The 111,127-nt window shown below is 56.0% G+C and overlaps 4 protein-coding genes across 4 annotated transcripts; 3 read left to right on the forward strand and 1 right to left on the reverse strand.

Moving 5' to 3' along the window:
- Positions 1-29,252: 29,252 nt before the first annotated feature.
- Positions 29,253-54,614, forward strand: KMT5B (lysine methyltransferase 5B). The gene is made up of 11 exons (XM_029060452.2): positions 29,253-29,528; positions 35,793-36,026; positions 36,932-37,079; positions 38,323-38,388; positions 46,358-46,523; positions 49,791-49,900; positions 49,989-50,155; positions 50,297-50,316; positions 50,466-50,602; positions 52,076-52,275; positions 53,024-54,614. Exons 2-11 carry the CDS (start codon positions 35,867-35,869, stop codon positions 54,586-54,588), a joined length of 2,739 nt encoding a protein of 912 aa, XP_028916285.1. The 5' UTR covers positions 29,253-29,528; positions 35,793-35,866; the 3' UTR covers positions 54,589-54,614.
- Positions 54,615-68,788: 14,174 nt separating this feature from the next.
- On the forward strand, positions 68,789-70,534 carry LOC120638297 (choline kinase alpha-like). The gene is made up of 3 exons (XM_039911645.1): positions 68,789-69,062; positions 69,145-69,352; positions 70,462-70,534. The coding sequence occupies exons 1-3, from the start codon at positions 68,789-68,791 to the stop codon at positions 70,532-70,534; spliced, it is 555 nt and encodes a 184-aa protein (XP_039767579.1).
- Positions 69,238-97,972, forward strand: LOC100092529 (choline kinase alpha). Its single transcript, XM_029061432.2, has 12 exons — positions 69,238-69,352; positions 81,208-81,319; positions 89,323-89,376; positions 93,022-93,135; positions 93,721-93,854; positions 94,126-94,230; positions 94,411-94,469; positions 94,746-94,833; positions 96,211-96,319; positions 96,517-96,623; positions 96,920-97,001; positions 97,213-97,972. Exons 2-12 carry the CDS (start codon positions 81,224-81,226, stop codon positions 97,270-97,272), a joined length of 1,008 nt encoding a protein of 335 aa, XP_028917265.2. The 5' UTR covers positions 69,238-69,352; positions 81,208-81,223; the 3' UTR covers positions 97,273-97,972.
- A 2,507-nt stretch (positions 97,973-100,479) lies between these two features.
- NDUFS8 (NADH:ubiquinone oxidoreductase core subunit S8) lies at positions 100,480-105,133 on the reverse strand. Its single transcript, XM_029059176.2, has 7 exons — positions 105,114-105,133; positions 101,991-102,044; positions 101,827-101,889; positions 101,601-101,690; positions 101,013-101,185; positions 100,792-100,920; positions 100,480-100,702 (listed from the first exon to the last, which is right to left on the reverse strand). Exons 2-7 carry the CDS (start codon positions 102,028-102,030, stop codon positions 100,571-100,573), a joined length of 627 nt encoding a protein of 208 aa, XP_028915009.1. The 5' UTR covers positions 102,031-102,044; positions 105,114-105,133; the 3' UTR covers positions 100,480-100,570.
- Between the last annotated feature and the right edge of the window lie 5,994 nt (positions 105,134-111,127).

The following is a 111,127-nucleotide window of genomic DNA, read 5'->3' on the forward strand; positions in this document are numbered from 1 at the left end:
GTCAGTCAGTCAGACAGACAGACAGACAGACAGACAGACAGTCAGTCACTCAGTCGCTCGTGTTTCTCCAGCGCTTACGGTGCGCACAGCACTGTGCTGAGCGCCTGGAAAGCAATAATCATCATCATCTTGGTATTTGTTAAGCGCTTACTCGGTGCGGAGCACTGTTCTAAGCGCAGGGGGAGATCCAGGGTCATCAGGTGGTCCCCCATGAGGCTCGCCGTCTTCATCCCCATTTTACAGATGAGGGAACTGAAGCTCAGAGAATAATAATAATAATGTTGGTATTTGTTAAGCGCTTACTAGGTGCCCAGCACTGTTCTAAGCGCTGGGGGAGATACAGGGGAATGAGGTGGTCCCACGTGAGGCTCACGGTCTTCATCCCCATATTACAGATGAGGGAACTGAGGCCCAGAGAATAATAATGTTGGTATTTGTTAAGTGCTTACTATGTGCGGAGCACTGTTCTAAGCGCTGGGGGAGATCCAGTGTCATCAGGTTGTCCCCCGTGAGGCTCGCCGTCTTCAGCCCCATTTTGCAGATGAGGGAACTGAAGCTCAGGGAATAACAATAATAATAATAATAATGTTGGTATTTGTTAAGCACTTACTATGTGCCCAGCACTGTTCTAAGCGCTGGGGTAGATACAGGGTCATCAGGTTGTCCCACATGAGGCTCACAGTCTTTATCCCCATATTACAGATGAGGGAGCTGAGGCGCAGAGAACAATAATAATAATGTTGGTATTTGTTAAGCGCCTATGTGCCGAGCACTGTTCTAAGCACTGGGGGAGATACAAGGGAATCAGGTTGACCCACATGAGACTCACAGTTTTCATCTCCATTTTCCAGATGAGGTAACCGAGGCACCGATAAGTGACTTGCCCAAAGTCACACAACTGACAGGTGGCAGAGCCGGGATTAGTGAAGTGACTTGCCCAAAGCCACATAGCTAACAAGTGGCAGAGCTGGGATTCAAACCCATGACCTCTGACTACCGGCTCTTTCCCTGAGCCACGCTGCTTCACAGTTCAGCAATAAAGAGAGACATTCCCTGCCCACATCAGGCTCACAACCTAGAAGCAGGGGAGACAGACATCAAAGAAGGAAACAGGCATCAATATAAATAAATGGAATTATGGATATAATAATAATTATGGTATTTGTTAAATGCTTACTATGTGCAAAGCACTGTTCTAAGTGCTGGGGTGGATACAAGGTAATCGGTTGTCCCACGTGGGGTTCCCAGTCTTCATCCCCATTTCACAGATGAGGTAACTGAGGCCCAGAGAAGTGAAGTGACTTGCCCAAAGTCACACAGCTGACAAGTGGCGGAGCCGTGATTAGATTAGATATATACACATCAAAACAAGGAAACAGGCAATAATATAAATAAATAGAAATATAGATATGCACATATATACACAATAATAATGATGGTATTTAAGTGCTTACTATATGCAAGGCACTGTTCTAAGTGCTGGGGGGATACAAGGTGATCAGATTGTCCCATGTGGAGCTCACAGTCTTCACCCCCCTTTTACAGATGAGGGAACCGAGGCACAGAGAAGTGAAGTGACTTGCCCCAGGTCACACAGCTGACAAGTGGCAGAGTCAGAACCCATGACCTCTGACTCCCAACCCCGGGCTCTTTCCACTGAGCCACGATGTTTCTCAAGTACCGTGGGGCGAGGAGGGGGTAGAACAGAGGGAGGGAGTTGGAGCAATGGGGAGTGGAGGGGGAGCTGAGGGAAAGGGGGTCTGGGAAGACCTCTTGGAGGAGGTGAGCCTTCAGTAGGGCTTTGAAGGGGGGAAGTGTGGTTGTTTGAAGGGATTTGAAGAGGGAGGGCATTCCAGGCCAGAGGGGAGGGGAAGGGGGAAGAGCAGAGGGCAGGAGAAGGGGGAATGGGGAGGGGAAGAGGGGCAGAGGGAAAAGGGGGCTCAATCTGGGAAGGCTTCCTTGAAGAGGTGAGCTCTCAGTAGGGCTTTGAGGAGGGGAAGAGAGTTAGTTTGGTGGATTCATTCATTCATTCATTCAATAGAATTTATTGAGCGCTTACTATGTGCAGAGCACTGTCCTAAGCGCTTGGAATGGACAATTCAGCAACAGATAGAGACAATCCCTGCCCACTGTCGGGCTCACAGTCTAATCGGGGGAGACAGACGGACAAAAACAATAGCAATAAATAGAATCAAGGGGATGTACACCTCATTAACAAAATAAATAGGGTAACAAAAATATATGCAAATGAGCAGACGAGCACAGTGCTGAGGGGAGGGGAAGGGAGAGGGGGAGGAGCAGAGGGAAAGGGGGGGAATTCCAGGCCAGAGATAGGACATGGGTCCAGGGGTCGACGGCAGGACGGGCGAGAATGAGGCCCAGCGAAGAGGTGAGCGCTGGCAGAGGAGCAGAGTTTGCGGGCTGCGCTGGAGAAGGAGAGAAGGGATGTGAGGTAAGAGGGGGCGAGGGGATGGACAGCTCTGAAACCAAGAGTGAGAAGTTTATTTGATAAGGAGGTTGATAGGCCACCACTGGAGATTTTTGAGGAGGGTTGGTGACATACCCAGAGCCTTTCTGTTGAAAGATAATCCGGGCAGCAGAGTGGAGTATGGACTGAAGTGGGGAGAGACAGGAGGTTGGGAGGTCAGAAAAGAGGCTGACTTCTGTCCATGTCTTATACACCTCACGGGGTCCTTGGAAGTGAACAATAATAATAATAATAATGGCATTTATTAAGCGCTTACTATGTGCAAAGCACTGTTCTAAGCACTGGGGAGGATACAAGGTGATCAGGTTGTCCCACGTGAGGCTCACAGTCTTCATCCCCATTTTACAGATGGAGTAACTGAGGCACAGAGAAGTGAAGTGACCTGCCCAAAGTCACACAGCTGACAAGGGGTGAAGCCAGGATTAGAAACCATGACCTCTGACTCCCAAGCCCATGCTCTTTCCACTGAGCCACACTGCTTCTCAGTGTGGCCCAGTGGAAAGGGCCCAGGCCTGGGAGTCAGAGGTTCTGGGTTCCAAATCTGCCCCCACCACTTACCTACTGTGTGATCTTCGTTAAGTTATTTAACTTCTCTGTGCCTCACTTCTCTCATCTGAAAAATGGGGATTCAGTACCTATTCTCCCTCCTGCTTACTTTGTGAGCCCCTTGTGGGTCCTGATTATCCTGTATCTGCCCCAGCACTTAATGCAGTGCTTGGTACATAGTAAGTGCTTTAAAAAATACCACTGCTATTATTATTATTATTATTATTATTAAAGTCAGGGTGCTTTGGGAATAAAATGCAATATAAAATCCAGGAACCACTTAAGTGCAGTTATGAATATCCTTTTTTCTCCTCTTCCCTGTAATTCATAGAATTTATTGAATGCCTCATGTGTGCAAACTCTTAGTAGATACAGTCTAGCGGGGGAGATAGTGAAATAAATTTCGGACAGGAGGAAGCGATGAACTATAAAGATATGCACATGAGTGCTTAGGGGAGGGGTTGGGGATAGGTTTGGGTACAGGGGTGGGAGGAAGTGAGTTCCCAAGTGCTCATGTGTTACCAAAATGTTGAAGCAGCATGGCCTAGTGAAAAGGGAATGGGCCTGTGAGTCAAAGGACCTGGGTTCTAATTCCACCTCTGCCTCGTCTGCCATGTCTCCTTGGGCAAGACACTTCACCGCTCATCTACGTTGGCATCAAACGAAAACTCACCATTGGCTTTAAAGCACTCCATCACCTTGCTCCTTCCTATCTCTCCTCTCCTCTCACCTGCTACAACCCAGACCACATACTTCGCTCTTCTGGTGCTAAGCTTCTCCCTGTGCCTCCATTTCGCCTGTCTCGCTGCCGACCCCTGGCCCACGTCCTACTTCTGGCCTGGAACGCCCTCCCTCCTCAAATCCAGCAGGTAATTACTCTGCTCCCCTTCAAAGCCTTATTGAAGGCACATCTCCTCCAAAAGGCCTGCCCAGCTCCACTTTTCCTCATCTCCCCATCCCTTCAGTGTCAGCCTGACTTGCTCCCTTTGCTCTTCCCCCGGCATGAGCCCCATAGCACTTATGTATATATCTGTCATTTTATTTATTTGTGCTGATGTTTATTTCCCACCCTCTAGACTGTGAGCTTGTTTAGTGGGCAGGGATTGTCACTGTTTATTGTTGCATCATTCTTTCCCAAACATTTAGTACAATGCTTTACTCGCAGTAAGCATTTAATAAATACAATTGAGTGAATGAATTAATTAATAAATATCCGACAAATTTCCTCTCCCCGTCTTCAAAGCCTTATTGAAGGCCCATCTCCTCCAAGAAGCCTTCCCTAACTAAGCTCTCCTTTCCTCTTCTCCCAATCCCTTCTGCGTCACTCCCGTTATTTAAACCCCCTCCCAGCCCCACAGCACTTATGTACATAACTGTAATTTATTTCTTTATATTAATGTCTGTCTCCCCCTCCAGATTGTAAACTCATTTTGGGCAGGGAATATGTCTGTTGTATTGTTATATTGTACTCTCCCAAGCACTTAGTACGGTGCTCTGCACACAGTAAGCGCTCACAATAAATATGACTGACTGCCTGTGCCTCAGTTATCTAATCTGTAAAATGGGCATTAAATTTTAGTCCCTCCTACTTAGACTGTGAGCTCCATGTAGGACAGGGACAGTGTCCAATCTGATTATCTCGTATCTATCCCAGCTCTCAGTGCTGGCTTAGTGATCTTCCCCGCTCTAGGCTGTGAACTTGTTGTGGGCAGGGAATAATAATAATAATAATAATAATAATGTTAGTATTTGTTAAGCGCTTACTATGTGCTGAGCACTGTTCACTGTTAGATACAGGGTAATCAGGTTGTCCCACGTGAGGCTCACAGTCTTAATCCCCATTTTACAGATGAGGTCACTGAGGCACCGAGAAGTTAAGTGACTTGCCCACAGTCACACAGCTGACAGGTGGCAGAGCTGGCATTAGAACCCATGACTCCTAAGCCCATGCTCTTTCCACCGAGCCACACTGCTTCTCTGAATGCCACTGTTTATTGTTGCGCTTAATAATAATAATAATAATGATGGTATTTGTTAAGCACTTACTATGTGCTGAGCACTGTTCTAAGCATTGGGGTAGACACAGAGTAATCAGACTGTCCCACATGGGGCTCACAATTTTTAATCCCCATTTTTGCAGATGAGGTAACTGAGGCACAGAGAAGTTAAGAGACTTGCCCAAGGTTACACAGCAGACAAGTGGCGGAGCCAGGATTAGAACCCAGGACCTTAATAAATAGATTGAATGAATGGTTAGAACACAGGCCTGGGAGTCAGAAAGACCTGGGTTCTGATCCCGGCTCTGTCACTTGTCAGCTTTGGGACTTTGGGCAAGTCACTTCACTTCTCTGGGCCTCAGTTATCTCATCTGTAAAATTGGGATTAAGACTGTGAGCCCCACATAGGACAACCTGATCACCTTGTATCCCCCTCAGCGCTTAGAACAGTGCTTTGCACATAGTAAGTGCTTAACAAATACCATCATTATTATTATTATTATGTGCAGCTGAAAAGGCCAGTGTGGGGTCTATAGTCCTGGTCACATTGGGCACACAAAAAGGTGGTCCCTAGTGGTATGGTTATTTCTTTATTTGTTTGTTTATTTAGTTTAAAGATATTTGTTAAGTGCTTACTCTGTGCTAGGCATTATACTAAGGACTGTGATGGCTATAAGCTAATCAGGTTGGACAGACTCTATGTCCCATATGGGGCTAACAAGCTTAATCCCCATTTTACAGATGAGGAAAGTAAAGAAAGTGTCTTCTTCTGAAGTGGGAGGGAAGGGTTAGGATTCATTCATTCATTCAATTGTATTTATTGAGCGCTTACTATGTGCAGAGCACTGTACTAAGGATGAAAGATCGGGAGGACTGCTTTAGACATTTTGAGTTTGAATTCTCAAGCAGAACATCCAAACAGAGATATCTTAGAGGCAAGAGGAGATGTGGGATTGCAGGTCGGATAAGAGAGGTAGATTTGGGAGTCAAATGCACACAAGTATGCAAATAGATGAGTTTACCAAGACGGAGACTGTAAAGCGAGAAGAGGAAAGAACCCAGAATGGAGTCTGGGGGGAAGTGGAGAGGGTGTGGAGATGGGCGAGGGGCCGTTCCCAGTTAGAGGATGAGAGGCAGAAGATGAGCCTTCCCAGAGGTGGGAGGAAAACCAGGATAGCATTGGGTCAGCAGAACTGAGGTTTTTCCACAAGGAGGAAGGGAGTGGTCCATGGCGTCAAGACCATCAGAAACGTGGCAGCAGCATGGCCTAATAGAAAGAGCACAGGCCTGGGAGTCAGAGGACCTGGGTTCTGATCCTGACTCTGCCACTTGTCTACTATGTGACCTTGGGAAAGTCACTTCGCTTTTCTGGGCTTCAGTTATTACCTCTGTAAAATGGGATTTAAATCCTACTCCCTCTTTCTTAGACGGTGAGCCCCATGTGGAAGAGGGATTGTGTCTAGCCCGATTATCTTGTATCTACGCCATTGTTTAATACAGTGCCTGGAAGTAGTCAGCGCTTAACAAGTAACATTTTTTAAAAAGGGGAGAGATCAAATTGGATCAGGTCGGAATGGAGCCCTCTGGACTTGGATATAAGGAGAGCAGTCTCAGTGGCGGGTAGTCAATCAGTCAGACTGTAAGTCTGGTGTGGGCAGGGATTGTCTCTCTTTATTGCTAAATTGTACTTTCCAATTGCTTACTGTAGTGCTCTACACACAGTAATTGTTCAAGAAATACGTCAGTCAATCAATTTATTGAACACTTACCATGTGCAGAGCACTGTACTAAGCAACTGGGAGAGGACAACATAACAACAAACAGACAAGTTCAAAAGCCAGAGGGCAGGGGATTTAGAAGACGGTTGATGGAAGGGAAATCAAGGCAGTGAGTACACAGAGTGGAGAGAGACTAATAAGTGCTTAGTACAGTGCTCTGCACACAGTAAGCCCTCAATAAATAAAATTGAATGAATGAATGAATGAATGAATGGGAGATAAATCATGGAAGATTTCCTGGGAATCCCTCCCCCTTCATACTTGACAGAATATTCTCTTCCCCTTCATACTTGGCAGATCACTATCCTCCTCCTCTTTAAAGTCCTACTAAAACCATATCTCCTCCAGGAAGCCTTCCCTGACTAAGCTCATCTTCCCATCCTAGTTCCCCTCCTTTCTCTGCTATCTGTATGCTTGCCTTCAAAATAATAATAATGGTACTGTGTGCCAGGCACTGTACTAAGCACTCTTTCTCCCTCTCTGCAGTTTCATATTTCCTCCTGCCTTTGAGACATCCGTACTTGGATCTCCTCCCATCACCTCAAACTTAATATGACTAAAACTGAACTTCTCATCTTCCCACCCAAACCCTCTCCTCCCGCTCACTTTTCCATCACTGTAGACAGCACCACCATCCTTCCTGTTTGTAACCTTGGCATGATCCTTGACTCTTCTCTCTCATTCAACCCACATATTCATTTATTATCAAGTGCCATCGAGTCATTTCCGATTCATAGTGACTCCATGGATATACGTTCTCCAGAACGTCCTGTCCTCTGCCATAATCCGCAACCTTTCTAAGGGTTCTTCCGTTATCATTGTTATGGCCTCTATCAATCTAGCTGCCGGTCAGTCTCTTCCACGTTTTCCCTGGACTTTTCCTAGCATGAGTGTCTTCTCCAGAAAATCAATCCTCCTGATGATGTTTCCAAAATATGGTAATCCAAGTCGAGTCATTTAGCCTTCCAAAGATTTCTTTGGTTTAATTTGCTCCAAAATCCGTTTGTTTGTTTATCGGGCAGTCCCTGGTATACTCAAAAGCCTTCTCCAACACCACATTAAAGAATCGATGGTCTTTCTATCCTATTATTTCACTGTCCAGCTTCTGGATCCATATATTGTCACTGGAAACACCACAGAGTTGACAATTTCTATTTTTATGGCAATTGTTACATCGGCACATCTCATGACTTTTTCCAGGCTCTTCATAGCAAGCCTCCCTTACATTAATCTTGGGCATATTTCTTGGCTACTAGTTCCTTTATTATTGGTTATCGATCCCAGGAAAGAAAAATTATCAACTATTTCAATCTTGTCTCCGTCCACTACAAATGTGTTAAAGGTTCCAGTTGTCATGATCTCTGTTTTCTTGACATTCAAATATAGGCCCCTCTTTTGTCTCGGTTCCCTAACTTTTAATAATAAGCCCTTCAAATCTTCTTCACTTTCTGCTAGTAGGGTTATATCATCAGAATAGCAAAATGTTTATATTCCTTCCTCCGATCTTTACTCCCCTTTCGTCTTCATCCAATCCGACTTCTCTCATTAGGTATTTAGGTGTAAAGGATGAACAGATAAGACGATAAGATACATCCTTGTCTTACACCCTTACTGATGGGAAACCAATCTGTTTCTCCATATTCTGTTCTTATTGTAGCCTTTTGTTTGTCATACAGGTTCCGTATTAATGCGATTAAATGGTCCGGCTTGCGGTTTTTTCTTAATGTGCTCCAGAGTTTCTAGTGATCCATGCAGTCGAAGGCCTTACTGTAATCAATAAAGCACATGCTGACTTTCTTTTGATATTCTCTTGTCCTTTCAATTATCCAACGGACATCAGCAATAATATCTCACGTCCCTCGTTCTTTCCGGAATCCTGCTTGAACATCGGGCAATTCGCATTCCATGTAGGCCTCCATTCGACACTGTATAACTTTTAGCAGCACCTTGCTAGCGTATGAGATTAAGGAAACTGCACGATAATTGTCGCATTTAGTTATATCTCCTTTCTTCAGTATTGGGACCTAAACTGATCTCTCCCAATCAAATGGTCATTGAGTGGTTAGCCACACCTGTTGACATAATTTGGTAAGGACTTCAACCGACTCCTCTTCAGCTGCCTGAAACAGCCTGAAACCTACCAAATCCAGGTGCCTTATTTTTGGTGAGGTGGTGTAAAGCTGATCTAACTTCACTTTCCAGGATGAGCGGCTCTGATTCCAAAAGAACTTCTTCAAATACTTCTTGTATATTGCTATCCTGGGTGTATTCTTTCCATCTTTGATTCCGCTGGTATCCAAACTGTTACCACATTAATGTAAGCACTTGTCCTGTCCCGCCTTGATTATTGTATCACCTCCTTGCTGACCTCCCCACTCCAGTCCACACTCCACTCTGCTGCCCGGATCATTTTCCTTCAGAAACATTCAAACCATGTTTCCCCACTCCTCCAGAAACTCCAGTCATTTCTCATCCACATCCACATCACACAAAAGCTCCTCACCTTTGGTTTTAAAGCTCTCAATCCCCTCGCCCCCTCCTGCCTTACCTCACTACTCTTACTACAACCCAGCCTGCACACTTCATTCCTCTAATGCTAACCTTCTCGCTATACCTTGATTTCATCTATCTTGCCACTGACCTCCTGCCCATATCCTACCTCTGGCCTAGAGAAGCAGCGTGGCTTAGCGGAAAGAGCGCGGGCTTGGGAGTCAGAGGTCATGGGTTCTAATCCCGGCTCTGCCACTTGTCTGCTGTGTGACCTTGGGCAAGTCACTTAACTTCTCTGTGCCTCAGTTACCTCATCTGTAAAAATGGCGATTAAAAAATGTGAGCCCCATGTGGGACAATCTGATTACCCTGTATTTCCCCCAGCTCTTAGAACAGTGCTCTGCACATAGTAAGCACTTAACAAATACCATAATTGTTATTATTATTATTATTATAGAACACCCTCACCCCTCCTATCAGCCAGATAATTGCTCTCCCCCACTTCAAAGACTTATTGAAGGCACATTTCCCCCAAGAGGCCTTCCCTGACTAAGAGCTCCTCTCCTCTTCTCCCACTCCCTTCTGTGTCACCTTGACTTGCTGCCTTCATTCATCCTTCCTCCCATCCCCACACCACATAAGTGTATGTCTGCTATTTATTCATTCATGTAATACTAATGTCTGTCTCCCCCTCTAGAACCTGAGCTGAATGTGGGCAGGGAATGAATCTGTTTGTTATTTTGCTGTACTTTCCTTGTACTTGTACCTTGTATCTCCCCAGTGCTTAGAATAGTGCTTGGCACATAATAAACTTTTAACAATTACCATCATTATTATTACTTTCCCTACCTCTTAATACAGTGATTTGCACACAGTACGCAGTCAATAAATATGACTGACTGAATGAATGGATATAAGGTAATCGGGTTGGACAAGGTCCCTGTCCCGCAATGGGCTCACAGTCTTTAATCCCCATTTTACAGATGAGGGAACTGAGGCACAGAGAAGTAAAGGCTTCATCATGTATTCATCTTGGTATTCATCATGTTCCTGCCACCAGATCACTAAATAATTTTCCTTATAGTCTCCTGCTTCCCCTCTCCATAATTGATTTTAATGTCTGTCTCCTCCTCTAGACTGTAAGCTTCTGGAGGGCAGGGATCATGTCTACCTGCTCTATTGAAGTGTAGTCTCCCAAGTGCTTAGGACAGGGGTCTCCTCAATACATAACAATTAATGGATTGATTGGTCTGCACACAGTAAATGCTCAATAAATACCACTGATTGATTGCCTGGAGGAGATGTAAATGCAGGAGGGATTTGGAAATTAAGACAGCAGTGGCCTGGGAAATCATAATAATAAAATAATAATTTTGGTATCTGTTAAGCATTCACTCATTCAATAGTATTTATTGAGCATTTACTATGTGCAGAGCACTGTACTAAGTGCTTGGAATGTACAATTCGGCAACAGATAGAGACAATCAGTGACGGGCTCCCAGTCTAAACGGGGGAGACAGACAGCAAAGCGAAACAGAGCCAAACAAAACAACATCAAGACAAATAGAATCATGGAGATATACACCTCACTAACAAAATAAATAGGGTAATAAATAATATATACAAATATGCACAGTGCTGAGGGGAAGGGGGAAGAGCAGAGGGCGGGGGGGAAGGGGAGGGAAAGGGGGGAAGGAGAGGTCAATCTTCAGCCACATCATGCATCCAAGGATTTCCTATAACCCTCTGCAGGACTCGTGTACATATGTCTTTTCAATCGAATCAATGATATTTATTGAGTGCTGTCTGTGTTCAGAGCACTGTACTATTCATTCATTCATTCATTCAATAGTATCTATTGAGCACTTACTATGTGCAGAGCACTGTACTAAGTGCTTGGAATGAACAAGTCGGCAACAGATAGAAACGGTCCCTGCCGTTTGACGGGCTAACAGTCTAATTGGGGGAGACGGGCAGACGAGAACAATGGCAATAAAAAGAGTCAAGGGGAAGAACATCTCGTAAAAACAATGGCAACTAAATAGAATCAAGGCGATGTACATTTCATTAACGAAATAAATAGAGTAATGAAAATATATACAGTTGAGCAGACGAGTACAGTGCTGAGGGGAGGGGAAGGGAGAGGGGGAGGAGCAGAGGGAAATGGGGGGAAAAGAGGGTTTAGCTGCAGAGAGGTGAAGGGGGGGCAGTAGAGGGAGTAGAGGGAGAAGGGGAGCTCAGTCTGGGAAGGCCTCTTGGAGGAGGTGAGTTTTAAGTAGGGTTTTGAAGAGGGGAAGAGAATCAGTTTGGCGGAGGTGAGGAGGGAGGGCGTTCCAGGACCGTGGAGGACTTGGTCCAGGGGTCGACGGCGGGATAGGCGAGACCGAGGGACGGTGAGGAGGTGGGCGGCAGAGGAGCGGAGCGTGCAGGGTGGGCAGTAGAAAGAGAGAAGGGAGGAGAGGTAGGAAGGGGTGAGGTGATGGAGAGCCTCAAAGCCTAGAGTGAGGAATTTTTGTTTGGAACGGAGGTTGATAGGCAACCACTGGAGGTGTTTAAGAAGGGGAGTGACATGCCCAGATCGTTTCTGCAGGAAGATGAGCCGGGCAGCGGAGTGAAGAATAGACTGGAGCGGGGCGAGAGGAGGAAGGGAGATCAGAGAGACGGCTGACACGGTAGTCTAGCCGGTATATAATGAGAGCCCGTAGCAGTAAGGTAGCCGTTTGGATGGAGAGGAAAGGGCGGATCTCGGCAATATTGTAAAGGTGAAACCGGCAGGTCTCGGTAACGGATAGGATGTGTGGAGTGAATGAGAGAGACGAGTCAAAGATGACACCGAGATTACGGGCCCGAGAGACGGGAAGGATGGTCATGCCATCCACGGTAATAGGGAAGTCTGGGAGAGGACCGGGCTTAGGAGGGAAGATGAGGAACTCAGTCTTGCTCATGTTGAGTTTTAGGTGGCGGGCCAACATCCAGGTGGAGACATCCTGGAGGCAGGAGGAGATATATATATATGTTGGTATTTGTTAAGCGCTTACTATGTGCCGAGCACTGTTCTAAGCGCTGGGGTAGACATAGGGGAATCAGGTTGTCCCAGGTGGGGCTCACAGTCTTAATCCCCATTTTACAGATGAGGGAACTGAGGCACAGAGAAGTTAAGTGACTTGCCCACAGTCACACAGCTGACAAGTGGCAGAGCTGGGATTCGAACTCAGGAGATGCGAGCCTGAAGGGAGGGGGAGAGGATAGGGGCAGAGTTGTAGATCTGCGTGTCATCTGCGTAGAGATGGTAGTCAAAGCCATGAGAGCGAATGAGTTCACCAAGGGAGTGAGTGTAAATGGAGAACAGAACTAGGCGCTTAGATGAGTACAATGCAACAGAGTTGGTACACACACTCCCTGCTCACCAGGAGTTTAAAGTCTAGAGGCATAGACAGATATTAATATGAATAAATAAATTACAAATATGGACATGAGTGTTGTGAGGCTGAGGGTGGGGTGAATATCGAGTGTTTAAAGGGGATGGATCCAAGTGCATTTGATGCAGGGGTGGATAAGCAACCACTGGAGGTTCTCGAGGCATGGGGAGGTGTGGAGTGAACTTTTTTTGGTTGTTTTAGAAAAATAACCCAGGCAGAAGAGTGAAGTCTGGACCTGGGTTCTAAACTCAGCTCTGCCACTCGTCTGCTGGGTGACCCTGGGCAAATCATTACTCAACTTCTTTGTGCTCAGTTTCCTCATTTGTAAAATGGGGATTAAGACTCTGAGCCCCATGTGGGACAGGGACTCTGTCCAACCAGATCGGCTTATATCCACCCTAGTGGTTAGTAAAGTGCCTGGCACATAGTAATTGCTTAACAAATAAGCAAAGTGGCTTAGTGGAAAGAGCAGGGGCTTGGGAGTTATAAGACGCGGGTTTTAATCCTGCCTCCACCACTTGTCTGCTGTGGCAAAACCGCTTAACTTCTCTGTGCCTCAGTTACCTCATCTGTAAAATGGGAAACCTGAAAACCTTGTATCTACCCCAGCGCTTAGAACAGTGCTTGGCACATAATAAGCACTTAAGAAATACTGTCATTATTAAATAACATTATTATTACGTAAGGACAGGGAGGAGAGAGGACAGAGAGGAGCTGATACAATAATCAAGTCGAGAAACAGCATGGCCCAGTGGAAAGAGTAGGAGCCTGGGAGTCAGAGGACCTAGGTTCTAATCCCAGCTCTGCCACTTGCCTGCTGTGTGACCTTGGGCAAGTCACTCCATTTCTCCTTGCCTCAGTTTCCTCCACTGTAAAATGGGAATTCATTACCTGTTCTCTCTCCCACTTAGAGACTGTGATCCCTGTGTGGGACAGGGACTGAGTCTAACCTAATTAACCTGTATCTACTCCAGCACTTAGAACAGTGTTTGACAAATAGTAAATGCCCAACAAATATAATAATAATAATAACAATGATAAGCGCTTGGATCAGCGAGGTAGTAGTGTGGATGGACAAAAAAGAGCAGATTTTAGCAATGTTTTGAAAGTCAAACTGATGGGACTTGGTGACACTGAATGAGAGAGATAAGTCAAGACTGATGCCAAGGTTAGGGGCTTATGAGAAAGGGAAGATGGTGCCATCTACAGTGATGGGAAAGTCAGGAGGAGGACAGGGTTTGGGTGGGAAGATGAGGAGCTCTGTTTTGGACATTTTAAATTTGAGGTGTCAGCAGTTCAGCCAAGTAGAGATGTCCTGAAGGTAGGAGGAAGTACAAAGCTGCAGAAAAGGACAGAGATCAGGGCTGCGGAGGGAGATTTGGGAATCATCCACCTAGAGATGGGAGTTGAAGCCATGAGAGCAAATAAGAGAACTGTCGATTTTCTTTTTCGTTCCAATTCCCCTGCCTGTGCCTGTGCCTGTGTCTGCGTCCGTCTTCCCCACTAGAATGTAAGCACCCTGTGAGGAGGGAGCATGTCTTGTGCATCTGATGGGAGAGGTGGGCATGAAGAACCATATCACTGATCAATAATTTATTAATACTAAGTGGTAATTTATCAATAAATTATTAAGTATCCTTTGAGCACTTGATAATCACCCCTTCCTCAGCTCCATAGAACATATATACATATCTGAAATTTATTTATTCATATTAATGTCTGCCACCCCTTCTGGACGGTAAGTTTCTTGTGGGCAGGGAACATGTCTACCAACTCTGTTATATTTTTTTCTCCCAAGCGCTTAGTATTGTTCTCTGCACACAGACTCTTCTTCTTCAAATGCCGTCGAGTTGTTTCCGACCCATAGCGACTACGTGCACACACCCTCTTCGGGATGTCCCATCTTCTGAGGGCTTAATTGGGGAAGGCCTCTTGGAGATGGGGTTTTGATAAGGTTTGGAAGGTGGGGAGAATGATGGTCTGTCGGATATGAAGGGGAAGGGTGTTCCAGGCCAGAGGCAGGACGTGGGCAAGGGGTCGGCGTCCAGATAGATGAGATCGAGGTACAGCGAGTAGGTTGGCATTAGAGGAGCAGAGCATGTGGACCAGGTTGTAGTAAGAAATCAGGGGGGTATAGTAGGAGTGGGCTAAGTGACTGACTGAGTGAGAGGTAGCATGACCTGGCGGATAGAGGACAGGCCTGGGAGTCAGAAGGACCTGGGTTCTAGTCCCAGGTCCTCCACTTATCAGCTGTGTGACTTTGGGCAAGTCACTTAACTTCTCTCTGCCTCAGTGATCTCATCTGTAAAATGGAATGAAGACTGCGAGCCCCACGTGGGACAACCTGATAACCTTGTATCTACCCTAGTGCTTAGAACAGTGCTTGGCATATAGTAAGCACTTAACAAATACCATCATTGCCTGTCTAATTGTTTTGTTGTCTGTCTCCTCCTTCTAGACTGTGAGCCCGTTACTGGGTAGGGATTGTCTTTATCTGTTGCCAAATTGTACTTTCCAAGCACTTAGTACAGTGCTCTGCACATAGTAAGTGCTCAATAAATACAATTGAATGAATGAATACCAGTTCTGGCATTTGTCTGCTGCGAGCAAGTCACTTAATTTACCTATGCCTCAGTTACCTCATTGGTAAAATGGGGATTACGAGTGTGAGCCCTATGTGGGACAGGGACTGTGTCCAACCTGACTAACTTTAATAATAATAATAATAATGTTGGTATTTGTTAAGCGCTTACTATGTGCAGAGCACTGTTCTAAGCGCTGGGGTAGATACAGGGTAATCAGGTTGTCCTACGTGAGGCTCACAGTTAATCTCCATTTTACAGATGAGGTAACTGAGGCCCAGAGAAGTAAAGTGACTTGCCCACAGTCACACAGCTGACAAGTGGCAGAGTGCTTAGAACTATACTTGGCATATAGGAAGTGCTTAACAAATATCCATTATCATTATTATTATTATTATTTAAAGCCAAAGGTAAGGAGTTTCTGTTTGATGCGACGGTGGATACGTGACCACTGGAGGTTCTTGAGGACTGGGGAGACATGGACTGAACGGTTTTGTAGAAATATGATTTGGGCAACAGAATGAAGTATGGACTGGAGAGGGGAGAGATGGGGGACATCGCTAACATCCATCCTTTCCTCTCCATCCAAACACTCATCCTATCCTGCCTTGATTACATGTCCAAGACAGAGCTCCTTATCTTCCCTCCTAAACCCTGTCCTCCCCCTGACTTTTCCATCATTGTGAGCAGCACTACCATCCTTCCCGCCTCACAAGTCCGCAACCTTGGTGTCATCCTTGATTCGGCTCTCTCATTCACCCCACATATCCAATCCATTACTAAATCCTGCCAGTCACACCTTCACGACATCGCCAAGGTCCGCCCTTTCCTCTCCATCCCAACCACTACCACGTAAGTACAATCACTCATCCTATCCCGACTGGATTACTGCATCAACCTCCTTTCTGACCTCCCCCACTCCAGTCCATACTCCACTATGCTGCCCGGATTATCTTTCAACAGAAAGGCTCTGGGCATGTCACCCCTCACCCCTCAAATATCTCCAGTGGTTGCCTACAAACCTCCGTATCAAACAGAAACTCCTCACTCTTGGCTTCAAAGCTCTCCATCCCCTGGCCCCCTCCATCCCCTACCTCACCTCCCTCCTCTCCTTCTCCAGCCCAGCCCACACACTCTGCTCCTCTGGTGCCGCTCACCTCCTCACTGGGCCTCGTTCTCAACTGACCCACCATCAACCCCTGGCCCCCCCATCCTACCCCTGACCTGGAATGCCCTCCCTCTTCAAATTTGCCAATCCCACCACCCCCCTTCAAAGTCCTTCTGAAGGCTCACCTCCTCCAAGAGGACTTCCCAGACTAAGCCCCCCTTTTCCTCAGCTCCCCCTCCCCTCCGCATCGCCCCGACTCACTCCCATTGCTCTACCCTCCACCACAGTACTTGTGTATATATATCCATATCTAATAATTCTATTTATATTAAGGCCTCTTTGCTTCTTTTGATGTGTATATATCTATAATTCTATTTATTTATAAAGATGCTGTTTACTTGTTTTCATGCCTGTCTCTCCCTTTCTAGACTGTAAGACTGGTGTGGGCAGGGATTTTCTCTCTTTACTGCTCAATTGTACTTTCCAAGCATTTAGTACTGTGTTCTGCACAAAGTAAGCGCTCAATAAATACGATTGAATGAATGAATTACTGTATCAGTCTCCTTGCTGACCTCCCTGCCTCCTGTCTCTCTCCAGTCCAGTCCATACTTTGCTCTGCTGCCTGCATCATTTTTCTCCAAAAACATTCAGGCCACGTTTCCCCACTGCTTGAAAACCTCCAGTGGTTGACCATCCACCTCTGCAGCAAACAGAAACGTCTCCCCATTGGCTTTAAAGCCCTCATTCATCTTGTCCCATCCTACCTCAACTCGCTACTCTCCCTCCACCACCCAGCCCACACACTTCACTCCTCTAACGCTAACCTTCTTCCGCTACCTTGATCTTGTCTATCTCAACGCCGACCTCTTGCCCACGTCCTGCCTCTGGCCTGGAATGCCCTCCCTCCTCGTATCAGACAGGTAATTGCTTTCCCCCACTTCAAAGCCTTATTGAAGGCACATCTCCAAGAGGCCTTCCCTGACTCAGCCCTCTTTTCCTTTCCTTCCACTCTCTTCTTTGTCACCCTGACTTGCTCCCTTTATTCATCCCACCTCCCAGCCCCACAGTACTCAGATCTGTAATTTGATTTATTTACATTAATGTCTGTCTCCCTCCCGTCAGACTGTGAGCTCGGGGAAGGGAAAGTGTCTCTCATATTGTTATACTGTACTCGCCCAAGTACTTAGTACAGTGCTCTGCACACAGTAAACACTCAATAAATACATTTGAATGATTGAGGCAGGGAAGTCAGCGAGGAGGCTGATGCAGCAGTCAAGGAAGGCTAGAATATGGGCTTGGATTAACATGGCTGCAGTTTCGATGGAGCAGAAAGGGTAGATTTTAGTGATGTGGTGGATGTTGGGCCAACAGGATTTGGTGACTCATTGAATAACAATAATAATGGCATTTATTAAGTGCTTACTAGATGCAAAGCACTGTTCTAAGCGCTGGTGAATATGTAGGTTGAATGAGAGAGTTGAGCTGGGAATAATGCTAAGGGTATGAGCATGTGAGACAGGAAGGATGGTGGTGCCATCTCCGGGGATGGGAAAGTCAGGGGGAGGACAAGGTTTAGGTGGGAAGATGAGGAGTTCTGTTTTGGACATGTTAAGTTTGAGGTGTCAGTGGGACACTTTTTTTTATGGTATTTGTTAAGCTCTTACTATGTGCCAGGCACTGTACTAAGCACTGGGGCACTGTACTAAGCATTGTAATAATAATAATGATGATGGTATTTGTTATGCAATTACTGTGTGCCAAACACTGTTCTAAGTACTGGGGAAGATACAACACATGCAGGTTGTCCTACGTGGGGCTCACAGTCTTCATTCCCATTTTACAGATGAGGTAACTGAGGCACAGAGAAGTTAAGTGACTTGTCCAAAGTCACACAGCTGACAAGTGGCAGAGTCAGAATTAGAACCCACGACCACTAGCTCCCAAGCCCAGGCTCTTTCCACTAAGCCACGCTCCTGCTCTTAAGCTGTCGACCATCCCCTCCTCCTCCATACCTTACCTCACCTTGGCTTCACGGACTCCGTCCTCTTCTGGTTCTCCTCTCACCTCTCTGGCCGGTCATTCTCGGTCTCCTTCGCTGGCGCCTCCTCCCCCTCCCGTCCTTTAACTGTTGGAGTTCCTCAAGGGTCAGTTCTCAGCCCTCTTCTGTTCTCCATTTATACTCACTCCCTCGGTGAACTCATTCGCTCTCACGGCTTTGACTACCATCTCTACGCAGATGACACGCAGATCTACATCTCCGCCCCTGTCCTCTCCCCCTCCCTTCAGGCTCGCATCTCCTCCCGCCTCTGGGACGTCTCCACCTGGATGTCGGCCCGCCACCTAAAACTCAACATGAGCGAGACTGAGCTCCTCATCTTCCCTCCCGAACCCGGTCATCTCCCAGACTTCTCTATCACCGTGGATAGCACGACCATCCTTCCCGTCTCTCGGGCCCGCAATCTCGGTGTCATCCTTGACTCGTCTTTCTCTTTCACCCCACACATCCTATCCGTTACCGAGACCTGCCGGTTTCACCTCTACAATATCGCCAAGATCCGCCCTTTCCTCTCCACCCAAACGGCTACCTTACTGCTACAGGCTCTCGTTATATCCCGGCTAGACTACCGTGTCAGCCTTCTCTCTGACCTCCCTTCCTCCTCTCTCACCCCGCTCCGGTCTATTCTTCACTCCGCTGCCCGGCTCATCTTCCTGCAGAAAAGATCTGGGCATGTCACTCCCCTTCTTAAACAACTCCAGTGGTTACCTATCAACCTCCGCTCCAAACAAAAACTCCTCACTCTAGGCTTCAAGGCTCTCCATCACCTTGCCCCTTCCTACCTCTCCTCCTTTCTCTCTTTCTACCGCCCACCCCGCACGCTCCGCTCCTCTGCCGCCCGCCTCCTCACTGTCCCTCGGTCTCTCCTATCCCGCCGTCGACCCCCGGGCCACGTCCTCCCGCGGTCCCGGAACGCCCTCCCTCCTCACCTCCGCCAAACTGATTCTCTTCCCCTCTTCAAAACCCTACTTAAAACTCACCTCCTCCGAGAGGCCTTCCCAGACTGAGCTCCTCTTCTCCCTCTACTCCCTCTACCACCTCCCCTTCACCTCTCCGCAGCTAAACCCCCTTTTCCCCCTTTCCCTCTGCTCCTCCCCCTCTCCCTTCCCCTCCCCTCAGCACTGTACTCGTCCACTCAACTGTATATATTTCCATTACCCTATTTATTTTGTTAATGGATTGTACATTGCCCTGATTCTATTTAGTTGCCATTGTTTTTACGAGATGTTCTTCCCCTTGACTCTATTTATTGCCATTGTTCTTGTCTGTCCGTCTCCCCCGATTAGACTGTAAGCCCATCAAACGGCAGGGACCGTCTCTATCTGTTGCCAACTTGTTCATTCCAAGTGCTTAGTACAGTGCTCTGCACATAGTAAGCGCTCAATAAATACTATTGAATGAATGAATGAATAAGCTAGGTTCAAGTGGAGATAGCAGCAGGAAATGTGAGACTGCAGAGACTGTAGATTTGGAAATTACTCACAGGGAGATGGTAGTTGCAGAGTAATTGATGATGGTTGTGAGAGGTAGCATGGCATAGTGGATAGAGCACAGTCCTGGGAGTCAGGAGGTCATGGGTTCTAATCCCGGCTCTGCCACTTGTCTGCTGTATGATGATGATGGTATTTGTTAAGCGCTTACTATGTGCAAAGCACTGTTCTAAGCACTGGGAGGAATACAAGGTGATCAGGTTGTCCCGCGTGGGGCTCACAGTCTTCATCCCCATTTTACAAATAAGGGAACTGAGGCACAGAGAAGTGAAGTGAGAAGCAGCATAGCATGACTCAGTGGAAAGAGCCCGGGTTTGGGAGTCAGAGGTCATGGGTTCTAATCCCGACTCCACCACTTGTCAGCTGTGTGACTTTGGGTAAGTCATTTCACTTCCTCTGTGCCTCTGTAAAATGGGGATTGAGACTGTGATCCCCACTTGGGACAGGGACTATGTCCAACTTGATTTGCTTTTATCCACCCCAGTGCTTGAACAGTGCCTTGCAGAGAGTAAGTGCTTAACAAATACCACTATTATTATTATCATTGAAACCACAGAAGCGAATGAGCTCTCCAACGGAGTGGGTAATGATGGAGACTAGAAGGGGACCCAGAACTGAACCTTGAGGGACCCCCACAGGTAGGGGGTGGGAGCCCGTGAAAGAGACTGCGGCCTGGCGGATTTGGGTGGGGAGAGCATTCTGGGCCAAGGAAACAGTGGGAGCGAGGGGATGGAGGCGGAAGAGGTGGGACTGAGGGGCAGTCGGAAGGTGAGAAGCCGCGTGGCCTAATGAATAGAGAAGGGGCCTGGGAGTCAGAAGGACCTGAGTTCTCATCCCAGCTCTACTACGTCTGCTGGGTGACCTTGGGCAAGTAACTTAACTTCTCTGGGCCTCAGTTCCCTCATCTCATCGGGAAGCAGCGTGGCTCAGTGGAAAGAGCACAGGCTTGGGAGTCAAGAGATCATGGGTTCTAATCCTGGCTTTGCCACTTGTCTGCTGTGTGACTTTGGGTGAGTCACTTAACTTCTCTGTGCCTCAGTTACCTCATCTGTAAAAAGGGGATGAAGACTGTGAGTCCCAAGTGGGACAACCTGATCGCCTTGTAACCCCCCAGGGCTTAGAACAGTGCTTTGCACATAGTAAGCGCTCAACAAATGCCATCATCAACATCATCATCTGTAAAATGGGGATTAAGGCTGTGAGCCCCATATGTCCAGGGACGGTGTCCAACCTGATGAGCTCAGATCTGCCTCAGAACTTGGAAGAGTGCTTGGCACATAGTAAGGGCTTAACAAATGCCATCATTATTAAGGTGAGTTTGGGAGGATCGAAAAAGAGAGAGGTGGGAAGCAGCAGGGAAGCGCTCAAATAGATGCGATGGAGAGAACTGAAGGAGAGTTTTGAAACCAAAGGTCTCGTGCGTAATGAGGAGAGGGACAACCGTTGGAGGGGCTTGAGGAGTGATGTCGACTAAGGAAGACTTCCAGAAATCCATCTAAGCAGGGGTGGCCAAAACAGCACTCCTCATTTTCCCACCCAAACCCATCCTCTCCCTAACTTCCCCATCACTGTAGACAGCACCACCGTCCTCCCCGTCTCAAGGGCCTTGGCGTTGTCCTCAACTCATCTTTCCCCTTCAACCCACACAGTCATTCTGCCACCAAATCTTGTCGATTCTACCTTCACAGCTTCACCAAATTCCACCCTTTCTTCACCTAAACTGCTGCTATACCGATCCAAGCACTGCTCCTACCCCACATTGACTCCTGCGTCAGCCCCCTCGCTGACCTCCCTGCCTCCTGTCTCTCTTCACTCCAGTCCATATTTCGCTCTGCTGCATGGATCGCTTTTTCTACACAAATGTTCAGTCCACCTTCCCTCACTCCTCAAGAATCTCCGGGAGTTGCTCATCCACCACTGCATCAAAAAGAAACTCTTTACCATTGGCCTTAAAACACACAATCAGCTTGCCTCCTCCTTCTCACCTCACCTCACCTCACTGACACAGGCCTCCTGCGTCAGAGAAGCAAAGTAGTCTGCGGGCTGGGCTGTAATAGGAAATCAGAGAGGCAAAGTAGGAGGAGGGCAAGGTGATGGAGAAGCAGTTTGGCCCAGTGGATAGAGCACGGGCCTGGGAGTCACAAGGACCAGGGTTCAAATTCCAGCTCCACCGCTTGTCTGCTGTGTGACTTTGGGTGATTCACTTAACTTTCCTGTGCCTCAGTTCCCTTATCTGTAAAATGGAGATTAAGACTGTGAGCCTACTGTGGGACAGGGACTGCGCCCAACACAATTAACTTGTATGTACTCCAGTGCTTCAAACAGTGTTGGCACATAGTAAGCCCTTACCAATTACCCCAGTTATTATTGGATGGGCAACCCCTGGAGATTCTTGAGGAGTGGGGAAACAGGGACTGAATGTTTTTGTAGAAACCTGATCCGAGCAAGAGAGTGAAGTATTGAACTGGAGTGGGGAGAGACAGGAGGCAGGGAGGTCAACGAGGAGGCTGGGATCAAGACGGGAGAGGAGAAGTGCTTGGATTAAGGTGGCGACAGTTCGGATGGAGAGGAAAGGGGGAGATTTTAGTGATGTTGTGAAGGTGGAAGTGACAGGATTTAGTGATAGATTGACTCTTCCCACTCCAGGCAGTACTTCATTCCACTGCCTGGATCATTTTTCTAAAAAAACATCGAGTTTACATCGACCCACTCCTCAAGGCCGTCCAGTGGTTGCCCATCCATTTCCAAATCCAACAGAAACCTCTTACCATCAGCTGTAAAGCACTCAATCCACGGACCTCCTCCTACTGCACCTCCCCGATTTCCTACCACAATCCAGCCCGCACACTTCACTCCCCTTAATGTCACCCTATGCACTGTAACTCCATCTCGTCTATCTCACCACCGGCCCCTTGCCCACGTCCTCCCTCTGGCCCGGAACTCCCTCCCCCTTCCATATACAACAGACCACCACTTTCCTCACCTTCAAGGCCTTATTAAAATCTCCTCTCCTCAGCGAGGCCTTCCCCGATTAATATTCGTCCCCTCGGTATTCCCTTCCATATCCGTATTTTATTTGAATGTCTGTCTTCCCCTCTAGACTGTAAGCTTCTTGTGGGAGGGGATCGTGTCTTCCAATTCTATTGCACTGTACTCTCCCAAGTGCTTAGTACAGCGCTCTGCACACAGAGCTCAATCAATATGATTGATTTATAGCATTACCAATGGATTGACTGATCTCCCTGCCTCCGTCTCTCCTCTCCACTTCACTCTACTTCTAGAATCAGTTTTCTTAGCTGTCATTCTGTACACGTCTTCCGGTGCCTAGAAAACGTTCAACGGTTGCCGAACCCTCTCCTCGCCAAGCAGAAATGCCTAAATTGATCATTCATTCGATCAATCGTTCAATCAACCAACAGTTCGCTTTAAGGCTCGCTCACCCTTCTGCGTCATCTATTCCTTGGATCATTGACCTTTGGACATTTGCTATTCGCCCAACCCCCATCCCCACAGCACTTCTTTACATATCTTTAAGTTATATATTATAAAGTACTTATTTATATTAATGTCTGTCTTCCCCTCTAGTCTGTAAGCTCATCACCTGCAGGGAATGTGTGCACTGATTCTCCCAAGCACTTAGTACAGTGCTCTGCATATAGTAAGTGCACAATAAATACCATCAATTGATTGACTGATTTAAGCCCCTCAATCAACTTTCTCTTTCTGATTTATCCACGCCCTTCTTTCACTCCACTCCAGCTCACGCTCTTCCTTCCTCTCAAGTCAACCATAGTCGCTGGGTCTCATCTCCATTCTCAGCTCTCCTGCCTCTTACCCCTGGCTCAGGCGTCCTCCCGCCTGGATCTCCCTCCCCCCCACCAACCTAAAATCTGAAAGCCCCTACTTCTCTCTACTACTCCTTCAGGTTTTCCCTGAATTAGTTTTGTTCTCCCTAGATTATATCCTCTTAACTCCCATCTTAAGCGCTTTTATGCCACCTGACCATTTGTGTATCTATCAATCAATCAATCTTATTTATTGAGCACTTACTTTATGCAGAGCACTGTACTAAGCACTTGGGAGAGTACAATATAACACAGAGTCGGTAAACATGTTCCCTGCACAAAATGAAGCAGCATGGCCCAGGTGAATTGAGCAGGGGCCTGGACGTCAGAAGGACCTGGGTTCCTATCCCGGCTCCGCTGCTCGTCTGCCATGTGACCTAGGGTGAGTCACTTAACATCTCTCTGCCTCGGTTCTCTCGTCCGTAAAATGGGGATTAATACAGTGAGCCCCATGTGGGCCATGGACTGTCCAAATTGATTAGCTTGTATCTACCCCAGTGTCTAGCACAATGCCTGGTACACAGTAAGCGCTTACCAAATACCGCTAAAAAAAAAGCTTATGGTCTAGCTGGGGACACAGTCATTAGTATAAATAAATAAATTACTGATAGGTACATAAGTGCTGTGGGGCTGAGGGAGGGGTGAATCAGAAATAAAGATTCAAGATCAACGGTAACCCAGAAGGGAGTGTGAGAACAGGTTATACTCACACACTCCAGTCAACCAGTGACTGGTCTTTATTGAACGCTTACTGTGTGGAGAATACTGTACTAAGCCTTGGGAGGGGACAATATAAAGAGTGGATGGTTGTGTTCCTTCCCCACAAGGAACTTACAGTCCAGATGGGGAGCCAGACCTTGATATAAATAAATTACAGTTAGGGACAGAAGTGCTGTGAGACTGAGGGTGGGGGAGAATAAACGGTGCAAATTCCAGGTACAAGAGTGACACAGAAAGGAGAGGGAATAGGAGAAATGAGGCCTCCGGTAGCAATCGATCAGTCGGCATTAAAATAAATTACAGGTGGGGAAATCTTAGAGTGAAGACAGGTTCGTAAGTGAGGTGGGGCTAGGGTGGAGTATCATTCTTAAAGACCCTATCATTAAGTGCCAACTCACCATCCAATTTAGTGAATGCCTACTGTACGCAGAGCACTGTACTAACCGCTTCACTGAATCAGCCAGGCATGATGGGCCAATGATAAGTCTAATGAAAACAATAATAATCATGATTAGAACTGTGGTATTTCTTAAGCGATTCTATGTCATGCACAGTTCTAAGTGCTGGGGAAGTTTCAAGACAATCAGGTCGGACACAGTCCCTGTCCCACAGGGGCTTACAATTTAAGTGGGAGGGAGAACAGGTATTGAATCCCCATTTTACAGATGAGGGAACTGAGGCCTGGAGAAGTGAAGGCATTTGGCAGAGGCGGGAGTAAACCCAGGTCCTCTGACACCCAGGCTCGTGCTCTTTGTCTAGGCCATGCTGCTTCCCATCACCTGTGCGCCAAAATGCTTACCCTCTGAGCACTTTGATAGTCACCCCACCACTTTAGCTCTTGCCTCCCCGCCCTGTAATTTATTTTAATGTCTGTCTCCCCCGACTAGATTGTAAAAGCATCTGTTACTATTACTTACGGGTACTACTTACATAGTAAGCGCTTAACAAATAATAATTATGGTATTTGGTAAGCGCTTACTATGTGCCAGGCACTCTACTAAGCACTGGGGCAGATAAGAGCAAATTCATTCATTCCATCGTATTTATCGAGCACTTACTATGTGCAGAGCACTGTACTAAGCAAGTCAAGTTGAACACTCTCCCTGTCCCAGGCAGGGCTCACAGGCTCATTTCCCATTGTACAAATGAGGTAACTGAGGCAAAGAGAAGTGAAGTGACTTGCCCAAGGTCACACAGCAGACAAGTCACTTAACTTCTCTGTGTTACCTCATCTGTAAAATGGGGATTAAAACTGTGAGCCCCATGTGGGACAACCTGATCACCTTGTGTCCTCTCCAGCGCTTAGAACAGTGCTCTGCACATAGTAAGCGCTTAACAAACGCCATCATTATTATTAAGTGGCAGATCTGGGATTAGAACCCAAGACCTTCTGACTCACAGAAATACTATTTTTTTTAAAAGGGGACATGGAAGGGATGGGGGGAAAAGTGGGGAGATGAGATATTGATCAGGGAAGGGTTCCTAGAGGAGATACGACTTTAGTAGGGCTTTAAAGATGGAGAGAGTGGTGATCTGCCAGATATGAAGGAAGGGGGGTTCCAGGCAGGAGGGGAGGAGCATACAATATATGATCCTCTAGACTGTGAGCTCACTGTGGACAGGGATCGTTTCCACCATCTCTTGATTACTGTCAGCCCCCTTGCTGACCTCTCTGCCTCCTGTTTCTCCACACTTCACTGTGCTGTCCAGATCAGTTTTCTACAGAAACATTCTGGACATGTTTCCTCGCTCCTCAAGACTCTCCAGTGGTTGTCCAACCACCTCGGCATCAAACAGAAACTCCTCACCATTGACTTTAAAGCACCCATTGCCCTTGCTCTCTCCTCCCTCACCTCACTACTCTCCTATTACAAGCCAGCCCACACCCTTCGCTTCTCTAGTGCTGCTAACCTTCTCACTGTCCCTCCATCTTGCCTTTCTCGCCGCCAACCTCTTACCCACGTCCTGCCTCTGGCCTGGAGCACCCTCTCTCTTCATAACTGACAGACAATGATTCTCCTCTCCTTCAAAGCCTTATTGAGGGCACATCTCCTCCAAGAGGCCATCCCTAACTAAGCCCTCTTTTCCTTTTCTTCCACTCCCTTCTGTATCTCCCTGCCTTGCTCCCTTCATTCATCCCCATTTCCAACTGCACAGCACTTATGTACATATGTGTAATTTATTTATATTAATATCTGTCTCCCCTCTAGACTGTATGCTTATTGTGGGCAGGGAATGCGTCTGCTGTATTGTACTCTCCTCGTACAGTGCTCTTCACACGGTAAGCGCTCAATAAATACAATTGACTGACTACTCTCCCAAGTGCTTAGTACAGTGCTCTGCCTTCAGGAAGTGCTCAATAAATACCATCAAAGATGATACCTGATTCCTGCCCTCAGGAACTTTACAGTCTAGCAGGAGAGGCAGTAACTGCAATAATTTACCCCACAGGGTAAGGGATAAGTTCCCAACTTAGTACCTAAGGAGCTGGGAGTGTGAGCTCTGTCCAGAAGTGCCTTGGGGAGTTATGAGTACCCAGAGCTTAGATGGCCCGGAAGTGATGAAGTGACAGTTAGGGGGACTTAGGGTGGGGGAGAGGAGAGATGATGCAGGTAAGGCCTCCTGAAAGAGATATTTCATAGGTCAGTGGCGGGAGAGGCAAGAAGAGACATAGTGACTAGGTTGGCTTGCGAGAAAACTGAGGTGTGAGCCGGGGAGTAGCGTGAAAAGAGAGTGGAGGAGAAGGAGGAGGAAGAGAGCTGATTGAGTGGCTCAAAGCTCCCCTTTACCTTCTGCTGAAGTTTTTTTTTGTGCATCCACCTGACCCAACAGACAGTAAGACCCTTGAGGGGAAGGATCACTTCTATTAACTCTACTGTTCTCTTCTCCGTGCTTAGCGGAGTGCTCTGAGCTCAGTAGACATTCAGTAAGTATCGACTGTACCAACCGACTGACTGTACCTTGATCTCATCTATCTTGTTGCCGACTCCCCTCCGGCCTGGAATGTCCTCCCTTTTCAGCAGCATGGCTTAGTGGGAAGAGCCCGGGCTGGGGAGTCAGAGGTCATGGATTCCAATCCCGGTTCCACCACCTAATGTTGGTATTTGTTAAGCGCTTACTATGTGCCGAGCGCTGTTCTAAGCGCTGGGGTAGACATAGGGGAATCAGGTTGTCCCACGTGGGGCTCACAGTCTTAATCCCCCATTTTACAGATGAGGGAACTGAGGCACAGAGAAGTTAAGTGACTTGCCTGTCAGCTGTGTGACTTTGGGCAGGTCACTTCACCTCTCTGTGCCTCAGTTCCCTCATCTGTAAAATGGGGATAAGGACTGTGAGCCCCACATGGGACAACTTGATCACCTTATACCTACCCCAGTGCTTAGAACAGCGCTTGCCACATAGTAAGCGCTTAACAAATACCATCACTATTATTATTATTTTCGTATCTAACAGACGATCACTCTCCCTCTCTTCAAACCCTTATTAAAAGCACATCTCCAATGGGCCTTCCCCCACGAAGCCCTCATTTCCTCTTCTCCCACTTCCCTCTGCATCACCTTTGCACTAGGATTTGCCTACGATTGAATACGATTGCACGAATGCCCCCTTCATCAGCCCCTCTCTCAACCCTACAGCTGTTTTGTCCATATCCATCATTTACTTATTCTTACTAATGCCTGCCCCTCCCTCCCTCTAGACTGTAAGCATATTGTGAGCAGGGAAGGTATCTACCGACTCCGTTCTGTGGTACTTTCCCCCAACGCTCCACACGATGACCTGCTCAAGGGCTCAATAATAATGTTGGCAATTGTTAAGCGCTTACTATATATAAAGCACTGCTCTAAGCGCTGGGGAAGATACAAGGTGATCAGGTTGTCTCACGTGGGGCTCACAGTCATCATGCCCATTTTGCAGATGAGGTCACTGAGGCACAGAAAAGCGAAGTGACTTGCCCAGAGTCACACAGCTGACAAGCGTCAGAGCCGGGATTTGAAGCCAGGATTTGAGCCCCACGTGGGACAATCTGATGACCTTGTATCCCCCCCTCCAGCTCTTAGAACGGTGCTTTGCACAAAGTAAGTGCTTAGCAAATACCATTATTATTATTGAGGGAAGGATGGAGAGAAGCAGTGTGTGAAGCAGTGGAAAGAGCCCGGGCTTGGGAGTCAGAGATCGCGGCTTCCCATCCCGAAACCGCCTCTTGTCAGCTGGGTGACTTTGGGCAGGTCACTTCACTTCTCTGGGCCTCAGTTCCCTCATCTGGAAAATGGGGATGAAGACTGCGAGCCCCACGTGGGACAACCTGATCACCTTGTATCCCCCCCAGCGCTTAGAATAGTGCTTGGGCACGGAAGAAGCGCTTAACAAATACCATCATTATGAGGAGGAGGAAGAGGAGGAGGAGGAAGAGGAGGAGGAGGAAGAGGAGGAGGAGGAAGAGGAGGAGGGAGGTGTGGAGGGCTGGGCCGTGGCGCGGTGCCGCCCGCCAGGGGGCGCCGCGGGGCAGGGCAGGAAGCGCTCCGCTTCTCCGTCCGCAATTTAAAGGGCAGCCAGCGGCGGCGGAGGGATCCCGCGTCCCCCGTCACAAGGCGGTCGAACGAACCCCGCGGATCCCTCCGCCGCCGGGCCGGCTTGAGGAGCGGCAGGAAGACGGGACTGCTTTTATCGCCGGTGTCCTTCCGCCGTGGCGCACCGCCCCCCCCCCCCCCGGGCTCCCCCGACCATCCGGGAGGACTCCTGCCTCGGGATCCTCCGCCAGGAGGAGGGCGAGGAGGGCGCGGGCCGCCCGTCCCCGTCCCGTCCTGCGGGGTGCGGCCGCTGGGCAGCGGCTCCTCCTCCGCCCTTCCCCTCCCCCCCACCCAGGGACTCCTTTTCGTGTCCCTGCCCCGCTCCCGGCTGGGGCGGCTGAGGCGTCGGCGGGGCGGCGGCATGAAAGCGGAGCGCGGCTCCTCGGCCGGGAGGACGGGCCCGCGCTAGGCGGTGGGGGCGGCGCGGCCTCCGGGAGCGAGGTGAGTTCGGCGGCGGCGGCGGCGGCGGCGGCGGGGGGGGAGAGGGAAGAGACGGGAGGACTCTTTTCTTTCGGCGGAGGGCGCGGGCGGTGGTGCGGCTGTCGGCGCCGCCATCTTGGAGCGCCCTCCCTGCTCGGCCCGCGATTTATTTTCGGCGATTGATGTCGTCGGGGGGCGGCCGGGGCCGCCCGGCAGCGCGTGTGTCGGCGGAGCGGCGGGGCGGCGGAGCCCCCCCAGCCCCCGGGGACCCCCGGGCCGCCGCCCGGCCGGTGAGTGACCGGGACAACGGGGGGAGGGGGTGAAGGGAGGGGGGGAGGGGCGGGGGTCGCGCTCGGACGCTCCCCCGCCGGGGGGGGGGGATTTTTAATTAAAAAAAAGGAGGAGAAATAAACTTTATTTCATTTAAAAAAATCGCGCCCCCCCTCCCTCCCTCCCTCCCTCCCGCGGCCCAACTTCCCCCGAAACTTCGGTCGGGCGGCCCGGGGGGCGGCCCCACCACACACCCGTTTCCTCGTCGGAGCCCCGCGGGGGGTTTCCTTCAGCGCTTACGAGGTGCCAAGCACCGTCCTAAGCGCTGGGGCGAGGCGGGGGAGCAGGTGGTCAGGCCGTCCCACGTGGGGCTGACAGTCCGCACCCCCATTTTGCGGACCAGCCCGGGGAAGCGACTTGCCCCAAGTCAGGCCGCCGGCGAGGGGCGGAGCGGGATTCGAACCCACCACCTCGGACTGCCCAGCCCGGGCTCTTGCCACCGAGGCAGGCCGCCCGGGGCGGGGGGGGGGGGGGGGGAGAGGGTGTGTGTCTGTGTCTCTTCCAGACCGGCCCCCGCCGATCACCCCCTAAATGCATTTAATCTCCTTGATGCAGCCTGCTCCCAGGCAGCGGTCGTGTGGTGCGTGGCCTTCCCTCCCTGGTCGGTGACGGCTATTATTCGTTCAATAATAATGATGGCATCCCTTAAGCGCTTACTCTGTGCCAAGCGCTGTTCCGAGCGCTGGGGGGGATGCAAGGTCATCAGGTTGTCCCCCGAGGGGCTCCCGGGCTTCCCCTTTTCCAGATGAGGTCACTGAGGCCCGGAGAAGTGACTTGCCCAAAGTCCCACACCTGACAAGCGACGGAGCCGGGATTAGAACCCGTGACCCCTGGCTCCCCAGCTCGGGCTCTTTCCACCGAGCCGCGCTGCTGCTTTGTAGGAAAAATGCAATAAATTGGATCGTGTGTATTGAGCGCGTACTCTGTGCGGAGCACTGGGCTCAGCGCTTGGAATGTGCAATCGGGCAGCAGATCGAGACCATCCCTGCCCAATAACGGGCTCGTTACTTTTCCTTTTAGTTTTCCCTCGGCAGTGGACTTAATTCTGATGGAATCGCGCACGGGGGTGCGGAAGGGGACTCGGTCTCGGCGAAAGGCGTGCGGGTGTCCGGCGTGCGGGGCCGGGGTCCTGGGACCCTCCGCCCCAACGCCGGTGCGAGGCCGGGCGGCTCGGCCGTTGCCCGCCGGGCTGGTCCGGCGGCATCTGTGGGCCTTGCCGGCAGGTGACCGTGTCTGGGGACAGGGAATCCCGGACGTGGGACTGGGCCCGACCCTCCACCGGACACCCTGCCCGTCGTCCTCCTGCTGTCCCTCCGAGGGAGTTTGCGTGGGCACAGTCGGGGCAGAGGCGGGTGGTGCCCGCCCGGCCCTCTGTGTGTGTATGTGTTTTGCAGGGTGGGGGGCTGGAATGGGGTGCCCACAGTAAACCTGCCACGCCAGACCAGTCCCTGCCCACCTCCCCTACCGCCCCCCAAGAGGTCTGTTTTAGCCCAGCGCTTTATGGGATTCCTGCGGGGTCCGGGAGGCCCGGCTGCCCCTGCCCCTGCCCGGGAGGCTCGGACTCCAACTCCCGGCATCCTCCTCCCCTTCCTTCCGCCGTGCCCTGCTTTCACCCCGGCAGCTGGCCCCGGGCATCAGCCGCCTGGGAGGAGGCTCCACCGAGCCCGCCGCCCCGGACCCGGCCGGGACTGGGCCACCACGCTTTCGCTGGGAGACGGGGGTCGTGTCCTCGTGTCTGCCGCGGACCAGCCTGAGCCTGGGGACGCGGTGGGGGGTGGGGTCTGCCCACATGGAAGGACTGAGTGGGCACTCACTGGCTGAAGGGAAGCCCCCGGCAGCTCCCATCCTGGCTCTACCACTTCGTGCCCGCTGCAGTGAGCGTGTGCCAAGGCCGTTGGTTTTCCAGGCCCTGGGGTGGGATGCCTTCTGGGCCCCAGGGGGTTCTCTCCCCACCTCCCCCCACCACCACCCCGTGCAGCCGGGATTCACCGCTGGGGCTCTCTGCCTTCTGCCCGGCCGGTGGCCACGGTTTCCCCAGAGCTTCGCCTTCCTCCCACCGAGCCCAAAGGCAGTAGTGGGGGCCGGGGGGGAGCTCCTGGGCCCCGGGGCAGATCCCGGAAGCCTCCGGGTGGGTTGACCGGTCGGGGCCGGTGCCCGCTTCCCGCTGCCGGGCGAGGGTGTAGGAAATGTGGGGTTGGCAGCGGGCCTTCGGCTTCTGAGCCCGTGCGGTGATCGAGCCTGCCGGGGTTGGCGGCGAGCCTCGGGTCGGAGGGTTAGCGGCCTAGCGGGGGAGAAGGCTCCCGCTCCTCTGCGTTGGCATGGGGCGTTTCTCACTGCGGGGTCGGTTGATGTGGTGAGCTGGGGGGGGTGAGGGGCCGGGGTTCCCCCAACTTTGCTTCTGACTCGGAGGTTGGCCGTCGTCTCGCCCGGGCTCCCTCCGGCCAGTGGGGGATGGACACCTGAGGCGGAGGGAACGGTCAAACCTGGGGGCGAGGGCATGTTCCCGAAGCCGGGCCAACCGATGTGGAGATGAGCCGGCGGAGAGGACCGGGCCCGTGACCCGGGAGGGGATGCGCGGGAGCCGGAGAGCGGCGTCTCTCCGCCATCGACACCGGCCCCGTCCCTGCTCTTAGGAGGGCGGGAGAGGTGCAAGCGGGGCGTTAGTCCCAGGCTCGGGGTGTTGAGGCTGGAAAAGACCAAGGTGAGGGCCAGACTGCCGCCTGCCAGTCTAATCTGGGCATGAGCACGTGTAGGGGCACCGCTGCCCGGTGCCCTTGCGGGGAACGGGCTCAGTTGAGAGTCGGAAGGGGCTTGGTTGGGGTGCCTGGTCTTCGGCCCCTCTCGGCGTCAGTGGGTTAGAAGGCCCAAGCCCACACCGCAGACCGAGGGGGACCGCTCTCCTTTGCTCAGTCAAGAGTGTTTGCCCAGTGTCGGCCGAGGGAGAGATCGTACGCTGTAATTTCTTGAGGGGAAGGCGTCGCGTCTACTGACTCTGTCATATTGTGCTCTCCCGAGTGCTTAGTCCAGTGCTCTGCACTCAATAAACCCCATTGATTGGTTGAAAAATGATAAGCGACTCAGCTTCTCCCTTCACAGAGCATGTAAATTGATCGGGTGGAGGCTGCAGATCCAAACTCTGCAGGCCTTGCTGGGCATGGGGCGGGGGAGGCGGTTTCTGCCCACCGTTTCAGCTGCCTATTCTGGGGACAGCCCGGGGCTCCCTGCCTACAGCCCCCAGTCGGTCTTCCCCGAGGGGCCGCGGGGGAGGCCGCGTTTCTGCGGCCTGGACCCCGGTTGGGTGCAGCAGCGCTCCTCACCCGCCAGCCGCCAGGGTTCTGGGCATGGCACTGCGGTCCAGAGGGCACCCGCAGAGACCCCGGTCCCCGACCCACGGGCCGCCGTGAGGCTCGGGGAATGGTGATGGCGGAGCCGTAGGGCTGGGACGGGCCGAGAGGGAGCCGCCACGGGTCCGGGACCCCCTCCCGTTGTAGAGTGGGGCCATCCCCTCCCTTGCAGGGAGTTTCTGTCGGTTTCCGAATGCCAAAACAACCCTGGGCAGACGAGCGGCCTGCTGAGCCGCGCGCCGGCTGTGTGCCCGCCGGACCAGAGGAGTGGGGTCCCTGGGGCCCGGCAGCAGCCTCGTGGCCAGCTCCAGGGGTCACAGCCTCTCCCTGCCTTGTGAGGTGGAGGGGGTGCTGGCTGGAGAGGCTAGCTCCAGGAGGGTCTTGCCCGGCAGCCGGGGAGCCTGGCCGGTTCCGGCTGCCCTGACCCTAGGCTGCTGCGAGAGCGAGCCACAGATCTGGTACCCTGGGGCTCCCCTGAGCGGCTTAGGGCTAGGCTGGAGACTGGTCTGGGCCTTGGGGCTTTGAGACATCCCCTTGCCACCCCCCAGCCCCTGGCAGATCACCCCTGACTCCTTCAGTCCAGGAGATTCCTGGAGCATTTCCTGTGTGCGGAGCTCGGGAGAGGACAGTAGAGGCGGGAGACTGTATCCCTCCCCGCAAGGCACTTAAAGGTTCCCGGCGGCCCAGTGGAGGAAACGACGGGCTGGATCTCCTGTCGGGAACCGCTGTGGGAGAGGCCCGGCCTGACCTAGATGTGGGTGGGGAGCCCCAGCTCGCCGCTGCAATCTAGGAAGGGGGTGGGTGGGAGTCGGGCTGCCACGCTCACGAGACCACCGCCCCCGATGACCTGCATGCCGTCCCGTCCTCGGCAGCTAGACGGGCTCCGGGCGGCAGTCGCGTCGGGGACTCCGCGTGGTGGTCACTGCCGACCCGGGGTTGGCCGGGGGACTGGTGAGGGGGCAGACGAGGACCGGACCGACTTGGCAGGGCAGCTGGGACCATTGGTCACCCTGCCCTCCAGGCCGCCGCTGCGGGACCCTGCCCGCGCCGCCGGGGACGCCCTCAGGGATGAGGTTTTGGAGAGAGATTGCAGGGAGCATCACCCGGCTCTCTGGGTTTTGGGGAAGACCGGGGAGAGCCTTCTTGAACCCGCCACCCCACACCCCTTCCCCACTCCTCAAGAATAATAATAATAATGTTGGTATTTGTTAAGCGCTTACTATGTGCCGAGCACTCTTCTAAGCGCTGGGGTAGACATAGGGGAATCAGGTTGTCCCACATGGGACTCACAGTCTTAATCCTCATTTTACAGGTGAGGGAACTGAGGCACAGAGAAGTTAAGTAACTTGCCCACAGTCACACAGCCGACAAGTGGCAGAGCTGGGATTCGAACTCATGAGCCCTGACTCCAAAGCCCATGCCCTTTCCACTGAGCCACGCTGCTTCTCCAGCGACGCTGCTTCTCTATCTCCGGTGACTGCCCATCCACCTCTCCATCAAACAGAAACTCCTTACTGTCAGCTCTAAAGCTCTCAGTCGCCTTGCCCCTTCCTTGCGAAGCAGCGTGGTTTAGTGGAAAGAGCCTGGGCTTGGGAGTCAGAGGTCGTGGGTACTAATCCCAGCACCGCCACTTGTCTGCTTGTGACCTTGGGCAAGTCACTTAATTTCTGTGCCTCAGTGACCTCATCTGCGAAATGGGGATTAAAAAATGTGAGCCCCACGTGGGACAATCTGATTATCCTGTATCGACCCCAGAATTGGAATAGTGCTCTGCACATAGTGAGCATTTAACAAATACCATAATTATTAATTATTCTATCTGACCTCCCCAATTTCCTATTACACCTCGGCCCCCTGACTTGGCTCTCCTACTACCAACTTATCCTCTGTACTTGGGGTCATCTGTCTTGCCATCAATGCTTCACCCATGTCCTCCTTGTGGTCTGGAACTCCCCCTTCACGCCAACAGACCACCACTTTCCTCACACCACCACTCTCCTCACCTTCAGAGCCTTATTAAAATGTCATCTCCAAGAGTCCTTCCCCGACTAAGCCCTCATATCCCCCTCACCCGCTCCCTTCCGCATCGCTCTTGCACTTCCAGCTGCGCTTTTTACCCTCATCCCCACAGCACTTAAGTGCCTATCCGTAATTTATGTGTTTATGCGAACACATCTCCTCCTTTAAGACCGTAATCTCGTTGCGGGCAGGGGATGTATCTACCAGGTCCATGGTATGCATTGCGTTGTTTAGACTGTGAGCCCGTCATTGGGCAGGGATTGTCTCTATCTGTTGCCGAGTTGTACATTCCCAGCGCTTAGTACAGTGCTCTGCACATAATAAGCGCTCAATAAAGACTGTTGAATGAATGAATACTCTCCAAGGGCTTAGTAGAGTGTCCTGCATACAGTAAGCACTCGGTAACTACTGTGGATTCCGGGGAGGGCCCTCGGGATGGGGTGGTCCTCAGGGGGCGTTCCACCCCCATCGCCCCCTCCCCCCCCCCCACCAGGCTGGGTGGTCGTCAGGTGGGCGTTTCCGGTCGGAGATGTTTGGCCCCGGCCGCCGGCTCTCCGGCGGCAGCGTCCCATTGATCCCGTGTTTCCCGCAGGGAGAAGCCGGCGTTCCCCTCCGCGCCGCCGGCCAAGCGCGGCTCGATGTTCCCGGGCCGGGCCGCCCGGGGGCATGAAGTGGCTGGGCGAGGCGAGGAACATGGTGGTGAGCGGCCGCAGGAACGGGACCAGGCTGCCGGCCGACCACCAGCACGGCGCCCCCAAGCTGCCGCCCGCGGGGAAGGAGCCGCCGAAGGTCGGCAGGAGCCCGGCGGAGCGGAGGTCCAGCCGATGTAGGCGCCCGGGGCGCGGGGTGGGCCGGCGGGCGGGGCCGGGCCGGGCCTGGGGCGGGGGAGAAAGGGGGACCGTGAGGAGGGAGGGCCAAGAGGGACTTTCAGCTCATCTGGGTCTCGCCTCCCCGTCCCTGCCTGCCCCTGATGGCCAGCTTGACCCTTTCCCTCTCCACCTCCCCACCTCGGTGTGGGTCAGTGACATGGCCGAGCTGTGTGTGTGCGGGTGGGTGCGCGCATGTGCGCACTCTGAGGCCGGGCTCAGACGGCCTTGGCTTCTGAGAGTTTTGCCCCTTGGTCAGTTGTGATTGGGGTGGGCCGGTCTGGACGGCAGAGTGTCCCCTGGGGAAGGCTGGGTCGTTGGCGCCCGCAGCAGGTTTCCCCGCTGGAAGGAGGCCCGGGGCGGCAGCTCCCTGGACTCCGTCCCTGGCGGAACCCAAACGGACAACCGCATCGGGGCTCGCTTAGGAACCGGGAGGCCTCGGTGGAGCTTTGGCCTCGGCGGGCAGAGCGGGGTTTCGGTGGCTGGGCTTCCCCGGGTGGCCGGCGTTTCTGCTGTCGGGGAGGAGCGGAAAGACAGGCGGCCTGGCAGGGAAAGCCGCGACCTGACCCCGGAGGCTGTGCGGCCACCTGTGGGTACCTGGGCCCGGCCTCTCCCAAACCCGCCCGCTGCCCGGCCGTCCGAGACGGTGCTTGACCGGCGTGCCCTTCCGGCCGGGGCACCCGACCCGTCGCGCGCCCCCTCGCAGCCGGGCTGGGGGGAGACTCGGGTGCGGCCGAGGCGGCAATCTCGGCACTGAGAAGTGGGATTTGGGGGACCCCTCGCCCCCACCCCGCATAGGGAGGCGTAAGAAGGGCGGGCGTGTGGTGGGCGGCCACCTCACCGACCGGCTCCTCACCCTCCACAGGTAGCGGGGCTTCGGGCTTCGAGGGGCAGAGCCGCTATGTCCCTTCCTCGGGCATGTCCGCCAAGGAGCTGTGTGAGAACGACGACCTGGCCACCAGCTTGGTTCTCGACCCCTACCTGGGCTTCCAGACCCACAAGATGAACACGAGGTACAGTTCGCCCTGGCCGTGGGTGTGGCTTCAGAGCGGCCTGGGCCGGAACCCCGGGCGTTCAGCCTGGTCCCGGCGAGAGGGTCCTGCTGCTGGGCTGCCCTTCTTCAGACCACCCCTCTCTCTCCTGGTGGCGGGTGGTGGGGGGCAGGGTGCCTCTGGGGCTCCGCCGAGAACGAGGCTCCAACTTGGGGCTCTGGAGGAGAGAAGGCAGGGATGACGGAGAGGGTCGGGTCAGGGGCGTTGAGCCGACTGGGCTGGGTGAAGAGTGGGCGTAGAGGGCATTTGGTCCCGAGGCCTAGGCGGGCGGCGGCCGGCCCCCGGTGGCTCTTGCAGGGGCAGGCCCTCGAGCGCGTCCCTTTCACTGGTGCATTCCCCCAGCCGACTCCACCCATGTTGGGTCCCATTTCACAGTTGTCGCCAGGTGATCAAACAGCTGAGGACCCCGAGAGCAGCCAGGGGTGGTCTGCCATGGGCCGCCCCCCGCTCACGGTCGTCTTGCCGGGTAGCTGGGTGGCGAGGCGTGGGATGGGGGCCTGGCTGTGAGCCGCCCCGTGGGTGGCCCTGACGTCCCGCCGGAGAACGCAGAAATTCCAGTGTTAGCTCTCGATGCGGAAGGACCCGAGTTGGCAGGTGTCTCCCCCAGCGGCCTAGACCTTCCAAACTGGAATCCTGGTTTAACTGCCAGATCCGCGCCCCCCCTCCCCCCCACCCGAAGCTAGCTCCCTCCTCTGCCCTTTGGCCCCCGAAGAAGGCCCTTCTTTGGATTTTGGGTGCTCGGGTTTCTTGGCCCGTCACCGGAGGCAGGGATGGACATGGTCTCATGCCCCTTTTAACCGCACCGTTGCCGCTGCCCGTTATTCTGAGCCTTCCCTGGAGCCGGACCCCCCCCCACCCCACGTCTTCCCCAAGGCCCCGACAGACAAGGCCAGAGCCCCCGATCTGGGCTGGAGGAGCCCCACGGCCCACCTCTGCTGCTTCTGGAGGCCCTCTGTCCAAGTTTGCCCCAACCTCACCCCTAGTCACCGACACGGGCTGGTGCCCGGCGAATCTCTGTGCTCCACTCACCGGCACCCACGGGTGGGATCTGGGCCACACCTGTCCGGAGACCCGCCTCTAGCTGCGGCGGGGCCAACTGCCTCGACCCGGCTGCCCGGAAACTCTTGCTCCCGGCCGGAAGTGGAGTGGCCGGGGCCAACCGGCCCGTGCGTCTCACACTTGTTTTTCTCTTTGCATCTCACAGCGCCTTCCCCTCGCGGGGCTCCCGGCACTTCAAGTCGGACAGCCATCCCCACACCACCCCCGGCAGGTAGGTGAGACGCGGCGCGGTTCGCGTGCTTCAGTGGCTCCCTCGGGCCTTGCCGGGATCGGGTTGGCCCGGCTCCCCGGGCTCCGCTGACAGTGGCGACAGCACCCGAGCCAGCCTGACTCTGTACCAGCCTCGGGAGCTGGGGCGACTCCCAGGATGTCTGCGTGAAGCCTGAGGAACCCAGGGGTGGGGGAGTCACTGGGCCGAGGGGAGGGGGCGACTGGCCCTCCCTTCTCCCCAAACATTGGGGCTTCTGTCTGCTTCTGTGTTGCCGGCCCCGAGGGGCCACCTCGTGAGAGATGAGGGATTTGGTTCGTTGGGCATACCTCCTGGCAGGTGGACCTTGCCATTGTCCACGGGGGCAGACGGGGGTCAACCGGGCTTACCGCCGGGATGCAGGGACCCCAGCCCAAAACTGGGTCGCACGTCGCAGTCGGAACTGTGGGACCCCTGAGGCCCCGTGTTGGGGGGAGCGTCCGGCCCACATCTGACCCCTCGTTCCTCTGCCCCAAAACCCCCCCCGGAGCCTGTCCCTCCACTGCCCCACCTTCCTCCCTGTGTCGGGAAGCCGTCTGGAGCTCGGCCCGTGGCCTGAAACCAGCTAGTCGGAGAGGCAGGCGTCAGGGCCCCACCCGCAACCAACCAGTCAGTTGATCACTGGCTTTGCTCGAGGACCTGCTCGTGCTTCCTGCCCTCGAGGAGCTTGTAATCAGCTGGGGGAAGACAGGCGGGCTGCATAGAGATAGCGGGACCAGAGGCAGAGCCAGGATCTAACGGGATGAGACAGCCAATAGCAGATGTTAGCAGCCACGATTTGCATGGTTTTGGCCAGGCCCTCCGTATGCATTGCGTGTGGGGTCCAACTTCATTCATTTATCGTCTTATTTATTGAGCACTTACGTGCAGAGCATTGTACTGAGCACTTGGAATGTACAGTTCATCAACAGAGACAATCCCTGCCCAATAACGGGCTCACAGTCTAAACGGGGGAGACAGCAAAACAAAACAAGTAGTCGGGCATCAATATCATCAAGATAGATAGTCATAGATGTATAGACATCATTAACAAAATAGAGTAATATATACAAATATGCACAGGTGCTGTGGGGAGGGGAAGGGGGAAGAACAGAGGGAGGGAGTAGGGGGAATGGGATGGGGAGGAGGAGCGGAGGGAAAGAGAGGGCTCAGTCTGGGAAGGCCTGCTGGAAGAGGTGAGCTCTGAATAGGGCTTTGAAGAGGGGCAGAGAGTTTGGCGGATGTGAGGAGGGAGGACGTTCCAGGCCAGAGATAGGATGGCCAGGGGGTCGACGGGGACCAGTGAGGAGGTGAGTGGCAGAGGAGCAGAGTGTGTGGGCTGGGCTGGAGAAGGAGAAAAGGGAGGTGAGATAGGAGGGGGCAAAGTGATGGACAGCTTTGAAGCCAAGAGTGAGGAGTTTTTGTTTCATGCGGAGGTCAATAGGCAACCACTGGAGGTTTTTGAGGAGGGGAGTGACGTGCCAGAGCCTTTCTGTAGAAAGATGTTGCAGGCAGCGGAATGAAGAATAGACTGGAGCGGGGAGACAGAGAAAGATGGGAGATCAGAGAGGAGGCTGATGCGATAATCCAGTCAGGATATGCTGAGAGCTTGTACCAGCAAGGTAGCAGTTTGGACGGAGAGGAAAGGGGAGATCTTGGCGATACTGTGAAGGTGAGACCGGCAGGTGTTGGTGACGGATTGGATGTGTGCGGTGAATGAGAGAGTCTTGCCTCCAGGACATTCCTGCATAGGTGGAGCAGTCAACCAAGCAATCCTTGGCATTTATTGAGCTCACTGGATGTGCTCAGCACTGGACCGAGCACTTGGGAGGGGACCATAGGACAGAGCTGGTAGATGGGATCTGATTTCTGTCCTCAAGAGGGCAACAGATGGTTCAGATCCTGTCTCTCTGCTCCACAAGAACCTCCAGTGGCTGCCCATCCGCCTCTGCAGCAAACTTCTCACCCTCGCCTTCAAAGCCATCAGTCAGTTCACTCCAAGCTACCTCACCTCGCTACTCCGCTATCGCAGCCCAGCCCGCACACTCCGCTCCTTTGGCGCCAGCCGAATCACTCTGCTCCATCTCATCCGTCTCGCCGCCGACCCCTTTCCCTCGTCCTCCACCTAGCCTAGATCTTCCCCCTCCGTTTACGCCAGACCACCGTCCGCGCCGCCTTCAAAGCATTACTTAGGCCACATCTCCTCCGAGATGCCTGTCTCGATTAAGCCCTCTTTTCCTTTTCCCGCTCGCTCTTCCTCTGCGTCGTCTATGCACCTCGACCCCTAACCCCGCAACGCTTATGTACTGATCTTTAAATGATATGTTGTAAATTACTTATATTAATGCCTGTCTCCCCCTCTAGACTCTAAGCTCATTATGGGCAGGGACCGTGTTGCCAGTTCTGTAGTATTGTAATAATAATAATTGTGGCATTTGTTAAGTGCTTACTGTGTCCCAAGCACTGTTCTAAGCGCTGGGGTAGATACAGGATAATCGGGGTGTCCCACGTGGGGCTCATTGTACTCTTCCGAGAGTTCAGTAGAGAACTCTGCACATAGTAAGCGCTTAATAGATATGATTGAAGGGGGCTTATGGTCTGATAGAAGAGACAGACATTAAATAACATCTAAAGGAAGCGGCAGAGTATAGGCAGGTGTACGTAATTGGTGCGGGGGTGGGGTGAGAAGAACAGGGTTTAGTGGATTAGGACCCACCTGCAGAGGCGACGCAGCAGGGGAGGAGAAGAGAGGGGTGATTCCCAAATTGACCTCTCAGACCCCAATCACTCTCCTTTGCTGCGGTCTAGTATTTCCTCCTGTCTTTGGGATATCTTGACTCAGATGTCCCGCCTACACCCCCAACATAACCTGTCTGAAACAGAATCAATCAATTGTATTTATTGAGCACTTACTCTGTGACGAACACTGTATCAAGTGCTTGGGAGAGTACAGTATAACAGAATTGGTAGAGACATTCCCTGTCCGCAGTGATGTTGGAGAGAAGCAGCGTGGCTTAGCGGAAAAAGCGTGAGCTTGGAAGTCAGAGGTCGTGAGTTCTAATCCCAGCTCTGCCACTTATCAACCGGGTGACTTTGGGCAAGTCACTTCACTTCTCTGTGCCTAAGTTATCCCATCTATAAAATGAGGGTTAAGGTCTGTGAGCCCCACGTGGGACAACTTGATTAACGTGGCTCAGTGGAAAGAGCACGGGCTGGGGAGTCAGGGATCATGGGTTCAAATCCCGGCTCCGCCACTTGTCAGCTGTGTGACTTTGGGCAAGTCACTTCACTTCTCTGTGCCTCAGTTACCTCATCTGTAAAATGGGCATTAAGAGTGTGAGCCCCACATGGGACAAGCTGATCACCTTGTATCCTCCCCAGCGCTTAGAACAGTGCTTTGCAAAGAGTAAGCGCTTCACAAATGCTATCATTATCATTATTAGTAGTAGTATTGCCACAGTGCTTGGCACATAGTAAGTGCTTAACAAATACCATCATTGTTATTTTTATTAATGATCTTACAGCCTAAAGGACTCATCTTCCCAACCAAACTCTTCTCCCCCCGACTTTCCCATCACTGTTGGCAACACCACCACCCTCCTTGTCTCACAGGCCCAGAACCCTGGGCTTATCCTTGGCTCATCTCTCTCATCCAACCCACACAATCAATCCAACACGAAATCCCATCGGTTCTGCCTTCACCTTGGAGATCTCCAAGGAAGGATCCGCCCTTCCTCTCTCCATCTGAACTGCTTCCGCACCGATCAGTCAGTCAATCGATACTATGTGTTGAGGGCTCATTGTGTGCAGAGCACTGTCCTGAGCTCTCGGGAGAGGACAGTCCTGATCTGCACACAGTAAGTGCTCAGTAAAGGCCATCGATCGATCGAGGAATAGAGTAGAGTTGAGTTAGCCGAATAAAGGAAGACCAAAGTGCCGAGGATAGGCGTGATGTAAAATCCACCGAAGCCTGGGGTGGCTGTAGTGGTGAGAATTGATCAGGGAGGGTTCTGAGGGAAGGGAGGCTGGAGAAGGGCTTTGAAGATGGGGAGAGCTGTGTCCGGTCAGATTTGGGGGCAGAGTGTGAGCGAGCGGCCCAGAGTGGGAGAGACCAGAGCGAGGGACCGTTAGAAGGGGAGCTGTTGGGGAATGAAGAATGTGAGCTAAGAAGTAGAGTGTGAAGAACACAGGATGAGTAAGATGAGGAGGGCCATGCATTTCCCTGCCCTCCGTCTCCTCTCTCCTCTTCTTCCTCACCCCTTGGAGGGAGGCACACAGTAGAAGCAGCATGGGCTTGGGGGTCAGAGGACCTTGGGGGCTGATCCCGGCTCTGTCAGTTGCTTGCTTTGTTACCTTGGGTAAGTCGCTTCTCTGTGCCTCACTCTTCAGCTGTAAAATAGGGATTCAGTGTTACTCCCTCCTAATTAGACTGTGAACCCCATGCGGGACAGGGTGGTGTCCAACCTGATTGACTTGTGTGGACCCCAGGGCTTAGAACAGTGTTTGACTCATATTAAGGACTTAACAGATACCGTTTTTTAAGAAAAAAAAAAAGCAGAAATAATGAGCAGCTCGCCAAGCACTTACCGTAGCCTGCCTCTTCAGCCAGCCTCCTGCCTCTCCCTTCTCCAGTCCAGATTGCACTCTGCTGCCCGGATCATTTTACCAAAAAAAAAATTCATTCCTCATCTCTCCACTCCTCAAGTCTCTGATGTTTGCCCATCCCCCTCTGCGTCAGAGAGAAACTCCTCACCTTTGGCTTCAGTGAATCATTCAGTAGTATTTATGGAGCGCTTACTGTGTGCAGAGCACTGTATTAAGCGATTGGGAGAGTACAGTCTAGAACAGACACATTCTAGAGGATTTAAGTCACACAATGAGCTCTCCTCCCCCCTCCCCCACCAATTCCTTACCTTCCTGTTTTCCTACTGCAGCTCAGCCTGCACACTTCACTCCTCTAACAGTAACCTACCAATCTCGCCACCTTCCCTTCACCCACATCCTCTCTCTGGCCTGAAAGTCCTTCCCCCTTCATATCTGACGGACCACCAGTCTCCCCTCCTTCGAAGTTCTACTAAGCCATATCCGCTCCAAGAGGTCTTCCCTGACCCCTCCCCTCTGTGCCACCTTCACACTTCCACTTCCTCACCCTAGCCCCACAGCAATTAGGTCCTTATCCTCATTCTTTGCTGTTTCCCTATCTGTAATATATTTTTAATGTCTGTTTCTCCCTCTAAACAGTAAACTGGTGGGCAGGGGTTGTTTCTCTCCAACTCTTTTGTATCGTCCTCTCCTAAGCACTCAGTACAGGGCTTCTCACCCAACAAGCGCTCAGTAAAGACCCTGGTTTGTATAGGGTGGGGAGATGAGAGCCTAGTCAGGGAAAGCTTCCTGGAAAAGTTATGATTGTAAGTAGAGTTTGAAGCTGGGGAGAGAGGTAGTCTGTCAGCACTTAGAACAGTGCTTGGCACATAGTAAGCCCTTAAATACCATTATTATTATTATTAGATATGAAGGTAAAGGGAATTGCAGGCAGGAGGAAGGGTGGGATGGGGAGAGGAACAGAGCAGGTTGGATTTTCTGCTGCTACCTTGAGTTCAATATGTCCAAAGTCAAACACCTCATTTTCCTTCCACATCCCAAGTCTGCGACCCTGGGAATCTCCTGGACTCCTTTAACAATAATAATAATAATGATGATGGTATTTGTTAAGCACCTACTATGTGCCAAGCACTGTTCTGATTGCTGGGGTAGATACAAGGTAATCAGGTTGTCCCACACATGAGACTCAGTCTTAGTCCCCATTTTACAGGTGAGGTAACTGAGGGCCAGAGAAGTGAAATGACTTTCCCAGAGTCACACAACTGATAAGTGGCGGAGCTGGGATTAGAACCTGTGACCTCTGACTCCCAAGCCCATGCTTTTTCCACTAAGCCTCGCTGTTTCTCCTCCCTCTCCCCTCCCGCCCCCCCATCATCATAATAATTGTGGTATTTATTGAGTGGTTCTTATGGCCAAGCACATTTCTAAGTGCTGGGGTAGATACAAGATATTCAGGTTGGACACAGTCCCAGTCCCACATTGGGCTCCCAGTCATAATTCCCATTTTACAGATGAGGTAACTCAGGCCCAGAGAAGTGAATGACTTGTCCAAAGTAACACAGTAGACATGTGGCAGAGCCAGGATGAGAACCCACGACCTCTGACTCCCGGGCCCGCGCTCTTTCTACTAGACCATGTTGCTTCCCTAAGCAGCAGCCATTCGATGGTCATCTGTCACTGAATCCTGCCAATGTTCTTGCGCCAAATTTCCCAAATCTGCTCCTTCTCCTTCCGTCCCGGCAGCCGTTACGCTCGTCCGGGCGATTGTTGGAGCCCGACTCGACAACACAGTGGCCTCCTCGCTGACCTCCCTGCCTCCAGCCTCTCCCGTCCTCGATCCATATCTCACCCTTCTGCCCCGTTCCATTTTCTATAACATTGTACCGCATGCATCTCCCCTAACTCCTCAACAACATCTAAGAGTTTTGCCAGGTCAAACAGAGACTCCTGTTGGCTTTAAGACGATGAGGAGGAGCCTGGCCTAGTGGAAAAAGCCCAGACCTGGGAGACGGAGGACCTGGATTCTAGTCCCAGCTCCTCTATTTGCCGTGTGACCTTGGGCAAGTCACTTGTGTTCTCTGTGCCTCAGTTACCCATCTGTAAAATGGGGATTAAGACCCAGCCCCCACGTGGGACATGGACTAGGACCGACCCGGTCAGCCAGTACCTGTCCCAGTGCCTAGTACGGTGCTTGGCAGTGCTTAACAATTGCTATTTTTTTAAAAAAGCCCCCCATTGTCATCTCCCACTACTCCCCAGCCCTCACCGTCCATCCCAGCCAAGTTCATTCCCAACTCACTCCCCCCTCCTCGGGCCTTTCCTCCGGCCTGAAATTCCCTCCCTCCAGGCAGCCAGTAAGTCAGTCGATCCATCCGTCCATCTCTCCCTTTCTCCCTCCCTCTCTGCCTGCCTTCAGCTCTCAATCCTCTTTTCAAATCCTTTCTGAAATCCCACCTCTTCCAGGAAGCCTTCCCCTGTTCATTTCTCTCCTCCCTGGAGGCCCATTCTCTCAACTCTGCCTCAACCCCCTGAGCAACCAGTCACCCAGAGCCTCTATGGACCTGTCAGCTCTCCAACCTTTGTGTTAATTCAGCCAGCTCACTCCCTCGTCCACCCGGCTGGCTTTCTACCCTTCTCTTTGGTCTAGTGGCCGGGAATCGCGCATCCGTCTCCCCCGTCTCATCGGCAGCTCCTTTAAGGTGGGGACTTTGATCCCGAGTCTGGGGCTCTGTCATCTGTTGATGGATGACTATAAATATGTCCCTTTGGGTCAAGGACAGGAGGAAATAATAACATCGATAGTATTTGTTAAGAGCATATTCCGTGTCAAGCAGTGTTCTAAGTGCTGGGTTAAATACTAGTTAATCAGGTTGGACACAGTCCCTGTCCTATCTGGGGCTCCCAATCTAAATGGGAAGAATGTATATTAACGTCTCTTTCTCCAGTCTAGACTGTAAGCTCTCCGTGGGCAGGGAATGTGTCTGTTATATTGTTACCTTGTACTCTCCTTAGCACTTAGTACAGTGCTCTGCACACAGCACTCAATAAATACGATTGACTGGTAGGGAGAACGGGGATTGAATCCCCATCTGTCAGTTAGAGAAACCGAGGCTCAGGGAAGTGAGCTGTCCCAGGTCAGCTAGCAGGCCGGTGGCAGAGGCGGGCCGAGAAGCCGAGTCCCCTTACTCCCGCCCCCAGGCCCGAGCTCTTTCCCTACTGCCCCTGAAACTCCGAGCTGCTGTGTCCAGGCTGCCGCGGGGAGGGGGCACTGGGGAGACGGGAGCGGGGAGACTCTGTGGCTCCGGGTCCCTTCCGCCACCAGTCAGCTGGTTCCCTTCTGGCCTCCTTTCAGGTTCCGGCCCCTCAAAGGCAGGCAGGAGGAGCTGAAGGAGGTCATCGAGCGCTTTAAGAAAGACGAGCACTTGGAGAAAGCCTTCAAATGTCTGACGGCGGGGGACGGAGCCCGGCACCACCTCCTCAACAAGAACAAGGCCCAGGAGAGGCTGTTCAAGGAGCACGTGAGTCTGTCTGTCTGCGTCTGTCTGTCTGTGGCAGGGGGCTCCTGCCTAATGCTGCCCAGTGCTCTAGTCTCAGAGGAGCAGGGGGGTGCCCTGACCTGGCCCCCTGGGGAGGCACCCAGGGAGCCGGTTCATCCAATCCATCTGGCGGAGGCCGAGCCTAGGACTGAGCCCCTGGGAGTGTGTGTTGGGGGTCAGAGGCCTGGGCCCTGTCCTCGAGAAGCTTGCACTTGGATCTGTGCCCTTGAAGCATCTGTTCTTCACCCCTTCCTTAGCCCCACAGCACTTTTAGGGCCTGATTTGAAATTTACTTTTTATCTTAAAGCCTGCCTCCCCCTCTAGATCATCAACTTGTTCTGGGCAGGGAACGGGTTTACTGACTGTTGTATTGTCCTCTCCCAAGTAGTAATAATAATGTTGGCATTTGTTAAGTGCTTACTATGTGCAAAGCACTGTTTTAAGCGCTGGGGAGGATACAAGGTGATCAGGTTGTCCCATGTGAGGCTCATAGTCTTAATCCTCATTTTACAGATGGGGTAACTGAGGCCCAGTGAAGTGACTTGCCCAAAGTCACACAGCTGACAAGTGGCTGAGCCAGGATTTGAACCCATGACCTCTGACTCCTAAGCCCGGGCTCTTTCCACTGAACCACGCTGTTTGTCTAAGTACTTAGTACGGTGCTCTGCACTCAGTAAGTGCTCCATAAATAATCATTTGATGGCATTTATTGAGCACTTACTGTCCTAAGCGCTTGGGAGAGAACAATTCAGTAGAGTTGGTAGACACGATCCCTGCCCTCAAGGAGTATACAGGGCAAGACCGATAGTAAAATAAATTACATAGCAGGGAAATACGACGTGCACATTAAGGGCCGGGGGGCTGGGGTGAGTATCAAAGGGCTGAAGAGGTCCTCGGCCATTTGCGGAGGGGAGAGGTGAGTAGGGGACATGAGGCTTGGTCAGGGAAGGTGTGTTGGAGATGAAATTTTAGGAGGGTTTTGGAGGTGGAGTGAGTCAGGGAAGATAGAGGCCCGATTTACCTCTGGCCAACGAAAGCCAGAGGAAGAACCAGGATGAGTAAAGCCGGACAAGCGCCTATGGATGTCACAGTCAAGCAGCTAGCCGCGTGGCGGACCGACCGGTCGGAAAGGATGTGGTGATCGGGGGCCCTGGGGATGTGACGGGATGCAAGTTCTCCCCGTGGACATTCGATTGACAAGATCAGGGACGTTGGGAAAGACCTCCTGGAGGAGGTGAGGCTGAAAGAGGAGGAGAGCAGCAGTCTGGTAGAGTTTAAGCGAGGGGGAGGTTGGAGAGTCGAGTGAGGCTCAATGGGAAGGGATGGGCAGGAGACAAGAGGGTGAGCTGGGAAGAGCTGACCGGGAAGGTGGGGAGGAGCTGCCTGAGGGTGCGGGGAGAGAGGGAGCCTGGTGTGGGCCACAGATAGGAGGGGTGCTTGGCACAGGGGGGCCAGGGCAGCCGGCACAGAGTGCCCAGGAGCGCATGGACCCGTGCTGGGTGCTGCTTCGGGACAGCGATCCGTGGATGGCATTTATCGAGCGCTTACTGGGTGCTTGGCAGAGGCCAGTAGAGAAGCAGACACCATCTCTACCCTCGAGAAGTTTCAGATCTAGAGCGAGAGACAGGCATGCCCCAAAATGAGGCTGATCCGATGGCAGCAAGGAGCCCGGTTGGAGGTGGAGAGGCCACCGGCAGGTTAGGGGCGGCAGTCCAGGCCCTCCTGGAGTGTGGTGGGCTTGCCATCAATCAGTCGATCGTATTTGAGTGCTTACTGTACACAGAACACTGTACACTGAGCACTTAGCGGAGAGTACAGCATATTTAGAGTTGGTAGGCGACATTCCCTGTCCATGTCAGGCATACAATCTAGAGGGAGAGACAGACATTCAGGTAAATTATGCATTTTTCTGTGCCTAAGTTATGCACATAAGTGCTGTGGGACTGAGGATGGGGCGAATAAAGGGTACAGATCCAAGTGCAGTTGGAGACAGAAGGGAGCGGGAGTAGGAGAAATGAGGGTTTGAGTTGGGGAAGGCCTCTCAGAGGAGATGAGATTTTAATAATGCTTTTAAGGTGGGAAGAGTGGTCGTCTGTCAGATATGAATGGGGAGGGGGTTTCAGGCCAGAGGATGGACACAGGCAAGGGGTCGGCGTTGAGATAGACGAGATCGAGGCTCAGTGAGTGAGTAGGTTGGTGTTGGAGGACCAAAGTGAGCAGGCCGGAGTTTCTATGTGATGGGCAGCCCCCTGGAGGTTCTTGAGGACTGGGGAAATGTGGACCGAACAATTTTGTAGAAAAATGATCCAGACAGCAGAGTGAAGTATGAACTGGAGTGGGGAGAGAAGGTCAGCAAGGAGGCTGATGCAGGAATCAAGGTGGCGTAGGATATGGGTTTGGATTAACGCGGCAGCAGTTTGCATGGAGCGGAAAGGGTGGCATTTAGCAATGCCGTGAAGGTTGAACTGACGAGATCTGGGGAAAGTGATTGTATGGATCAAGTGAGAGAGAAGGGTCGAGAATAATGCCGAGATGACGGCCTTTGAAACAGGGAGGGTGGTGGTGCCGTCTACAGTGATGGGAGCGTCCTGGGAAGGCGAGGAGTTCTGGGTGCCGTCGTGGAGACAAGACCCCTGAGTCAGCAGTGAGACCAGCAGCTCGTTCCTGCGCTCGGGGAATGTGGATGGACCGAGGAGCTAATCCTCCGGTCTCTAGACAGGGGGTCCCTTCTGGCCCTCCGCCGTATCCGGTCCCCCAGCAGGTGCTTGGGAAGAATTAACTGGGCTGAGGATGGGGCCGGGAGTGTCCCGAAAGGAGTAGATCCCCTCGGGGCCCCCCTCTTGGCCCGTCCCACGACACAGCGGTGGCTTGGGGCAAAGAGCCCGGTCCTGGAGGGAGTCAGATGTCCTGCTGGGGCCTGGCTCCAACTCCTCCCCGGCCTTGGGCAAGTCATTGATGTTCCTGGGGCCTCAGATTCCTCCTCTGTAAATTGAAGGTTTAGTAGTTGTTCGTCACCCGCCTTAGATGGGGAACCCCAGTAGGGCACGGGCACCGGGTCCTATCTGCATTTTCCACCCCCGTGCTTGGCCCCAGTAAGCGCTTAACAGGTTCCGTTCAGAAAACGCCTCAGTTCTTAATTCTCACATCACAAGCTGCAGCTCGGAGCGGAACTTGGAACTCGGGCCCAACACCCCTCGGTCGCCGCCCCGCCCCTTGGCGTGACCACGCCTGCCTCCGTGTGTGTTCCAGGTGTTTATTTATTTGCGGATGTTTGCGACGGACAGCGGGTTTGAAATCCTGCCGTGCAACCGGTACTCGTCCGAGCAGAACGGAGCCAAGATCGTCGCCACGAAGGAATGGTGAGCGGCGTCGGTGGGGAGGCGGGGACGGGGGCAGGGCTGGGGGCGCTGAGCTCGGAAGCTGAACCCCGGGCCTTGTCCCCGGCAGGAAGAGGAACGACAAGATTGAGCTCCTGGTGGGCTGCATCGCGGAGCTGTCAGAGGCGGAGGAGAACCTGCTGCTGCGGCACGGCGACAACGACTTCAGCGTCATGTACTCGACCCGGAAGAACTGCGCCCAGCTCTGGCTCGGCCCCGCCGCCTTCATCAACCACGGTGAGCGCCCAGGCCCAGCCGCCAGGGTGAGGGGGTCGGGGTGGGGAGGCGGCCCCGGAGCCTCTCCGCTCGCGTCCGCTACGATTCATGCCGCGGGTTCTAAGGCTGCTAACTGACTTGATCTTTTCGACATTTTTTCAGATTGCAGACCCAACTGTAAGGTAAGTGCTGACCCTGGGGCTCCCTGCCACCTCCTCCACCGCACCCCCCCCACACACACCCCCCCCCACACACATACTCTTCCCCGACCCTGCTCTGGCCGCTCCCCCGGCCCGTGGGTTCTCAGCAGGGCCTGTTCGTTCCACTGCAGTTTGTGTCCACTGGCCGAGACACCGCCTGCGTCAAAGCGCTACGGGACATTGAGCCCGGAGAAGAGATCTCTTGTTACTATGGAGATGGGTTTTTTGGAGAGAACAACGAGTACTGCGAGTGCTACACCTGTGAAAGGTGCGTAGAGACCGTTTGCCTGACACCGCTCCCGGTGCCCATTCCCCCGCTTCTCCCGGGGCCACTAGGACAGTGCGGCCGAAGGCTTCCTGAATCACGCCCCCGCCACCAGATGGGGCGAGCTGCGACTGTTGGGCTTCCAGGTACCTCCAGCTGGCTCTCCTGGCATCCCCAGCCGGGTGGCACCCGGGCCCGGTAGGCACTATCCGGCCCGAGGCCTGGCGGCTGCGTCCCCATCCCGTCAGAGGGGTGCTCGGGCCCCAGAAAGGGGAGTGGGGACAGGCGGAGGAGGTCTGGGCAGCCCCTCCCCGAGAAGCCCTCGTTCTGGGCTTTTAAGCGGGCTCAGACCCAGAGATCAGGACCCCGGGGGTTACCGGCAGTCAGGGCTCCGGAGGCTGCCGGCCACGGAGCCGCCTCTGCGGGAGTGTGGGAAGGCGGGGGCTGGAGCGGTTCGACTTTCCACGGAGAGACGGGGCCCTCGGGCCTTCCGGTCCTCGTGGGCAAACGGCAGTGGGCGGTGACGTAATCCTCTGGCCACCCTGGCCCTCCCGCCTCTTGCTCTCTGCAGGAGCCCACGGCTCCTGTCCCCGCCGGCCAGCGGCCGCCTGGGGGACTCCACCGCCTGGGAGGTGGGAAACACGGATGTGCGGAGCCGGTATCGGGTCCCTGTGTCTGGGCGGGGGCCACGTGCTCGCTGCACGCTTCAGCTGCCTGTTCCTCTCCAGATGGGACGACGACCCGGCTGGCTCGCCGCTGGTCCCTCCCAGCACCCCCTCCCCATCGTTCCCCGACCAGTTCTCCTTCCTCTTCCTTCCCCCAACCCTCCCCTCTCCCCCGCACCCAAAATGAGGCCTGGTCGGCACTGTGGTCGGTGAAGGCGGCCGGGCCCAGCCAGAGCCATAGCCGGGCACAGTTCTTCCAGATGCAGTACGTGACGCTGGAAGGGCCGCGGCAGCAGATCGCCTGGTCTTCTTCCTCTTTCTCTCTCCTCTTCCTCCTCCTCCTTCCCCCCCCTTCCCCTCTCCTCTTTCTCCTCCACAGTGTTGCACTGTTAACGCGTGCCTAATAAATACCCAAAGTGCTGCCACGTGCTAAGCACCGCAGTAGATAGAAGGTTACGAGATCGGACCCAGTCCCTGTCCCACCCGGGTCTCACCCCATCTATCTATCTTCTCCCCGTTTACAGGTGAGGAAACTGAGGCCCAGAGAGCCTAAGATCCTCCCCCAGTGAGCCGGCCGGACCGTCCGACGCTCCCGACTCTCCCCTCTTAGCGACCCGGTGGGGATGCTCGGCCCTTGATCCGCCCAAACCCTGTAGCGTTCCCCCGGGCGGCCCGTCACAGGGGAGGGGCCGGGCTAGGCGGCAGCGTCCGCCCGCCCGCCCCCGGGTCCGTGGAGGGCAGGTGCGCTCGGTGCCCTCGGGCCGGGGGCGGCGGTCGGAGCTGACCCCGGGACCCGGCCCCCCTCTTCCAGGCGTGGAACTGGTGCTTTTAAATCCAGAGTGGGGCTGCCGGCCCCCGCTCCGGTCATCAACAGCAAGTACGGCCTGCGCGAGACGGACAAGCGTCTGAACCGGCTCAAGAAGCTGGGGGACGGCAGCAGCAAGAGTTCGGACAGCCAGTCGGTGGGCTCCAATCCCGACGCGGACGCCTCTCAGGATCAATCTCGGGCCGGTGAGCCTGGAGCGGGGCGGGACTGGGGACCCATCGGCCCAGGGGTCAGTGGCCACATCGGGGAGGCGTCACGTCCCCCCGGGGCGCACACCGACCCTCCCCGCACGGGGTGCGGGCGGTGCCACGCTCACCTGCTACGGGGGCGACGGAGACATCTACTCCGCCTTCACCCCACGCAGGTTGCCGTCCTGAGCACCGCGTGGGGAGAAGGCCGGGGCTGGTGGTCCCAGTAGTCAGTCGTTCATTCGTGTTTATCGAGCGCATACTGTGTGTGGAACACCGTAATGGACTGTAGAGCGCCGATCCCCCGTGGGAGGAGGCCGGGGATCGTGGTCCCAGTAGAGGAGACGGGATCACCGAGCACTGCAGGGAGGAGGCTAGGGGTTGTGGTCCTGGGAGAGCAGGTGGGAACGCCATGGGGTCGGGGGTTAAGGATCGTGGTCCCGATAGAAGAGGGGAGAGCGCTGAGGGGCCGGGGGAGGAGGCCCGGGATAGCGGTTCCGGTAGAGGAGGCGGAAGCCCTGGGAGGGAGAAGAGGCTGAAGATCACAGTCGCGGTGGAGGAGGCGGGAGCACCGAGGGCCGGGGGGAGGAGGCCGGGAATAGCGGTCCCGGTGGGGAAGGTGGGAGTGCTGAGCGCCAGCGGCGGGGGAGGGGTCGGGTCGGGGAGGAACAGGGCGCAGAGCAGCCGTCCGCCCCGGGCCGAGCGTTCGACTGAGCCTCCGCTCCCCCTTCCCTTTGCCTTTCAGCCACAAGCCGCAAGTGTTCAGCGGGCGGTGGGAGGAAGAGCGGCAAGAACGGAGCGTTGAGCAGGCAGTCTCTGGCGCGGATCCCAGCCGCGCCCAACTCTACCTCATCCAGACTGGCCCCCGCCAACGGCTCCAGGGTCCCAAAGAGACTGAGGCCGCAGCCCCCGGCCCCTCGGCCTCCGTTCTCCAAGGGCAAGCTGAGGAACCACTGCAGGGGTATGGAGCCCCGGGGCGGCTCCCGAAAGCTAGGGGTGGGCGTGGGCGACGTGCTGCTCAAGGAGCCCAAGGTGGTTCTGTACAAGAGCCTGCCCCTGCGTAAGGACCGGGACGCGGAGGACCCCGGCCAGGGGGCTGCCGCCGGCGGGGCCGCGGGGGGCCTGGCGAGGGGCCCGCCTCGCCGCGAGTGCCGGCCGGGCTCGAGGAAGGGGTCGCCGGAGCCCGGGGAACTGTCCCCCTGCGCCTACGTCACGCGCAGGTCCATGAGGACGAGGACGACCTGGAAGGAGGCCCCCGACCCGGGGCCGGAGTCCCGCGGGCCCGTGGCCGAGGCGGAGGCCGATCCCCCAGCCGCGGGGACCCCCCCGGGCGAGGCCGGACGGCCGGCCCCGGACCCGCAGGAGAGAGAGCCCGGGGGCCGGCCGGGGGAGGCGGCCGGGGCCAGGAAGAAACCGAGGCCGGGAAAGCCGGGCCGCCCGCCGGCCCCCACGCCCGGCTCGCGGGAGCCCACGCCCGTTCCCCTGGGGCCCCCGGGGCAGGAGGGCGGGGTGCCGAGCCTGGTCAGCCCCCCCCACGAGCCGGGGGACCTGCCCGAGGTCCCGCCCGCTTATCCAACCCCCGCGGCCCCGGCTCCCGTCTCGGGGCCGGGCGGTGGGGGCGGGAGCCCCACGGCGCCGGACGGCTACCCGCCCAGGGACCGCTTTCGAACAGCCAAGAGCAAAAAGAAGCGGCGCATCACCCGCTACGACGCCCAGCTGATCCTGGAGAACAGCTCGGGCATCCCCAAGCTGACCCTGCGGCGGCGCCACGACAGCAGCAGCCGCGGGCACGAGCCCGAGGGCGACGACGTCACCGCCGCCGCCACGGCCACCTCCAAGATCAGCATCAAGCTGAGCAAGGACCACGACAACGACAACAGCCTCTACGTGGCCAAGCTCAACAACGGCTTCGGCCACGGCGGGCTGGGCGGCCACGGCGGCGGCCACGGCGGCGGCGGCCCCACCAAGCTGAAGATCCAGCTGAAGCGGGAGGCCGAGGGCCGGGGCGGGGACGGCGGGGCCTGCTGCCCCGACCCCCTGGGCCTGCTGGACGCGCGGCATCACGCCGACGGGACCGACTTGGGCCAGTACGAGGACGGCAGCACGGACCCGTCGTCGTCCTCCTCCTCCTCCTCCTCTTCCTCGGATGAAGACGACGACGGGGACGGGGAGTACGACGACGAGTTCGAGGACGATTTCATCCCCCTGCCCCCAGCCAAGCGGCTGCGCCTCATCGTGGGCAAGGACTCGATCGACATCGACATCTCCTCCAGGCGCAGGGAGGACCAGTCCCTGAGGCCTAACGCGTGAGCCGCGGGCGGGCCGGCGGGCGGGCGGGCGGGCTCCCGCCGGGCCCCCGGCGGCCAGGGCGGGGCTCCTGGGACGCCTCGGTCCCCGGCGCCGCCGGGCGGGTTTTTAGCGTACTTTTTAAACCGCTTCTTATGTGCAATCCTGAGTTCGAGCCGACGTCCGGTAGCGAGAGGAAGCCTCTCGGAGGCGTCGGCTGCCCACGCGGGACGGCGGGGACACGGCGCCGGGGCCGCCCGGCTCCTCCTTTTTAACGCCGGGGGTGGGGGCGGGGGAAGGAGAGCCGCCGGCGAGGAGTGTCCGGGCGCCCTCCCTATCGGACTGAACGACCGTTTAAAACCAATCATAGTAGCAGCGTATTAAGGTTTTTTCTAGTATATGTTAATATCACCAGCAATGATCTGCAGCTTTTTGATTTCCCTGCTCGCCGTCTCCCCGCCGTCCGCCCCCCCCTCACCTCCTCTGACCCCCCCCCGCCCCCCACCCCGTTTCCCCCCGGGGAGTTTTTGTCTGTTTTTCCACTGTCTGCTGTCCAGACGCACTGTTTGTGGCCTTTGTTTAGAGTAGCCGACCGTTGGCCGGAAGGCCGGCGTGGCTCTTTCAAACAGAAAGTCCGGGGACCGAGGGGCGACGGTTGGGTGACTGTAACTCCGAGTACGTTCTATGTACGAGGGGATAGCCGTGGGTGGGACACGAGTTTGGATATGGTGTATTTATTGCTTGTTATGTAAATTAAACACCTTGTATTTAACACTTTTCAACACTTTTAGATAAAATTGTTCTTTGCAACAATGATTGGTGCTTATTTTTTCAAAACTTTGCTGTGAAACCATGTGGCAGCGGCGGGTGCCGGGCCGGGCCCCTCCCCCCCTCCCCCCAGGGGGGGGGCTCGGGGGCGGGGGGGCGGCCGCCCGCTCGCCTGCTCTTTGTAAAGTGCTCCAAGGGATTGAAGACGTCGATTCACTTTAACTTATGATAGTTTTATGAAATAAAGACCTGCGTCACAGCTTTTGTTCTGTGGTAACCGATGAAAATGTCTGTCAATGAGATCCCGTGTAAAGGCCTCGACTTGTACATGTTGTAAATACTTGTGTGTTGTGAGACTTTTTTGTCATAATCTGGGAGAACTGACCAGAAGGGTTTTTAAGTTTAGAAATACATTCATGCCAATAAAATAGGACATTATAAACCTAGTTTTCGGCCCTGCATCGGCGAGAGTTCTTTGCTTTCGTTAAGGGGTGGGCGAAGGGACGTCCTCCGGCTTACTTGACGGGAGAAAGGACCGGGGGGGGCGCTTGTTTGGGGGTGGGGGGAGGTGGGGGCAGGAGGAGAGGGGGCGCACGGTGCTCTGGGTTCCTCCCGGGCTCCCCATCCTGTCCGTCCTCAGCCGGGTCTGACGGCGAGTGCCGCTGGAAAATAGGAGCCACCCTTGCCCGCGTGTAAACCGCCACGTGTGTGTCTGACCCCCCTCCCCAACACACACACACACCCCCCACCCACCACCCCCACCCTCGCTGGTTTCATAGATCCTCTGGGCCTCAGGGATACCCGCTGGGGACAGTGTCGCCTTCCTGCTGGGCTCCTGCTCCTCCGTTTCCTTGGGGGACCAAGGGAAGGGGTGGGGGCAGCGTCCCCCTGTTGCTGGACACCCCGGGCGGAATGGTTAGGGTTGAGGGACAATATTGCCCTATTCCTGGCCTCTCTGGGTGGAAGGCGTAGAACGGGGCACGATAGCGAACAACTATTTATTGGTTGCTTACTGTGTGCAGAGCACTGTATTAAGAGTTGGGGAGGGAACCCAGGACCTCCTGACTCCCAGACCAGCGCTCCTCCCACTAGGCCACTTGCCGTATTCTTGTGCCTTCTGGGTGCAAGGGGAGGAGCAGGTGACAGTGTCGGCCTCCTGGACTTTCGGGGAGGAAGAGTTAGAGTGAGGGACGACGTGAGGGGCCCAAAGAGATGGCAGGCAGCGAGCGGTTGGGGCAGGCCCGCCGAGTCGTGGGTCCCCCTCTGGCCGATGGTCGTGTTGAAGCCGGTTGGCCGAGGCGGGGCCCCCAGAGGGAACCCCCCGGCCCACAGCGCTCCCGTGCAGGGCCCCCTCGACGTGGGAAGCAGTGTGGCCTGGCGGAGAGAGCAAGGGCCTGGGAGGCAGAAGAACCTGGCTCCCCTTTCCCGCTTCACCACCGGTCTGCTGTGTGACCTTGAGCAAGTCACTTCACTTCTCTGTGCCTCAGTTCCCTCACCTGTAAAGTGGGAATTAAGACCGGGAGCCCCCTGTGGGACAGGGACTGTGTCCAACCTCAACAGACTCTGATCAGCCCCATTTCCTTGTATCTACCCCAGCGCTTAGTAGTGTGGCTTAATGGAAAGAGCCCGTGCTTGGGAGTCAGAGGTCATGGGTTCTAATTCCGGCTCCGCCACTTGTCTGCCGTGTGACCTTGGGCAAGCCATTTCTCTGTGCCTCAGTTACCTCATCTGTAAAATGGGGATTAAGACCGTGAGCCCCACGTAGGAACGCCTGCTTACCTTGTATCTACCAGAGTGCTTAGAATAGTGCTTGGCACATAATAACTCCTTAACAAATACCATTTATTATTATTACTATTACAGTACCTGACCCACAGTAAGCACTTAATAGCACAATTATTATCCACCCCCAGCACTTAGAATAGTGCCTAGCACATAGCGCTTAATAAATACCTTTTAAAAAAATCTCAGCTCTTTTCCTCTTCCAGAGGGCTTTCTGAGGAACAGTCTGAATACACACTCACAGCTTGGAGGAAAACTGCTCACCGACTCCAAGATGAAACACGGGGGAGTCGGGTGTGCCTAGGGTGGCCCTGAGAAACTGAGGTCAGAGCGGGAGCGCAGGCCAGCAGGTGTGCCGGTTGGCGAGTGTCTGTGTGTGCTGTGGGTGTGAGTGTGAGTGGATGTGTGCCCGTGAACATACGAGTGCCTGGGTGTATGTGCGTACCTACGTGGGCATGGGCATGTGTGACTGGGTGAAACTGCATGAGAGTAGGATCGTGCAGAAGCATGCAATGGTGTATGTGTGAGTGTGCGTTTGTGAAAATGTGTAAGAGTATCCCTGCGAAAGTGTGAAAGCGTATGAAAGAATGAAAGTCCATGTGTGCAGAACTGTACATGTCAAAATGTGTATGAAAGTGCTTGGGTGTGCAAAAGTGGGTCTGTGCGGGAGAAATTACGTGTGGGTTTGTGTTTGCACGTGAGTGCCTGTGTGTGGGTGTGTATGTGCAGAGGTGTCCATGAGCCGGTGTTAGAACCCACGACCTCTGACTTCCCAAGCCCCTGCTCTTTTCACTAAGCCACGCTACCAAGCGCTGGGGTAGATACAAGGAAATGGGGTTGGACTCAGTCTGATCAGACTGGACACAGTCCCTGTCCCACATGGGACTCGCAGTCTTAATTCCCATTTTACAGGCGAGGGAACTGAGGCACAGAGAAGCCAAGCGACTTGCCCAAGGTCACACAGCAGACCAGTGGTGGAGCTGGGAATAGAATCCAGGTTCTTCTGACTCCCAGGCCTGTGCTCTCTCTGCCAGGCCACAATGAGCTCCTTATCTTCCCTCCCAAACCCTGTCCTCTCCCTGAATTTCCCGTCACTGTGGACGGCACAACCATCCTTCCCTCCTCACAGGCCCGCAAACTTGGTGTCATCCTGGACTCTGCTCTCTCATTCACCCCACACATCCAATCCGTCACCAAAATCTGCCGGTCTCACCTTCACAACATTGCCAAGATCTGCCCTTTCCTCTCCATCCAAACCGCTACCTTGCTGGTACAATCTCGCATCCTCTCCCGATTGGATTATCGCATCAGCCTCCTCTCTGATCTTCATCCTCCTGTCTCTCCCCACTCCAGTCTATTCTTCATTCCGCTGCCCAGATTATCTTTCCGCAGAAAGGCTCTGGGCATGTCACTCCCCTCCTCAAAAACCTCCAGTGGTTGCCTATCAACCTCTGCATGAAACAAAAACTTCCAACTCTTGGCTTCCAAGCCGTCCATCCCCTGGCCCCCTCCTACCTCACCTCCCTTCTCTCCTTCTCCAGCCCAGCTCGCACACTCTGCTCCTCTGCTGCCACTCACCTCCTCATTCTCCCCTGTCCCACCATCAATCCCCGTCCCACGTCCTACCACTGACCTGGAACGCCCTCCCTCCTCACATTCCGCCACACTAACTTTCTTCCCCTTTTCAAAGCCCTACTGAGAGCTCACCTCCTCCAGGAGGCCTTCCTAGACTGAGCCCTCCCTTTCCCTCTGCTCCTCCTCCCCTCCCCACTTCCCTTACTCCCTCCCTCTGCTCTTCCCCCTTCCCCTCCCCCCAGCGCTTGTGCATATTTATATACGTTATTTACAACTCTATTTTGTTAATGATGTGTACATATCTATGATTCTATTTATCTTGACGGTATTGACGCCAGACTACTTGTTTTGTGGCCTGGCTCCCCCGTTTAGACTGTGAGCCCGTTGTTGGGCGGGGATTGTCTCTATCTGTTGCCGAATTGTACATTCCAAGCGCATAGTACAGTGCTGTGCATATAGTAAGCGCTCAGTAAAGACGATTGAATAAATGAATGAATGCTTCCCACGCTGAGGCGGCCCTGCAGAGAAGCGCTGTGGACCAGGGGGCTCCCTCTGGGGACCCCGACTCAACCAACTGGTTTCAATACGATCATTAGCCAGAGGGGAACCCGTGACTCCTTGGTCCTGCCCCAAGCGCTCACTGCCTGGCATCTCTTTGGGCCCCCCGGGGGGTCGGGCAGGCTGGGCAGAAATGGGGAGCCCCAGGCCCCAAACCACCCGCGTCCGGCCTCCAAGTGGCCACTGCCAAGAGGCTGGGGTGGGGGGTGGGGGGCTTCCATAAAGGGAGAACAGAGGGAACGGGCTGGGGATCGATCCTCGACGTGTCCGTGAGGGCAGGTGTGTGTCCCCCACTGGAGGGAGAGGGGAGGAGAGGGAGGATGGATAGGTTGGGAGGGAGGGAAGGGTGTTCAGGTGGGAAGGAGGGAAGGGGGGGATGGACAGGAGGGAGGGAAGGAGAAGGGAAGGAGGAGAAGGATGTTCAGGAGGGTGGGAGGGAAGGAGGGGAGGATAAACAGGAGGGAGGGAGGGAGGGAGGGAAGGAGGGGAAGGATGTTCAGAAGGGTGGGAGGGAAGGAGGTGAGGATGAACAGGATGGAGAGGGAGGTAGGGAAGGAGGGGAAGGATGTTCAGGAAGGAGGGAGGGAAAGAGGGGGAGGATGGACAGGTGGGTGGGAGGGAAGGAGGGGGAGGATGAACAGGTGGGAGGGAGGGAAGGAGGGGGAGGATGGACGGGGGGAGGGAAGGAGGGGAAGGGGAGGAGGAGAAGGATGTTCAGGAGGATGGGAGGGAAGGAGGAGAAGGATATTAAGGAGGGTGGGCGGGAAGGAAGGGAGGATGAACAGGATGGAGGGAGGTGGGGAAGGATGTTCAGGAGGGAGGGAGGGAAGGAGGGGGACGATGAACAGGTGGGAAGGAGGGGGAGGAGGGGGAGGAAGGAGGGAGGGAAGGAAGGAGGGGGAGGAAGGAGGGAGGGAAGGAAGGAGGGGGAGAATGGACAGGTGGGAAGGAGGGAAGGAGGGGGAGGATGGACAGGAGGGAGGGAAGGAGGGGAAGGGAAGGAGGAGAAGGATGAACAGGTGGGAAGGAGGGGGAGGAGGGAGGGAGGGAAGGAAGGAGGGGGAGAATGGACAGGTGGGAGGGAAAAGTGGGACAGATGGGAAGGAGGGCACAACAAACAGGTGGGAGGGAGGGGAGGAAGGAGAGAATGGTCAGGTGGAGGGAAGAGGAGGGGGAGGGGGGCAGGTGAGTGGGACTGGTGGATGAACAGGTGGGAGGAAAGGAAAGAGAGAAGGGGAAGGCGGGCAGACAGATGGGAGGGAGGCTAAGGGAGGGCAGACAGATGGGAGGGAGGTGAGGGGAGGCCAGACAGATGGGAGGAGTGGAGAGCTGGGCTTCACCCCTGGCTGGAGGCTCAACGAGACAGGATGGGGGCTGGATGGGGTCGGGCAGGTCGAGGGCCAGAGCCCCAGTATTGGAAGGGGGGGAGACAGGAAATCATGGCCATTGCACCCCCTAGCTCCTTGTCACTCACCAGGTCTCCCCATGGTCATTTGACTTTTCAGTCCCTCTTTTTCTTCTCCCACGGCAGCTCCCTTGACTCCCCACCATACATACATCTCTTCAGCTCGCCCCCGCAGCAACCCTCCATCCCCCCCCGCCAACCGCCAGCTTTCCTCCCAGCCCTTCCCACCAGGTCCTTCTCCTGTCCCCTCCCGGGCCCATCCCTTCCTCTGAGCTTCCCCCCTCAGCCAGGCCAGTTCATTCACTGATGAGAACATGGGCAACCCCATGCCTAGTCCCCACTGGGAAGGAAGAGTCCCCACGGCCGGGAGAAACCTCACGATCCTGAGGCCAGTAGCCCACGGTCATTCATTCATTCATTCAATAGTATTCATTGAGCGCTTACTAGGTGCAGAGCACTGTACTAAGCGCTTGGAATGAACAAGTCGGCAACAGATAGAGACAGTCCCTGCCATTTGACGGGCTTACAGTCTAATCGGGGGAGATGGACAGACAAGAACAATGGCTATAAATAGAGTCAAGAGGAAGAACATCTCGTAAAAACGATGGCAACTAAATAGAATCGAGGCGATGTACAATTCATTAACAAAATAAATAGGGTAATGGAAATAGATACAGTTGAGCGGACAAGTACAGTGCTGAGGGGATGGGAAGGGAGAGGGGGAGGAGCAGAGGGAAAGGGGGAAAAGAGGGTTTAGCTGCGGAGAGGTGAAGGGGGGTGGTAGAGGGAGTAGAGGGAGAAGAGGAGCTCAGTCTGGGAAGGCCTCTTGGAGGAGGTGAGTTTTAAGTAGGGTTTTGAAGAGGAGAAGAGAATCAGTTTGGTGGAGGTGAGGAGGGAGGGCGTTCCGGGACCGCGGGAGGACGTGGCCCGGGGGTCGACGGCGGGATGGGCGAGACCGAGGGTCGGTGAGGAGGTGGGCGGCAGAGGAGCGGAGCGTGCGGGGTGGGCGGTGGAAAGAGAGAAGGGAGGAGAGGTAGGAAGGGGCAAGGTGATGTAGAGCCTCGAAGCCTAGAGTGAGGAGTTTTTGTTTGGAGCGGAGGTCGATAGGCAACCACTGGAGTTGTTTAAGAAGGGGAGTGACATGCCCAGATCGTTTCTGCGGGAAGATGAGCCGGGCAGCGGAGTGAAGAATAGACCGGAGCGGGGCGAGAGAGGAGGAAGGGAGGTCAGAGAGAAGGCTGACACGGTAGTCTAGTTGGGATATAACGAGAGCCCGTAGCAGTAAGGTAGCCGTTTGGGTGGAGAGGAAAGGGCGGATCTTGGCGATATTGTATAGGTGAAACCGGCAGGTCTCGGTAATGGATAGGATGTGTGGGGTGAACGAGAGAGACGAGTCAAGGATGACACCGAGATTGCGGGCCCGAGAGACGGGAAGGATGGTCTTGCCATCCACGGTGATAGAGAAGTCTGGGAGAGGACCGGGTTTGGGAGGGAAGATGAGGAGCTCAGTCTCGCTCTCGTTGAGTTTTATGTGGCGGGCCGACATCCAGGTGGAGACGTCCCGGAGGCGGGAGGAGATGTGAGCCTGAAGGGAGGGGGAGAGGACAGGGGCGTAGATGTAGATCTGAGAGGACAGGGGCGGAGATGTAGATCTGATCTGTAGATCACGGTCGTTTGGGTGGGCCCAGTCCTGCCCCGTGGGTCCCCTTCGGCCCTGGCCCATGACCTCCAGAGAGGGCTGTGGGGGGTGTGGGGCCCTTTGCCCCTCCCTGGAGCTCTAGCCTGGAAGCCCCTCGTGGGCAGGGATCGTGTCTACCGACACTCTTATACTGTACTCTCCCAGGCACACGGCCAACGCTCGATCGATCAATCCATCAATCAAGCACTGTACTAAACGCTTGAGAGAGTACAGTGTAACACAGTTGATAGCAAGTTCCCTGCCCACAGAGGAGCTTACGGTCTAGAGGGCGAGAGCAGGCATTAACAGCAACAATTGAATTGCAGATATAATAATAATGTTGGTATTATTGGTATTATTGGTATAATTATTGTTGGTATTAATGTTGGTTGTTAAGTGCTTATTATGTGCAGAGCACTGTTCTTAGCGCTGGGGTAGATACAGGGTCATCAGGTTGTCCCACGTGAGGTTCACAGTTAATCCCCATTTTACAGATGAGGTAACTGAGGCACAGAGAAGTGAAGTGACTTGCCCACAGTCACACAGCTGACAAGTGGCAGAGCCGGGAGTCGAACCCATGACCTCTGACTCCGAAGCCCAGGCTCTTTCCACTGAGCCACGCTGCTTCCCTCCGTGGATATGATATGGCGGTGCTACGGTGCTGGGGGAGGGTGAATAAAGGGTGCAGATCCAAGAGCCTTCAAGTCCCTCCGATCGATCGAGGGATTGACGGATTTGCGGCGGCGATCCTGTCTACCGTCGTATCACCCTGTCCCAGACGCTCAGTCCCGTGCTCTGCACAGACAGCGCTCAATAAATCCCACAGATTGGCTGGACCCCTCCCACCCCGCCTGAAAGGTCCTGGGTGCGGGGAGGGGGCTCGCCCGGGCAGGGAAGAGGGAGAGATCGGCGATCGTAGGCGGCGGCGCGGTCCTAGGGGCCGTGGCCGGCCTGGGCGTTGGTTCGTTGGCAGCTGAGATTTCACCCCGAGCCAAAGGTCACAGAGATTGACCCGTTGGCTCACAGCAGCTTCCGTTTGGAGATGGAGGAACCTCAGGCAGGCCGGCGGAGGGGGAGGGGCCGGGTTTGGCTCCAGATGTCGAGGTGTCGCTCGCTCCAAAGGGCACGGTGAGTGTGCCGGGCCCATCGTGTCAGCCTCACGCTGCGCTGGGGACTCTGACCCCCACCTCCACGTGGACGCCCCCGCCACACCCCTGGCTCCGGGCTCCAGGGCTCCGGGCCTCCAGGCCCCGGGCTCCGTGGCTCTGTGATTCGGGGCTCCGGGTGCCATGGGTCTGTAGCTCTGGGCTCCCGTCAGCCTGGCCGGGACACGCGGACCCTGATAGAAACCTGGAGTCGGCCTCCGCCGCCGACTCTGGGAGCAGGTCTGCTCGGAGGGTCAAGAGTTGCTGTTTGTCCAACTGCCTCCTGCCTGCCCCAGTCCTCCCCCTCCCCAAAACACACACCCACATACACACACAATCGCTCTCTCTCTCCCTCTCTCTCAGGTCCTCTGGCTCCCCAGGAGCACACAGGGAGCACGAAGGGACCACCGTGTCGGACGGCATGGAATGACCGTGGGCCAGGGAGAGGGGAAGGTGGGCCTCGCTCCCCCCGCTGGCCGTTGGGCCTCGGGGGTCGAGCCCTCTGGGTGAACCCGGCCCACGCCATCTAAGGGCACACCGGGCACACCCGGCCGACCCATATGACCTCACCGCTGCAGCTCCCTCCTCCCTGCCCACCCAATGGCCTAGTGGGTAGAGCCCAGGTCTGGGAGTCAGAAGGACCTGGGTCCTAATCCCGGCTCTGCCACTTGTCTGCTGTGTGACCTTGGGCAAGTCGCTTCACTTCTCTGTGCCTCAGTTCCCTCATCTGCAAAATGGGGATGAAGACTGTGATCCCCATGTGGGATAGGGACTGTGTCCACCCTCATTAACATATATCTACCCCAGCGCTTAGTACAGTACCTGGCACATAGGAATCGCTCTTAACAAATACCATCAGCATCAGCATCAGCATCAGCATCATCCCCAGGAATGCCCCGGGTCCCAGGCAGCTGGGGCCAGGAGCTGTGGGAGAGGGCCAGGAGGAGGGGGGCGAGGGTCGGTCGCAGGGTTAGGGGGTGCGGATGGAGGCAGGGACCGGCTGTTGGGGCCCGGTCTGGGGTGGCTGGGGTCGGGGATAGGGCTCTAGGGGCCCCAGACTGTAACCACACTGTGGGCGAGGAATGTGTCTACCAGCTGTTGAATTGTATCCTCCCAGGTGCTGAGCACAGTGTTCTGCATTACGGTAAGCATTCGATAAATGCCAATGATTGATCGATTGAAGGATCTAGGGGTAGGGCCAAAGCAGGAGCAAGGAGAGGTCTGCTGGTCCATCCTTGCCCAGCCCTTCCACCCCGACCCCTCTGTGGCTTCAGCCCCTGCCCGATCCCTGCCCCGGCCCTATACAGGCCACATGCTCTGGTCACCATCTCCCTCTCCCGGGCCCAGCTGCCCCCAGCTGCCCCCGTCCCCAGCAGCGGGGACTGTGGCCGCCCCAGTCAGGCTCCCTGGGTTCACCCCGGCGTGGTTGGACCTCGCTCCTCCCAGTTGACCACGGGCCTGTCCCTCGCTTCCGCCGCCTGTTCCGACCCCAGGCTCGCCACCAGCCCCAGCTCCCTCCTCTTCCCCACCTTCCTCCAGCCCATCTCCAAAGCCACCTGAAATGCCACCTCCTCCTCCTGCAGGCAGCCCTCCCAGATTCACCCCCTCCTTCCTGACAAGGTGGTGCTGGATGGGACCGGGGGTGTAGGGTGCGGGGCACCAGGTGAACACCCACAGGACAGCCTGGAGGCCCCGGGGCCCGAGCTCGGGTTTCAGGAAGGAGTTGGCAACGGCTTCAGCCAGATTCCCGGAAGGAAGGGAACTGCCCAAAGAATAGGCCAATTGTAAGGTTGTGGGGGGGGCGAGGGCGGGGACAGGGACCATGCAGAAAGTGGACCCAGGGCAGGGCACGGCACCTCCCATCTGGGAGCAGGACCTCTGGTCGGGTTGGTGAAGTGGACAGACCTCAAATGACCAACGCATGGGGTGAAGAGGAAGAGAAGAGGAGAAGCGGGGAGAGGCAGGGCAGGGAAGGGTGGAGCGGGAGGAGGCAGGACCGGCAGGGTCAGTAGGTTCACTTGAGAGGAGTGGTGGGAGAGGAGGGCTGATAGGCAGGAGGGAGAGAGCTGACGTGGTCAGAGGATTCTGCCTGAGGCGGAGAGGGTGGGCAGCCATCAGAGGTTTGCGGAGAGAAGGGGGGGGGGTGCAAAACAATGGGGCTCGACCTGCTCTCTCCCCCACCCCCATACCTACCTTCTCTCCTTTCCTGTTTCATCCCAACTCACGCACTTTGTTTCTCCCGGACCAACCTCCTCACCGTGTCACCTTCTCGTCCGGAACTTTCTCCCCCTTGGTCTCCGAGACCCCCCTCCCCACTTCTTATCCTCGCTCTTCTCCCCCTCCCTACACCCCAGCTCAAGCCCTTCTTTCCTCTCGACCCAAGCTATACACTCTGCCTCATTCTCATCTCTCCCACTGATGACCCAATCTCTTGCCTCAGTTCCGCACCTGTCTGAAACTCCCTCCCTCTTCACATCCCTCTCCCCGTCTTCAAGAAATAATAAAATTGATTTATTATAGCACTTGTTAAGCGCTTCTACATGACAAGCACTTTACTAAGGTTTGGGGCAGAGACAAAATAATCGGGTCCCTCTAGGGGTTTAACGGTTTAAGTAAGAGGGAGAACAGGGATTGAATCCCCATTTTGCGGATGAGGGAACTGAAGCCCAGAGAGGCGAAGTGACTTGCCCGAGGTCAAGTAAGTGCTCAATAAATACTATTGAACGAATGAATGAATGAAGCAGCAGACAAGGGGCAGAGCTGGAGATTAGAACTCAGGTCCTCGAACTCCCAAGGTGGGGCTCTTTCCAGTAGGCCACGCAGCTTCAAAGCCCTTCTGAAATCACCTGTCTCAAGAGGCTTTCCCTGATTCATCTCGTCTCCCAAGCTATTACGGAAATAGTAAGCATTCGATAAATGCTACTGATTGATTGACTGATTAACTGATCTCCCCAAGTTGGAAGCGGCGTGGCCTAGCGGATAGAGCACGGGCCTGGGAGTCAGAATGATCTGGGTTCTCATCCCTACTCCGCCACTTGTCTGCCATGTGACCTTGGGCAAGTCGCTTCACTTCTTCTCTGTGCCTCGGTTACCTCATCTGTTAAATGGGGATGAAGACTGTGAGCCCCATGTGGGACATGGACCGTGTCCAACCTGATTAGTCTGAATCTACCCCAGCACTCAGAAGAGTGCTCGTTACATAGTAAGCATTTAACAAATATAATAATCATCATCATCATCTTATATCCCCCCCCCCCCACGTGCCATTCCAGTCCTTCTGAGCCACCTAAATGCTTAAAAACTCAAAATCCTCAGAGCTCCTTTCTTTATACCCTATGACTTCCTCCTCTTCCTCTTGCTTATAATCTATTCGAGAAGCAGCGTGGCTCAGTGGAACGAGCCCGGGCTTGGGACTCGGAGGTCGTGGGTTCTAATCCGGACTCCACTACTTGTCAGTTGTGTGACTTTGGGCAAGCCACGTCACTTCTCTGGGCCTGAGTTACCTCATCTGTAAAATGGGGATTAAGACTGTGAGCCCCACGGGGAACAACCTGATGACCTTGTACCCCCCTCCAGTGCTTAGAAGAGTGCTTGGCACATAGTAACTGCTTAACAAATACCATCATTATTATTATTATTATCAATTCTCTCTTAAGCGTTTAACAAACGCCATCAGCATCATCTCAATGTATGGTACTCGTCCAAGTCCCCAACAGGCTCTCGGTACATGCTACCGGTCTATCTATCGATCGATCGATTCCCTGAAAGATCTGTCCGGGAGGGAAGTCTTTCCTGCTCCATTTCATCGGGGGCAGGAAAGAGCGTTTCCGCTGCTAGGAAGTGGCCTAGACGCTCTGGGGGGGGTGTGGGAACGTGTGGGAATACAGGTCCTGGGTCATTCATTCATTCGGAAAGCAGCATGGCTCAGTGGAAAGAACCTGGGTTTGGGAGTCAGAGGTCATAGTTTCTAATCCCAGCTCCGCCGTTGGTCAGCTGGGTGACTTTGGGCAAGCCACTTTGCTTCTCTGGGCCTCAGTGACCTCATCAGTCAAATGGGGATGAAGACTGTGTGCCCCGTGTGGGACAACCTGATCACCTCATATCCCCCCCAGCGCTTAGAACAGTACCTTGCACACAGTAAGCGCTTAATAAATTCCACTATTACTATTATTATTCATCGAATCGTATTTATTGAGCGCTTACTGTGTGCAGAGCACTCTACTTAGCGCTTGGAAAGTGCGATTCGGCAACAGATAGAGATGATCCCTGCCAGCAACGGGCCCTGGGGCCGTTCCCCGCCGGCCTCCTCAGCTGACGGCATCGTGTCCTTGGCCGGGCAGGGCTGACCCCCAAACCGGTTTTGTTTTTTTAAATGGTATTTGTTAAGCGCTTACTCTGTGTCGAGCACTGTCCTAAGTGCTGGAGGGGGAGGAGATACAAGCTAATCAGGTTGTCCCCCGTGGGGCTCCCAGTCTTCATCCCCATTTTCCAGATGAGGTCATTGAGGCCCAGAGAAGTGAACAATAATAATAATAATAATAATGTTGGTATTTGTTAAGCGCTTACTATGTGCAGAGCACTGTTGTAAGCGCTGGGGTAGATACAGGATCATCAGATTGTTGCACGTGAGGCTTCCAGTCTTCAACCCCATTTTCCAGATGAGGTCACTGAGGCCCAGAGGATAATAATGTTGGTATTTGTTAAGCCCTCACTATGTGCAGAGCACTGTTCTAAGCACTGGGGTAGACACAGGGAAATCAGATCGTCCCACACGAGGCTCACATTCTTCATCCCCATTTTAGAGGTGAGGTCACCGAGGCCCAGAGAAGTGAAGTGACTTGCCCCCAGTCCCACAGCTGACAAGTGGCAGATCCGGGAGTCGAACTCACGACCTCTGACTCCCAAGCCCGGGCTCTTTCCACGGAGCCACGCTGGTTCTCCGGGGCCGGTGCTGGGGGGCGGGGTGGGGGGCAGGGCTCCGGTTTCCCATCCATCCATCCATGCATCCATGCATGCATGCATCCATCCATCCATCCACGCATCCATCCATGCATCCATCCATGCATCCATCCATCCATCCAACCATCCATCCAATGGTATTTATGGAGCGCTTACTGTGTGCAGAGCGCTGTCCTAAGCGCTTGGAATGCACAATTCGGCAAAGGGTAGAGAGCATCCCCGCCCGACGACGGGTTCACCTGGAGGGGCGGGATCCCGAGCCCCCCCCACCCCCGACCTCCCCGACCCCCCTTCGGGGTCCGGAGGGGGGGCGTGTCCGGAGGGGGGCGTGTCCTGGGGGGGGCGGCCGCGCCAATGAGCGGGGCGCGGGCGGGGGTCCCGGGCGCGGGGGCGGGGCCGGGCCTCCGGCGGCGGCCAATGAGGGCGGGGCCGGGCGGTGACGTTACGGCGGCCGGTCCTCGTGCCGCGCCGGAGCGGCGGAGCGGCGGCGGCCGGCGCTCACAGCGCTGCCGGCCTCCGCCGAGCCGGGAGCCCCCCCTCCTCCCCCCGCCGGCCGACCCCCCCTCCCACCGACCTCCCCACCGCGCCCCGGACATGAAGACCAAGTTGTGCGGCGGCGGCGGCGGCGGCGGCGGCGGGGCCGAGGCGGAGCCCCCCCCCCCACCCCCTGGGGCTGCTCCTCGGCCGCGGCCCCGGAGACGCCCCCGGAGGCCCCCCGCGCCGCCCCGACGGAGAGGTCGGGGGCAAGGAGGCCGGGGGGCGCCCGCCATCGGTGCCGCCCCCGCCGCCGCCGCCGCCCCCGCCCGAGGAGGCGCCCGAGCCGCGCACCCGCCGCAGGGCCTACCTGTGGTGCCGCCAGTTCCTGCCCGGGGCCTGGCGGGCGCTGCGCGAGGACCAGTTCCTCATCGCCGTCGTCAGGTCAGTCGGGACGCCCCCCCCCGGACCCCCCCGGGCCCCCCCGGCCCCCCCGGGCCGGCGATGGCAGGCTCCGCCCGCCCCGCCCCCCCCCTCCCCCCGACCCAGGCCGGGCTGAGCCGGAGCCGGAGCCGGGGCCGAGGGTCGGGGCCGAGGGTCGGGCCAACGCCAACGCCAACGCCAACGCCAACGCCGCCGGAGGCCGCCGAGCCCCGGAACGCCCGTCGCTTCCAAACTGTCTTCGCACGCCGGGGCTCCGGCCCTTCGCGGGCCCGGCCACCGACCCCCACCCCCCGGCACCCCCACCTCTCCTCTTCTCCCTTTCCTCTTCTCCCCCCTTCTCTCCTCCTCTCCTCTCCCCTCCCCTCTCCCCTTCTCTCCCTCTCTCCCCCTCCCTCTCTCCTTCCCCCTTCTCTCCCCCTCTCTCTCTCCCCCCTCCCCCCTCTTCCCCCCCTTTCTCCCCTCTCTTCCCCCCCTTTCTCCCCTCTCCCCCCTCCCTCTCTCCCCCTTCTCTCTCCCCCCTCTCCCCCCCGCCCCCTCCCCCCTCTCTTCCCCCCCTTTCTCCCCTCTCTTCCCCCCTTTCTCCCTCTCTTCCCCCCTCCCTCTCTCCCCCTTCTCTCTCCCCCTCTCCCCCCCCGCCCCCTCCCCCTCTCTTCCCCCCTCCCTCTCTCCCCCTTCTCTCTCCCCCCTCTCCCCCGCCCCCTCCTCCCCCTCTTCTCTCCCCCCTCTTTCTCTCCCCCCTCTTTCTCTCCCCCCCTTTCTCTCCCCCCTCTTTCTCTCTCCCCCCCTTTCTCTCTCCCCCCCTTTCTCTCTCCCCCCCTTTCTCTCTCCCCCCTTTCTCTCTTCCCCCCCTTTCTCTCTCCCCCCTTTCTCTCTCCCCCCCCCTCCCCCCCTTTCTCTCTCCCCCCTTCTATCCCCCTCCCCTCTTCTCTCTCTGTCCCCCTCTCTCTGTCCCCTCCTCCTCCCCTCTCTCTCTCACCCCCCCACCTCTCTTCCTCCTGCTACCTAATCCCGTCTTCCTTCTCCCCTCCTCCCTTTTCTCTGCTCTGCTCCCCTTTCTTCCCCCTCCCCTCCCCGCCTCAGGCAGGACCCCCCCCCCCCTACCGCCTCAGGGATAAGCGGATTCTGCAGGTGAACTTGGGGAGACCTTCCTCGTCCTCGTCGGTCGTCGTCATCGCAGGGTGAAGTGCAGCACAGTCACTGACTGGCCCCGGGTGATGATACCCGTGGGAGCCAAGTGGGAATGGAGGAGCAGCAGCAGGAGGAGGAGGAGGAGGGAGGAGACCCCGGGGGGTGGTAGCCAACCCCTGTCGGAGCGGAGCGGGCGCTGGGCTGGGGGGCCCACTACCCTCTTCCTTCCCCTCACCCCCCCCCCCCCCATTCTGGGGAGCAGAGACCTCACCTCTTGCCCCGGGCTGCCGACTGGCTGTGCCCAACTTAAGCCCCCGACCCCGCGTGGGCCTTGAGGGGGGCCGCGCCCCCTTCGCCCACCGCAGAGCCGAGCAGGCCGGTCACTCCGCTCCCCTGGCCCGGGTCGGGAGTCTCCTACAGCCACGGGCACCAACCTCACCCCATCTGTCGGGAGAATCGCCAGAGCTCCCACTGTGCGCGGAGCGCTGGACTGACCACTTGAAAGAGTACAGCGTGCCGGGAGACACCATTCCTGCCCTCGAGGAGCTTACCTACCATCTACCAAGGGACATTAAAAAGTAACGATAGGTGTATAGGTGCTCCTGAGGCGGAGGCGGTAGGGAGTGCTTGAGGGGAGCACTGTGGTCGAGGGGAAAGGGCACAGGCCTGGGAGTCGGAGGTCCCGGGTTCTAATCCTGACTCCGCCAAGTGTCTCCTCTGTGACCTTGGGCAAGTCATTTCACTTCTCTGGGCCTCAGCTACCTCATCTGTAAAATGGGGTTGAAGACTGTGAGCCCTGTGTGGGACAGGGACTTTGTCCAACCCGATTACTTTGTATTTTCCCCAGCGCCAAGTACAATGCCTGGCACATAGTAAGCGCGTAACAAATACCATGATAATGCTGTAATTATTATTATTATTATTATTATTGAAATGGCAGCTGAGGGCAAGGATAGGACTTGGGGGCTAAAGGAATTCATTAGGGAAGGCCTCCTGGAGGTGGTGTGATTCCAGAAGGAAGAACATGGGCTTGGGAGTCAGAGGACATGGGTTCTAATCCCGGTTCTGCACTGTGTGACCTTGGGCAAGTCACTTTGCTTCTCTCTGCCTCGGTGACCTCATCTGTAAAATGGGGACTAAGACTGTGAGCCCCACGGGGGACGACCTAATTACCTTGGGTCTACCCCAGCACTTAGAACAGTGCTTGGCACATCGTAAGCGCTTAACAAAGCAGGGAAGCAGCGTGGCTCAGTAGAAAGAGCCTGGGCTTCGGAGGCAGAGGTCATGAGTTCGACTCCCGGCTCTGCCACTTGTCAGCTGGGTGACTGTGGGCAAGTCATGAGAGAAGCAGCGTGGCTCACTGGAAAGAGCACGGGCTTTGGAGTCAGAGTTCATGGGTTCGAATCCCGGCTCGGCCACTTGTCAGCTGTGTGACTTTGGGCAAGTCACTTAACTTCTCTGTGCCTCAGTTACCTCATCTGTAAAATGGGGATTAAGACTGTGAGCCCCACTTGGGACAACCTGATTCCCCTGTGTCTACCCCAGCGCTTAGAACAGTGCTTGGCACATAGTAAGCGCTTAACAAATACCAACATTATTACTTCTCTGTGCCTCAGTTACCTCATCTGTAAAATGGGGATTAACTTGAGCCTCACGTGGGACAACCTGATTACCCTGTATCTACCCCAGCGCTTAGAACAGTGCTCTGCACATAGTAAGCGCTTAACAAATACCAACATTATTAACAAATACCATAATAATTATTATTATGGTTGTCATTTGAGGATGAGGAGAGCGGTGACCAAAGTGAAGGAGGAGGGAGGGTGAGGAGCAAGATGTCAGCAGCGACAGGAACGAGGCACGCCAACTAGGTTGGCTTGAGGTTGGCAGTGTCCCTGTCCATCCCCCACCCCCGAGGTGTCGTAGGAGAGGAGTGAGAAGGGGTGCCGGGGAGAAAGCCGAGTGAAGGTCTTAAAGCCGGTGCCCAGGAATTTCCGCTTGATGCGGTGATGTATGGGCAGCCGTTGGACGCCCCGGAGGAGTGGGGAGACGTGCGCAGAGCGGTTCTAGGGAAAATCGTTCCGGGCAGCCCAGTGACCTATGGACTGGAGAGGGCAAGGGCCTGGATCGAGGAGTAGTACTTGTCGAGCGCTGATTCAGCAGAGCACTGTGTTGTGCACATGGGAGAGTACGATAGAGTCAGGAGACGCGTTCCCTGCCCCCAAAGAGTTTACAGGTACTGGGGGAAGCAGACCCTAAAATAAACTAGAGGTAACAGGGCCCGACCCGGTATAAAGACCGGTATGGAACTACTAGACCGGGGCCGGGGTCGGGGGGAGGACCTGCAGTAAGGGAGAGAGTAGGGATGGGGGTGGGGGAGGCAGTGGAGAGAGTAATCAGGGTTGGCTTCCTGGAGAGGATGTAATCTTAGTAGGGTTTTGAAGACGGGGAGATGAGAACAAAGTGTAGAGAGGGGAGAAGTCCTGGCAATAGAGTCAAATGTATAGAAACAGTGGTCGGTGAGAAATAGAAATAATAATCGTGGTATGAAGTGCCTACTATGTGCCAGGCATTGTACTAAGCGCTGGAAAAGGTACAAAGGAATTGGAGTGGCCCCTGTGCCTGTCCCACATGGGACTCGCGGTCTTAATCCCCATTTTACAGATGAGGGAACCGAGACCCAGAGAAGTGAAGTGGCTTGCCCAAGGTCACCCGGCAGACAAGTGGCAGAGCCAGGATGAGAACCCAGATCCTTCCGACTCCCAGGTCCCGGTGCTCTATTTCATTCATTTAGTCGTATTTATTGAGTGCTTACTGTGTGCAGAGGACTGTGCCAAGTGTTGGGAAAATACAATTCAGCAACAGAGAGAGACAGTCCCTGCCCACAGCGGGCTCACAGTCTAGAAGTGGGAAGACAGGCTTTAAAACAGGAAACAAATATCAATATAAATAAAAGTATAGATATATACATGTCATTAATATACATAGAATTATAAATAGGCATATCTATGCACAAGCGCTGTGGGAGGGGGAGGGCATAGAGCAAAGGGAGCGAGTCAGGGCGATGGGGAGGGGGAGCAGAGGAAAAGGGAGGCTTGATCTGGGAAGGCCTCTTGGAGGGAGATGAGCTTTCAGTAGGGCTCTGAAGGGGGCAAAGTGGGATTGGCGGATTGGAGGAGGGAGGGCATTCCAGGCCAGAGGTAGGACGTGGGCCAGGGAGCTGAGAGGGCCAAGCGCTTAGCCCAGCAGGAGTTGGTCCTTTGGCCAGAGAGGAAGCGGCAGAATCTGTAAACATTGTGGAGGCAAAGTGAAACAGGGTTTGGGGACAGACTGACTAGGGCACTGAAAGAGAGGGAGGAGTCAAGGCCAGTCCCGAGGTTACGGGCCAGGTGGCCGGGAGGGGACCGGGCGGTTGGGGCGGGGGTGACGGCGTCAAATGGGATGGGAAAATGAGGTGGGGGTACGGTGATGGATGCGTCCGTGGTGCCGGGGGGACAGATGGGTCGACCGAGGCACCCGCTCCCACCGGGGCAGGAGCAGAGGTGCTATTGCAGAGGAGGAGAGGGAGCCGGGGCTGGAGAGGTCCATCTGGGAGTCATCCACACAGGGAGGGGTGAACGGAGTGACGCGGGCAGAGTGGCGAGAAGAGAAGGGGACTCAGACCCCAGCCTCCGGGGTGGGCCCGGGGTGGGGGCGGCGGGAGTCTGAAAGAGTCCGAGGAGCAGCCGGAGAGAGCGGAAGACACTCAGGCGAGGACTGTCAAGAAAAATAAGGTTAGCCGGTAGGGTTTACAGTGGATGCCCATCCATCTCCTCAAGCAGGGCCTCCCGACCATTCATTCACTCATTCAATCGAATTTACTGAGCACTTTCTGTGGACAAAGCACTGTACTAAGCACTTGGGGAAGTACAACAGTCACATTCCCAGCTCACAACCTCCAGGCTAGAGGGGGAGGCAGACGTAAATATACATATGTACGTACGTAAATAAAGATCTAGACATATGTGCTTTGGCTATGGGAGAGAGGATGAATGAAGGGAGCAAGTCAGGGTGACACAGAAGGGAAGGCTTCTTGGAGGAGATGTGGCTTCAATAAGGCATTGAAGTGGGGGAGAGCAATTACCTGTGTGAAGCGAGGAGGGAGGGCTTTCCAGGCTAGAGGTAGGATGTGGGCGAGAAGTCGAGGGCGAGACAGAAGAGATGGACGTACAGGGAGAAGGTTAGCATTTTAGAGGAAAAGATTGTGTGAGCTGGGTTGTAGTGGGAGAGTGGGGAGGTGAGGTAGGAGCGGGCAAGGGGATGGACTGCTTTAAAGCCAATGGCGAGGAGCTTGTTTTTGATGCGGAGATGACTACCGGACTCTAAGCCCCTGTCAGCTCTCTCTTTCCTCCTTGGTCTGGTTCCTCTCCCCCCCACATCCCGGCCTCCCCCCGACTCCCTCTTGTAGCGCCAACCTTTTCCCCGGGCCTCATTCTTGGCTGTCTCGCTGTCACGCTCCCCTTTCTCGATGTCGGACTCCCCATCTTCAAGGTCGTTCTGAAATTACATCTCCTCTAAGAAGTGTTTCCTGACTCATCTGTCATCTCCCCACCCTATTTCTCACCTACTACATTCTTCCAGCACCTCCTTGTCACCTAAGCACTTGAGTCCTCACCCCCTACACCCCTAGGTACTCACCCAGCCTCCCCACCGATGCATTCATTCATTCAGTCATAATTATGGAGCACTTACTGTAATAATAATAATGTTGGTATTTGTTAAGCGCTTACTATGTGCAGAGCACTGTTCTAAGCGCTGTGGTAGATACGGGGTAATCAGGTTGTCCCATGTGAGGCTCACAGTCTTTATCCCCATTTTACAGATGAGGTAACAGGCTTTGACTTCGACTCTGATGCTCTCCCTACCTCTCGTTTATTTTAATGTCTGTCTCCCCTGGTAGATTGTCAACTTCTTAAGGGCGGGGATCGTGTCTGCTAACTCTGTTGGCGTCTCCTAAGGGCTCAGTACGGTGCTTGTCCAGGGCAGGCACTCGGTAAATGCTATTGATTGATTAAGGAGGGGGTGGTCCCCAGTGCGGAAGGAAGTCCAGAGGTCGAGGGGGATTAGATTGGAGCGGAGCCTGGGTGGTTTGGCCAGGAGGGGATCACGGGGCTGACCTTGGAGGGGGTGGTTTCTCTGGAGCCTGGGGGGGCGGGTAGCTGGAGGGCTGCCAGGTTGTGGGGGGCCAGTAGGGATTTGGAGGAGAGGAAGCAGAGATGGCGGCGGTCGATGGCCCGTTTCAGAACCGGAGGGGGGAGGAGTGAAGAGGGCTAGAGGGACAGGGGCATGTCTGCAGGTGGTGGGGACCCCAGGCCCCTGACCAGAGCCCAAGCGGGGAGCGGGTCCTCGCATCTCTGCCTCAGTTTTACTTTGGAGCCCCCCCGAGCTCTCTCGTAGATGTGGCTGTCTGTCACGGTGGTGCCCCATATGCGTCCCGGGAGCTGGAAAGCTTGTGAGGGCGGGCGCTCTGCTCGCTCCTGCTCCTTCCCAGCCTAAAATTTCCTGTCTCCTCCTCACTCTCCCTTTCGAGTCGCCTAAGCCCTTGGATCTATGGGGAGACCGTCGTTGTCTGAGTCGTTTGAGGTTGTAACTGCTGGGTGAACCGGGGGCTCCTTGAGTGCGGGTTGTTGCTGGACCCAGAAACCAGACTTGCCCCGGGGAGTCAGTGGCCCCGACCTGGGCCTGCCGGGGGTCAGAAGTGGGAGAGCCCATTAGGGTTGTCAGGCCTGGGGCCCCTGGACCGGCCAAGACCGGGCCCTCCTCGATCCCTCCCTCCCTTATCACCACTTGCTTGTTGCTGCATAAATAGGCCATTGTCCTGCCGGCTGTGACTGGGCTGACCCCTCCCTCCAGGAGCTGATGCTCTTCCTCGGCCGGCCCAGCTCACACCGATGGTCACACAGCTGGACTGGTCACACAGCTGGACGGTGGGATGGTCACAGTTTGCCTGAGGCCCCTGGCTCAGCCCTGGCCCATCTCTGCTCTGCTAAAGGGAGGCCTGGAGGCTTAGGGGCTCCAGTCAGAATGAAGCTGGAGGCCCCGGTGGAAGTGGACTCGAGCCTCTGTGTTGTGCCGCTCTCCACGCCAAGGGGTGTGTGGGAGGGGGCAGGGTGGGGGGAACCCCTGCCCTTTAGCCCAGAAAGTGACCCAGCTGTTTGGGCAATCCCGGCTGTGTCCCCTGTCCTCCCCCCCCCCCAATGTTGACACTGATAAGGAGTCACGGGGGATGATAGAGGAAGGTCTGAGGAGTTTGGCTGGGGGAGTAAAGGTCTGTGTACATGGCACCAGGGAGCTGAATAAATGGCCCTTCCCTTGGCCCAAACCGCCCCCCACCCCACCTTGGACCCCCAACACACACCCACATACCCCCACGCTGCCAGCAGCCCCTGACTTAAGGGACAGTTAACCCTGCCGTGGCTCCAGGGGAAGACCCCCCCAGCTCTGGGTATCTTATAGCACTTCAGTCTGGAACTGAGGTGGGCTTCGCCGTCCCGCTCCACGCCCCTTACTTGCAGCCCTCTGCCCTCCCTGCGAAGGGGGTCGTCGGGCCTCGAATCTCGTGGGACCTGTTGGTCTGTTCATTCATTCCCTCATTCAATAGTATTTATTGAGCGCTTACTATGTGCAGAGCACTGTACTAAGCGCTTGGAATGTACAATTCGGCAACAGATAGAGACAATCCCTGCCCATTGACGGGCTTACAGTCAAATGGGGGGAGACAGACAAAAACAATAGCAATAAATAGAATCAAGGGGATGAACATCTCATTAAAACAATAGCAATAAATAGAATCAAGGGGATGTACATCTCATTAACAAAATAAATAGGGTAATAAAATTATATACAAATGAGAAGAGGAGCACAGTGCTGAGGGATGGAGAAGGCAGAGCGGGGAGGAGCAGAGGGAAAGGGGGGGAAAAGGGGGCTTAGAAGTGGCCGCTTCTGTGAGTGCGGTAGGGCCCCCGTTCCCCAAGGGTCCGGAGGATTTCAGCGAGGAGTTAAAAATTGGACGTTTTCCACAGCTCCGCCTGGTAACTTTCTGCAGACGAGGAAGCAGGAGGGTGGCCTAGTGAAAAGAGTCCAGGCCTGGCAGCCAAAGGACCTGGGTTCCTGTTCCAGCTCCACCACGTCCCTGATGGGTGACTTTGGGCGAGTCCCTTCATTTCCCTGGGCCTCAGTTTCTTCATAAGTAAAATGGGGATTCAGTACCTGTTCTTCCTCCCATTCCTCACTGACTTCTCCTGCCTCCTATCTCTCCCCACTGCAGTCCATACTTCACCTTGCTGCCGGGATCATCTTGCTAAAAAAAAAAACGTTCCGCCCTCCTCTCCCCACTCCTCTAGAACCTCCAGCAGTTGCCCATCCACTTCTGCATCAAAGCAGAAACTCCTTACCAGTGGCTTTAAAGCACTCAATCGGCTCGCCCCCTCCTACCTTACCTCTCTGATTTCCTACTACAACCCAACCCACATACTCTGCTCCTCTAATGCCAACCCAACACCCTGTACCTCGATATTGTCTATCTCACTGCCCGCTGTTTGCCCAAGTCCTGCCCTGGCCTGGAACTCCTTCCTGGTTCACAACCCACAGACGATCACTCTCCCCCGCCTTCAAGGCCTAAATAAAATCCCGTCTCCTCCAAGGGGCCTTCCCCAACTAAGCTCTCATTTCCTCTATTCCCTCTCCCTTCTGTGTGGCCCTTGCCTTGATCTCTACACTTTATTCACTCCCCAGCCCCTGACCCTCAGCCTGTAGCACTAATGTCCATATCCATAATTGGTTGTAATTTTTGTCTCCCTCTGTAGACATTAAGCTCCTCGAGGGTAGGGAACATGTCTACCAACTCCGTTGTGTTGTACTCTCCCAAGTGCTGAAGTTGGACAGATATTGTTGGCCTTATTTTAGGGCCCAGGTCATGGTGCCACCGGAGATGTCTTCCCACCCAGGGTCCTCCCCAGACCCCCGGCCCTGGGTCCCAGGGAGCCCCAGGGAAGGCTGGCGGGAGTGGCTCCTGGGCCTCTGCCCGGTCAGCCTCCTCCCTTCTCCCGCAAAGCCCGGCTACCCTGTCCTGTCCCGGGCCTCGCGCCCCAGCCCTACTCCTTTCATCCAGCTCTAGCTGCCGTCACCCCCTCACCTCCTGCTCCTCCGTGGTTCTTTCTAGGTACCTACAGAGGGTGCAGTGCAGCACTGAGCCCTGGAGGTGTCCAGTCCCCGCACCCCAAGGCCTGGGCTCCACAGAATGACTCTGTGCTAGAGCTTCGGTGGGCAGCCCTACCTGGCTTCCCCTTGCCAGAAGCCAGCATTTCCCCCCGGCATTCATTCACTCAATCGTATTTATTGAGCGCTTACTGTGTGCAGACCACTGTACTAAGTGCTTGGAAAGTACATTTCGGCAACAGATAGGGACAGTCCCTACCCAACGACGGGCTCACAGTCTATAAGTCCCGGCAAAGTCCCTTTTAGGGTGAGCGGTGCGTTACATTCTTCCAGCACTAAAGTGGATGGCGCAGCACCCCTGACTGTGCCCTGCCTCCCGTTCTGTCATCCAGTGATCCAGCTCAGACCATCCCTCACTGCCCCCAGTGACCCAGCCTGGACCATCTAACGTCCCTGACTCTCCTCTGTTCTCTGATCCAGTGACCCAGCCCAAACCATCCAGCACCCCTTACTATCCCCAAGTGATCCAGCCCAGACCATCCAGAGCCCCCGACTACCCCCAGTGACCTAGCCTGGGCCATCCAATACCTCTGATTCTGCCCTGCCCCTCCATCTGTGACCCAGTCCAGACCATCCATCACCCCTGACTATCCTCTCTCCATCTGCGACTCTCCTCCAGGGATACAGCACAGACCATCCAACACACCTGACCCAACATGGATCATCCAGGGTCCCTGACTCTCCCTCAGTGTCTCAGCATAGACCATCCAACCCCACTGACTCTCTCTCTCCATCCCTGACTCTTCCCCGAGTGACCCAGTACAGACCATCCATCCAATATCCCAACTCTCCCCTCTTCATTCCTGACTCTCCCCCGGTGACCCAGTATGGACCATCCAGTGCCCCGACTCTCCGTCAGTGACCCAACTCATTTGGACGCTGGCCCGTGAATCTGCCCCCAACCCTGTACTTGAGACTGAGTGGCATCCTGTGAGAGCAGCTTCCCCTGCTTGAGGAGAAATTTCCTGTTTGACCACGCCAGTTTCCGGTGTCCCTCTGTGCCTCAGGGAAGGGGGGCGGGAGGGGGAGGCTGTAGGATTTGGGGTCAGCTGCCTCTGGGGCTTCAGCCTTTGAGGAAGCTAGGTTGGGGAGTCCGATGGTCCGGTCTCTCTTCTCCTCCCTCCCCAAAGATTCCTCCAAGTACCTGGTGGCTGCTGCCCCTTGGTTAGGGGCTGGGCCTGTCCTTGGAGGCCCCTGAGCCCAGGCCTGGCCTGTAGGTGTGGTGCTGCGCTGGCTGTTGGGGACCACCAGAGTAGCCAGTACAGTCTCCTCCTTGGGAGGGGTGCAGGAGTTGCTGGGCCAGAGCATTGCCTCAGGAGAGACGCCTTCTCAGAGGGAAGCAACAGCCAGTCTGGCAGAGCTGGGAGTGGAGCTGGCGAGGACCACGATTGGCAGAGTTGAGTGGGGAAAGAACCGTGCCAGGCAGGGGGCTGGATAAGATGGGCCGAGCTGGGGCCTGGAGGGGAAAGGGAGTGAGGCACCCAAGGGAGTGGGCTCCGCCCAGCACCTTCTCTAGCCGCAGGGCGAAAAGGCATAGTTGAGGGCACTTAGTATGCTCTGCCTTCTCTGCCACTCTCCCCCTCCCCCTCTCTTGCCTGGAAACTCCTGGCCCACACCCCCCAGCACTGGCAGGAACTGTGGCCCTGAACAAGTCTGTGTCTGCTACCGCTCCTTGGGGCTCAGGGCCCAGACCCTGCATGAGCAGCGGGACCTTCCTGACCGAGGGGAGCCCGGGCCCATGGGGCATCCGGCTTCACCCAGGACTTGTCCTGGGAGCAGACTCTATCAAGCCACGTGGCCGGCCTGACCCTTACCACCGGGTGGGACTTGGCTGGGAACCAGCTGGCCCCTCCCTCTCCCTGTCGCCCCCTCTCCCTCTCCTCACCCTATGGGGCCGAGTGGCCTGAGCCTCCCCTAGCTGGTACAGGAAGGGCAGAACTGGGCCGCCAGACAGACAATAAGTCTTCCCCCCACCCTTCAAAGCCTTATTGAAGGCCCGTCTCCTCCAAGAGGCCTTCCCTAAGTAAGCCCTCCTTTCTTCTCCTCCCACTCCCTTCTTTGTGACCCTGACTTGCTCCCTTTGTTCATTCCCCCTCTCGGCCCAACAGCACTTACGTACTTATCTGTAATTCAAATTAATATCTGTTTCCCCCTCTAGACTGTAAGCTCACTGTGGGCAGAGAATGCGTCTGCTTATTGTAATATCGTCATCTCATAAGCGCTTTGTTCAGTGCTCTGCATAGAGTAAGTGCTCAATGAATGTGGTTGACTGACTGACCCAGCGGGTCCGGGCCTCAGGGAGCTCTGCCAGGCCACCGGGGCCCCCGGCTCCTTCCCGCTGTAGCCTCAGTGTGGGGGGCTTCGCTCACGCTCCCTGTCGCCGTTGGCCGTGGCTAACCTCTCTCTCTTCCTCCCTCTCATGGTCCGTCCATCCGTCTGTCTCTCCTGTTCCCGGCGGCTTGGGCGCACAGAGGCGGCCTGAGCAACATGCTGTACCGCTGCTCCCTGCCCGACAGCGTCCCGACAGTGGGCAGCGAGCCGCGCCGAGTCCTTCTCCGCCTCTACGGGGCCATTCTGCAGATGGTGAGTCCCACGGTCCCCTGGGCTGCCATGCCCTGGAGTCCTAGCGGACGGGACGGGAGCGGAGGGGAGGGGAAGCGCAGGGACGGGGGCATGGGGCAGCGCTGAGGGCACACCAGGTATGGCAGGCGGCCCGGTACGCCACGGAGTCAGCCCCGCTCTGGGCCCGGGGCCGCACCAACCTCTCGGGGAAACCCTCCCCGGCCTGGGTCACCGAGTGGACTCCACGTGGACCTGCTGGGCTGGGAGGGTGGTGCCAGCTGGAGGAGACCCCTCGGACTCCCCTCTGCCCCAGGTACCCGGTCCCTGAGGTAACGTCCCAATCTCGCCGCATCAGCCTGCAGGTCTCTCGATGGCCTCAGCCTTGTTCCATTGGGCCGTGGGGTAGGTGCGCTGGGCAACTGCGGGGTTGGGGGGGGTTGGAGTGGGAGGTGGCTCCGGGCCTCTGACAGGGCGCACTGATAGTGCTGCCTAAACTGGCCTCTGACCCAAACTCAAAATGCCCCAGTTTGTTGTTGGCTCCAGGCCGAGTCTCTTCGCACCCATGTTGGGGCCGGTCAGAGGGGCTCAGCTTATTGGTCACCCCAGCAGTGGCATCCTGCCCTGCGACCGGTCCCCTCTCACAGGGATCCAGAGCTCTGCTGCTGGCTGGGAGCCCTGCCTGGCCCAACGGGAAGCGGGGCTGGCGGGGACTTTCCAAGCTGAACGCTGGGCAACGGGGCCTTTCCGGGAGCTCTACCCTGGCTGATCCGCGGGTCCAGCCTTTCTCCCATTCCCCCCCGACCCCCACCATCTGCCGCTTGCCGTCCCCGGAGCTTTTTGTGAGCGTCCTGGGACCGAGGCTGCTGGTCTGGGGTCCGTTTGGGGCTCTGGAGGAGTTGGGGGCTCCGGGGCCTGATTCCTGCGGGAAGTTGGCACAGGGCTCGATCCAGGGGCAGGGACACGGTCTTCCTCGAGCTCCTCCAGCCCGCCTAGCCTTGCCTGGAGCAAGGGTCCCCATGGTCAGAGGAGGGGGGATGGAGAGAGCACCGGGGGAGGCAGGGTGTTCTCCCACACCCTGCTCTTTCACATCGTACCTCCTGCCGGTGGCTCAGACTCAAAATTCAGATCTGCATTTGTGATTCCAGAGCCATAAACCAGGCTCCTTCCGGGGCCCAAACAGTGTCTTGAAAATGCAGTCGGGTCTGTGCAGTGGGAAAAGAGAGAACTGAAGTGTGCTGCCCCCCTTCCACCTGCCTCCCGCTCTACTCTCCCATGTGACTGCCGCTCCTGAACCCCGTGCCCCCCTCCAAAACCCCATGAGCCAGAATCCTGTTTATAACTGAACAGAGCCGCCGGGGCACCCAAGCCCCATTAATCCGAACCCAGTCTATGGCTGGGTCCGGCACTCTCCTAGACCCACCAGTCAGAACCCAATTTGGCCCAGAGTGCAGCATGCTGTCAAGCCTGCCGATCAGAATCTAGTTTGTGGCCTACCCTCTAGACTGTATAAGCTTGTTGTGGGCAGGGGACATGTCTACTAATTCTGCTGTATTGTGCACTCGGTACAGTGCTCTGCCCATAGTAAGTGCTCAAGTGCTCATCGATTAATTGATTGATTGGCTGGCGACTGCACACCCCCGAGCCCCATCGGTCAGAACCCAGTTTGTGGCTGGGCCCGGGGTTGGTTTGGAACCAGACTCCTTTCAGAAAGTGGTCCCTAGTGGCCAGTTGCCCTGATGATGCCATCAGATGAGGGGTCTTCCTCCCCAAAAGGGGCTTCCCGTCCTCCAGGATGAGAAAGATGGATTGATCGTTCACCCTCAGTGGTGCTTCGTCTCCATTTTTGCTCGATGGATGGTTTTCAAGAAATTCGCTGTGCCTTATCACTCTGGTCTCTCGTTTGAGACCCCAGCTGTAGTGGCGGCCTCCTCCTGGGACCCGCCTGAGTTATTTCCCGCTGCCGGCTCTGGGGAGTCTCCTTGGGGAATGGTCAAGGGGGAAGTCGGCTGTCCTTTGGCCTGGGAGGTGGGGGCCGGGGGTCCTGGGTCGCTCGTTGTCGTGAGTTTTGGAAGGTCCGGGCATTCCTGTGTCTTGCTCGGTCAGCGGGGCCTGGGCCTGGGTTGGTGTACATGGGGGCCTGCCCCAGCTAGCTCATCCTGGACTTGGACAAGAGGCTGGCCGGCTTCCCTGAAGGGTGGCTTCCTGGCATGGCGACCCTCCTCCTGAGGGTCTTTCACAGTGGGGTGTCCCAGGGCAGGCTCGGCGGGAGCTTGAGGCCCAGCTGGGAGATCCCAGGCTGATACCAGAAGTACAGGTTAGGGGTGTGAGGTGAAAGGGAGAGGGTCCAAGCTCCGCTGCTTCCTTATCGACTCTGGGAAGTATCCAGACCTCAGTCCAGCTAAAGGGGACCAGAGCCCAGCAGAGTCTGCCCGTGCCACCTGACTCCTGGCCCCAGGTTCGCCTGCCTGTCGGGCTCTCTGTGGCCTCCAGCTTTTTGACTTCTGGTGGCGAGTTCTTCTGTCCCCGGCACCTGGAGCCATCCTCTCCCATGGTGGACAGCTGCGGGGAATTCTGGGTACAATGTCAACAGGCCACTAGGCTGTCGGCCGGGTTCGCTTTGCCCTTTTGAATTGATGCCTTGCCGCTGGGTGTGAGTGACCACCTGAGCAGCCAGTACCCACCCTGCTCCCCAGCCAACCCCTGGGTCCACCGCCGTGGCTGCCGGTCACTGAGTGGCCCCAGGCAGGGGAGGCTGTTCACCCCAACCTGGGCTCTGGAGCCTTGGGAGGTGTGTTGGGAGGTGGCATGGGAGAGAGCATGAAGGACACCGTTGAGTCAGGCGTTGGGAACGGGGCTCAGGATGGCCCAGCGAACACTACCAGGGCACAGTGCCCCGTGGAACCCTTGGGCCCCGACGCCCCCAGAGACTGGACCAGGCCCATGCTCTCCTTGAGGGACTTGTGCTGGCAGAGCTGTCTGCCTAGTGACAGAGCGGCGGCGGCAGGATGTGGTCGTGTCCAGCGGGGCAGTGGGGAGGCGTGTTAGGGCTAGCTTCTGAAAGAAGCAACCTTCCCTGACCCCTCCTGTCCGCCTGAGAGGAAGAGAAACCCCACAACTGAGGTGCTCCGGGCTCCCACCTCTGATGGCTTAATCAGTCAATCGTATGTAGCGAGCAGTTACTATTGCAGGGCACTGTACTGACCACTTGGGAGAGAACAGCACATCAGAGTTGATAAACATGTTCCCTGCCCACAAAAAGCTCGCAGTCTACAGTGGGAGACCGACACTAATATAAATGTTACGGATATGGAACATAAGTCCTGTGGGGCCAAGGGAGGGGTTGAATAAAGGGAGTAAATCAGGGTGATGTGCAAGGGAGTGAGAGAAGAGGAAATATGGGCTCAGTCCGGGAAGGCCTCTCGGAGATTTGCCTTCAGTGAGGCTTTGAAGGTGGGGGAGTGATCGTCTGTCGGATGTGAAGAGGGAAGGGGGTTCTGTCGGATGTGAAGAGGGAAGCAGCAGGTGAGGCTCCCTCCTTGGCGGCCGTCCCTAGCGGGGGCTCTCTAGTGGTGTGAGGTCCTCCCTCCGAGATTGCCGGGCCTCCCGTCCTGCCTGGCTCCTGGACGGTGGGCTCCACTCCTCTGAGCCACCCGCTCGAACCTCGCCCGGGAGCTCAATCCCGCTAGCCATCCGTGAGATATCTTCAGGGTGAGCCGAAGGGAAGAGAACGGGCCCAGAAAAACAAGGCGTGGCTTCTTGCGGACTGCGGCTTGCTGCCGGGTGATCCTTTGGCTCCTTGGCTAATGGCGGGAACCACGAGGATCCGCCACATGCTGGCAAACGGTGCCAGAGCCACCGTCCAGGCGGACCCTCCACCCCCTAGATCAACTCCCGCTGGAGCTGTGGAGGCCCAGATCTGAGAGCCGCAGCCAAAGTCCGGGGTGCCCCCACCCCTCTGGCCCCTACCCATCTAAACCCCTTAGTAATAATTGTAATGATTGAAGTCTTTGAGTCAGTCATATTTGTTGAGCGCTTACTGCGCGCAGAGCACTGTATTAAGCACGTGGGAGAGTACAATATAACAAAATAATAGACGTATTTCCTGTCCACAACGAGCTTACAGTCCAGAGGGGGAAACAGACATTAATAGAAATAAATTAAAGGTAGTGAGAGTGAAGCACTTACCATTTGCCACGCACTGTACTAAGTTCTTGGACTTTGATTGCGGGGAGAACAGGTATTGAATCTCCATTTTACAGATGAGGAAACTGAGGCACAGCAAAGTGGTCACCATACCCAAGCTGCCCTCTCTTAGTGCACAAATTGATGCTCTCAATACCACCCTCTTCACTGAATTTGGCTCCCTTGTTCTCCCGTCCCTCCATTAATCTCATACCACTAACCCCCCAGTCCTGAATCACCCACTCAGTCAACTTCTGTTCCTCTTCATGAACCCTGAAACCCGGCTGGTGCAAGTCCAGACGCCAGCCTGTCCTCATCCCTCTCAAATTCATCCTCACTTGCTGTCATTTCTGCCCTCTGCCCGGCAACAATACTTCTCCATCCTCTAGACCCTCGTACGTACCCTTTGCCGGTGCCAGCTTTTTCAAAAGTATAGCTCCCTCCTTACACCGCGTGACCCCATCCCCCCATTCTTGTGCTTCTCGTGCCTCGGCCTTGTACTTTCTTGATAAAATTGAAACCAACAGGTGTGATCTTAAAATTTCCCCAGCTCCACTGCAGCCCCTCCCTCTTCCTGCCCCTTCTTGGACTCTTCCCATCTGTCCCAGCAGTGTTTCAAGAAGAGATCTCCCACAACCTCTCAAAATCTGCCCCCTCCATCTGCGCCTCTGAACCCAACCCAACCTGCACACTTTGTTCCTCTAACTCCAGCTTTCTCATTGTGCCTTGCTTTCATCTGTCTCTCTGCTCACCCCTGCCCATGTCCTCCCTCTGGCCTGGAACTCCCTCCTCCATATCTGACAGACGATCTCTCTCCCTGCCTTCAAACCCTATTAAAATCACACATCCTCCAAGAGGGCTTCCCTAATTAAACCCTCCTTTTCCCTGCCTCCCTCTTCTTTCTCAGTCACCCATGCATTTGGGTCTGTACCTTGAAGCACTTAATATTTACTCTACCTTCAGCCCCACAGCACGTAAGGCCATGTCCGTAGTTGATTTTAATGTCTGTCTCCCCCTCTAGGCTGTAAACTTGTTGTGGGCAGGGAACGTGTCTTCCGACTCTGGTTTATTGTACTGTCCCATGCTCCTAGTCCAGTGCTCTGTCCCCAGTAAGTGCTTAATAAGTACTGTTGATTGACTGATTGATTAATTGACTTGACTTGCCCAGGGTCACAAAACAGGCCCGTGGCAGAGCCAGGATCAGAAGCCAGATTCTCCTACTCCCATCCCCCGGGCTCTGTCCACTAGGCCACCCCGCTTCTCTTTTCCACATCCCGTGAGTGGCGCGGCAGGTGGGGGGAGATCACCCTACCATTCCACCATCGCCTCCTAACGCCCTCTAACCAAAAACAGCCCGGTGGGAGACTCCCCTTCTTAGCCATGCAACACGGCCCACTTGCCTGTGTTGTTGGTTTCCCTCCACCTACGGGCCCACCTGACCGGATTCTTCCCAGACGCCCTTCGGAGTTGTTGCCCACTCTTCTGCCCCTCAGCTCATTGAGTCTGGGCCCCTTCTCCCAACTCCAGGCTCCTGGGGAAGAGAGGCCCGTCAGCAACTGGTGAGTTGTCCCTTTGGACAATCAAACCAGCCTTTTGAGGCTTGCGAGCCACCTGCCTCAGTGGCCGGAGCGAGCGATCGATTGATCGATCACGAGTATGTATTGGGAGCTTCTGGTGGGCACAGCCCCTTATCAGTTTCTGGGGTGGGGAGAATACCAAACCTCCTACTTCTCTGGGGCCACATCCTGCATTGGTGATCCCCGCTGGTGGCTTCAGCTGGCTCCGAGAGCCGCCGACACCTAAAGAGGAAACCACCCCAGACGCTCACCCTTCTCTGGCCCGGTCCTCGTTCGGAGCCGGCTTCAACTCCCATCTCTATGTGCACAATTCCCAAATCTCCCTTTCCAGCTCTGACCTCTCCTTCTTTATCTCACACTTTCTCCTGCCTTCAGGACATCTCTACCTGAGGGTCCTACTGGTACCTCAAAATTATTAATCATATTTATTTTAGCACTTACTGTGTGCAAAGCACTGTACTAAGTGCTGGAAGAGTGCAATATAGCATCAACCGCCTTCCCTGCCCACAGCGTGCTCACAGTCTAGAGGGCGAGTTCAAAGACTAGTCTGTTCAGCCTTCACACATCTCTAGAATTCACCCCCTTCTCCATCTAACTGGCCACCGTGATGATGTGAGGATTTATTTCCCACTTTGACTGCTGCATTGGTCTCCCCACTGACTTCTCTGCCTCCATTCCATGCTTCACTCTGCATGGAGAAGTAGCATGGCTCAGTGGAAAGATCCCAGGCTTGGGAGTCAGAGGTCATGGGTTTGAATCCCGACTCTGCCACTTGTCAGCTGTGTGACTGTGGGCAAGTCACTTAACTTCTCTGTGCCTCAGTTACCTCATCTGTAAAATGGGGATTAACTGTGAGCCTCATGTGGGACAACCTGATTACCCTGTATCTACCCCAGCGCTTAGAACAGTGCTCTGCACATAGTAAGCGCTTAACAAATACCATCATTATTATTATTATTTACGTACTTCACCCAGGTCATTTAAAAAAAAACACACAACACTTTAGTCCGCATTTTCCCCACTCCTCTACCTCTACATTAAACACCTTATCCTTGGCTTTGAGGCATTCCGTCAGCTCTCGCCCTCCTACTTTACCTTGCTGCTGCTGATAATTATGGTATTTGTTAAGCACTTACTATGGTCTAAGCGCTGGGGTAGATAGAAGGTAATTAGGTTGTCCCACGTGGGGCTCACAGTCTTAATCCCCATTTTACAAATGAGGGTAACTGAGGCACAGAGGAGTTGTGACTTGCCCAAAGTCATAGAGCAGACAAGTGGTGGAGCCGGGACTAGAACCCATAATCTGTTACAACCCAGGTTGCACACTTTGATCCTATAGTGCCAACTTATTCTGTGTACCTCCATCTCGTCTTTGTGCTGACCCCTTGCCCATGTCCTTCCTCTGGCCTGGAACTCCTACCCCCTTCATAGCTGACAGACCATCATTCTCCCCACCTTCAAAGCCCTCATGTCTCCTCAAAGAGGCCTTCCATGACTCAGGCCTCATCTCCCTTATTCAGTTGTATTTATTCAGCGCTTACTGTGTGCAAAGCACCCTCTCTAGTAATAAGAATAATTGTGGTATTTCTTGAGCACTTACTGTGTGCCAGGCACTCTACTAAGCACTGGGGTGGATACAAGCAAGTTGGGTTGGACACGGTCCCTGTCCCACGTGGGGCTCACCAACTCCCCATTTTACAGATGAGGTAACTGAGGCACAGAGAAGTGAAGTGACTTGCCTGAGGTCACCCAGCAGACAAGTGGTGGAGATGGGATTAGAACCCATGACCTTCTGACTCCCAGCACTGTGCTCTACGCACTCCGTGCTGCTTCTCAAGTATCTGAATACACGCTTGGATCGGATCTGGAGTCCTTAAACGCTTACTGTTCACCCCACTCTCAGCTCCCTCAGCAGATACGTCCATATCCTTATACTCTAGCCCTTCCTCTCTCTCTACTTGATTTTAATGTCAGTCCCCCCCCTTTAGACTGTAAGCTCCTGGAAGGCAGGGATCACGTCTACCGATCGTGCTGTAGCGTACTTCCCCAAGCCCTTAGTACAGTGTCCTGCGCGCCGGAAGCACTCAATAAATACCGTCGATTTCCTATCCACCCAGGCCAATGGTGTCCCGGCTTGGGGGGCCTCGTCCGGAGCTCCGTGGCTCCCACGTTTCCTGACCCTGGGCCCGTACCGCTCGCGAGAGGCCACGGCATCCGGCCCCTCCGCTCTGCTCCCTATGAGTATTTGCTCTCTCTCATTCCCAGCGTTCCTGCGGTCGAGGAGGCTCCAGGCAAGCTCAGAGCGAGAGTGACTCGCAGGTAAGTGTCGAAGCCCCCATCGTCCCACGGGTGCACCGCTCCCGGCTGGCCAGGCGGCTCCCTCCCGGTGGTGGGGGGTGGCAACCAGGGCGTGGATCCCCACATCTCTGGTGGTGCCAGAGCGCCCCGGCCTGGGTTGCTGTGGCCCTCCGGGGTCCCGGCTAGAAGGGGCGGTGCTGGCCAGCTTTCTGTGGGTGGGGGGTGACTGTGCCAGGGCTGAGGAAGCGGCGGGGGGACTGTGGGAGCGCGGGCAGAGAGGGGGGACCGCAGTGGGCCGGAGCGGGGGTTCACGGGACCGTGGTGAAAGTGGCGGTGGCGGCGTGCCAGTTGTGTTGGATTGATGTATAGCTGCTTGGCGCTGAGCTGGGTCAGGGTAACGGGCGCTCCCTGCGGGGGCGGGTGGAAGTTGGGAGGGGTACGGGTGAGGGCTGAGGCGGCCCATTTCCCCCCACGGGCGGCAGCTAGGACAACCTGGACGTCCAGGGAAAGAGCTGCACGTGCGGACCTCTGACCCGCAGCGGCCACGGTCTTCTTGACCCCGAAGGTGGTCCTGTTCTCGGCTGTCTGAGCAAACGCTGCCCAGGTGGGTTGTGGAGAGAGCGGTTGGATGCTGCCCTGTGACCAGGCCAATGGGCAGAGGGGCCATTCGCCACTCCGCCTCCGCTGCCACACGTTGGCTTCCGGCGGCCGGCTCCCTGTGGGCTGTCCCAGTGTTTGACCCGCCGGATGGGGGCCCCGGGGACGGGCCTGGGTCGGCACCCCTCTGGCTACCGCTGTCGAGATGATAATAATAATTATCATTACGGTATTTGTTAAGCGCTTACTGTGTGCCAAGCACTGTTCTAAGCACTGGGGTAAATCGAGGGTAATCAGATTGTCCCGTGTGGGGCTCACAGTCTCAATCCCCATTTTACAGATGAGGTAGCTGAGGCCCAGAGAAGTGAAGTGACTTGCCCACAGTCACACAGCAGACACCTGGCAGAGCTGGGATTAGAACCCATGACCTCTGACTCCCAAGCCCGGGCTTTTGCCACTAGGCCATGAGGTGGGATGACCGGGAAGGTAGACCGTTGGGGTCTCCGGCCAGCTGTTTTCCGGGATTCGTTCGTTCACTCCTTCGTTCATTTAGTTGTATTTATTGAGCGCATACTGTGTGCAGAGCACGCTACTGAGCGCTTGGAAAGTACAATTCAGCAACAGAGAGACAATCCCTCCGCATAATGGGCTCACAGTCTAGCAGGGGGGGATACAGACATCAAAACAAGTAAATAGGCATCAGTAGCACCAATATAAATAAATAGAATTGGGGATACATGTCTAAATCAGAACAAGTAAAACAGGCACTAATATAATAGAATTATAGATATATACATATATACACAAGTGCTGTGGGGCAGGGAGGTGGGTAGAGCAAAGGGAGAGAGGCGGGGTGAGGTGGGGGGCGGAGGGGAGCTGAAGAAAAAGGGGGGCTTAGTCTGGAAGGCTTCCTGGAGGCGAGACTTCAGTAGGGCTTCGAAGTGGGGAAGTGTGATAGTTTGGCAGATTTGAGGAGGGAGGGCATTCCGAGCTCGAGGTAGGACACGGGCCAGGGGTCGACAGCAGGACAGGCGAGATGGAGGCCCAGGGAGAAGGTTAGCAGCACCAAAGGAGCGGAGTGTGCGGGCTGGGATGGAGAAAGAGAAAGGAGGTGAGGTAGGAGGGGGCAAGGTGATAGAGAGCTTTGAAGCCAATAGTGAGGAGTTTGCTTGATACGGAGGTTGATAGGCAACTGCTGGAGATTTTTGAGGAGGGGGGTGACGTGCCCAGAACGTTTCTGTGGAAAGATAATCCGGGGAGCAGAGTGAAGTATAGACTGAAGTGGGCAGAGACAGGAGCTTGGGAAATCAGAAAGGAGGCTGATGTACTAATCCAGTTGGGATAGGATGAGTGATTGTACTAACGTGGTAGTGGTTGGGATGGAGAGGAAAGGGCGGATCTGGCGATGTTGTGAAGGTGAGACCGGCAGATTTTGTTGACGGATTGGATGTGTGGGGTGAAAGAGCGGAATCAAGGATGACGCTAAGGTTGCAGGCTTGTGAGACGGGAAGGATAATAATGCCTTCCACGGTGACAGAAAAGTCCTGAAGAGGACAGGGTTTGGGAGGGAAGATGAGTAGCTCAGTCTTGGACATGTCGAGTTTTAGTTGGCGGGAGGACATCCAGGTGGAGATGTCCTGAAGGCAGGAGGAAATGCGAGCCTGGAGGAAGAGAGCGAGAACAGGGAAGGAGGTTTAGATTTGGGTATTGCCGCTGACCTTTGCCTCGCGGAATGGCCCCGGGTGGTTCTCCGTCCGTAAACTCTCCCCACTGACAACCTGGCCCTGACTTTCGGCTCTCAAAGCCGTGCTCTCTCTCCAAGGCCCTGGGCGGGAGCGATCCTTGAAATCGGGGTGAGGGTAGATGCTCCATAAAGGTCAAACTGGACACAGGATGAGTGATGAGCTTCAGGGGGACCCGAGGAGGGGCTGCCTCTGTCCCAGGAGGGCCGAGATGGCCAGCAGAGGTCTGGAGCTACCAACTCTCCCCACCGGGGACCCGGCACAGACCGTCCCGCACCCCAGACTCCCCTGGTTCTCCCTTCGATCTTTCCCGACCCCTTTTGGACTCGTGACTCCCATGCTCTTGCCCCCGTCTGGGGGTAAAGAAATGTTTCCCTTGAGAGTTTCAGACCCTCCACCTGCAGGTTTGCAGATCTCGCCGTGGCTTGTGGTTTTTGTGAGCCGCCACGTGTCCCTCTGTGGGTCCTGCCCGGCTCCCCCGACCGCCTCCGCATCTGCCGTCCGAAACGGCTCCCGCTCCTGTAGATTGCAGGCTCTCTGGGCAGAGGCCCTTCCGTTCCTCTTTGGTCCCCGTGACTGAGCGTCCTGCCAAGGTCCTGGGCGGTGCCTGGTCAGCGGCTCCCGGCCCCGGCCGCCGAGGGCCAGAGAATCTTGGCAGGGGCCGAGCAGTGTCCGCTGGCTCTCGGGGCCGGGGGTGGCTCCCCTTTGCCAGGTTTCTAAGGGGGTGGAGGGGCCTCTGCTCCAACAGGGCTCCTCTCCTCCTCCTCCTCCTCCCCTTTCTCCACTCTTACTCCTTCTGTTTCTTCCCCTCCTCCTCTTCCTCCTCCGCCCTCTTCCCCCACTTCTCCTCCTCCTCCTCCTCCTCTCCATCCCCTCCTCCTCCTCCGCGGGCACATCGGGTGCCTACTAAGTGGTTGGGAAGGAACAGCAGAAGCAGGACACAACCAATCTCTTGAGGAGCTCACAGTCTGTCCAGCGCGGAGAGGCCCAGAGACAGTGTTTACCCAGAGTGGGGGCAGGAGGGAGGGCGAGGACGGAGCCCATCTCTGAACGGGCCATAGAGTGAAGCAGCCGGGCGTGCTGTCGTTGTCCTGGGGCCGACGTGAACGCATCGGGGCCGGAGGCGGCTGCTGAATTGACTCGCCTTAGGGTGTTGCTGTTCCAACTGACCGGGCTCTGACGTGTGGCCCAGGGTGGTGGCCCAACCCAGCTGGGAGGCCTGGCCCTTCCACCTGACCTCATGGTAACCTCGGGCCATGTCTCTCGCTCCCTCTCCTCCCCCTCCCCCTCCCCCTCCCCCTCCCCACCCGGCCCGTTGCCCTCACAGGATGCGGAAGCCATGGTGCTGGAGAGTGTCATGTTTGCCATCCTGGCCGAGAGGTCTCTCGGACCCAAACTCTACGGGATCTTTCCGCAGGGCCGCCTGGAGCAGTTCATCCCGGTAAGACCCCCGGGGCTGCCCCTGGAGTTGGGGGACCCGTGCCCGGGCTCTGGCCACCTGACGCTGGCCCGGCCAGCCTACCCACCCGGGGGCTGGTGCCAGGGTCGGCTGGGGCCCGCCAGCCGCACCCACCAATCCACGCCGTCACCGTTCTCGATCACTGGGTCAGGAGTGTGGGGCGCCGGTGACGACTTGGCTCCCGCTGGGAGCCGGGGGCTCGGGTGAGGGACCCCAGTCCGTGCACCAAGTGCCTCCCCCAAGCTCCCCCGGGAGTCTGCTTCCCACGCTGCACCACCCCTGCACAGCTCTCCAAGGCTGGGGTCCCAGGTGGCGGGGGCCCGAGGGCATGGTGGGTGAGGGCTCTGAGCCCCGGCGAGGGAACGGGCCCGGAGCCGGGGCGGGCTGGGGTTCCTCTGGACCCGGCTCCTCCCGCCGGGGGGTGGCCTCGCACCACTCTCCTGGCCCCTCTCGCACACGGGTGACCGGTGTCGGGGTGGAAGTGTGAGCGTGGTGGGTGGGTGCGAGCCCACCCCCACCTCCCCAATCTGGTCCGTCTCCAATCTTCTTGCCCCCTCACCCTCGCAGAGCCGTCGCTTGGAGACGGAAGAGCTGAGTTTGCCCGCCGTCTCTGCGGAGATTGCGGAGAAGATGGCTCGCTTTCACGGGATGAAAATGCCCTTCAACAAGGAGCCCAAGTGGTTGTTTGGGACGATGGACAAGTGAGTGGAGTTGGGTGTGGAGGTGACTGCTCTCCTGCCTACATGCCGGGTGGATCGAGGAGGAGAGCCTGGCCGGCCCGCCCTGGCCTGGGCGGGCCCATCCCCGCCCCAGTCGGTCAACCGGGATTTCAGGCCCACCCTCTCCCCCCACCACCACAGCCAGCCGGCACGGTCTGTCCCTCCGTGCGGCCAGTGGGAGACGGGTGGGAGAAGCGGGGCCCGGGCTTCTCCGGGGGCTATGCCTCTGCAGCCGGCCGCTCTCTGCCCCAAGGTATCTGAACCAAGTGCTCAGGATCCAGTTCACTGAGGAGTCGCAGGTGAAGAAGCTGAATCAGGTCCTTGGCTACAATCTGCCCGTGGAGTTGGGGAACCTGAGGTGAGCAGGTCAGACGCCCCTGGCCACCCTGCTCGGATGGTCCCGCCTGGCCTCGTGCCTGTGTCCCTGGGGTGCTTGCCCCCCCGTGTGCCCCCAACCGCGGGCCTAGCCTCCGGCGGGTGAGCCGCGGCTGGGACTGAGGTGACCGCTCTCCTCCCCTGCCCCTTCGTATCCCTCCAGGGCCTTGCTGGAATCCACTCCGTCTCCGGTTGTCTTCTGTCACAATGACTGCCAAGAAGGTAGGGGAGTAGGCCGGCTGTCCCTGAGGGGTCCCCAGTTCTTTGGGGCCCTGCGGGTGGTTCTGGCTCTCGGCCCTCCGCCCTCCGCCCCCCCCGCTGCTGAGGGAGAGCGGCGGGTGGCTAGAAGGGTTCGAGGAGCACCACCCACTGCATGTCCATGGCCACGGCCCCAGAGCTTGAGTGCCCCTCACCCTTGGGCCACCGGCCCCGCCCCCTGAGCTCAGCCCCCCAGTCCCACCCCCTCAAGCTCGGCCCTCCTCCTCGTCCTCCCTGCAGGCAATGTGCTGTTGCTAGAGGGCCGGGAGAACGCGGAAGGGCAGCGCCTGATGCTCATCGATTTTGAATACAGCAGCTACAATTACAGGTATGCTACGAGGGGCCGGGAGCAGGGGTGGCCGGCCGGGGCCCCGGGGGCTGGGGGGGTGGGTGAGGCTCCCTTCTCTGCCAAGGGGCCCCCGACTCTCCCGCCACACTGGCCCCAAGAAGTCCGGGGGGGACCGGCGCCTCGTCGTCTGGGTCGGCGGAGACGCGGCTGGGGGCGGTCGATCCGCCCGCCGGCCCGGCCGGGCACCGCCGCCGAGTGCAAAGTCTACGGAAGCCGGAGCGTGCCGCCGTTCCCCGTCCGGCTCCGGGGCATGGGGGTTGGCAAGCTGGGGGGACACGGGAGGGTGCCCCTGCCGCCCCCGCCCCCGTCGGCCAGCCGGCCGAGCCCCGAGAGGGCGTTGATGGCCTGGGCTCCGGGCCCCGGGCCCTCTGGGGGCCCCACGCTGGCAACGTGTGTTTGGGCTGCAGCGTCCAGCACCAGACCCTGGAGGGGCCGGCCGAGCGAGGAGCAGAGAGATCGGCAACTCCGTGAGGGACAGGCGGGCTCCTTCCTCGGGAAGACACTGGTGGAGCAGGCGTGTGCGTGTGCACGCGTGTGCAGGGCGTGCGGGCGCGTGTGTGTGTGCTTGCGCGTGTGTGAGTGCAGTGCTCCAAGGGTGGGCCACGGGGCCCGGTTGGGTGTTGGGAGCAGTGGGGGAGGAGGAGCAGGAGCAGGAGGCATGATGATGGCAGCCAGGGCCAGGGAGGGCTGGGCGGGCTCTCCTTTCCCTCTTTCTCTCCCTCCTCCTCCTCCTCCTCCTCCTCCTCCTCCTCCTCCTCCCCCCCCCCTCCTCCTCCTCCTCCTCCTCCTCCTCCTTTCCCTCTCCCTGCTCTCCCTCCTCCTCCTTTCCCTCTCCCTGCTCTCCCTCCTCCCCATCACCCTCCACATTAGTTCGCCAGGGGGCTTGGCGGGGCGGGAGGGAGATGGGCAGGGTCAACCGTAAGCAGGCCGGCCCAGTTTACGGCAGGTGAAATCCTCAGTCCCGCTCGCTTCTGCGTCCGGCAGGGCCGGGTGGGTGGCAGGCGCCCCCGGCCGATCCGTGTTTTGCCGCCAAAGGGCATTGGAGGAGCTGGAGCTGGCATCGGCTGCCCGGCCCCGACTTTCACGGGCGCGTCGCGCCGGGTGCCGCCAAAGGCCCCGGCCCGCTTTTCCGTCCAGGCCGGGGGGCCCCGGCTGTCCTGGGGTTGGGGCCCGGGTCTGGCCCTGCCCGCCCCCGAGCCGAGCCTGCCGGAGCCCGCCCCGGGGGGTCACGCCTGCCGCCGCGTGTGTCCGTGTGCGAGCATGTGCCCGCGTGCGTGTGCGCCGAGCGGCTCCCGCAGGGTCCGCAAGGTGCGGGCCCTCAACCGGCCGGCCGTCTGTCCGTCTGTCCCGTTTCAGAGGCTTCGACCTAGGCAACCACTTCTGCGAGTGGATGTACGACTACAACCACGACCGGCCGCCCTTTTTCCGGGCCAGCAGCCGCCACTACCCGACGAGGAAGCAGCAGGTAGTCCCGGCTCCCCCAGCCCCCGGGGAGGGGCTCGGCCTTGGTCGCGGGTGCTCCAGGAGGGAGCCCGCAGAGGCGGAGGGGTCGGCCGAGCAGCGTGGGGCTGCGTGTGCCCTACCCCCGCCCCGTCCATCCCCCCTCGCCCCCGTGGGGGCCATGGCCGCTCGCCGTAACCGCCCCCTCCCGCTCTCGCTCAGCTCCACTTCCTGAGCAGCTATCTGGCCGCCTCGCACCCCGGCTTCGCCAACCTCAGCCCCGAGGACCAGGCTGCCATCAAGGAGGAGATGTTGGTGGAGGTCAACAGGCGAGTGAGGCGCGCGGGTGGGCTGGGGCCGGGGAGGCCGGCAACGAGGCCGAGGTTTACTGAGACACGTCTCGGGTCCCCGCCGCGACAGGCCGGGAGGGCGAATGGCGCCGAGCCTCTTCCTTAGCTGCGAGGACGGAGACACGGGTCCCGCGGTTCCCATCCCCGGGACCATGACTCGGAGGCGCCGGACCGTGGGGGGCAGGCAGGTACCGGGGGGTCCAGCGTCAGGGTGACCAGCGGGCGGAGCCCGCGACCAACTCCAAGGTGACCAGGGCCCGTCCGTCCTCCTGCAGGTTCGCCCTGGCCTCCCACTTCTTCTGGGCCCTGTGGTCCATCGTCCAGGCCAAGATCTCATCCATCGAGTTTGGCTACATGGTAAGGGGCGCATGGGGAGGGGGTGGGGCCCACAGCTCAGGCGCTAGAGGCAACCGTGGCCCTCCACGGCACGAGTCCAGGGGGCTGGTGCAGCAGCCTGCGTGGGGAGCCCCGGGGAGGGCCGCCCACACGCTGGGCTGCACCTTCGGCCGGCCAAAGCACCACCAGCCCCAGGGCCTCCTTCCTCCTAACACGTCTCCCCCGCCTCCAGGACTATGCACTGGCCCGGTTCGACGCCTACTTCGAGCAGAAGAGGAAGCTGCGGGTGTGAGGGGCGGACGGCGGCCCCCTTCACCCGGCCGGGCGGGCACCGCCAGCCCGGGCTCCAGGCGGCGAGTGCGGCGGCGACGTGGCGCCCGGCGGGCTGGGGGGGGCCCGGCTCGGCCCCCGCCTCAGTAAAGGCCATTGACGTTCCATTGCCTTCGACCTCGTTTACTGGTCCCGGGGGCCACGGCTGGGAGGTCAGCCGCAAAAACGGGGTCTTTCTTTAGTGCAATAGCTTCCCCCCCTTATCCTGGAGTGGGAGTGGGATGGGCGGTGGGGCGGGGGGTGAGACAGGCGGAGGCTGTCCCAGCTCCCGCAATCCAGTCTCGTTTGTGGGAGGGAGGGACCGGTCTCCTAGAGGAGCCAGGGGGGAGCACGGCTGGTCCCCACCCCCGGCCACTGGGGCCGGGTAGTCCACGGGAAGCCCTCGGCGGGCCTGGCCTCCCCGCACGGCCATCGACCCTCTGCTGCGAGACCGCTTCCCTCCTGCACGGGTCGGGCCGCGGCTCCACGTCCCCAAGAGGACGGGACCCCAGGCCCGCCTGAATCCTGAAGCGGAAGTTGGGTGAGGACAGGGCGGAGCCTTGGGGCTTGGGTCCCGCCTGGCTGCGTCTCCCTGCGGTGGTCTGCCGGGCGGCCCCCTCTCTCTCCGTTTCCCCCCACCCCCAGCCTTTACCAAACTCAAAATAAAAGTTGTAACACCTAGATCCGGTCATCTTTCCTGGACATGCCGCCGGTGGCTTGGGAACGGGGCAGCTCGTGGGGGACTCCTTTGGGCCCCCGCACCTCAAACGGTCGATGGCATTTACTGAGCCTTGACTTCTAAGGGCTTGGGAGAGTACAAAAGTTAGCGGACACATTCCCTGTCTCCTTCCTTTGACTCTAAGCCTGCTGGTTAGCGCACGTGTCTGGTGCCTGTTGACACGTGCGTTATGCATCTGGTGTGGTGCTACCAGATGTCTCTTGGGTCCTGGGACCAAGACAGCGTGTGGGTACGAACACAAAAACACTTCCTCTGCCTTCTAGGCTTCGTTTCTGTTTCGGCTCTATGTACTGCAGCTGTCTGGATCTTCTGATGTTTGCTCGTCCTCCCCCCGTCACAGTCAGTCAATCAACGGTATTTAATGAGTGCTTACTGTGTGTATAGCACTGTAGTAGACACAAGACAATCAGGTCCCATGTGGTGCTCACAGTTTAAGTAGGAGGGAGAAAAAAGATTGAATCTCCATTTTGTAGATGAGGGAAGGGAACTGAGACGCAGAGAAATGAAATGACTTACCCAAGTTCAAGCTGGGAAGGGAATTAGAATTATGGAAACATCACGGCTTAATGGCTAGAGCAGGGGCCTGGGAGTCAGAAGGTCATGGGTTCTTACCCTGGCTCTGCCACTTGTCTGCTCTGTGACCTTGGCCGAGTCATGTAACTTTTCTGTGCTTCAGTTACCTCATTTATAAAATGGAGATGGAAACTGCAAGCCCTTATGTGGGACAGGGACTGTGTCCAAACCGATTTGCTTCTATCCACCCCAGTGCTTAGGACAATGCCTGGCACATAATAGTAAGTGCTTAATAATAATAATAGTGGTGGTATTTGTTAAGCACTTACTATGTGTAAAGCACTGTTCTAAGCGCTGGGGGGATACAAGGCGATCAGGTTGTCCCATGTGGGGCTCACAGTTTTTTTAAATCCCCATTTTACAGATGAGGTAACTGAGGCACAGAGAAGTTAAGTGACTTGCCCAAAATCTCACAGCTGGGAAGCGGCAGAGCTGGGATTAGAACCCATGACCTCGGACTCCCAAGTCCGAGCTCTTTCCACTGAGCCACGCTGCTTCTCCAAATACCAAATTAATACCAGAATTATTATTATTAATTCAGGACCTCTGACTTCCAGGCCTGGGCTCTTTCCCCTGGGCCCACTGTTTTTGATACGTACAACTGAGTAGGTAGACGAGTTCCCTGCCTACAAGTGTTTACTGTGTACAGGGCACAGTCCCCAGTGCTTGGGAGAGTACATCACAACTGGTAGGTACCATCCCTGCCCTCACTAGTTGAGGAAGACAGTAAAATTAAGTGACTGGGGGCAAAGGGGCAGACAATAAGGAGATGGACGTTAAGTCAGTCCCTCTAAACCCTCGGATAGTCGCCCCACTGCACTCGGGTGCCCAGGTGACGCAACAGGGAGGGTGACTAAGTGAGGCGATGAGAGGTGAGAGAAGGCCTCTAGGAGGAGAGATGATTGTAGGAACTCTGGGCTGCCCCCGTAGTGTTGTCTGTGGGTAAACGGGGGCAAGTGCATGACTTCCCCGGTGGGGGCTCATCCATCAGTTTGGTTTTCTTTGGCCGCAGCCAGGCACCGGCCGCCTGGTAATGCCGATGGGACTCAGTCACTCACACTCTCAAGGGTCTCCACGTGCCCACCAAGGGCTGACGAGGTGCTGGGGGCGGGGGCCGTCCGGGCGACCAGCTGGCCAAACAGGCCGAGCAGGAACGGGAGCCCGCTCGGTCATGGGCGGGGCCGCTGGCCAGAGTTACTGGGGGCGGGGGAGGAGGATCAGGCCACATCCAGGGCTAACCCAGAGGTGGGGTCAGGGAAGGATGGGCCGGGCAGCAGGACTGAGCCTCGGGCAGGGGGAGCGGGGGGCACCAGCCTGTGCCACAACCTAGTGGTGAGGGAGCCCAGCTTCCAGGAGCTGGGTGGGAGCAGCTAAGTTAGGTGCTGTAGGCTGGTGAAGCTTGGGGGGGTAGGGAGAGAGGGGCAGGGACCCTCCCTACTGCATTTCCCCTGACACAGTGGGACTCCACTGCACGGCTCTAGCCAGGGGTGAGGAGGGTGACAATCACCCAAAGCACCTCCCTGCCGACAAGGGGGCGGGAGGGGGGGTCCTGGCCCCAGTTTGGTGGGGGGTGAGAGGAGGGTGGGGACCTGGGGGAGCAGGAAAAATCCTTACAGGGGAGCAAGAGCAGGGGCAGCTGGAGTTAGAGGGGTCAGATGTAGGGGGTCTCCACCTGGACAGAGCCAGCTCAGCGGGAACTGGGTGTGCAGGGGAAGGATCTGGGGGTGACTCCACCTGGGCCTCACTCAAGGCATCTGGACCCCTGAGCCAGGTGCAGACAGAGAGGAAGAGGGTGGTCCTGTGTGGAGGGGGATGGAGGGAGATGGGGCGGGCTCGGGCCTATGGCTTCCCGGGGAGGCACCACCAACGACCAGCAGACGAGGTCAAACGGAGGCCCCGCCCCAGCCAGGTGGTGCGGCGGGGGGCCGGGGTCACTCTTTATTGGGGGAGGGGGAGGGAGCGGGAGGCCTCAGCGGTACAGGAAGTCGGCCTGGATGTTGGCCGCGATCTCCGCCTCCCACTTGTCGCCGTTGTTGAGCAGCTTCTCCTTGTTGTACAGCAACTCCTCGTGCGTCTCCGTGGAGAACTCAAAGTTGGGGCCCTGCGGGGCGACAGCGTGGCGATGGCTCCCCGGCCCCGGCCCTCCCCGTGCCCACGGTCCACCCGCCCCGCCGCGCCCCGCCCTGGCACCTCCACAATGGCGTCGACGGGACAGGCCTCCTGGCAGAAGCCACAGTAGATGCACTTGGTCATGTCGATGTCGTAGCGCGTGGTCCGCCGGCTGCCGTCCGCCCGCGGCTCGGCTTCGATGGTGATGGCCTGGGGCCGGGGGATGCGGGCACGTGGGTCGGGGCCGCCCGGCCGGCCGGGTCGCCCGCCCCCTCCCCGCCCCCCGGCCCCCGGCCCCTCACCTGGGCGGGGCAGACGGCCTCGCAGAGTTTGCAGGCGATGCAGCGCTCCTCGCCGGAGGGGTAGCGGCGCAGGGCATGCTCCCCGCGGAAGCGCGGGCTCAGGGGCCCCTTCTCGAACGGGTAGTTGATGGTGGCGGGTTCCCGGAACAGGTAGCTGAGAGTCATGCCCAGGCCTGGGGACACGGATGGCTCAGAGCGTGGACTCTCCCACCCCGGGCTCCTTTGCGTGCATGTGTGTTTGTGCATATAAGCGCTTAGTGCAGCGCTCTACACATAGTAAGCTCTCAATAAATACGACTGAATGAACGAATGAGTGAATGTCCGTCGGTCCCTGCTCGGCCGGCCCAAACCTCAGCCTGCAAACGGGAGCTCGGATTTACCCCCCTTCAAATCCTCTCCGCGGCCAGCCGGCGCTGGGGACTCCTGGCCGTCTGAGCGCACACGCACGTCTGTCGGCCCCAATCCCGCCCTGTGGCCGGCACTGTGGACTACTGCATCCCTGGGCTCTTGGAGGGGGGGTGTGGGCAAACGGCTGGTCATCCCCTCTCCCATCAGATCCTCCCCGCGGCCAGGGTCACACCCGCCCACCTCGGAACAGTTCAGTCCAGAGTAGCGTCTGGGCCGCCCGGTCTGTCACGGACCTCCAGTCCATCTCCGGCTCCTTGAGGTTCACGTACTCTGCAAGAGAGGGCTCTCAGGGCCGGGGCCGGCCGGGGGTCCCGGGAGAGAAGCTTCCAGCCGAAACGGAAGCCCTTCCCCCGGCTCGCCCCCTCGCCCCCGCAGCCTCTGCCCTTCCCCCCTGCCCCGGACTCACTGTAACAGGCGACCGGGGCGCTGCTGTGGATGCCTGGGGCCAGGCTGCGGCTGGCAGGGAGCCCTACGGAGGGAGGAAGACAAGGAGGCAACAGAGAAGCGGGGAGGGAGGAGGATGTCGGGGGTCGGCGGCCCCTTCCCCATCCCCCTGGACTCCCGTCCTACCTGTCCGGGCAACGTGGGTGAAGGCGCGGGCCAAAGCCATGGTGGGAAGGACACCTGTGGGCAGAGGAAGGAGCCGTGGGGTGTTGGCGTGAGCAGCCGACCCGGTGAGGCTTTACCGGCCGGAAGCAATGGGGAGAGCCGGGGAGGGGGGACCTCCTGCGTCAGCCCAGTTGGGTCTCGCGGGATTCGGAGCTATGGGGCCGGTCCCCAGAGTTCACAAAGGGGTCAATCACTCAATCAACAGTATCTGTCGAGCACCTACTGGGTGGAGAGCATGATTCTAAGCGCTTGGGAGAGCGCAACAGAATAAGACACAATCTCTGCCCTCAAAACTCCTCAAGTGGTCAGAGGATGTGGGTTCTAATTCCGACTCTACCACTTGTCTGCTGTGGGATCTTAGGAGTCACTTCACTTCTCTGTGCCTCAGTTCCCTCATCTGTAAAATGGGGGTTAAGCCTATGAGCCCCAGGTGGAACGTGGACTGTGTCCAACTTGATCCCCTTGTATCTACCCCAGCGCTTACAGAACAGTGCTAGGCAATAGTAAGTGCCTAACACCATAATTATTATTATTATTAGAGGAGGTGGGCTTTCAGGCGGTTTTGAAGATGGAGAGCTGCGGCCAATCGGTCTCCTGGGGGTGGTGTGAGCTCGCGGAGGGCGGCGGTAGCAGGCCAGGACCTGGCTTGGGTGAGGAGGCGGGCTGATGACACCACAGGGGCCGGACCTCCTCACCCTGCGCTTTGAGGGTCTCAATCGGCTCGTCCCCCCGACCCCCATCTCACCTGGCTCATCTCCTCCGACAGCCCAGCCCTCACACTCCGCTCCCCCAATGCCCACTTACTCGCTGCACCTCCAGCTCGCTGTCTCGCTGGCGCCCAAGTCCTCCCCGGGGCCTGGAACTCCTCCCCCTTCATCTATCCGACAGACCCCTACCCTCCCCACCTTTGGAGCTGTCCTAAAACCACATCTCCTCCAATAAGCTTTTCCCAACTAAACCCTCATTTCACCTACCCACCCTCCCCTCTGTATTCGTCTATCTCACCGCCGACCTCTTGCCCACGTCCTGCCTCTGGCCCGGAACTCCCTCCCTCTTCATATCCGACAGACAATTACCCTGCCCCGCTTCAAAGCCTTATTGAAAATGCATCTCCTCCAAGAGGCCTTCCCTAAGTCCTCTTTTCCTTTTCTTCCTCTCCCTTCTGCGTCACCCTGACTTACTCCCTTTATTCATCTCCCCTTCCGGCCGCACAGCACTTATGCCACTTGTCAGCTGTGTGACTGTGGGCAAGTCACTTAACTTCTCTGTGCCTCAGTTACCTCATGGGTAAAATGGGGATGTGAGCCTCAGGTGGGACCCCCTGATGATCCTGTATCTACCTCAGTGCTTAGAACAGTGCTCTGCACATAGTAAGCGTTTAACAAATACCAACATTATTATTATTATTATGTACATACCTGTCAACTCGTTGTGGGCAGGGGATGTTATATTATACTTTCCCAAAGGCTTAGCCTGTGCACTCAAGTAAGCACTCAATAAATATGACTGTCATTCCAATTTGTACCCCTTATGTGCTTGATATTTCACTCCACCCTCAGTCCTGCAGGCCTTATGTCCATAGCCTTACTTCCTACTATTTTCCCTACGTGAAATTTATTTTGACATCTGTCTCCCCATCTAGGCTGTGAACCTGTGGGCGAGGATCATGCCTACCAACTCTAAGAATAATAATAATGTTGGCACTTGTTAAGCGCTTACTATGTGCAGAGCACTGTTCTAAGCGCTGGGGTAGACATAGGAGAATCAGGATGTCCCACGTGGGGCTCACCGTCTTAATCCCCATTTGACAGATGAGGTCACTGAGGCCCAGAGAAGTGACTGGCCCACAGTCACACAGCTGACAAGTGGCAGAGCCGGGATTTGAACTCATGACCTCTGACTCCAAAGCCCGTGCTCTCTTCGCTGAGCCACGCGGGGATGGAGAAAGGAAGAGTGAGGGGGGTGTTAGGGAAGCAGCGTGGCTCAGCGGAGAGAGCTCGGGCTTGGCAGACAGAGGTCATGGGTTCGAATCCCGGCTCTGCCTCTTGTCAGCTGTGTGACTTTGGGCGAGTCACTTCGCTTCTCTGGGCCTCAGTGACCTCCTCTGTCAAATGGGGATAATAATGTTGGTATTTGTTAAGCGCTTACTATGTGCCGAGCACTGTTCTAAGCGCGGGGGTAGACATAGGGGAATCAGGTTGTCCCACGTGGGGCTCACAGTCTTAATCCCCATTTTACAGATGAGGGAACTGAGGCACAGAGAAGTTAAGTGACTTGCCCACAGTCACACAGCCTACAAGTGGCAGAGCTGGGATTCGAACTCATGAGCCCTGACTCCAAAGCCCGTGCTCTTTCCACTGGGGATGAAGACGGGGAGCCCCACGGGGGACCACCTGAGAAGCAGTGTCAGTGGAAAGGGCACGGGCTTTGGAGTCAGAGGTCATGGGTTCGAATCCCAGCTCTGCCACTTGTTTGCTGTGTGACCTTGGACAAGCCACTTAATTTCTCCGTGCCTCAGTTCCCTCCTCTGTAAAATGGGGATGAAGACTGTGAGCCCCACGTGGGACAACCTGATTCCCCTGGGTCTACCCCAGCGCTTAGAACAGTGCTCTGCACATAGGAAGCGCTTAACAAAAACCAACATTATTATCCCCTTGTATCCTCCCCAGCGCTCAGAACAGTGCCGTGCACAGAGGAAGCGCTTAACAAATACCATCCTCGTCGTTGAATGAACTGGGCGCGCCGGTGTCGGGAAGGGCAAGCCCAGCGGTGGCTCCCCGCCCTGGTGACCCCTGACCCCCCCCCCGGGCCCCGCCCCCCTCGGCAGGGGCGGCCCGGTCGGCGCAGGCGCACTGACGAGGTGACCCCCCCCCCCCCGCGCCCCCTCCGTGAAGGACACGGCGGTCGGGGAGACGGCGCGGGGCCCGGGGAGGGAAGGGCCGGGGTCCGTCCGCCCGACCCCCGCTCGCTCGCTCGCTCCCTCCCTCCCTCCGCACCCCGCGCCCCGCCGACCCACCGACAGGCCCCGCCGGCCGGGGACACTCGCCAGCCCCAACCCACCGCCGCCGCCGCCACCGCTCTCACCCGCCTTCCGCTCTCCTCCCTCATTGGCTCATACCGCAAACTAGGGCCGCCACGATTGGCTCGAGGGCGGGAAGGAGGCGGGACCGATGGCTCTGCCCCGTAGGGTGATTGGCCAGACGTGGCGTCGGCAACGACCAATCGGCGCGGCGGACCGCAAGCGTGCGTGACCGAAGGGCGGGCGCGTGCCGGTCACGTGAGAATGCACCCCCTATAAAAGGGGGGGGGGGGGGAAGGCGGGGCTCGGCGGAGGGGTCACGTGGGCGGGGATGCTACGGGCGTTAGGTGGCGGGGGCTGCCGCCTTCTATATGGGGTTTATAATGACGTTGGTATTTGTTAAGCGCTTACTCTGTGCCGAGCACTGTTCTAAGCGCTGGGGGTGACCCAGGGGAATCAGGTTGTCCCACGGGAGGCTCCCAGGCTTCATCCCCATTTGACAGATGAGGTCACTGAGGCACCGAGAAGTGAAGTGACTTGCCCACAGTCCCACAGCTGACAAGGGGCCGAGCCGGGATTCGAACCCACGACCTCTGACTCCCAAGCCCGGGCTCTTTCCACTGAGCCACGATAATAATGCTATTTAATATTGTTGGTATTTGTTAAGCGCTATGTGCCAAGCACTGTTCTGAGCGCTGGGGGAGGTGCGAGGTCACCAGGTGGCCCCATGTGGGGTTCCAAGTCTTCACCCCCATTTTCCAGATGAGGTCAATGAGGCCCAGAGAAGAACATTCAGTAGTATTTATTGAGCGCTTACTATGTGCAGAGCGCTGGACTAAGCGCTTGGAATGGACAAATCGGTAACAGATAGAGACGGTCCCTGACTTTTGACGGGCTTGCAGTCTAATCTAATTATTAAGAATAATAATATTGATATTTGTTAAGCGCATACTATGTGCAGAGCACTGTTCTAAGCGCTGGGGCAGATACAGGGTCATCAGGTTGTCCCACGTGAGGCTCACAGTTAATCCCCATTTTACAGATGAGGTCACTGAGGCCCAGTGAAGTGACTTGCCCTCAGTCACACAGCCAACAAGAGGCTGATTCGGGATTTGAATCCATGACCTCTGACTCCCAAGCCCAGGCTCTTTCCACTGAGCCATGCTGCTTCTCTAATAATAATGTTGGTATTTGTTAAGTGCTTACTATGTGCAGAGCACTGCTCTAAGCACTGGGGGAGATACAGGGTCATCAGGTTGTCCCCCGTGGGGCTCACAGTTTTAATCCCCATTTTACAGAGAGGGAACTGAGGCCCAGACAAATGAAGTGACTTGCCCACAGTCCCACAGCTGCCGAGTGGCAGAGCTGGGACTCGAACCCACAACCTCTGACTCCCAAGCCCGGGCTCTTTCCACTGAGCCACGCTGCTTCTCAGAGAAGTGAAGTGGCTTGCCCGAAGTCACACAGCTGACAAGTGCCAGAGGTGGGATTAGAACCCATGACCTCCGACTCCCCAGCCCATGTTCTTTCCCCTGAGCCACGCTGGTATTTGTTATATGCTTACTATGTGGAAGGCACTGTACTAAGTGCCGGAGTGAATACAAGCAAATCAGGTTGGACACAGTCCCTGACCCTCATAAGAGAAGCAGTGTGGCTTAATAGAAAGAGCCCGGGCTTGGGAATCAGAGGTCGTGGGTTCTAATCCCGGCTCCCTCACATGTCAGCTGTGTGACCTTGGGCAAGTCACTTCACTTCTCTGGGCCTCAGTTACCTCATTTGTAAAATGGGGCAAGTCACTTCACTTCTCTGGGCCTCAGTTACCTCATTTGTAAAATGGGGATTAAGACTGTGAGCCTCACGTGGGACAACCTGATTACCTTGTATCAACCCCAGCGCTTAGAACAGTGCTTTGCACATAGTAATAATATAATAATAATTATGGTTTTTGTTAAGTACTTGCCGAGGTCATGGGTTCTAATCCCAGCTCAGCCGCTTGTCAGCTGTGTGACCTTGGGCAAGTCACTTAACTTCCTCTGTGCCTCAGTTACCTCATCTGTAAAATGGAGGTGAAGACTGTGAGCCCTACCATGGGACAACCTGATTCCCTTGTATCTACCCCAGTGCTTAGAACGGTGCTTGGCACATAGTAAGAGCTTAACAAACACCAACATTATTATTATTTATTATTATGTGCCGGGCACCGTATTCATTCATTCATTCATTCATTCAATAGTATTTATTGAGCGCTTACTATGTGCAGAGCACTGTACTAAGCGCTTGGGATGAACAAGTCGGCAACAGATAGAGACGGTCCCTGCCGTTTGACGGGCTTACAGTCTAATTGGGGGAGATGGACAGACAAGAACAATGGCAATAAATACAGTCAAGGGGAAGAACATCTCGTAAAAACCGATGGCAACTAAATAGAATCAAGGCGATGTACAATTCATTAACAAAATAAATAGGGTAATGGAAATATATACAGTTGAGCGGACGAGTACAGTGCTGTGGGGATGGGAAGGGAGAGGTGGAGGAGCAGAGGGAAAAGGGGAAAAAGAGGGTTTAGCTGCGGAGAGGTAAAGGGGGGATGGCAGAGGGAGCAGAGGGAGAAGAGGAGCTCAGTCTGGGAAGGCCTCTTGGAGGAGGTGAGTTTTAAGTAGGGTTTTGAAGAAGGGAAGAGAATGAGTTTGGCGGAGGTGAGGAGGGAGGGCGTTCCGGGACTGCGGGAGGACGTGGCCCGGGGGTCGACGGCGGGATAGGCGAGACCGAGGGACGGTGAGGAGGTGGGCGGCAGAGGAGCGGAACGTGCGGGGTGGGTGGTAGAAAGAGAGAAGGGAAGCGTACTAAGCGCTGGGGTGGATACAAGCAAATCAGGTTGGACACCAGTTCCTGCCCCACACGGGGCTCACAGATTTAATCCCCATTTGACAGTGAGGCAACTGAGGCCCAGTGAAGTGACTTGCCCAAGGTCACACAGCAGACAAGGGATGGAGCCGGGATTAGAATAATAATAATTATAATAATTATGGTATGTGTTAACACTTAATATGTGCCAGGCATTGTACTAAGTGCTGGAATAAAAATTGTGGTATTTATTAAATGCTTATTCAGCACTGGGGTGGCTAGAGACAACCTGATTACCTTGTATCTACCCCAGCATTTAGAACAGTGCTTGGCACATGGTAAGCACTTAACAAATACCATTATTATTATTGCCATTATTTTACAAGAAAATTGGGTTGGACACATTCCCTGTCTCTCATGAGGCTCTCAGTCTTAATCCCCATTTTACCGCTGAGGTAACTGAGGCACAGAGATGTGAAGTGACTTGTCCAACATCACACAGCAGACAAAGGGTGGAGCCAAGTTTAGAACCCATGACCTTCTGACTCTCAGGTCCGTAGTCTAGCCAGTAGTCCATGCTGCTTCTCTGCGGGACTGGATATAGATGAAGACTGGAAGGGGAATAGAGAAACAGGGTGGCCAAGTGGAAAGAGTCAGAGGACCTGGGTTCTAGTCCTGCCTCAGCCCTTCATCTGCTCTATGTCCTTGGGTAAATCACTTCACTTCTCTGTGCCTCAGTTCACTCATCTGTAAAATGGGGATTCAGACTGTGACCTCCATGTGGGACACATACTGTTCGCCCCTCATAGTTTGTATCTACCCCAGTGCTTAGTACAGTGCCTGGCATAAAGTAAGCACTTTAAAGATAGCATCAAAAAAGGGGGGACCCACAAATGAGCCTTGAGGTTCTCCCACAATTAGAGGGTGGGAGGCAGAGGTCCGCGAAGGAGACTGAGAAGGAGTTTCCACAGAATAGAAGAACCGAGAGAGGACAGTGTCGGTGAAGCTGAAGTTGGTTATTGTTTCCAGGAGAAAGGGATGGTCTGCGGTGTGAAGGCAGTGGAGATGTCGAGGAGGATAAGGATGAAGTAGAGTTCAATGAATCTGGCAAGACACTGGTCACTGGTAACTTTGGAGGGAGTTTCCATGGAGTGAAGGGAGCTGAAGTCAGATTGGAGGAGGTCAAGGAGAGAATTGGAAAAGTGGAGGCAGCAGGCGTAAACGGCTTGATCAGGAGTCTGCAGAGGAATGGCGGCGGAGAGATGGGGCGATAACTCAAGGGAGCTGTGAGATCAAGGGAGGATTTGTTTTTACAGTAGGGGAGACATAAGTATACTTGAAAGCAGTAGGGAAGAAGCCTTTGGAAGGTGAACATTTAAAGATGGTGGTCAGGGAAGAAAGGAAGGGGGAAAGTGTTTCATTGCGAGATGTGAGGGGATAATAATAATGATGGTATTTATTAAGCGCTTACTATGTGCCAAACACTGATGGGGTCGAGGCATAGGTGGAGGGAATAGGTTTTTGAAAGGAGGTGAGAAAGATGGGAGAGTCGAAAAGTGGGCCGGAGAAGGGAGAGACTGGAGAGGAACAGGGGTGATTTTAGGCAAATGACACCTGATGGTTTCCTTTCCTCAATACAGTATGAGGCCAGACCATTAAAGGCAAGAGATGGGGGGCGGGAAGTCGGAGAAGGGAATTAAATATCTGAAACAATTGGCGTGGGGAATGAGCATGGGAGTCAATACGATGGATAAGTATTGTTACTGGATGGAGGAGAGGGCAGAATTATAGCAGGTGAGGATGAATTTGAAATGAAGGGGGTCATCCTCATAGCTACATCTCCCCAGCAAGACTCTGCAGCTCCTGCACAGGTGTGGAGGAACCAAGCTGCAGTGGTCCAGGACTGCGGGTTACTGGTGGGAGATCAGCGAAAGGATAGGGGAGCGGGGGAGTTGAGTTCAGTGGAGAAGGCCGTGTTGAGGGCGTCACTTTGTGCGTCAAAGGCAGACTGGGTACAGAGACCACATGGGGCAGGATGATTTTAGAGAACTGGAGCAGGTCTAAAGAGCCGAAGTCTCTGTGGGAGAACAGCCCAGATCTGTGGGGAGGAGATGTGTGGGAGAGAAGGCAGGTTAAGGAGGTTGTGGTTGGATAGATAGAGGGATTTCAGAGTTGGCGAGGGTAGAGATCGTTCGGTGATTAGAGGTGATGAGATCGAGTGTGTGTCCGAGGGGGTGAGGAGGTGAGCACGGGTGGGGCTGACGAGTGAGAGGAAGCGGCCAACGGGAAGGTCGTTGGACATATCCATTGAGAAGCAGTGCGGTTTAGTGGCAAGAACACAGGCTACGGAGGCAAAGGACGTGGGTTCTAATCCCGGCTCCGCCACTTGTCAGCTGTGTGACCTTGGGTAAATCAGTTCACTTCTCTGGGCCACAGTTACCTGATCTGTAAAATGGGGATTAAGACTGTGAGCCCCACGTGGAACAACCTGATTACCTTGTATCTATCCCAGTGCTTAGAACAGTGCTTGACATAGTAAGCACTTAACAAGTACCATCATTATTATTATTATATCCACTTGGGCATTCAAGTCCTATGCCCCATCCCCGTCATGAGCGGACCATTCCCCCTTGCTAAACCCTAGCTGGGGCACCCCCTTTTCCCCTTCACCCTACCCACCTTCCATTTCTCCTCATTCCCCCATCAATCAATCATTTTTTAATTTATTTCACTCCTCTAATGCCAACCTATTCACCAGACCTCGATGCCGTCTATCTCACTGCCGACCTCTTGGCCTCATCCTGTCTCTGGTCTGAAACGTCCTCTCACTTCATATCCGGCAGCCAGTGATTCTCCCCCCTTCAAAGCCTTATTGAAGGTACATCTCTAAGAGGCCTTCCTTGACTAAACTCTCGTTTTCTCTTCTCCCACATCCTTTGGCATGGAAGAACCCTCACACTTAGAATTGCTCCCTCTACACTCTAAACTCACTGTGGGCAGGGAATGTGTCTACCAACTCTGGTATATTGTTATCCTCTCCCCAGCTGAGTACAGTGCTCTGCACACAGTAGTCGCTCAATACATAGGATTGACGGATTGAGTGCATTCTGTGCCGAGAACTGTACTAAGCATTTGGTGGAGTTTAATAAGATAGAGTTACTGGAGGTCTTCCCTGCCCATAAAGAGTTTATAGTCCCCTCCCTTGTCCCCATCCATCACCTTTCTTCCCCCCTGG

Source organism: Ornithorhynchus anatinus, chromosome 3 (assembly GCF_004115215.2).
Source record: "Ornithorhynchus anatinus isolate Pmale09 chromosome 3, mOrnAna1.pri.v4, whole genome shotgun sequence".
Classification (NCBI taxonomy): Eukaryota; Metazoa; Chordata; class Mammalia; order Monotremata; family Ornithorhynchidae; genus Ornithorhynchus; species Ornithorhynchus anatinus.

Excerpts from the sequence above, each read along its gene's own strand:
- LOC120638297 (XM_039911645.1), top strand. The coding sequence starts at position 68,789 with ATGAGCGGGGCGCGGGCGGGGGTCCCGGGCGCGGGGGCGGGGCCGGGC. Across the intron at positions 69,063-69,144 it reads GTGCGGCGGCGGCGGCGGCG|GCCCCCCGCGCCGCCCCGAC; the intron begins GCGGCGGCGGGG and ends ACGCCCCCGGAG. Across the intron at positions 69,353-70,461 it reads TTCCTCATCGCCGTCGTCAG|GGATAAGCGGATTCTGCAGG; the intron begins GTCAGTCGGGAC and ends CTACCGCCTCAG.
- LOC100092529 (XM_029061432.2), top strand. The coding sequence starts at position 81,224 with ATGCTGTACCGCTGCTCCCTGCCCGACAGCGTCCCGACAGTGGGCAGC. Across the intron at positions 81,320-89,322 it reads ACGGGGCCATTCTGCAGATG|CGTTCCTGCGGTCGAGGAGG; the intron begins GTGAGTCCCACG and ends TCTCATTCCCAG. Across the intron at positions 89,377-93,021 it reads AGAGCGAGAGTGACTCGCAG|GATGCGGAAGCCATGGTGCT; the intron begins GTAAGTGTCGAA and ends TTGCCCTCACAG.
- KMT5B (XM_029060452.2), top strand. The coding sequence starts at position 35,867 with ATGAAGTGGCTGGGCGAGGCGAGGAACATGGTGGTGAGCGGCCGCAGG. Across the intron at positions 50,603-52,075 it reads GAGTGCTACACCTGTGAAAG|GCGTGGAACTGGTGCTTTTA; the intron begins GTGCGTAGAGAC and ends CCCCTCTTCCAG. Across the intron at positions 52,276-53,023 it reads TCAGGATCAATCTCGGGCCG|CCACAAGCCGCAAGTGTTCA; the intron begins GTGAGCCTGGAG and ends TTTGCCTTTCAG.
- NDUFS8 (XM_029059176.2), bottom strand. The coding sequence starts at position 102,030 with ATGGCTTTGGCCCGCGCCTTCACCCACGTTGCCCGGACAG. Across the intron at positions 101,890-101,990 it reads CACCCACGTTGCCCGGACAG|GGCTCCCTGCCAGCCGCAGC; the intron begins GTAGGACGGGAG and ends CTCCCTCCGTAG. Across the intron at positions 100,703-100,791 it reads CCGTCGACGCCATTGTGGAG|GGCCCCAACTTTGAGTTCTC; the intron begins GTGCCAGGGCGG and ends GTCGCCCCGCAG.